Genomic DNA, 118092 nt, shown 5'->3' on the forward strand with positions numbered 1-118092 from the left:
AATGTTATATTTATTGAAATTCTAGATGACCAAAAAAACAACTACTTGTCTTTAATTTTTGGTTCTCTACTCGTACGTACAAGAAATAATGGAATCTTAAATGTATTTTAATTAGGTTAATTTTGAACAAATAGGCAGACATGTGTTTCACAGGATTAAAAAGGATTAAAGAATTGGATACCCATAAAGATGTAAGCATGAAGGGTTGGACATTATTTGTCCATTGGCGTTGGGTATACTGAACATGCATGTTTTTGGTTGATAGGAAAATAATATTATCTTTTCCTTTCTTGTGTTATGAAATGATGAGGACCCCAATGGTTGTGTTTTTATGCAATTTCGGATTTTAGCATAGATACATATTTCAAGTGGTTTTGTCAGAATAATATTCATATTGTTTTACCATAAATTATGGAGATTCAAAGAACACGATATCTCCCCACTTTGCTCATGATATTAGCACACGTTCAAATTTTATCTTCAAAATATTTTTTATTACATTGATTTTATTTCTTAAGATAATATTAAATTTAGAGAATAACAAGTAATACCAATTTTAGATGCACTTAAATTTTAACCAAAAATATCAATTGCTATTCACCAAAATACATTTAATTATGTATTTTGAGCCACATTTTCATTTTGAACTATTATATGGCAAACGTAATCGTTAAAGCTTGTTGATTCAATTATTTTGTTGCTAATATGACAATCCACCTCATTTTTTATAATCTCCCTAAATATTACATTATCTTTCGTATATAAGTTGAGTCGCAACTAAAGTTATATCCAAACAATATATCGATATTAATTATCTCCATTTAACATTTATATTTAAAAAAAACATACCAACACATTCAAACAATTTAAGTATGATCTTTAACACTCCCTTATCAGCCATTCAACTATGGGTGAAAGTCCTTGACCAATCCCTCTAATTTCAAGAAGTAAGTAAATTAATCCTTCAAAGTTGGTAAAATTATTAACGGTGTTAACAAAAATCATCCAAAATATTGATAACATTGATGACGATGATTAGGATATAATAAAATAATCATTATTTAATATGATATAGATTTTAATTAATAATAAATTGTGCATGTGGCGAATGTTAATTTGTTGTAAAGCTGACATGTCACTTTTTAAAGAAATATTTTGATTTAATAATTAATTAAATTAATTAATTAACTAAAATCAAGAATGGGAAATAAATTTTAAAAAAGCGGACGGAAGTGTTTCTTTGTATTCAATTGAATCAACTTTTACACAATTGTTATCTATTTTTCAAAAAATTTGGGAAATTTACATAAATAATATTAAAATAATAATTTATTATCCAAATAATATAGACGTACTATTATTATCCAAATATATATTCTGAATAGTACAAAAATATTTGGGTTTCCCAAAAAAATCATATTAAAAAAGTAAAAATTTTAAAATGATCATTTTAAAAAAAGTTATGAAAAATAAAAATTCTTTAAAATTAAAAAATTAAAATATAAAAAATTAAAATTCAATGTTATCTAAACCGGGTTGGACAAGGTGGACCAAAAATTGGTTGGGGTATTGATTCGATGAGAGGTAAAAAATTGGTTGACCTGTCGATTTCTCGTCCAATTAGTTCAATCCGGTTTTTATAACAATGAAATTTGAAAATTTTTATATTTTAAAAATATTTTGTAAAAGATATTTTTTATTTTTTATTTCTAAAGAGTTTTTTTTCACATTTTTATTTTAAAAAATAATTTTAAACTTTTATTTTTTAAAATATGAAAAAAATAGTTTTTAAAATTTTTAAGTATTTTTAAAGGGTATGGACCGACAAAAATAATACTGTAAATATTGAGGGCTAAAAAAAATTATAAATTTTAAAATCGGTTGACCTATGAATCGATACGTAGGGATGGCAAAACTTGAACCACCTAATGGATTTCGATTCGAAGCAGATATATTTTTTTTTTAAAAAGTGACATAGGGTAGGGTGGGGTGGATTTTTTTTATTTTGGACGGTGGATATGGAGCAGTTATGGTAATTGCTTGTCTCACCCCGCTCCACTATATGAAAGTACTATTTTATCCTTGTATATATAAACTATTAAAAGGGTAAAAATGTAAAAATGTAATATAGAAAAAAAATATTCTTATATTTTATATTTAAATAATTTTTTACAAATTGTTTTTAAATATTTACTTTACATAAAAAAAGATTGAAATTATTAAAGATAAGTAGCAAAAATTAAATTGAAGTGGAGCAGAGTGGAGTGGAATGGGGTGAGGTGGGGTAGAACGAGGATGAATGCATCCAACATCCATAGAGGTGGTAAGGTTTTCAAGAATATACATTGATAGTGAAGTGGGGCTAGTGGTGGAGTAGAGCATGCTAACTGTGGAGCAATGGTGGATTTAGCAATATTCACCCCCACCCCGCTCCATTGTCATCCCTAATGGTACAAACTGATTGACCCGGGATAAAAAAAACCATTTGAACCAATTTTTATGACTTTTATTTTTAAAATTTTTTATAATTTATTTGTTGGGAGGGTAAAGGGGTATGATTTTTCGCATGAATCAATTTTTATAATTTTTTATAAAAATAAAATCCATGAAAAAAATATCATCATCAATCATCAAATCAACAAAAAAAATCATACCCCTTGACTCCCTCATGGTGAGTATGACTTATTCTCCCCCTTTATTGCTCAAAGATCCACAAGCAAGCAAATTTTCTTTGTATCAGAGACCACAAATCTTCTTATTGTTAAAGAGCTTCATTTGACTTTCTAAGTGCTGGAGTTTCTTGCCAATATAGGCTAAGTCTTCATCGAGATGCTCTATAAGTCTAACCTTATCAACATTAGATAGCCTTTCAAATGTTGAGGTAATTGTGATTGGAGGAATATCTTCATAAGCTAAAGTTTCATTAACATCACAAAACAATAACAAGTAGGAAACATCATGAATAAACAAAAAGAAAAGACTAGCAGTAAGAACGTAAAAAAAAAAAAATTCCTCTTCGATAGTTGCATCAATAGACACTACCTCAATAAGATGTTTCAATAGGGGTGCAATGGATGCTAACTCTTAAACAACTCTATAAATATGAGCCACAACTTATGGAACAATAAGGATCTTTTCCACGAAATCTTGATAGAGTATTCATGATGTTCGAAATATCTTCATTTTGATTTTTGTTAGTTGTTATGTCGGTTGTAACTTCATGTTTGGTTCAAGCATCAACCAATCTATAAAGTTTTTGAATCAATTGCAACTATTGTAAACAACTGGGAAGTAAAAGAAACATGGTTGTTGATATTATCTTTTTCATCAACATCTTCACTTTTAGAATCACTCAAAGTAACTTCAAAAGACTTCAACCTTTTAATAGTGTTGTCACATTCAACCTTGGTATGTCCATAGTGTTTGCATTCATGACATTTAATTTTTTTTCTTCTTATTTCTATATCCGCTCATAACTTTTTTTTTCTTCTATTCATGATTGTAGATCGCCCAACATCATTATACATCTGGATGACTTTCAAACTTTCTTCTAAGATCGCCAACTATTATAGCAAAACTTCCATAAGATTTTCTTCTTTAATTGCAACTGAAGAAATAACTTACAAAGCAATGTTACTTTCTACCATTACTCTTTTTGAACTCATCAAGATTCATGTCAAAGGTTTGTTAGGATCCAATAAGCACATCAATCATCATTGTATCAATATCATTTACCTCTTATATCATAGTCACCTTAATTGCAAAACGTTCAAGAAGATATTTCAAAATCCTTTAAACCATCTTGGCACTCGAGTACTCATCACCAAGAGCAAAAGCTTCGTTAAAGATGTCACCTAGTTTAGCATAAAAAATCAGAAATTGTTTATTCATGTGATATTCTTAAATTTTCAAATCTAGATGTTAACATCTAAAGTTTCAATTGTGTCACAAAAGTAGTTCATTCATGTGACGTTTCAAGAGTGATCCAAAGCATCATGAGCAAAATTGCACTTGGAGATGCTTAGAATTTCTAAGGATCTACACCATTGAAAATATCATTCAAGGTTTTTGAACTGAAACTGGCTACCTTGTCTTCATTCGCTGACCAGGTGGTTTCAGGTTTGATGATTTGAACTCCATCGATTTCTTGAGTAGGTGGTTCTCACCAAATAAAATAATCTTTCAAGCCTTTTTGATAAAAAGGCTTTTGATATAAGCTCTCATATGTGCCATCAAGCATAGTGGGTCTTGAGATTAAGAGTCTCTGTATCTCTTTTGGCTAATTCAATAGTAGAGTCGCTACTTAGTACACCAAGTGCCTAGCTCTGATACCAATTGAAAATCGATAAATTTATCTTTTAGTTGCATGTTCAATTGCAACTAGCTAAACTAACTGAAAGAGTAAAAAAGTTTCACCTAATTTTATAGCATTTTTTCCTTTGGTGATTTGCCTAGAATTTTTTCTTTCTTTGCAATCTTTTCTCAAGGGAACTTAAGAAAAAAGCTAGAAGAAAATTGAGCATTGTGCTGATAATGTATTATAAAATAAACAACAAATAAAGTAAAAAAAAATATAGGAGAACAAAGAGAGAAATATGTATTTTATTAAGCTATAAAATATTTACAATACTTCTCCAAAGTCTATATTTATATAAGTAAGGAAGTAAGAATTATACAAAGCCCTACTCCTAATAGACATTAAATTCCTAAAATACATCAAAATTCTTATCCTAATAGGCATCTATTTTATAATAATAAAATATTTATAACAAATAAATTCATCAAATCGATGTGAAAAATTTGTCTTAAAGTTGACAAAAAGCAAAAGATAACAAAGCATTCAATTATACCTTGTCAAAAGTAAGGTAATTCCATTGATTGAATTGATCGAATTCATTTTGAGCCGTGCTTAAGAAAGAAAAAAAATTCAATCTCAACTCAATTTGATTCAACTTGAATTCAATGCCAATAATATTTATTTAAATTTATAAATTTACTCTAAAAATATTATAATAAAGCATGATATTTGAATAGTAGATACGATTTTGAAAAAAGAAGAGCAAGTTACCTAGACCATCAACATCAATACATTAAATATACATTGGATTTGTTCACGTGGATTTCCGGCCATTCAAATGATATGTAAAGCCATAAGCACGATAGGAAGTAAAGAAAATAATTGGAAATCGGATAATGTTGAGATGGGATAGCATGAGTGATAGAATTCAACTACTCGTTGCTTTGCTGTTTCCCTCTTCCACTCTCCTTAATTTCTTATTTCATCCACATTTTCAACCAACTTCAGGTATTTTATGCCAAATATGTAAGAATTTTGCGTAAAGGATGGAGATGAAATTCCTTCTCTAAAACTTCCAACAAGGAAAATATATAAGCATACCAACTGAAAGGAATTGTTTTTAAAAGATAAAACGAGTAGTGATTGCTGACGAGTCATCTTTGGTGGGTTATGATTATAAGGTAAACAAAATAAAAATATGGAATGTTTAAACCATGGGATTATCAGTGTTTACAACATTTAAGTTAGCCATGTCTGTTTTTTTTCATTGATTTTTTTTAATATCTAAAAGCTGGAAAAGAGTATCGATTTAATAACATTATCTGTCATCCGCTATCTTTTCACTTCTTCTTACTTTATTTCTTCTTTTATGCAAAGTCACCATCATCTAATGTTGTGCATCCATTTTCAATGTTAATAACTTACTGCAGGAAAGAATCATGGTGACTTACTTCTTAACTTTCGGTTCTGTTGAGAACTAGAGGCATACACTATGATTTGTTGGACATTTTTTTCTTTTTTAATTTCTTAATTGATTCCCAACTCCCACGGTTCATACTACTTAATGCACGTTGTTCTTGTTGAACCAAGTTTTTTTTCCTCAAATATTTTGGCTTTAGGCTATATATAAAAATAAATTAAAAAAAGGGGGGGCAGGACTGATTGTTGTCCAATGCCATTAACACAATAGATTCTTTTGGCTAGATTATTTGGCAATAGTTTAAAGCTTTAGCCTCATCATCCTTCCACTTTGTTAATTAAAAGAATAAAAAAACAAAACCCTAAAAAAAATTTGTGGTTTGGATAATTCAGTACCAAAGATTAAAACAGATATAAACTGAGTTAGCAAATTAAGTATTGTTATCCAGCTGAGTTTAGGTAATTGACATACCCCAAATGCAAGTAAAAGAGATTTTAGAAAGGGGTCCAAATAAAGAAAAAAACTTGGCTGTCGAAGCCAATTTGACAGTGCCTATTTCTCAAGGAAAGTACAACAGATGGTGCTTCAAAGCCTTTGGTTCTGACTCCTGAATCCTGGTGGGCTAAACTAACCCACTGTGCCACTAACAATATATATTTGTGGTATGAGAGTGGGCTAAACTCTCTATTCTTGTAATAAAGAGTGGGCTTCTGTTTGTAGTAATAAACAATGTGTTAGGTCTACTCAGCACTAGAAAGTAGAAATCCCTCAAATTAAATGTTTGTCTCTCATTCCCCAATTAAATATTATTTGGCACCCAACTTTTCTACTTATAAATATGAGGGCAGTCGAGGACAATCTTCAATTCTTCATACACATTCCCTCTTCTTAGTTACCTTGACCGAAAGAAAAAGTAACAAGCATCTTTCCACAGCCATGGATATTGATTCAACAGCCCAAGATAAAGCCAGATTTTTTGCGGGTGCTTGGGGCAGGGTTAAGGCCTTGCCTGGCAAATTGAAGGCCAAGGTTACATCAACAGCTAAGAGCATCAAAAGGCTTGGCCAAGATGACCCAAGAAGGCTTACTCACTCCCTGAAAGTGGGACTTGCTCTCACATTGGTGTCACTCTTGTACTATGCTAGGCCTATCTATGATGGTTTTGGGGTGTCGGGAATGTGGGCGGTGCTAACAGTTGTGGTCGTATTTGAATTCACAGTGGGTAAGTTACTCCAGGAGACTGTCAAAAAATCTCAACTGTTGAAAAATAGTGAACATTACTCATATCTTTATCCTATTATATATATATATATATATATATATATATATATCCAGGTGGAACTCTAAGCAAGAGTTTAAATAGAGGCTTTGCTACATTTCTCGCCGGTGCTCTTGGACTTGGAGCAGATTACTTTGCAAGTCTCTTCGGAAAGAATGGAGAACCGATTGTCCTTGGAATCCTTGTTTTCCTTTTAGGTATATATATGTGTCAAAATAAACTATATATGTTTCTCTATATATGTTTTCACGTACTCATGCAAGTTGATTGGTGTTGATTATTACAGCAGCAGCAGCAACATTTTCAAGATTCTTTCCAAGGATCAAGGCAAGATATGATTATGGGGTGCTGATATTTATACTGACATTCAGTTTGGTAGCTGTTTCGGGGTACCGAGTGAATGAACTGGTAGTTTTGGCTCACCAACGACTCTCAACAATTATAATGGGAGGAGCAACCTGCATGCTTATAGCTATATTTGTTTGTCCAGTATGGGCCGGTGAAGATCTTCACAAGGCCATCGCTTCCAACCTCGAAAAGCTTGCTACTTACCTTGAAGGTGTGCATTAACAAAAATAATATTGATATAAAATTAGAATACTGCATATATTAATAACAATACTAAATGCAGGATTTGGAGGTGTATATTTTCAATCCTCTGAAAGTGATGGCATGGGCACCGGCAAGTCATTTCCTCAGGGATATAAAAGTATTCTCAACTCAAAGAGCAATGAAGAATCTTTGGTGAGTTTGGCTTCTCTCCACTAAACTTGGCCATTGCAGTTTACATGCATGCCACTAACATTTGTACTTGCTCTAAAATTAACCTCTTCCTTTTAATATAATTGATACCATGATTTTGATCTAATGACATAAATAACAGGCAAATTTTGCAAGATGGGAACCTGGACATGGACGCTTTCGCCTCCGTCACCCATGGAAACACTACTTGAAGATTGGAGCCCTTGCTCGACAATGTGCATACCAGATTGAAGCTATTAATGGCTGCATCGGCTCTGATCATATCCAAGTATATATTCTAAAACTTGTGTGTACAATCTTTAAACAGCAAATTTGGAGAAAAGCATTTAATTTATGGTCGCATTAATTTGCAGGGATCAGAAGAATTCAAAGGTAAAATAGAAGGATCATGTACAAGAATGAGTGCAGAATGTGGGAAAACACTAAAAGCATTAGCCAGATCGATGAAAACAATGACAGATCCATATTCTTCAGCCAATACCCATGTGGAGAACTCCAAAGCTGCCATGAAAGACCTCAAGTTTGCCCTCAAAGCTGCTTCTTTAGAGAATGCAGACTTGGCAGCAATATTACCAGCAGCCACAGTGGGCTCGATCTTGGTTGAGATAGTGAAATGCGTTGAGAAAATATCAGAAGCAGTCCATGAACTTTCCCAACTAGCTCACTTCGAAAAGGAGACAGTGGAACCAACTGTTTCACCCGAGAAACGACCGCAGTTGCTTCATAGGGGAATAATCCAACCTGTTTTGGATGGTGATAGCACCGCCAACGACAATGTTGTTATCACAATACACGAAATTATATCCACCGATTCGCCAGAGAATGAGAAGGCTTGTGATCAGCATCAAGTGCCAAAGCCTGGCAAAAAAATAGAAGCACTGTAAATATTTGTTGCTAACATGTGATTAGCTTGTCTTTCTTTTTATTTTTCTAATCAAATTAGTTCTTATTTTCAATATGGGGCAATTGAAGAGGGAAGAAACTATTAGCTAATTCTTCCCTCTTTTACACATTATAATATATAGAAAAAGGGAAGGATTTGCTAATAATTTCTTTAGCTTCTTGCAATTTGGGCTATATATGTGAGACCTTTTTTTTCTTTCGTTTTGGGAAGTCAACTATAAAATTTGAGTTTGTATTTTATAATAAGGAATTAAAATTCAATAAGAAGATAAATAAACGAGAGAGTAAAACAAATGTGATTATATTTATCAACTTCACAAATTTCTCTACATCATACTTTGATTTACCACTACTACAAGCCTCACAACATAATAACTAAGCACTTAAATAAAACTAATAAATAGCTCATGCAACGTGACATTGAAAATGCAAGAAATTTAATTTGGTAAAAAATATTGGAATGATGAAAATTAAATGAGTAGAGAGCTAAGAGGATAAAACAATATAATTTCTTTGGTAGTCTTTCCATTCATTGTTTGGTAAAAAATGAAACATTTGAAAAATACATAAATTTAGACTAGCATACACATCTCTCTCATCATTTCAATTTGGAAGTATTGATTTTTATGCATTAGCATGGAAAATGATCATTTCTCTTCTCACTTTTCTTCCCAACCAAACACACTCAAAATTTATTTTATTTCCACTTTTCCACTCCCTCCTTTCATCCCTCAACTTTTCTATTCAATCAAACACACCCTAGAAATTTATATTTTGACACTCTCCCTTTTGCAAACTTTCAATCCGCAACTCTTAGAGCATCTCTAAAATATTGAAACTTAGGCTTCACCAAAGCTTTGGTGAAAATATTTTCACAAATAAAGTGGTGCGTACTTCGTTTGATGGTATTTAGGAGTGAGCAAAATTTGATTTGATTCTAAAAAATTAAAAAAATTCAAATTTTGAGTTAATCGAATTGAGTTATTTGAGTTAACTTAAATAATTATTTCGAGTTTCGAGTTCGAGTCAAGTTGAATTTTACAATTCGAACGATAGTTTGGTGTAAATACCCCTTTGGTCCCTGTCAATTTTGAAAAGGAGCAAATTGATTTCTCTCTCAACAAAAACTAGAAAAAAATCAAAATGTTTATAAAAAATTCCAAATTTTATATTTTTTAAAGATATAATATTTTTTAATTCTAAAATCATATAAATTTTAAAATTAAAAAAACTTTAGGGACTTAAATAAGTTAACTAATCATTCAAGTTTATCATACTAAAATATATTTTTCTTTTATTTGGCTTTGAAAATTTTTTCGATTTCAAATTTATGTGCTCTAACATAGAATTTGTTATACAGTAACAAATTTTAATTTGACATTTTTATTTTTTTTAATTTAACTCGAACAATTTCACTCAATTCGATTCGACCTAAATTTCATTTCACTCGACTCGATTTGAAAAAATTTCAAATCGAGATAGGATAATAAAATAATGCTCATCAACTCAATTAATTCGGGAATTTTTTTACTCGATAAGATGAAAAGCTCACGTGATTTACACAGCATAATTAACTTCTCACATGTCTCCAGTCAACCTCTTCAACCAAATGCATTTTTGTGTAGCTATAGTTGCTGCCGCATAACAGCTTCAATATCAGGCAAAGCAACAACGTCTTGTTTTTTGCTACACCAAGAAACCATTGTTGAACTAATCTTGAAACAATATCCTAAAGTAGAGTGGCAATCATTTGTGTCTCCAATCCAATCCGCATCAGTAAATTGTATAGAAACCATAATCAAGCATTCCTTTCACATAATGCATAATTCTTTTTGTTGAGGAGTTGTTGGATTCTGCATAATCTTGAGATTTGGCTCCATTGGAGTAGTGTTTTTTTTAGACTTCCCCATACTAAGCGCTCCAAAAGACTTCTTGAGAAATAAAGTATTTTCATATCAAAATTTCTAAACCAAAAAAAAATTCAATCTCCCTCAATATTTTCATATCAAAACGAGCAAACAAGTCATTCCTCAAACTAGAAATTTCAGATTCATTATCTACAGTTATTATCAATGTATAATAATACCCAAAGTTTTTCATTTGATTCTAAACTAAACTCTAAAGCCTATGTAGCAAATTTACCGTATCATGTTTGTAGTGCTTGCTTTAGGTCAGCTTTCTTCAAATGACAAACATATTCTAGAAATCACTTAGAGACAAGCTCTATAAATACTTCATGATCCAAATCTCTGTAAAGAAATGCATAGTTTCCAACCTTTAAAAGCAACAAGCCAAATAATTGATCTCATCGGTTGAAACGCTCCAAAATTTTCAATGCTGAATCTCGTAAAATTCCAATAAAATATCACAAAAATTACTGAGAATTAATTTACCGTAACGGTCTCTTAGTGCTTAGTATCCACATTGTATTTTTTTTCCTCAAGTATGGTCCGTTTTGGTATTGTTCTTGCGGCTGAGGTTTAACAAGTAACATGATACAGGTTTCAGGACATTTGATACGGGGGGTGAATATTAGTGATATGATGGTGCCATGCCATGTGTTAAATGTGTGCTTAGTCTGTTAAGGAAGTCTGGTATTTTGTCTTAGTGTGTGTAGTTAAGTTTGTTGTAACAAATGAAACGTAGGAAGATTCAAGAGACTCAGGCAGGTATACTTGTTAGTTGACTTCTCTTGATAATTTCAGGTATATATCCCGGTTCGTCTCTATTTTGAGATTTTAGTGCTTTCTCAATAAAATAAGTAGATATCGTTTTTCACTCAACTATTTTCTTCCTTTCTCATGGTGCTTTCATTTACGAATCTCAAAACACTTTTGTTCTCACTGAAATGGCGTTCAAGACCACACTGGCAATGTTTTAACGACATTGACCAAATTTGGGAAAATTTTCTGGTGAATGTATTCTGGGAAGATATCAGCATGGCGGATTTTCTGGAAAAGACGACACTCCAGTGAAGCCAGATGTTTAAAGCTTGGTGGGATTACTGATTGGGTTTTTTTTCTTCATATGTTCTGGTGTTTTATTTTTTATTTTTTAATTATGGTAGGTTGTTGTTTTGTTTCTGCTAGTTGACACCAGGTGCCTTATTTTGATTTTGTAGTGTTGTAGCGTGTATGCCTTGCCCCTGTCCTGATTATATCTTGTTACAAGCCCTTATTAACAAAACGTTTGATTGGTGGAGAAAATGGCATTATCTATTTATAGTGATTAATTACAAATGAAATATTTAAATTATTAACTATAAAACATTGTATTAATAAAATTAGAATATATATAAAATCATTACTTTCATTAATTTCTTTTTACTAAAAATTCACTATTTAACTTTTCAACCATTAATTAAAATTGGATCATAGATGAAATTTGTAAACCTAGAGTTTAAACCTCAATTCCTACGACATATTCTCATATTTGCTTAAAAACATCAAAATTTATTTCATTTATTAGGCTAGGGAAACATAGTTTCATGTTCCTCTCTTACTCTCCTAAATTTTGACTAATTAATTATCACATTTTCTTACCCGAAATTTTGATTAAAATCATATTCTTGTGAGGCATATATAAAATTATGAAGAAGAATTTCTATAATTCTCTACTTTTACATACAATAATTAAACCTCACCTCGTGAGGTATACGAGATGTTGTCTTGAATTCAAGATTTTTTTAGTTTATCTATATTAATTAATTATTTTTTGTATTGAAGATAAGTTATATTATTAGAGGGTATCTTCATCTTTTGTTTTAAAATAAAAATAGGGATATGGTGGTATTTCAGTAGAAAATCTTAAATTTATCATTCAATCAAAACTTTATTTTAATATTTTATGCATTTTAATTTTATTACATCCATTAATTGTATATATATTAATAATATTATTGATTGAGCTCGTGGCACAAACTAACTCTACACCAACTTAAGATTGATGACGACACCACGATAAACAATTATTCATTTAGTCTATTTTTTTTCATTTTAACGTTATATGTATTTCATATGTTATTATTAATTAGACCTAAACTATACGCTTCTATATTTTAAGCATATGATTTTCACACTATAATGATTTTTTTAATATAATTATTATTTTAAAAGAATAAAAGATCTTCTCACATAGTGCGGACAAACATAAAACATACATTAAATTTTTGTCGCTGAAGGAATAGATAATTTGGAAGTGAAGGAAACAGAAAAGTTGTCATATTACGGTGGAACTAGCAAACTAATTAAGGACGTAATACTGCTCTTGGGATTAGCATAAACCATGGGCGAGCAATAACAAAGTTGAAACTACAATACAGACATTCAACAATTGAGGTCGGAATTTTGAGTTGGTCACCACTTATAATTCCATGCAAGTGGGCATTGTTTATTGATCCCAATGCACAAAGTAATAAGACAATATATCCAAGGGGTTTGGTGTGTGAATTTTTAAGTTCAGATCCCAGCAAAACCTGTTTTGCTACTCAGGGTCAGATTAGTGTGTATATATATATTCCTTTGTTTGCCCCCATTGACCTTGTTCTACGTTTCATTATTTTCTTTGATGTCACCAATTTGGCCGCTTTAAAGATAGCCCATTTTGATAAAATGAATTAGGTTTAAATTGGTTATCAGTTTGAATTTAATTTTTAATATTTTAAATTGATTATTTTAATTTTTATATTTTTAAAATATTTAATTAAATGGTAATTATTAAATTCGTTAAGTTTAGTTTTGTTATTTTCAAAATATGATGTAACAAATATATTATCATATATTAATGCCCATATCAACTTATCATTTTTATGTATTACTCATTAAAATCTTCAAAAACTGTAATGACTTACAATAATTTAATTAGAAAATATGAACTAAATTTACAATTACACACATAGTATAAAATTAATAATTGAAGGCAATCAAATGAATTTAACTGATATTAAAATCAAGACTAAATTTTCAAATTTTAAAAATATAAAAATTAAAATTCATCGATTCAAAAATTAATTAAATTAAAACATAAAATTTAAATCCAATCTTTCTTTCACGTAGCAGAACTTAAATCGCTTATAGCTACTGCAACTTGTGTTTTGCATGCCAATGTCAAAAGTCAATCAAATTAAGTGCTGGATATGTGAAATGGACATAACAGCAGTCAGCAGGCCGTGATTCTAAAAGAGTTATCATTATCATCATCATTACTGTACTAAAATTGTTTGATGTAATGGAACATCCGAAAAATAAATAATATTAAAAAGTTCATCATTATAATTATAATTTAAAGAATAATATTTTGTATATTACTATTGGAGTTTTTAAATTTCACATTAAAATGTTAACAAATGACTCTCAAAACATGATAAAATATTTTAAAAAATACATGACAATTTTTAATTAATTGTTGAATAAAAACAATAGAGTATACCAAATACAACCCACAATTTAAATCTAAAATAAATTTAGAAATAATAAAACATCGAAAATTCCAAAACCTTAATTTTGTCAATACAATCAAAGTGTCATTTATTTTTATAAATATAAATTTTATAAATATTTTTCAACATATACTTTTTAAGGGTTATAAATAATAAATATATACAAGCTATTAATTTTGATTAGTTGAAAAATATGGAATTGATAATTGAGTGTTGAAGGGGTGCCCACCCTTTGATTATGGAGTTGTTTGAGACATTTTTCATATTTATGATATTAACAATTTATTGAATAGTATTTTTGAGTTGTGCTGATTATGCGGATAATATCTAATCTATTATTGAAGAATACATCATTTGAGGAAACATGTTTGGAGAGTCAGATCACCTTATATAATCAATTGGACCGTGGATATTGAATTGAATTGGAACACTGATTGCTTAGCTGTCAAGACCCAAGAATTCATGTTTTCCTTGTTAATAATTAAATTTAAAAAATTACATTTATTGCATAGCATTGATATTATTTTTGACAAAAAAAAATCAAAATCTAAAAAGAAATACTAGAGTGAAAGATATTGTTTAGTGGAATGAGTAACTCGGCTCTTTTCTGGCTTGGTTGTTTCCTCTTTTTCTTTTCCTAAATATTATTTAGTCCGTCACTCATTTCCCATGCTATATATTGAACCAGGACAACGCACCCAATGTCTTTAAAGTGAAGTGCCCTGATTACAGCTTAAAAAGTTTACGATTTATATTCAATATTTTACAGCACTAGCATTATGGCTTGTCAAAGTTAATTTCAGATGCGAATAGAACGTGGGAAACACAATGCAAATTGCAATATAAGTGGTTCATTCATTACCATGTTTTTTTAGGTAAATGTCAGTAAAGTTTATTACTTTTTTTGAAGTTACCAATCGGCTGCAATCCCACAGCTTAAACCAGCTGTAAATTCAATTAAGTAATAACAAGGGAACCAATCACTTAAATGTTTTACAGTCGCAGAATCAGTAAAAAGCTTAGAAAATCAGGTTCATGAATGACTTTAATTATAGAGAAAGTGTTTCAGGATGAACCTAGACAGTAATGAATTGACGGGATTCCAACCATATATACTCATCATTGAAGACCCTTTCCTCATTTTGGTTACAAGGCAATTTGGTAATTATAAGATCAAGATATCTCATTCTCAACTCGAGTTATAGTCATGATGCATTAAAAATCTCTGAAACCCTGATGGACAAAGCTAGGGTTCTTTTTTTAACAGAGAAAAACGATAATAATAATAATAATAATAATAATAAAAGTTGTGTAACTTTGTGTAGATATAGAATCCGAAGTAATATCAACATATTTGAATACATATCTTTTATGACTTACGTATTGTTGAGTATAGAAGTTGTTTTAAGCAATATAATTAGTAATCATGAAAGTGTATGGGCTAAACTGAAATTTCCAAACAGTCGCTGCCAAAATAATCCCTCGTGCGCTTTGAGTTTGACCACTATAAAGCCTGCTTCCCTACTTGTAAATTTGGATCCATCTTAGAGTTTTTCAACTTGTTGAAGAGTCAGTTTGTGGTGGTAAATGGGAATCACATGGCCACTTATATATAAACCACCCTACATCACCACTGTAAACTCTTTTAACTCCATTTCTGTGTGGTTTTAAATGCAAAATGAGTTGGATTGACACGTGAAGCGCACGCCAAAAAAGTTTATTGCCAGCGGTTTCTTTGTCTCCCTTGATGATTTTCTTTTTCTGTGTATAACAGGTTTTGTATGATGAGTTAGAGATTAATTAACCTGCAGAGGGGTCTTCACTCTTAACTAAGGGATCCGGTGTTCATACATCGCATCTTTGTATGTATTACCCTCCGAGGATTTTGTAAAAATTACAGCTGATTCATCCCCAAACATAGCTGAACAAGTCCATAACCATAAATACAGTGCATCACACTAGTTTCTTCACCAAACATTTCAACCAACTCAACAATAAACTTAGTTTTCAGAGGTGATAAGATGACATAACCATTGGCGCAAAATTTCGATTTCGATATTTTGGTTTTGACTATCAACAAGAACCAAAGCTTTAGATGAAAACTAGCATTTATAAGTCCTATAACCATTGATGACCTTCCTATTGTTGGCTTTACTTAATTATTCCAATTATTCAAATCACTCTAATTCTATCTTTCAACTTAAAATTTTAAACAATTTTAGAATTAACTTTACTCGCTCCTAACGGAGACTCAGTGGGCTTCTCTTATGTATTACATAGGCCTTATGGATTAGTTGCACTACCCCAGGCGGATATCATTGGACTTATAAGCCCATTAAATAACTTCTTCCTTTTCTAGTTTGTTACATTTCAGTTTAGAATTATTATTAACCCTCTCTTCCAACCTTTGAAGTCGTCTCTCCGTTAAAAATCATAATCATCCTCTATGCGCCTGAAAATCAAACATGTGGTTGGTGCTATGTATACATTAATTGGTTAAATTATATGAGATGGTCAACCAAAAGTTTATATTAGCATCGTTGAATCATTTGCATAGTAAATAGTATATTAGTTGGTATGATCAGCTAGACCATCCCGGTGATGCGACAATATAAGAATTTACATGGAATTTTATTAAAGAACTTGAAAATTCTTCACTTATTAAGTGTTGCTTGTTCTCAAATAAGATTTATTAAACTTTCCTAGCAAAAGTTGAGATTGAACCTCTTACCTTTCTGAAAGAAATACGGGCCGTTTTATCCAACAAGGGGATATTTTGATATGATACTAGTAGATACATCTACAAGATAATCGCATATGAGTTATGTTGTGCTGAAGCGTGTAAAAGAGTAAAATTATTGTACTAAAAAATCACACTAAGTTCAATTCCCAGGAAAGAGAGATGGATCACAAGGATCGCTTAAGTACCAGGTCTTTCCTAGCCAGAATATCCCTCAATCGTAATTTAATAGCACAATAAATCACTACAATCACACTCACACTCACAATTCATGCAGAATAATACAATAAAGAACACAAGAATTTAACAAGGTTCAGCAAATTTTGCCTACGTCCTCGGGCACTACCAAATATATTTCACTCCAAAATACAAGTGAGAATTTACAAAGAGAGAGAGAAAACAATGCCTTAAGTAGAGAATGGCAAGTTTGAGATACAGAATGAGAGATGGTCATGCTTATTTATAGTTGAGGTTCAAGGATCAACTTGCAAAGTCACTTTACAATTAGGGACCATATATTGCAAATATCTCAGATTTTATTATGCCAATATCTCGGTACCCATATCTTTGACTTTCCAATATTTGATACCCATATCTTTGACTTTCCAATATTTGATACCCAAATCTTTGACTTTCTATTATTTGATACCCATATATTTGATTTTCCATAAATATGGATAATTCCCAATAATCTCCACCTTGAAGATTTGATTCGAGTAATCTTATCTTCACACAATTCTCTCTGCCTTTGTCAACAACACTTGATAGTGCCTTCTTCAACTGTTAAACATGCAGAATATTGATCAAGTTCAAACAATGTTCGAACTTGATTGTTGTTACCACCTTGGTCATCATATCTGCGGGATTATCTGCAGTTTTAATCTTTTGAAGGTGAATTTTCCCCTCATCAATAATTTCCCGCACAAAATGGAAACGTACATCGATATGCTTTGTACGTGCATAATAAACTTGATTCTTTGCTAAATGAATAGCACTTTGACTATCACAATACACATTAATATGCTCCTGAACCAATCCCAAGGTTTTAACCATACATTGTAACCAAATAGCTTCCTTTACAGCCTCTGTTACAGCCATATATTCAGCTTCTGTGGTTGACAACGCAACTGTAGACTGCAGTGTAGACTTTCAACTTATTGGTCCTCCAGCAAGAGTAAACACATAACCAGTGGTTGATCTCCGTTTGTCCAAATCACCGGCATAATCAGAATCAACGTACACAACAACGCCTTTACCAAGTGTAGTATCCTTCTTGAACAGTAATCCAATATCCATGGTCTTATGAATATACCGTAGAATCCATTTCACAGCTTGCCAATGTCCTTTTCCAGGATTATGCATATACCTGCTCACTATACTAACTGCCTGTGAAATGTCGGGTCTTGTACACACCATTGTATACATCAAGCTACCTACTGCATTAGAATACGGAACTTGTAACATGTATTCTTGTTCCGTATTTGTTGAAGGAGATAGTTGTGCAAAAAGCTTGAAATGAGAAGCCAACGGGGTACTTACAGCTTTAGTCTGCTCGTTCATGCCAAACTTCTATAGTATCTTCTTTAAATATTGCTTCTGAGACAAACTAACTCTGCCATGAGCTCTATCCCTACATATTTCCATGCCAAGGATCTTCTTAGCTTCACCTAGATCTTTCATCTCAAATTCAAGGTTGAGTTGAGTCTTCAATCTCTCAATTTCAACTTTACTCTTAGATGCTATCAACATATCATCAACATATAAGAGCAAGTATACGAAAAACCCTTCTTGTAGCTTCTGAAAATACACGCAATGATCAAATTTACTTCTTGTATACATTTGCCTTTTCATGAACTGATCAAATCGCTTGTACCACTACCTCGGAGATTGTTTCAATCCATAAAGCGACTTTGTCAGTTTGCAAGCCCAATTTTCTTTATCAGCAACCTTGAATCCATCTGGCTGAGTCATATAGATTTCCTCTTCCAAATCACCGTGTAAAAATGTGGTCTTCACATCGAGCTGAACTAGTTCAAGATCATATTGCGCAACTAAGGCTAGCAAAATCCGAATAGACAAATGCTTCACAACTGGAGAAAATACTTCATTGTAGTCTATTCCTTCTTTCTGAGCGTAACCTTTTGCTACCAGTCTAGCCTTGTATCGAACTTCATTTTTATCAGGAAATCTTTCCTTCTTTACATATACCCATTTGCATCCAATTGCCTTTTTTCCTTTGGGTAGTGTCACCAACTCCCAAGTCCTATTTTTATGAAGAGACTGCATTTCTTCATTCATAGCTTGCTTCCACTTTACACCATCAGGGTTACTTCTTGCTTCTGTGTAAGTAGAAGGAACATCATCATCTGCAATTGGAAGTGCATAGGCCACCATATCATCAAAGCGAGCAGGCATACAAATCTCTCTTCTTGGCCTTCTATATGCAATTGAATCATGTTGCTGTAGAAGTTCTTGGGTCGAAACTTCTTTATCATTTGTTCCTTCAATATTAGCTGGATCATCATTAACCTTTTTAAGCTCCACCTGTTGCAAAGTGCCACTGGTTGTGTTATCCTTTTGTGAATCATTGTTCTTCATCATGGTTGATTCATCAAAAGTCACATCTCTACTGAAAATAATTTTCCTTGTATCAGGACACCAGAGACAGTATCCTTTTACTCCACCAGTTATACCCATGAATAATGCTTTCTTTGCTCTTGGGTCTAACTTAGATTCTTTTACATGATAATATGCAGTGGAACCAAAAACATGTAAAGAATCATAGTCAATAGCAGGTTTACCAGCCCACCTCTCCATAGGAGTTTTTCCATTTATTGCAGCTGATGGCAACCGATTAATTAGATGGCACGCATATGTAACTGCCTCAGCCCAAAATTCTTTGCCCAATCCAGCATTGGACAACATACATCGAACTTTCTCCAGTATAGTCTGATTCATACGTTCTGCCACCCCATTCTGTTGTGGTGTATCTCGAACAGTGAAGTGTCGTACAATGCCTTCATCGTGACATACTTGTAGAAATGGATCATTCTTGTACTCAGTACCATTGTCTGATCGAAGTCGTTTGACTTTTCGACCAATCTGGGTCTCTACCATATTCTTCCATTTCAAAAATACATCCAAAACTTCATTTTTCCTTTTCATTAGATACACCCATACTTTTCTTGAATAATTATCAACAAAAGTAACAAAATAGTGCATACCTCCCAAAGAAGCCACTTTAGTAGGTCCCCACACATCACTGTGAACGTAGTCCAGAATTCCTTTTGTATTGTGAATTGCTGAACCAAATTTTATCCTCGTCTGCTTGCCCAGAACACAATGTTCACAGAATTTCAATTTGCAAGAATTTGCACCTTTGAACAAGCCTTGCTTCGCCAAACTCTGCAAAGCTTTTTCACCAGCATGTCCCAATCGCATATGCCATAACCTGGTAGCCTCTGAATCTGCATCTTTCGTAGAAGCTATTGATGTTGATCCAATAACTGTACTTCTATTTAAATAGTACAAGATTATTCCTTCTTGTGCCTTTCATCACCGTCAATACCCCAGCTACTACCTTTAGTAATCCATCTCTCAAAGTGATTGCGAGCCCTTTAGATTCTAGGACCCCTAATGAGATAAGATTTTTCTTCAAGCTAGGCATGTAGCGAACATCTGTCAAGACTTGAATTGAGTCGTCGTGATTCTTCAATTGGATTGTACCTACTCCCATTGTCTTACAAGCGCTATCATTGCCCATAAAAACAACTCCACCTTCTAGTTCTTTAAGACTAGAAAACCAGTCCTTATTAGGACACATATGGTAAGTACATCCCGAATCCAAAATCCACTCATCTGTATGACATGCCATTGCCATGCCAACCAAGCTAAAGTCTGACTCATCATCATGCTCCGCTACACATGCATCAGAAATAGTTTACCCTTTTGTAACTTAGACAATTCTTTTTCCAATGCCCTTTCTCTCGACAAAAAGCACATTCATCTTTGGCAGGTCTCCCTTTGGACTTACTCCTTCTACCAGATTTGTTGCTGCGCGAACGACCTCTTATTGTTAAGACTTCTGTAGTTGTATCTCTGTGATCTTTTTTATCTTTCTTTCGAGTCTCAGATCTATACAATGCACTACAGACTGCATCAAATGTGATTGTATCCTTCCCATGAAGCAATGTGGTGGTAAGATGATCATATTCATCAGGAAGAGAATTCAACAACAGTAATGTCTTGTCTTCATCTTCAAATTTCTCATCCAAATTTAGCAAGTCTGCTAAAATTTTATTGAATGAGTTCACATGGTCATTCATCGACATACCGGGTGCATACGTGAATCGATAAAGTTTCTTTTCATATAAAGCCTATTTTCAAGACTTTTGTTAGAAACTTTTCTTCCAGTGTATCCCACAACTTCTTGTTGATGTCTCCTCATGACAGTACTTACGCTCTTTGGCCAAACATAGGCGAATTGTTCCACATGCCCGTCTATTGATCTTGGCCCACTCCTTGTCATCCATCTTGTCGTTTTTCTTCAAGGGCTATATCCACTTTTTGCTGACATAAGACATCCAGGATCTCACATTGTCACATACCAAAATTATTGGTACCATCAAATTTCTCTACTTCAAATTTCGCATTGGTCATAGTAGTCTTTGTTGATGACGATGCCTTTTCTATTTTTTCTCCTCAATCCCAACTACAGTACGTGAACAGTGCCGTGAACGATCGTATTCCCCAAGTACGAATCTAGCTTTGATACCAATTGTTGTGCGGAAGCGTGTAAATGAGTAAAATTATTGTACTAAAAAATCACACTAAGTTCAATTCCCAGGAAAGAGAGGTGGATCACAAGGATCGCTTAAGTACCAGGTCTTTCCTAGCCAGAATATCCCTCAATTGTAATTTAATAGCACAATAAATCACTACAATCACACTCACAATTCATGCAGAATAATACAATAAAGAACACAATAATTTAACGAGGTGCAGCAAATTTTGCCTACGTCCTCGGGCACTACTAAATATATTTCACTCCAAAATACAAGTGAGAATTTACAAAGAGAGAGAGAGAAAACAATGCCTTAAGTAGAGAATGGCAAGTTTGAGATACAGAATGAGAGATGGTCATGCTTATTTATAGTTGAGGTTCAGGGATCAATTTGCAAAGTCACTTTACAATTAGGGACCATATATTGCAAATATCTCAGATTTTATTATGCCAATATCTCGGTACCCATATCTTTGACTTTTCAATATTTGATACCCATATCTTTGACTTTCCAATATTTGATACCCATATCTTTGACTTTCTATTATTTGATACCCATATATTTGATTTTCCATAAATATGGATAATTCCCAATAAGTTATCAACTCGCAATCAATTGTTTGTGAGATTACTTGTTTAATGATTTTTTTAAAAATAAAACTTTCAGATTATGCAATCGGTTCTAGCCAATGTTGGTGAGTCCATTACTCAGGCTTTCAATGATTATTATAAGCTAGATTGTTAGTATGAGCAAGTATCATAAAGCTTAATGTTTATACATATAAAATGGTGTTAATAATTAAATGCCTCCAATTAGTAGTTGAACCATATCCTTTTTAGAACATAATTTTTGAATATGTCTAAGGATGTGATATTTTATATAAATCAGCACTTGTAGGCATCGTACCATTAAGTTGTGATAAATACTCCCCATTACAATTAGTTTTTGGTCTGGAGTTAAATATAACTCATTTTAGAATTTTTGAATGTGCGATCTATGTTTAAGTTGCTCCACCACAATGCACAAAATGAGTATTCAAAGGAAGTTGAGAACATACATTAGTTATGAGTATCCTTGTATTATTAAATGTGTTGAATAAATTGGATATTCAATTAAAACATGATTTGTGATTACTATTTAATTTGATAATTTTCCCAACATTAGGGGAGAGAAATGATAATAGCCGGATGAAATAATTAATTGCAATGAATTATCATTATTTAGATACTCGTAGAAAGTTATTTGAAATTAGAAGTTTAAAAAGGATAATTCACTTTATTGGAAGTCAACTGCCAAATGTATTCACTGACTTGATGAGAATAACCAAGTATATATATCAATTGATGTGTCGAAGTCCCAATAGGACAACCTATTAGAATAAATGAAAGTAATCCATGCATGAAATGTGGTAAATTAATTGGTTCCAAAGATGAACATTCTTGTAGAAAAAATAATAAATCAATATGATCATAATAGTGGAGGCGATGCTATTGAAGAAACTCAAAATATAACTAATTATTACAACTTTATGAGCGATTCAAGTACCGAAATTGAAGAAAAATAATGAAAATAAATATATCTCAATAAGTTAAGTTAATACAAGAAAATGAGGAATCAAGAACGAAAAGTTATTGACAACAATTTTGCACGCATAATAGTATTATTAAGATAATAAAAGGAAATGAGGATCTTGAATAAATTTGTTGAGAAATATAGATATGAAATGGATTGGCCAAAATGGAAAAACTCAATTCAAGTAGAATAAAATTTGAAAAATTTTAGACCAGTAATCAAACATCTAAATGTACAAAGCTAGTGGGGTATAAATGAGTAGTTTTTGAAAACAAAATAAGTATCTAAATGTATAAAGGTTTTTTAAGCCCTAACATTGATTATGAAAATATAATATGTTATTTTGTGGTGGATGAAATAACTTTTAGATATTTTATTAGTTTGGTAGTTCATGAAAGATTTGACAAATATCTTATAATTGTTGTTATAACCTTTATATGAATCGCTATATAGTGAAAATTTATATTAAAGTCCTTAAATGATTTAGAATGCTAGAAGCATATATCATTTTTGGGAAATTGTTCAATCTATTTGCATAAATATTTATTAAAATGATTGAACATATGCATTATTATATAGAAAGAATATGATCAACACTTGTTATGATTGTTGCTGGAACTTCTAGAAAGATCAAAATATATTTCCCAAAGTTCTTCCTCACTCGTAATATTAAAAAATGATGATATGAATGTTTAGGAAATCTGTTTAAGTGGTCATTTGAAAACTAACATTATTATATATCATGTGATGTTGTCATGAGGGAGTCAAATATCGTTGTACTTTTTTTTATATACTTTTTAATGAGACATCATTTATGCGTACTATAAATATGTATATTTTTCCCAAATTTTATTTTATTTCCATAAGTTTTATCTTAATAAAGTTTTAACAAAGCATATTATCTAGTTATAAATATTCAAGGGGAGTTATGAATATTTTAAATAGATGTCCATTAAAATCAATGTAAGTTTGGATGCATTAAGACTCTAATGTTTATTAGAAATAAATGATAAAATTTCTATTTAATTAATAAAATATTACTTTTCTTACTTTCCCACTTTTTTTTTGTTTACTCTGATTTTTTATTTTATAACAATTATTAATAAACTTTAATTTAAAATTCTAATTTAATTATGAAAAAAGGCTTTCAACTTCACTGTAGATTGGAAACCGGTGTTCGATGACACGTAATAGTAACACCTGTCTGCTGTCGCCGTCGTTCTGGTTTTTTTTTTACTTTTTTTTTTTGGAGCGGTCGCCCTTCGTTTTCTTAAAGTCGAAGCAAAACTTTAAATTCCAGCAACAACAATCTGCTATTAACTGCGTACACGTTCGCCACACGTATATGTATTGTGTTCATAACATACATAAAATAATAATTATAATTATAATGCGATAAAAAAAAATAAGAATATATTAATTTAATATCACTTAATTCAATAAGCTTAAATTACGTCAGTTAAGGATACGCAAATTTTAAAACATTTATTTTAAAATATAAACATTCATTCACTTTTTAATAGAAAGTATTGCAATTCAATCAATTAAGGTGTTATTTTATAAGTTGAAATTTTAAATGTTAAAATTTATATAATAAATTTTAAGTATTAAATATAATTATTTGTTTCATAAAATTAAATTTTAATTTTTGAAAAATATTTATTTGCAATTTTAATCTTCTAAATATAATATCTTATATTATTTTAGACCACTTTGAACAAAATTTAAATAGGATTATTTAAATGTTTTGTTTTCTTAGAAAAAGTTATCATTTATTTCAAATATATTTAAAATTAAGTGATAAATAGTTATTTATTTACTTTTTTTATTCTAACACTTTTTTGAATTTTTGTATTAGTTAAAATTTTAATAACATTATTAAACACATTTACATAATAAACGATGAAAATAATTTTTTAATAAAAACTAAAGTTCCAATGATTTGTGAAATGGTGATAATAGAGCAACAGACGATTTATGTTAAAATGAAGTTTTAGTCAATACTAGGTTCCCAAACAACTTATATCTTCTTTGAAAGTGATATCAGTTCGGTTTAATTAGATTTTTGAATTTTTAAATAATGAAATGTAGTTTAATTTTTATTTTAAATTTTAAATTTATTTTGATAAAATGAATTTTATTTTATAACTTTTAAATATTGTTTATATTCCTAAAAACAAGAATTTTTAAATTATTTTTCAAAAGTAAAATTAATTATATATTAAATAAAAATAAAATTTGATTCGATTTCGAATAACCACGTCTTTTAAACTTGGATTTTATAAATTATCAAAACATGATTGGAGTTAGATTTTGTTGTTGACACCTAACTCTTAGAAAAAATTGCCATGAATTATGTTAAACAATTTTTTTATTTTTAAATATCAAACATATTATAAAGAAATGATTTTAAAATTGGGTAAACTACATTGATAGCCACCAAACTATTGATAATTTCTTTTTCATCATTTATTTATGAAAATTATAAAATAGTCATTCAACTATTTAATTTTGTCTTTTTTGCCACCATCCATTAAATGACTAATGAAAAGATGAAACGATTATTTTAAATTTGACATAATATCAATTTTAAAACTCAACATTTATACAAGATGCCAAATTAGTTTTGATTTTAAAATTTTAACCTCAACATTTACTGATTGTGTAATTTAGACTTTTTATAGTTTTCTTTCTTTGTGACATTTCTACTTAAAAAGCTAAAAAGAAACAAATTTATCCACTAGATTTGATAAAAAATATACCAAAAATGAAAACACCAAAAATTTAAGATAATAATTTTTATTTTTTGGTTCTTTTAAAATTAACCCTTAATGTCGTAAAAATAGCAAAACTACAAAAAAACTAAATTATACCATGTATAAATGTTAGAATTAAAATTAGAATTACAAATTTTAGAATTAAGACTAAATGAACACAATAAATGAATATTGAAAATTAAAGTTACTATTATATTAATTTTAAGCTACCTTTTCGTTATTAATTTAATGACTAGTAATTGAAAAGAATAAAAATCAAATAGTATAATTTTATAATTGTACGATAAAAAATAATTGGCTTATAGATGTAAAAAAACCCTCAAACTTAAAAATAAAAAAATAAGCCCTTTTTTTTTTGCACTCAATCAAGTACATGAAATGCATCAAAAATGTCATTTGATCATTAACTTTAACAATACCGTTAAAGTTAACTGCTCAGTTAAAGTCATCTTATGTCACAACCACGGCGTGACATGTGGTAAAAAAATTATAAAAATAAAAAAAATAATAAAAGTTATAAAAAAATATTTTTTTTAAAAATTAGAATTTTTTTTATAAAAATCGTAAAAAATATAAAAAATTGTAAAATTTCATAAAAATCATAAAAAAATTATAAAAATGCATTAAAATGCCCTTTAACTATTAAATTTAACTGTTGACCATTAATATTAACGATCCCCAATTTTTTTCAGTTAAAGCCATCACGTGCCGCAACGGCGCATGACATGTGGCGAAAAATGATACATTTTGACAGTTCAAGTATTTAATTGAGTGTAAAAAAATATAGGAACTTAATTGCTTTTTTTAAAAAATTTTAAGGATTTTTTTAATGCATTTTAAAAATTTAAGTATCTAAAACAGAATAGAGCTTAATAAATTTTTTCTAAAAATGTTTGATTACTTTTTACACTTACGCGAAAAGAAATTTATCAATGGTTAAGGGATAGACGGTTTAAAAATAAATATAATATCTTAACGATTATTACACGTAAATCTAGTTTACGGGAATTCGGATAAAAAGGGAAAAAACGAGACTTAAAAAGCAAAGCAGGAAGAAGAAGACGAACCGGATTTTCGAAATTACAATATCCGGATCTGGTTTTACCAAAGAAGAAAAAGCATGGGGCTGCTTTCTAACAGGTTCTTTTTATCTTTTTTTGCAGTTCATCTGTTTTTGTTTTTTAAAGATTGGTATGCTGAACTGATTCAAAATCATTTTGCTTCTTTCATGTTAACGAATGGGTAAAACAGAATTGATAAGAAGAGCCTGAAACCAGGGGATCACATTTATTCATGGAGGACTGCTTATATTTATGCCCATCACGGTTCTTTACTTACTTCCACCCTTTCCTTTTTTGGGGAATAGTTTGCATTTCTATTTGTGGATGTGGGTTTGAATTGAATTTTAAGCATGATCTGATGGTTAAGGAAGTATATGTTAAACTTTTGGGACAAAAAGCGCTTTTGAGAAAAGCTGAATTTTTTTCCTTCTGCGTTTGGCCAATTTTTGGCGTTTGAAAAGCACTGTTTCTATGCTTTTATCTCAGAAGATCCTTTCCTCTTGAAAACCTATATTTTATTAGTTAAGCAGTAGGACCATTCTATAATATGCTTAGCCTGCTTAGGTACTCTGGTATCCATCCTATATCGTATAACCGTAATTAAAGAACTGTATAGTTTCAAGGATTTTGCTAACCCATGGCACTTTCTATTTTTGTAATGGACGTTCTATGAAATGCAATAACTGGTAACATTATTTATCATTTTCAATCATTTTGTTAAAGATATTACCGTATATTGTGACCTTAAGAGTGACTTCAGCGCATTTGTTACCAAATCCTATTTTAAATGTAAGTGGCAGTGCATTATCCGCATTTATTTGTATTTGAGAACTTCAGCTCTTGGCCTAATGGCACTGGATGTTTACCTTAAAAACCCACATCGTGGGTTCAAATCATAGGAGCAGCCTTGTTTATGGTATGTGAGTAGGTAATGATTTGCTTTTGTCAGGGTGTGTGAATCAATTGCAAATGTAATATATATTTATATTTATATTTATATGAATAGAATTGGTTAGTTTTTCTACCTTCTAGAAATAGTTTTGCATTTGCAGTGATGCTCTAACGAACTACTTTATTAAGAAGTTCTTTGTATATAGAGGAACGACCAGATTGAATTATCTATTTCATGGTTCTTGTAATTTTGAGTTTGAGATCGGGTATTGCAAAATAGGAGATGTTGGAATGCATTTGGAGGTAGAAATGATACGTATGAGTTCAGAATGGTAAATATTTTGCTATTATAGAGATTATGATACGAATTCAGAATGGTATATATTTTTCTGTTATCGAGTATGTTTTCAGATTATCTATTGAAGAGTTATGTGTTTACTTTTATGTTTTTCATTTTCCAGTTATATTTTGCTGGAATTATTTTAATAATTGTATCTTTTTCCTTGTGTATGAGGACAGGCATCTATGTTGGAAACAATACGGTCATCCATTTTACAAGACGTGGCCAAGAATTTGGTACAGGAACTGTGCTTGATCTCATCCTGGTAAGCTCTGGGCCAGCTCAATCTCAACTGCATTGCCCTACCTGCACTCCACCTGAAGAAGGTAATGGTGTTGTTTCCTCGTGCTTGGACTGCTTCCTTGCTGGTGGAATATTGTATCGTTTCGAGTATGCAGTCAGCCCTGCTCTCTTTATTGCAAAAGCAAGAGGTGGAACCTGCACTCTTGCAGTCACTGATCCGGATGATTTAGTGGTTCATCGAGCAAAATACTTGCTCGAAAATGGATTTGGTTGCTATAATGTATTCAAGAACAACTGTGAGGATTTTGCAATCTATTGCAAAACTGGGCTGCTCGTTCTGGATCATTCGGTTGGACGAAGTGGTCAAGCAATATCTATTATAGGAGGCCCTCTTGCAGCTGTGTTGTCAACTCCATTACGCCTTGTTACTACAAACATTTATGGTATGGCAGCTACAGCAGTTGGGATGTACTGTGCAAGTCGATATGCAGCTGATATCGGCATAAGGATGGATGCAGTGAAAGTTCCAGTGGAGGATCTTACGAGAAGACTGGCAGCCGGCTTGCTTCAGGTGATTGAACCTCAACATTTGGCAGCCACTGCCCATTAGCATCTTGTTGCTCCAAGTTTTTAATCCGGTGAAACTCTGATCTTTCAAACGCGTTGTGAGGATTTCCATATCTTTCATTTGCTGTTTGCATCTTTATTATTAAGATGGTGGTTTGCTTGATAAAGTTGGCTTTTTTTATGCCCTTGATATGTAGTGATTTGTGCAACAATAATGACGACTTATATAAGGAGTTTATAATTTATTTGTTTATCAGCATTTCTAATCCACAAATTATGGACACACCCGTATGGCAACATCTTGTAAGGTGACGTCTGGTTTTCTTTCAATGAGTATTTGGTAATGGAACCTAAATCTCTTAGGAAACGTAAATCCATGGTTGGGATATTTTTCAAAATTCTTTACATAAATATGATATTAATTTGATATTTCCCAATTACTACACTAGTTATAACAAAATTAATATACGGTTAAAATTGTATTTGAAGTAAATATTGATTTAATAAATGGGTGTGGAAATTTGATCCGGAAGGAGAATCCTCAATAAACTCTTTTCGGGCAATGGCTTAAGAGGAGATTGTACTAGTAACAGTCGAATGGAAGAAATTGTGGAAATTAAAATTGCCACTCAAATTATAGTTTTCCATGTCTTCCCGCAAAAGATGAACTTATTAGAATATCTGTTAGTGTGAGTGATCTTTCTCTCTTATAACAAGGAAAATGAAACAACTTTTTGTCCAATGTGAGTTTGCACGGCCTTCAGTTCATTTTCTGTGCAACATTTCTTGTTGAACACAACTCCGCAATGGATTTTTCAATGGTTTGAATATAAATCACCTGGAACCTAAGGAAGCAAGAAGTTTTTACTCGATTTGAATGAAAAATGTTGGAACTCACACCTCAATTTAGAACAAGTAATTGAAAAGTGATCTCGTTAAGGGCAGGAGATAATAACTTTGAAACGGCAAGGCTAACTAGAGATTGATGTTGTTTGTAAGAACCTTAAAATGCAGTCGTAGCTTCAAACTCGGATTACGATTACAAGATTAATGTTGCAGTGGGATATTTTGAGCAGGACTACTTAACAGAACTAAAACATGGGCCCGTATTTAAGCATTTGAAGGTATTAGACTCGATAGACACAATCAAAGTATCCTTGATGAAATAAGGCAACAAACAAATGCAACTAGAGGTCGTCAAGTGGTGGACAAAGTGATATTATACCAAAAAATGATAATTGTCCCCAAAAACTTATATGCTTTTTAGCATCTAGAAAGTCATCATTCTATCACCAATTAAATTCCTTAGGAATTGATCACTTTCTATCGTACCATATACCAGGGGAAAAGGCATAACTCTTATAAACCCAGATTTATAAATAAACAGATTTGGTTCAAAAGCATTGAAATATCTAAATCTAAATCTAACACTGAAAAAAATGAAAAAGAGAGAAAGTTAGCAGACTTGATATGAATTGGATTATCAAATTTGAAATGTCTGTTGTAAACCGCTTACACAAGCAAAACTGCATTTATACAACCATCATTCTCTGGGTTATTTGTTACTTGAGCATATTTTCCTGCATTCGGAAATCCAAATAGGAACAAGCATTAAAATAAAAAAGCAAGATAGGATATTTATTCATCATGCTTGAATAGTGAGAGGATCTTTACCCCAAACAACTTTCCCAGCCGGTGTGACCAGACCCAATTCACTTACATTCACCTGAATTCAACATAAAAATATGGACATCAGTAATTTCGCGCAAGCAGAATTCATGCCAAATATATATAAAAAAAAATAACAATGACAAAAAAAACCTCAATGATTGTTCCTTTGGTCATAACACCAAGAGAGGTATACATTGGACCATTGGGATTTTTCTTCACCCCAATGATGTCAAGATTGAAGGTGCATTTGAGTTCAGGGTGTGTGACATGAGCTTTAGTAAATCGCAACCCCGACGGACGGATAAAACGCTCGTATTTGGGAGGTTTTCTTGTAAAACCAGGTCCTACAAATGTGCACTTTGTGACCATCCTCTTCCATTGTTTAGCTGCAAGAGAAAGAAATTAACACAGGAGAACAAGAATTTCTCATAAAAATCCAACATTATCCTTTCCTCTGGTGCAATCCAACTCCAGATACAAAAAAGTTCATGTTGTGCAAGTAAAGTTAGCATAAAAAGAGGAAGAAGCAATTTATATATACTTACTTTTTCGTTTACCAGATCTGATCACCTTAAACATCTCATCTTCTGCCACAGGCCTTACCTGAAGGTCAAAACTTAAGAAGTCAAACAACTGTAGTTACAAGAAAAATAAAATACAGAAACAGAAAAAATACCTGAGAAAGCACATATTGAGATGCAACAAACAGAAAGTTTGAGAATCTTTTTACCTTGGGTATAGGGACCTCCCATTTTCCAGCTTTCTCTTTCCTTTTTTGCTTTATCGTGTTGCTGAGAACCTAAACATAGTATAATGTTACATGTATTGATGATTGGATTCATGTGCCATCAAACTCATATGTCAGCATACCTTTGCACGTGTGGTGTTTTCACGATCCATAAGATATGCAGGAATAGCGCCATCTTGCACTTCATCATCAACCTTGCGCCTAGTTGACGATTCCTCATGCATGGCCAATCTGTTGATGTGATGCAGAATTAATTCCTAGTTATTATGGTTAACAAGGTCTAGACCCAAAGCAAAAGCTTTATGGTGTTAACATCTTAAAAAAATAAATTCACTGTCTCAGGCCCAAGTTCCATTTCATGACTCCATAACTGGCCTTAGAAACGATAGGCATTTAGTTTTCACAGTACACACAAATAGGCGATTACGGACCAACCGAGTGAAGAAAATTTAAAATTGTGAGCAACATGAAAATGGAAAACAGTCATGTTAATTTCCTAGGAATAAGGGGCATGAATAAGACATTGATTTAATGGAAGACAATATGATCATTATGGGCATTACCACAATAAATTTAGCCCATGAAGTCAATCAATTGACAGAATCTAATTTCATCTGAAAAACTATTAAAAAGACAAGTTATCATCAAATTTTTAAGTGCAAAACAGAACATCATTCCCATAAGATTTTAATTGGATTAAAACATACTAAAAAAGATGGAAAAATCCAAATTAGAAAAAATAATAATTAGGAAATAGAACTAACGTTTTCTTCATGAGGGCCTTCTCAGCATAATTTTTCTTGGCAATCATCTTACCCTTAATACCAAGGGCCTACAGAGAAACAAATGAATTAGCACATAAACCCCCGAAAAAGAAAAGAGAAAATAATCAAAATAAAAGGGAAAATTAAGAAAATAAAGACCTTCTGGGCCTTAGCGGAACGCTCGTGAACTTGGCGAGCTTCCTTCTTGCGCTTCTTCTCGAAGAAGTCATGGCGATAACCATGCCTCTTTCTGTGTAGCTCTATGTAATCACCTTGCGGCTAAACAGACAAATCAAATAAGAAATTAGCAACATCGACAAAAATTAACCATTGCAGCCACTTCTTTAAAAAGAAAGAGAGTGAACTTGAAACGAACAAACCATCGCGACGAAGACTTGATCTTTATTTCAAAGAAGCGAGTGAAAACCCTTGTCTAGGGCTTTAAAATTTTTTGTAAAATAACAAATGGAGGTTTAAGGTAGGGTGAAAATGGTATTGAAATGCGGGTCGGGTATTTGTTTGCAAGATGTTTTGGTCGGTTACAAATTTGTGCTTCATTCAGGAACCTGGGCTGTTTAAACAAGGGTCTTGGACTCGAATAACAAATACCTATTATTTAGATTCCATTTCAAGGCTTGCCAACATCTTAAATTATGTTAATTATGTACAACTAAATATGGTACGATAATCTTAAAAACTTAATTTAATGAATATTTTAAGAACAAAAATATTGTTAAAGTAGATATTATCAAAATATTGATGTTGAGGTTTTGAAAATTTTTACGAATGATTTTTTATTCACTCTTTCTTTTTCAATTGTACTTTATTTTTAGTTTTTATTTTTAAAAGTTAGCCACAACATTTTAAAAAACAATTTAGTAACATTAAAATTATTTTAATAATGAAATGACTTAATTGATTTATCCTTGATAGTTTAATAAATTTAGAATGAGGTCATAATTCAAGATGTTTGATGTAAATAGTCATTCCATATAAATTATATAATATTATATAAATAAATATTTTATGAAATTATATAAAATAACGGATATTTTTTTTATTCAGACTAACCTATCCAAATCATATCTACCATACTAGTATCATTTTTTTGGTACAATAGCAAATATACCAACCACATGAAGTCTGATATGTTGTTCTAGCCATCCAATTTACTCGTCTTTGCAAGCCATCCCTTGTTGGAGCACCAAGAATTTGCACTTCCCGTTGTAGAATCTGTACACCCTCCATAAGAGGTTGCAACTGCCAATTTATTACTGTTTTCTTTTCTAGAATATTGCTCAATTTGCAGGAGGGATCCTTGCATAGACAGTTCTTTACATCCATATGCTTGAGATGTAGTAGAAGGGTCCGAAGAAAGATGAGTGTAGAATAAAGTTTGGTGGATCCCTCTATTGCCTGCCATATGATAATTCGGTTGTATTTCTTGTATTGAAAAATCGCTGTTGCACCAAATTTGCTAGTATCTTGGTTCCCAGCTATTCCAACAACCATGCCCCGGTTAACTTCATCTCGCTGTTGGAGTGGTTCTCCTTCCATGCTCGAGGCCCTTCGTCCTAAGTGCGTACATTGAGGCGTGCTTGTCTTGGAGAGATACTCCAACCATGTCATACCACTATCATTGAGGCTTAAATATATTTGTTCGTGACCATCAAATGGTTTAAATATTTGCCAACTCACGTATATTTCAATTTATAACAAACAAATCCTTTGATCATATTTCAAATAACACAAATAAAATGTGGGTGAAAGAAAAATAATCTATCCTGTATATTAAACACTTAATTATAATAAGATATTTTTACTTTACATAGTAAATTGTATTATTTTGAAAGTAATCCTTTTATATTTTCTATATAAAAAAATATACACACGATAAAATTTGAACTCAATCCTTTTTAGTTTTCAACTCATTCATTATTTATATTAATTATTTATAAATGTATTCGTTACATAATTTTTGGTAAAGTCCTAAAAGGAACACAACTAGCGCGATTCGAACTTAGGCCACACCTTGTGTGATGAACACGTTGGCGATTAGGCCAACACACATGATTCAATTTTTATTTTATTTTTAAAATAGATTAAATTATTTATATAACTTTTTTTAATTAGAGGTGTTCACGGGCTGAGTTTAAGCCTGATATTAATATATATTTTATGCTTATCTAAGTTTGACCCTGCCCAAAATATGAGTTTAAAATTTTGCCCAAACCCGCCTATATTTGCAAAAGACTAACCCAATCTCATTTTAGGTTCACATATATTATTTTTAATTTTTTTTAAAATATTTATATTATATTATTTTAATATTTAATAATTTTATACATTTTTTATTTATTGAAATTTTTTATATAGTCATTTTAACATTATTTTAATGTTTGCATTAGAGTAGTATTATATATTTAGTATAGGTTTATTTTTTAATTTGTTCCAAATTACATAATATATAAAAATAACATAATATAAAGTATTATAAACTTAAAAATGGGTCTAGCTCGGGCTTGAACATGTTCAGGGCCTTAAATATTTAAGCCCGAGCCTGATCTATATTTTAAATGGACCTAATTTTTTTGTCCAATTCTTTTTCTGAGTCTAATATTTTTGCTCAAATCTTCCTAAATTTCGGACAGACTTTTGAGCCTAGGTGAGTAGCCCAATTCATGAACAAATATATATTTAATATATGACTTTAAAAAAAAAGTTTAATGATTTGATAAATTTTCAAACTAAATTGGTATATGATTAACTTTTAACATTAACCCAATCAAAATCATTGGTTAGGATTATTAATATTGTTTAAATTAGGTTTAGTTGTCCTCTACTAACTTACCAATAGTATAGTATCTTCCTTCGTTAATATAAATACGTTTATGATAGAAAAAATACTGCTGAGCTATTCGTCAGTTCATACCAAATTAACCACAACTTTAAGTAATGATCCCAGCTACGATTTCCAATTACTCTAGTGCTTCATTTTGTTTTTTAATTGAGACTGCGAGCGAGACTCATAGTTTACACAGAAATACTGTGCTTTTTTCACCCATATGGATCATCCCTCCACACCTACGTGGACTGCAGTTTAGGATAAGATCTCTTAACTTTAATACAATATCGATCATCGTGATTTTGAAGGGCTATGCAACATAAAAGTTAATGCTTCGGCCTTTGAATTAGCATATACAATATAGCCCAACAGTAAAAATGATTAAAAACAAGTGTGAGCCCAAAAGTATATGCTATATATTAATATTATATTAAACAGCTTAAGATTATGTGTAATACGTCGAAGAGCAAATGAACAATAGAGAGGTTTTGAAATCTCACTTTTTGGTTAATCATGGCATAAGTTTGTTTCTTGTTTCTTTTTTTAAAGTATTGTTTCTCAATCAAATCAAATCTTCTTAGATTCTTGTTTAAAGTAACGAATAGTGTATCTTGTGATTTTAACAAAAAAAAAAAATCTTTTTATATTTTGGCGACCTGAGTGATTACTTACATCTAGTGAAATGACTTACTATTCTTTTATCTTCACCAAAAATCATAAAAGACTTGGGAAATTTGAACACTCAAATCTGTTCCTATATCAAACTCTCCACGGAAGAGATGAAGTAAATATTGGAAGAAAACAATAGAAAAATCTGAAAAGAAAAAGCAGGACCACAATTACACCATTATTCTTCCGACCCCAAATTAGTTGAGTAAAATAATACTAATAAAACTTGTTTGGTCTGCATTATTTTATTATTTATTATCTGCAGAAAATATGAATAATAACTTGTACCATGAAACAAGCCACCAAGACATGGAAATCAAAGCACCTCTGAAATGGATCAGTGTTCCACTCAACAAAAAATGACCCACCAGCTTAATTGCTACAATAAAAATATATAACTTTAATTAAACAAGCCGTAAAAGTGGAATTGATTAATTAGTTAATAGCAGTGAGTGCTGTTTTAATGAAGAAATGAAAAAGGAAAGAAAACTGTTAAAAGTAATGGCACCTGGATGTAGCATCCTACTCAAAAGACAGTACTGCCCTTGTCTTTTTGCAGTTATTGATGAGGCAAGGGGAGAGTGAAAAGGAAATCTGGTATGGTCTTTGGTGGTGTCTGGCAAATGAAAAACCACTTTTCCAGAATATTGAAGTTGATGATTATATGTATTTATATTTGTAATGCTAATTGAGAAATTCACCTTTAGGCTATAAGGTATCGTCCAAGTTTCATTTTTGTTTTTTCGTTAGGCTTATATTCTTCAACAGTTCAAGTTTGATCGAATACTTTGTTTTGTTTTGTTTTTCATGTAATAAATCTGCCCTCGTTGCTCTATAGCTCCCAAAGTTTGATTTTTTTTTCTCCTTGTTTGTTTTCATGAATTACTGTGTCTCTTCTTCACTGTCTCTTAGTATACCACAAATCTAAAATCTATTTTTTTAAAATTATTTGATGCAAGACTTGAAGTGGGTATTTGAAGAAACCACCATTGTTGCTCAAGTGAAGCTGCTTTTATAGTAGTTGAGGTTATCTGCTCCAGTGCAGCAGCACCCAAATATCTGCAATGAGAAAGAAGTTAGCTTCAGTGCTTCTTTTGTCTCTTGTTACAGTGGTTTTTAGCACCACTGACTCTGGTGACCTTGATGTTTTAATGCAATTCAGAGATGAACTTGATAATCCGGAGCTCTTGAAATGGCCCGAAAAGGGTGGTGATCCTTGTGGTCCTCCAAGCTGGAACCACATCTATTGTGAGAATTCCAGGGTTACTCAGATTCAGGCTCAAGGTATGGGGTTGAAGGGTACTTTGCCTCAAAACTTGAACAAACTCTCCATGCTCAAGAACATTGGTCTCCAAAGGAACCAGTTGAGCGGAAAGTTGCCATCTTTTTCTGGTTTATCTAATTTGCGGTATGCTTATTTGGATTACAACAATTTTGATTCTATTCCATCTGATTTCCTTGATGGTTTAGATAATCTGGAAGTCTTGGCATTGGATGCCAACAATTTTAATGCTAGTACAGGCTGGTCATTCCCTAAGGCTTTGGAAAATTCTGCTCAATTGACCAATCTTTCTTGTATGAACTGTAATTTGATCGGGCCATTGCCAGATTTCCTTGGTTCCATGCCTTCCTTGACAAACTTGATGCTTTCTGGTAATAGGTTGTCTGGTGAAATTCAGGGAACTTTCAATGGCAGTGCTTTACAGATGCTTTGGCTGAATAATCAACTGCATGGAGGGATGACTGGTCCAATCGATGTTGTGGCAACAATGGAGTCCCTCACAGTTTTATGGCTGCACGGGAACCACTTCACTGGAACAATCCCAGAGAGTATTGGTAAGTTAACTCTCTTGAAGGATCTCAATCTTAATAGTAACAAACTTGTTGGCCTAATTCCTATTAGTTTAGCAAATATGAGACTGCAAAACTTAGATTTAAACAATAATCACTTGATGGGTCCAATTCCAATGTTCAAAGCATCAAAGGTAACTTTTGCTTCAAACAAGTTCTGTCAAGCCACTCAGGGGCTTCTTTGCTCCCCAGAAGTTATGGCACTTATAGAGTTTCTTGGAGTGGTGAATTACCCTTCCAAGCTTGTATCCTCCTGGTCTGGTAATGAGCCCTGCAACTGGTTGGGAATTAGATGCAATAGTGGGAAGGTTTCAGTCATAAATTTGCCCCATTATAATCTCTCTGGTTGTTTGAGTCCTTCAGTTGCAAAGCTGGACTCCCTTTCTCAAATCAGGCTTCAATCTAACAATCTAAGTGGTCCCATTCCAAATAACTGGACTAGCTTGAAATCCCTAGAAACTCTGGATCTCAGTGGCAATAACATATCTGGTCCTTTACCAAAATTTAGTAGAACTGTGAAGCTTGTCGTAACTGGTAATCCTTTATTGAACGGTGATAAGACAGACCATACCAAAGGGGCTAATATTCCACCTGAGAGTTCAGATTCTCCACCCAATATCCCTACTACGTCATCACAAGATTCAGATCCGGGTTCCCCTGCCACTAACTCTTCTCTGAAATCAACAAAAACAAAAGGTTTCAAAAGAAACACATTTGTTTTGATCATGGCTCCTGTTGCAAGTTTTGCACTTGTTGCATTTCTTGTCATTCCTCTATCCATCTACTTTTATAAGAAGAGAAAAGACAGTAATTTGTCTTCAACTTCCCAGGTAATCCCTCCCAGGGATCCATCTGATCCAGATAATATGGTTAAGGTTGTTGTTGCTGCCAATAACACCAATGGAAACACTTCTACCCTAACAGGGAGTGGCTCTGCAAGCAGAAATAGTAGTAGCATTGGGGAGTCTCATGTTATTGAAGCTGGAAATTTGGTCATATCAGTTCAAGTTCTTCGGAATGTAACAAAAAATTTTGCAGGACAGAAAGAGCTCGGCCGTGGTGGCTTTGGTGTAGTTTATAAAGGGGAACTAGATGATGGAACACAAATTGCAGTTAAAAGAATGGAGGCTGGTGTGATTACAAACAAGGCTTTGGATGAATTCCAGGCTGAAATTGCAGTCCTTTCAAAGGTTCGGCACCGCCATTTGGTATCTCTTTTGGGTTATTCCATTGAAGGCAATGAGAGAATTCTTGTTTATGAATATATGTCTCAAGGTGCTCTTAGCAAGCATCTTTTCCATTGGAAGAGCCTGAAATTAGAGCCTCTATCTTGGAAGAGACGGCTAAATATCGCCTTGGATGTAGCCAGAGGAATGGAGTATCTTCACACCCTGGGTCATCAAAGCTTCATACATAGAGATCTTAAGTCTTCAAATATTTTACTTGGTGATGATTTCAGAGCAAAAGTTTCAGACTTTGGTTTAGTCAAACTTGCTCCTAACGGGGAGAAATCTGTTGTGACCAGGCTTGCTGGGACTTTTGGTTACTTAGCACCAGAATATGCAGGTAAGCAAACTGTCTAAGGTTGTCCAATCATTTGAAATGAGATCAGGCTTAAATAAACATAAGTTTTCTCATGAAATAGTTTACTTTGCTTAAAACTTTTAACCATTCTTTCTTTCAATATGAATGTAGTTTGAACTCCTCCTTGGAGTTACAAGGACTTTTTGAAAGTAATATATGCCGGTAGTAAGCTGATCTAGAGGATTTTAAGCTGATTTGTTCTAGTCTTTGCACAAATGGAAGCATATCCCGTAGTTGTTATTGATGTCATTTGTTTTTGTACTGACTCTAACTTCAAAGTTCCAGTATACTTCAGTTACAGGAAAAATCACCACCAAAGCCGATGTTTTTAGTTTTGGTGTCGTGCTGATGGAACTTCTGACTGGATTGACTGCACTTGATGAGGATAGGCCTGAAGAGACCCAGTACTTAGCTGCATGGTTCTGGCATATCAAACCAGACAAGGAGAAATTAAGGGCTGCTATCGACCCATCTCTCGATGTAAAGGATGAAACATTTGAGAGTGTCTCCATCATTGCTGAACTTGCTGGACATTGCACTGCAAGGGAACCCAGCCAACGGCCAGACATGGGGCATGCTGTGAATGTATTGGCTCCACTTGTTGAAAAATGGAAACCACTGGATGATGATAATGATGATTATTGTGCCATTGATTACAGCCTTCCTCTTAATCAGATGGTGAAAGACTGGCAGGAAGCTGAAGGAAAAGATTTTAGTTATTTGGACCTAGAAGACAGCAAAGGTAGTATCCCGGCTCGGCCTACTGGTTTTGCAGAGTCATTCAATTCTGCCGATGGTCGATAAAAAAGAGGTACTTCGTTGCATTTCTTTGAATTCCTTGTTGTTATAAATAGTAGTTTGTGTTCTATCTATTTGAGAATTCAATGTTGATATATATTTCCGCATTAAATATAGTCGTTTGTAATATTTTGCTGCTTATGATGGTGTAAGTTGCTTTGATTAATTTTATGGGCAGAGACGTCTTGTTAGCCAACAGACATTATAATTGGTATTAGAACCAGATATCTAAACTAACTTGTCGCCCCACCGAAACAAACAACAATATCCATGTCTCTCTGTCTCAACTCCTCCTTGTCCTTCCCAAGTAAAACTCTACATCATAAGAGGTTTGCCACAAGGATGGATGCAGCAGATTTCTGGATTGACATTAACTCTTTTCGAATTATGAATTGGATTCTTTGTTATTTGTTTATATTTTTTTCTGCTGAATTAAAATCAACAAGTTATTCGGGAGACAATACTAGATTGGACAAATGGACCGAAAACCATAAAGGCAAAAAACATGTTGCAAGTATGTCGGAAAGCAATGATATATAGTGAGAGAGGCAACCGAGTAAGTACATAATTGCAGGGGTGTTCGTCCAACGGGAAGTAAGAAGTAAATTATGGCGGAAGTAGGATGCTTCTTGAGTCTATCATCATATATGTTTTTACAAAGCCAATGGATAATTCCAATCCAATCGTAGTATTATTTTAATTAAGGCAACAGCTTAACTTGGTTTTCAGTTTAAAATAATAATGTTTTTTTTTTCTTCTTGGAAAAGATACTACTAATAAGAATAAATAAATAAACAATTCTAGTTTATTAAAAATAATAAACTAGAATTATTTGAATTCAATAGATCAGCATTGAATTTATTTTAATTTTAGAGTGTTTAGTGATTTTTTAAATGCATTAAAATTTTAAAAATTGGTTAATTAAAGTAATGAAATCCAATTCAAATCTATTTATTTTTATAAGGGTTAAAAAGTAAATAAAATCAATTAAACTCTTAAAATTTCACTTTATTAAGCCTTTAATGACAAAAATTATCAACTGAAATCTTTTATTAATGGAAATCTTCAATTAACTAATTTGATTGTTAATTATGTTGACATGGTAAATGATGCTGACGTGGTCATACTAGAGCCGTTGTTTTTGTCAATTTTTTGACAACTTTGCTCATTTTTTGTTATTATTCTTCTGATTTATTGAAAAAAAGTATGGCGGTTTCATTTCTTTTCTTTTTTCATAATAGAACTGTTATTCCTGATTAATACAATGGACAAATTAATGATTTTCCATCAATGAGATGCTGACTACACAACAATAATTCTAGTGCTATTTGCATAAATTGTGAATTTATCCTTTTAAATTTTATATTTTTAAAAAAATTAAAATCCCAGTCTTGATCAATTTTATTAAATTATAGTATTTCCAATATCTAATATGATATTATTACATGTCAACATGCTATTTCCACCTCTTACTAAAAATAGCTAATCTAATGATATATTAATTCTTTCACTCGAAAAGAATGGCCTACTCAAATTACCTCAAAAAGAAAAGCCCATAAACTTAATTGGTCGAATTGTTGGGCTTTTGGGCCGATTACAAGAAAATAAATAAGAGACTTTGAAAGGGGTTTTATCAGATGCCTAAACCCTTGCTGGCGATTGACCTATAAACCAGAACTCGGAAACCAGGTTCGTTGTTGTGTTACTGTTCATTCTCGGAAAGCAAACGCAAATATTTTGGTAAAAATTGGCGAATTTCGTTAACATCCTTCCCCCCTTTTTCATTTATGCGAAGAAGTACTGTGATTTTACGTCTATTGGTGTAGTAAAATGGTGCGTTCGAAGGCTCCTTCAAAGAAGCAGCAAAAGAAAGGCATAGATTTCAAAGTAATTCTACTGCTAATGCTTCCTTTCTGTTTTCTTGTATTACTCGCTACTATTTTAAAAAAATATTTATTTGAGTTTATTTACAGAAAATAAAGAGAAAGCTAGGCCGGAAATTGCCTCCACCGAAGAATGCCACAAATACTGAAATTAAATCCAAAGGTGAGAGTTAATAATTTAATCTGTTATCATATTTTTACTTTAGAATTAGGGAGACAATATGTTTAGCTGGAAAAAGTAACTAGTGGAATTTGAAACACTTCTTTTGCTACAAAAAATTCTTAGTTATAATCTCGAAAAGCATTATTGCTAGCTTTATTGGGGACCTGATTGATCGAAATTTGCTATTATGTGTATTGCGCGAGCAGCAATTGTACTTCCTGAGCAGAGTGTGGCAACAAACAAGGAAGGTTTAGCTGTGAGTAAGAAAGGATTGACTTTGAAAGAACTTCTTCAGCAAACATCTCATCATAACGCCAAAGTTCGAAGGGGTACCTTTTTTTTATGATTTTAAAGAATTACAGCCTTTTTATTGTTCGATTGCATTATTTGTTTTCTAATTTGTGATTCATGAATAAACTTCTTATTTTTTATTCTTTTAGATTTTAGATGATTTGTTCATTGAGTATAATTTATGAATCTGTGTTTGTTTTTGAGTTCCGTAAATTGTTCTTTATATGAGTTTTCTTCTCCTTGAAGATGCATTAATGGGAATCAAGGATTTAGTCCTTAATCATCCGGCAGAGTTGAGGCTGCACAGATATGCAGTTATAGAGAAACTGCGGGAGCGGATAAGTGATGATGATAAAGTAGTTAGGGAAGCGTTATATCAACTGTTTAAGTCTGAAATTTTCCCTGGTTGTGCTGAGGTTTTTTTTTTCCCCCTTTTGTTTGTTTGCTCTTAAATTCAAGCTGGTGTTTACTTTCAAGATTAAGTTTTCCATGATAGTGTATTGCTACATGCTTATATTATTCGGTAGAAATTCTGGTGATGCAGATATCTTTATGCTTTAGCTTTTGATGTTATTTATTAAATATTTAAAGGGCTGATTTAGACTAGCTTATATTGTTTCATAAACAAGCCAGAGTTGTCAAGGGCACAAAGCGCATTCTAGGTGGTAGAGCCCTTATATTGCCTTAGGCACAAGGTGCAAAAAAGGCTCTAGCCTAAGTGAAGTAAAGCATGATATGCATGTATGTATGTATGTGACTTTTTTATGTGTGTGTGTGTATAAAGCTTAAGACATATAATAAACTCTAAAGTTTGGTCTAGTTTATCTACAAAATATGCAATAATGTTATTAGTCAATATGTGTGATTTCCTTATGGTTCATGTCTATAGTTCAATACTAAAATATTGAAAAGTATAAATTTAGATGCTATGCCTTTCTTACGAGTAAAGATATATCTAAGAAAAGAGAAAAAGAAAAGATAAAAAAAGAGAACTTCGATCAACTGGGCTTTTTCTATGCCTAAAGCTTTGCAAGACAGCATGCTTAGGTGCAGCAGGGATGCGCCTGATCAAATGGGCCTTGCCCAAAAGTGTCTTAAGGTGCTTTTGTTGTCTAGTGCAAAGACACAAGCATGGTGCACACCTTCACAACACCGAAACATGCTGGAGAAATGCTAAGTGGGTTTGCTATTTTTGTTTGTCTATGAGTTTGGTATTCTTTTTTGTATGCTGATGTGTCTCTTAAGGTGTGAAATTACTCTCATAGTTCAAACGTGGCTCAGGGTGGAATGCTGTTTAAGGCGAAGGAATTATTATCATTTTTAAGTGTATGCTTAAACCAGATTATTGTTCTTAGGATCAATACTTGATTTCACATGTATGTATATATGTATGTGTTTGTCGTATACATATACATATATATCTTTTAGAAAATAATCCTGCCCGAGTTTCTTTCTGCTACCATCTTTTCTAGATGTGCTTCATTTGTTGTCCTGTGAGAATGAGTTAAGATATGGCTGTACCTATTTTCTCCATTTATCATTTTTATAGTGATTATTCTTGTCCATTTAACTGACAATAGGTTTTGGCTTTTCTTTTCCAGGATAATCAAGGACTTCTCATCTCCTTATTGATGACATATATTTTCAATGCAATGACAAATTTAGCAATTGACATCCGCATGATGGCTTTCAAATTTTTTGATCTTGTTGTGCAATACTATCCTCCTTGCTTTTCATTATATGCTGAGAAGGTACATAATTTAGTCATTTTTTTAATCATTGCAATTATTATATTTTTATTGGCTTCGGTAAACAAGAAATTTTGTTAAAGGAATTGATATATAGTGCAGAAAAGAAAAGTCACGTTGATACTTAATAATATCAGATGTTGAAGCTTTTTTGGTTTCATTGGAACAGGGTATTATTGAGTTTTCAAGATAAAATTAAGTGATGACCTTTTAAACTTGTGATATAGCCAGTCCTTATTCTCTGTAGTTGTATTTCCTTTTTTTTTTCCTGAACTTTTTTATTTAGGATGGTGATATCCCATTTTGAATTAATTTGAGTAATTGTTTCTTGTTGTTTTCTATATATATATTCGTGTGTGTGTTTCTTAGTTGGTTGTTTCATGACCAGATTCTTCAGAGCTATGAAGATATTTTAAGGAAAAACCAGTATTATTTAGAAGACAAGGGGAAGCTCAGAACTACTCTTTCAGGGTTAGTCCGCTGCCTGTCACTGTTGCCAAGCAAAAAGCCAGAATCTGAAAAGGTATGTTCCTATTGTCAATCTTGTGTATACCATCTTTCTTGGCTCTATTATTTTGGCAAAAAAAACATGAGGTGGTTTTTTGTCTGTAATGATACCAGCTTCTAATGCCTGTATTTATTTTCCATTAAATTTCCTAGGGTATTTCAGGAGACAGGATGATACATGCTTTTGAGCCTGATGCACCAACAGCAAATACTGGTATGTAAAAGCTTAATGCACCGTCTTCATTACACTTTTTTTCTCCTTCGTGTTGCTTTTCTATTCCACTAAATGAATGATGGTTACAATTAATTGGAAAGTGTATGGTCTGGTTTCTGTGTTTATGCCTTGTGCAATTCCCCCCCTCCCCCCCCCCCCCAAAAAAAAAATAATTATTAGGTTTTTTTGGGCTTCAATTTCTGTTTGTTCTTTAAAGTATTAAATTGTGCATTTGCTGCCATCTCTTCCTAATGGAGTTAGGTGACTTCTCTATCTAACAATCAGAGTTGAGGAGTGTGTTTTCTTCATTATTGTAATAATAAGTAGTATAAATTGCAAAGTTTCTTAACCTTGCCGCGCTAAACTGTCTTTTTTCCCTGCTACATACTCTGCTCCAAATTTTGTCAACTTTGTTATTTTGTTCTTTTCTTTTCAGCTTTTTTTGTTTTAATTGGGAGGTGAAGAAAACCATGCTGGCATGCTCTGGTTGTATTAACAACTGTATTTTTGTTCCTGTAGGGTTCTCTACCATTATCAAGAAACTAAAGGACCTTGTGCTAGTTCTAATAAACTGTTTCCAAGATTTTATTCCATTGCTCATTTCTATGCCACAACTGGATGCACAATCATTTGATTGTATATTATCCATACTTCAAAGCATAGATATTGCTGTAAGATTTTTTATTTATGGTACTCATGAAGTGGCAGCTGATTCAATATGCAATCAAACTCTCTCATCACCCTTGTCAAAGAAGTTATTGGGAGTATTTCCCCTTTATCCAAAACACCACCTTTCTGTGAAGGTATTTCCTTAACATGATTTCCGAATCTTTGTTTGCCTTTCCAATGGCCTTTCTTATCTTTTGTCTCTTAACAAATACGTCTTAATTTCTTTCCATTCACTTGTGTAAGGAAAACATTCAGTCAACCCATTTCGTTTTAGCAGTAATAAAACAAAAAGATGAACAATTTTGAGTTTTGTTGGATGCTGATATATCTTGCATTCTATAGACTAATGCTTCAGTTGGTATCTTAGATTATGTTTTATACTGACTGTTGCTGTCTTGTCCTTCTCTGCACATCCAATACTATCACTGTTATTTTGATACTTAGAGGCTTTTGAAAAGAAAAAACAATTGCCTGTGTAGAAAAAATATCTCATTGAGTAATATGGCTTTTGATCAACCCCCGTTGTTGACCACTAGAATTGAGAACCATGTATCTTGCCTCTCCCCTGTTCCTTCTTGATATGCTTGTGTGAGAGTAACCCTAACCATTACATGATTTCTTTAGAAACTGTTTTTGATTTTTCCTTAATCTTTTATTGCAACTGATCCTTTTATATTTTGAATTTAGGAGGATGATAGATATTTTATCCTGAACATTGTCATAACGGAGATATTTTTGCACCTCCGGGAATGGATCTGCCCTTCTGCAAATGTGTTTGAGAAATTTCTCGAGTTTATAGAGAATGCACTGCTCGGCACGGTTGGCTTCTTGAAACCATCTTGCATTCCTTTATCTGGTTTCTTTCTGAACTTGCTCATTGAAGTAAAAGTAAACTCTCAAGTTTAAAGATCATGTAATGGTTTTTTTCTTATAAAACAAGGTTTTGATTCAACTTATGAATTCTTAAGATTCAAAAGGTTATCTATTGTACCTACTGTAGTTTCATACTGGAAGGTAAAGAGAACAATTAGTGTGTTGAGAGGGGGTGTCTTCATTTTTTTCATACCATATCACAATTATGATGGATGTGTGCCTTGCATTAAAACTTGGTTAATAGTCTGATACGGACCTTTGGAGAACCAAACCTCAAAAGCTGGCTATTGAGGCTAGAGCGCCTAGGTCCATATAAACTCCACTAGGAAATTCCTTACTTTCCTATGTGGGATCCAAGTCCCATACCTTGCAATTGGCACATAAAAATCTACCACACTCTGCAGCCCCAGCGCCCACGCGGGCTAGTTTTATGCTAGCTTAATCTATCCTTGGGCAAACACTGCAATGCTGGTGTCACCACCTGCGCCGCACGATTGCAACTAAGAAACATGATTGTTGGCTTTGATACCAATTGATACAGACGTTTGGAGAACCACAGCCCAAAAGCTAGAGGTTGGAGAGCCTAGGTCCATATAAACCCCATTAGGAAATCCCTCACTTTCCTATGTGGGATCCAAGTCCCATACTTTGCAATTGGCACATAACATAGTCATTGCAATTTCTTGGAGATCAGTGTTTACCTGTTCATAATCTTTCAAAATTCAGCAATTCAAGGGTCTGATTGTAGATTGTAGTAGGGAATTGTTTGGAATAGTTCTTGGAAAGGTTGAGAACCACTGAAAATTGGAATAGGATTTCTGTGGTTGAAGTCAGAGAAAATTTAGTGGCTAAGGAAGTATTTCTGGCTAGTTACTCTTTTTCTTTTTTTGCTTTCTTGGTTTGATTTAAAAATCTATTGTCTACCTGAGAACAATTTTCCTCGGATTATTAGCTTTGCATTTTAAATTACGCAATAATTTCAAATTTTATTTTGTCATCATACTTCTCCGAATTAGTTTAAAGGTTCTTAAAGTATTTTGATGCTCTTCAACTATAAGACTCATTTTATGTTATGGAGTGCAGACTTTATAGAATTGCTTCTGATAACTTGCATCCTGTAGATTTGTAGTAGCACACGTTCTGGTAAAGTAGCATGGGAAAAGCATGTACCTTCATTGCTTCCTTTCATTCCGAAACTTGCATCAGAAGTGGAAACTCGTTGGCAGTTACGCATTCTTGAGGTTGGTTTTATTTTGAGAGCACTGTTTTAAGTATATTATCGTGATTAGTTTTTCTCTTGTTTTATGGGCTTCCAGTTTTGTTGGCCATATGGTTCAAGGTGATTGTTTCACAGGTCTTAAGAAAATAACCATTAAAAACTTTGTTGCAGTCATTTACTCAGACATTCAAGGGTTGCAATCCAGAGTCTTCACTTAAATTGTCTTGCCTGTCCATGATTGAAGAAATGTTAATTCCTGTAAGCTCAATTCGATACATTTTAAGTGTCACTAAAAGGCAACTCCTATTTTGGACCTCATTTGCACCATCTGAAAATTAAGTCTAGTACTATTTTTTAAATAACAGAATGGAGATAAGCACTATACTGAAGCAAGTGATACTGTGGTATTAGACTTTCAGACTGTTTGGATAAGAGAGCTGCCCTCGTTGTTAATGCTTCTTGGTGATAGACAACCATCCTCTTCTCAGGTATTAACCTATTTTACTTTCTGAGCTTCACTAACATGGTTAGATGGTGGACAAAATTGTTGAAGTTGAAAAGTTAGAGCATTGTTTATAATCATCTTAACCAATGATCCACTTTGTTGTGAGTCCTCAAAACACGAGTAACTATTTTTCTTGCACCTTAGGTTGTCTTGCGCCTTCTTCTTCGTCTCGGGCAATTTTGCGGTTCAAACTCTTTTCTTTTTTGGGACTATGAAAATACTCAATTTGCACTCAGTGAGTTTTACAGCACATGTGAAGAAGGTATAAGTTAATTTTTGCCGAAACTTTAGTTGATGAAACAAACTTACGTACTTTAGAATTGACATATCATTTCATTTCTTCGTTTTCAGGAAACATATACTATGGTCCTTTCATGAGACTTCCTAGGGATTGTCAGGAGTTGTCTATCTGTTGCCTTTATTATTTCTCTAACTTGAGTGCACTTTTGCTGAAATCAGTAGCTTTATGTTGCCTGTGTAAGTGTTTTTTACGATTGTTTGTTTTAGGTCCTTTATATTAAAATTTTGTACTTTTATAATTTCAAAACCTTTATGTTTTTTACATCTGAAACCAATACCAAAAAGATAAAAAATTTGAGGTTTTCAAAAAAGAAAGATGACAGTTTCAGACGTCCCAAAATGGCAAGTTTTTCTTTAAGGTAACCCAAAATGGAAAGTTGGCATATAATTGAGGGACAGTATTATTTTGCTTTAGTAAAAGACAAAAGAAGTGAGTTGTACATTTGGACATTTGTGCTGCTGGATGTTGCCGGCACCTTCTTTTTGCCTTTTGGTGGATGATCTTATTGTAAATTTGGTGAGGAGATGCTTAAAATAGCAAGGCTACATTTACTCTGTTTGACATATAATGTCTTCTATTATCTTCATTGTCCTCTATATTTCAGGTCCTGAATTGGAGCTTTTTGTATCTTTCCGGATTATAGAGGTTCTGCATGCTGCCTACAAAGCTGGACACATCCAAATTGCTGATCATATCAGCTTCTTCATGACTTTACTATCTCGTTTCAAAGTTTTCCCTGGTATTTCAGAACTATCTTCACTTTCCAATTTTGTTGGTTATATCACTTGGCTCTTTTCTTTTGTCTTTTCAACAAATTTAAATATTTTGTTATCTTTTAACTTAACCCTTTATGGTGCATATGCTTGTAAATTTGTAACTCGTAAGCTCATAATGGCATGCTACACAATAGGATGGTTTTGTAAAATGTTTTTACTTCCTAACTACAGAGAGTTGGCCCTTTAGATTCTATTGATTTGGTTGCTCCTAAAACTCCTCTTTCTATGAGCGGGGAATAAGGTGCTTCATGGTGCAAGTGCTTATAGGGGAATAAATGACTGCTACACTCTGTTCTGTTTTGATACCTTTATAGTTTTACTTGTGATTTTACTTTATGATTATTTGATATCTATCTCAACGGGATTTCAAATTTGCAGAAAATATAGATCCTGTTAGAGAAAGTGATGTAAAGGTTTCAAATCATGGAGCTTTTAAGTCTCTCACCAGCGTGCTTTGCTCATACTTGTCACAGATGGGTGATAGTTCTGTTGTTTTACAAATACTAGATCAAGCAATCATTGGCTTGATAGTAAGTTGACAGAACTGCTTGCATCTTCTTTTCGGTTATTTCCTTGTTCCCATAGCCCAGGGTTTATCCAAGTTTTTGATATGTTGGATGAGTTGTTTCTCATTTTCCATTTGGTCCCTTTCCTTAAAAATTTATCTGCAAGTCAGAATGCTTGACAGTGGTAATGTAACCTTTTACAGTTGTTGCAACCACCTCTTGACAATGCATGTGCAATGTTGAGAGTGCTCATTCTGCTGGACTCTAAACCCACTAGGCTTTCTGAACAAAGTATAATTGCTCTAAGCAATTTCCTTCCAGGATATCTTATGGATGTTGTGCATGTAAGTTGTCAGCATTTGCCTTCGACTTAAATTCTTCACATGTTTCTTATCTGCTATCCTGTTATATTTCGCATTTTTAGTTTTTCTGTTGGTCATCTTCTTGCCTTTATATTGATTCTAAATACTATAAATTATTCTTATTTAGTTCTTGTTATTTGTGCATCTATGCTTGAATTTACTAACTCCTACCAGGAGTGAAAGGGAAACCAGCAAATAAAAATTCTATGCATCATCATGTTGTCTCTGTAGACTACTTCGTTTTCTTGATTCTAGTTGCCAAATTTCTTTTGATTTATGCAGTGTATTCCAGAAGATGATGTTCACACATGGCGTTATTACCTTCTACCATGCTTTTTCTTGTTTGATAGGAGTAACAAGGTTCTGAAGCTTGTATTGGATTTAATTGGTTCATTTTTAACTGACAGTAATTTGTCGCTTCCATCTGATACCTCTACAAGATATGCCACTGACAATCTCAGTCGGATAAATGCAACTATTTCTCTGCTACTATTAATGTACAAGGACATTAAAGTTCAGAAAATTATTTCTTTATTCAGAACAGAGGTCAGCTCAATTTTGAAAAGCATAGCTTCTTTACAGGTATGGTTTTGTATCATGCATTGTTCTTCTAAAATGATTTTTATAAGCAAAGAAGCAAAAGTATGGATGAATCTTGTTTGTGTTAATCATGACTGAAATTTCACTAAGATTCTAGCCTCTGGGATCCTTTGAGCATTTATACTTTTATTTGTTTATCATGCATCCTGTGCTCAGTAACATTGATTGTTGATGCTTGATTGTTGATGCGTCAATCCCATTGTTCAGTTTCTGTATATGAATATGATTTCTGCCAAAAGCACATTTTGTTTTAGGTCTTTGGTTTGCATTATTTGGTCCAGTATGCTCTTCTAATCCTATGGACTTCAAGATTTCATTAAATGATGAAAGAATAGAACTTCTTCGTTGGATATGCCCCTTTTCATCCGATTTTGGCAATTTATGACGTTACAACTTATTTCCCTGCTGGGTCTGCTTCCTACTAGATCTGTCCTGCTGTTATATGCCTAGTACCTTTTGACAGCCATATAGTTTTGAAAATAAATGGTGCTTTAGTTAATCCTTTGGACAAGGCCACTGCAAATTAACTTAAATTATAGAACTCCGTGGTTCTCATGTTGTGTGATTAATTCATGTCTTTGGTCTCTTTTCTATTGTTACTGCAGTCTTCAGAAGTCAAGATGACCCTTGAAGAAAGGCACAGATTTCAATGTTCATTTGAACAATTAAAGGTGGTTACTAGTACATCACCTGCTGGCTGATTATCCAATGAACTTTGGGCACTGTGAGTATATTTTATTTTCTTCTATCATTATTATTTTGATACAACTCAATTTTTATTTTGTAAAAGTTTTTCATCTATTTTTAAGATTATACCTCCAAACCCTTGTTCAAAAATGTGTTAGATGCGGTTAGTTAAGGAAAAATGAAGCCAGATAACATAGGTTCTAACAAAAATTTGTGCAACAAAAGGAGAGATTTTCATGTGATGGAAAGGTTAAACAAGACAAAAGAGTCTTAAGAAGAGCTAAGATTACTGCTATAGATTGTTGTCTGAATCCAATGATTTGAAGTTAATATTAATGATGCTTGTAAATAATTGATTCTGTTGGGGAACTATTGTAACTTCAAAAAGAAAAAGGTCTTTAATATCTTTCACATTCCTGTTTCAAGCAGCAAAAAGGCATTTACCCCTTTGAGGGTTTGGGATCGGGACTAAGCAGAAAGCAAGCACAAAAAGGGAAAATGAATCAGGTGGAAGGAATATTGATGAAAATGCTGGTTCAGCTAATCCGACGTTGGTAAGGGCCCTGCTTTGGTTGTTTGTAATTTTAATGGTGTTTAGAGGCGAAATTGTTGATTACAGCACGTGGTTGTAGGATGAAGTACATGCATTGTATATTTGAAAAACATAGATATAGCAGCCAGCCTGCAGTCCAAGGGAAAAGCCATTGAAATGGATCCCAAGGATTACATATTCCAAATCAAATCAGAAATCCTGCCTCATAGATGATTTAGCAGACGCTTATGAATTTTTTTTATAATCATCCATTCTATAATGTAAAATTTTCGGATAACCTGTGAGTATCTTATTCTGCCTATTGCAGCAGTCTCTTTGTTTATTATCGTTTTTCATATTAACTTTTTGTAATTGAAAATTTAGAAGTACGGAACGATTTATTAATTTGACGTTATCTTTAAAAAAAAAGAGAGATGATAATTCAACAGAGCATACCTTGACTTGAACCTATTCGTAATTTCATTTTGCTAAAATAAGGATTTGAAAATTGGTTTGGTAGCAGCTAGAAGTTTGCAAATAAACCTTAAAGGTATGCATGAATGAAAGCCTGTACTACTTCACTTTATACTTGAGTAAATAAGAATAAATTAATTAATAAGGATATGACAAATTAATAGAGAAAATCACTTGCATTGATCAAAGATGTTTTACGCCAAACAAACATGAAAAAAAATAAAGGTTTTTTTAACTATTTCTACTTGAGCAAACAAAGTTCTAAGGAATGTTTGGTTCAATGTAATGTATAGTTATTACAAGTTTATTTTGTAGGCCCACACAAATAGTTGTTTGGTTCAATAGAATACTTATTAGGGATGTATTCCATTTTGGGCTTATGTTAGAAAATTTATTGATTTTTATTTTTTCCCTTTTTCGCTGATTACTAATTCGGTGCTTGAAAAACTCTATTTTACCCTCACCAAATTCTCATTTAAAAAAATACTCGAACGACATTCATTTCTTGCTTCTTTCAACTCCGGCATTTCTCCTCTTCATCTAGCGTCCTTCAGGTAAATATTTCTCACTTTTGTTGTTACTTTCATTTTCCTGTTAAAACGGTAAAGGAAGAGAGTAAAGAATCCATGAATCCAAACGCAACCTTCATAGGATTTAAAATAGGAAGCTTGAATTTTAATAAAGGGGCTATTCCGGTAAGGCGGGAAGTTTTCAATAAAAATTTAAAATATCTTTTAAAATCTTTAGAGCGCCCATTCAGCAGCAACAAAAAGTCAAAAACTCCACCAATATGCCATTTTGATGAATCATCCAAAAGAGGGTCGAAGATGCAATCCAAAATAAATTCCTTCTTCAAGCCTCCTTCTTCTCTGTCGGTTGAGCGCTCAAATTCACCTCCAGTTTTCAGCGATGATGAGAACGATGAATTAGCTACCTGGGAGAAGAGGCAGCACACCATTGTTAACACCTACACGCGTAGACCTTCAAATTTTAATGGGTATTTTCTTTTCTACAAAAGGTCTGGATTTTTGTTTTGTTTTATTTTTAAAAATTTTATTTACTTTTTGGACTTTTTAAGGAATGACAAGAAAAAAGAATCTGGCGATGACAAGTTCGACAAACCCATATCAGAGACTAGGGTTTCAAGGGAAGAATGTGGTTCAAATGGGAGAAATCTAAATAAGAAGAGAAGTTATGCACAGTTTCATTTGGAGTTAGGTCAATCTGATTTTCTTCTCCATGCCTGTTTAATTTGTGGGGTCAAGTATTCTCCCGGGGATGAAGCTGATGAAAGGAACCATTCCATTTTTCACAAGAATTTCACTCTTGGGGTTCAATTCAAGGTACATCTCTAATTTGCTTAATACTATATATATGCACATGAAGAAGCTTCTCTATGGTTCGCTTTGTGCTTTTTAACATGCCTTCTGCAGTTCAAGATTGTTCTCCTGCTATTTACATAAATACAATAGTAGCAAAAAAAGAAGCTTGTTCTGATCCAAAAGCTAATAGAGTATTTGAAGAATTTGAAAAGTAGTGAAAGAATGGTAATTTTCACGGAATCTTTTGACTTCTAGCTTCATTTTACAGGGATGGAGAAATGAGAGGGTTGTTCATGTGCCCAATGTTGAACGAAGTCGAGTCATTTTGGTTTTGGATTCTGATCCTCTAGCTCAGAGGAATAAGGTTAAGATTTTGGGTTTTTGAGAGTATTACACGGTTTAGCTTTTATAATTTATTTTAACTTGATGATTGTGAGGTTCTTCATTGCAATACTGTCGTGTTAGTAGGTGCAAGAGGTTGTAAAGATGATGGAGACTGAACTTGGTGGGGGCTGGATTTTTCACAAGCTTTGTAAGGTGGCTTGATTGCATTTTACATACTGGCAATTTGACACGTTATGCACAAAAATCTGTTTCATTTATCCTAATTGTCGTAGTAAATGATTCTTATTTCTTCCAAAGTTTCAGCAACTACTTCAGTATGCTTTGCTTTACTTTGTGTAGTGTTGGTTTATTACTTAGTTGCTTGCATTTGATAAATTTCTATATCACTGTATTACAGTCCAAATAGTTGCAAAGTACAACAATTTGTAAACTCCAATCTTGGGAATTTTTATATTCTACTGTTTACAGGTATACCTATTCATTTCCTCCCAACGAATTGCTGGTTGTCTAGTTGCAGAACCAATAAAGGAAGCATTTGAAGTTCTTTCATATCCAGTTGGTGAAAGACAGGATGGTGCCATAGCCAAGCGAAGAAGGTCAAACCCAAGCAAACTTCAGTTTGGGGAAATTGTTTTAGAGAGGGAAGTCATAAAAAGAGCTCCTTCAGAGGTATTGCATGAAAACCACACTGGAGTAATTCTCTGTAAAAAGGAAGCAGTACATGCTGTTTGTGGCATTAGAGCAATCTGGGTCACTCCCTCCAACAGGAGAAAAGGCATTGCCACTCAATTGTTGGAAGCAGTGAGGTAAATCCTTGACCATTTTAGTTAACTCCAAACTGTTGTTTCAAAATGGCTTTGGTTTTTGGTGATGTTTGAGTGTTTTACACGGTATACTGACTCAATTTGAATGCCTGCTCACTTTAGCCTTGTACTTATTTCTGTTTACAATATATATCACAATGAGAACCAGTTAAAGCATAACCTAAGATATTATTATTGGATATCAATGAGATAGTTAATATATATAAATAGCAAAAACAAATAATTAGATTAGCATAATCTCAAAAGAGATGAGAGGATAGCATTCTGTTGTTTTTTATGTGTAAATCAGCTGATTTGACTAAGAAAATAATGCTAAGGGTTGACTTATGTAGCCTTCTTTCGATGTACACTTCCTTTTTTGTGCTCTGGCGGTCAAGCAGGGCACTTCCTAAAATTGAGCCAAAATTCATACTTCAAGCAGGCAAAAGTTATCTTAACCCAACAATGCCTGGTATTTCTTGTGTCATTGTTGGTTGGTTAACTCTGTAATGTCCCTGTCAACATGACTGATTTGATGCTTATGTGATCCCCTGCAAGATCAAACAAATTCCCCAGAGTGGAGAAGTTAAGTGTTGAAAATAGTAATTGCAATGAAACAATCTTGCATGTCAAGTCATATCTCCGAAAGTAGCTACTTTTGTTTTATGCTTTTGGGAAGCAGTACGTGAAATTTTGAGTCTGGAATTTGGTGATTGAACTGCAAGGCCTATTTCTAGCTCCAATTCAGTTTGTAATGACTATGCTGTTTTGTAAATTACAGGAAAAGTTTCAGCAAGGGATATGTTACTGAAAAATCTCAGCTGGCATTTTCTCAACCAAGCTCAGATGGACAGGCTTTGGCGTCCAACTACATAGGTACCAGGTCTTTTTTGGTGTATAAAACGGGCAATTTGTGCCGCTAGATATTATATATATAGCCAAATTCATTGTTTTCTTTCTTGATCTTTTATTTGTTAGAATGAATAAATTTATTTATTTCTTCCATTTTGAGTTGAGAATGTGTTGTTATCTTGATGACATAGCTACCAAAGCCTAACCGTGTTGGTTCAATATCTAATGGAACCACATTAACGATGGAATTCTTTCGTACAAATTCATTTCCCCCCAATATTCAGTCGAGAAAGAGGCATTAGCTATCTTGCTTGATTCTGTAATGAACTTTGATCCAATTCAAGACTTTTCGAATTGGATAGGAGGTTGAATTAGTAAAGTCATCGGTTTGATCGATCTGTTTGATTCAATTAAATACATCATTAAAAATTTGGTTCAATCAATTTATATTGTTCCTAGATCAATCCATTCAAAGCTCTTTTTTGGATTGGAATCTTGGCCAATTTTTTATCCAATTGGTGGAGTTCAAATAACCTGGATTCAATTGCATTAGCTTTCATCACAAAAAGTGTTCTTTTTGACATTCTCAATCCGCCACCACCCCCGGCTAACGAAAAGTCGAGTCTTTTTTAGAAAAGTAAGATATTAGTAATAGGTACCCACTGAATACTAGAACAGCAGGTTGATAGGATTCAAAACCCATGATGTCAAGCTCTCCATTGTTTTGCCCTTAAATCACCTGCTGCATCCAATGCATAGTTCATACGACACCAATATTCGCATTATGTTTCATCTTATTCCATTACACTCATCAAACTGTTCTCACCTTACTCGTAACAACAACTAGGGTCAACAGTGTAAGCGTCTGTTACTTCTTTTCTACGCAACATTCCTTCACTACTTTTTTTTACACACGAAAATTCAAGGATGGCTCAGCAGAGTTTATGTTTAACCAATAACAAGACTATATCAACAATTTCAGTTCTAACTTACTGAAGTTTTACCCAAGATGGAACAAACATCCAAACGGAAAATGGCCAAAAATCGAACCAATGGGAAGACGTTTTTAGTACCTTCAAATTCAATCCCATATAGATGCCAATGGTACTTGGAGCAGACAATAAAAACATTAGAAAGATATACATGAGGGGGAAGGGCAATTTCGTCTCTCAATCCCATAAAACAAATGAATTTCAGTTTTACTGCGTCGTTTTGAGAATCCCCATCCCAACCCGTCTTTTACTTGAGCCCCAAGTTTTTCTCTAAACTACATTAAAAACGTCCAAATGAAAAGAGTACCCGATACATATCTATATCTCCACCTTACGTATCTCTTTCCTCTTCTTTTCCAAAACGATCCTCACCGCCTTACTTTAATTTACCCTTTTGTACTCTCACCCTCTGCCCCCTTAAACCCCCCCCCTCCCTCCCCCAAGCTTGTTATATATAATAAACCCCCCTTTCTCTTTCTCTCATCACTCTTTTTCGGTTTCCACTCCTGATTCTTCCGCTTATATTTGCAGTTTCTTCGGAAGCTGACGTCATCAACATGGTGGAGGCCGCTGCCGTTGGTGTTGTTGTTGCTGGAGGGGGAGTTCCTTTCCCGGTTGTTTTCTTCGACGGAGAGTGTGAAACTGGTATAGGGAATGTCGTTATTCATCCAGCCATGGATTTCAAGGCTTTCCAATCGATTCTTAGCCGTAAGATCGGGATCTCGCCTCATCAATTCTCCGTCTATATTGCAGACGGCAACAACCCGCGCAACCGCTTCCCTTTAACTGGGAAAATAAATTTCTCAGTGCTTTCTTACGAAAAGGACTGTTTCGTCCTCGTTGTATTGAAAAGATCACGGCGGTCACGGACAAGGAAAGGAAAGAACGCGGAATCGTCTCCTCCGATGGCGGAGATAAAGAAGGAACCGCCAGCGAACGCTATGTTGTTGAGGCGAGGCGGTGTTGGGGGTAGTGAATTGGTGGAGGCGAGGGTATGTACGGGATTGGATGAATTTGAGAGGAGGGTAAGGGATTTGCAGATGGAGAAAGAGAGGTATTTGGTGAATTTGGGAAGTGCCAATCTGAGAATTGCAAGGGAATCGAAAAGTTTGGTTTGTGAAGAGTGCGAGAAGGCCAAGGTTGTCGGAACAGATATCGACTTTCATTGGTGCGTTTACGACGCCGTTACTTTCGGGTTCCGGTCTCACGCCGGTCCGATTGCCCGACCCGCAAAAGGCTCCGGTTATTGAAAGTAGGCTTATAATGATGATGATTATTATTGGTTTTAAGTAGAAAGGATGTTTTTCTATTTGGTTTTAGCCCCTGCGAAGAGGGGGGTTGAATTGAAACAAGAAAATTTATTTGGGCGCAGCTGAGATTTTGCCGTAACACACATGGAGTTTTGGAATGAAGAGGTGGAATTGAAAATAGTATGAAAGGATATATATACATATATAATATATAGTTGGAAGGATTATAGGAGCTTTGATTCCCGTTTTCTTTTTAGGGAATTGATGATTTGCAGTCTCATCCTCCCTTATTGTATGTAGGGATGGAAAATTGAAGTTAAAGAACATGGTGTTCTCATGGAAAGGAAAATTATTTACAAGTATAGGACCTTTTTTAAAAAAAAAAAAATTTCTTTTGTTTTTTGCTTTAATTGTTTAGCTTGTGGTTCTCCTGGAAAATATTTCTCACTTGAATGAATAATATATCATATCAATCCTTATCTTGCTCTTTATATCTTTTGCCTATAAACATCTTTATTGTATAATAATATTACCTTATCTTGGGTTAATAAACTGGATTAGTATTAGTAGATAATAAAGTATGCTTTAAATTTAAATGAAAGATAATAATGAACACAATTTTCAATACCATTACCTATACCTGCACGTGCTGGAATCTCTTACATCACTTCAAAATTATTTTTTAATTTAGTTATTTTAAACAAAATAATTTGTATGAATTTATTATTTTAGTTATATTAATTCGATCTCCTTTTGATCTTTCACTAAAATTTAGGATTTTTTAAAAATAATTATAAGGAAGTTTTTGAACTAATATGTCACGATATCAGCAGCCCGTTAAAAAATGAAAATTTTAATGATAATATTTAATTTATATAATTATTTTATTTAGAGTGATTAAATTAAATTAAAATAAATTTTATTTTAAAATGAATATAATCGAAGAAAAATAGAGACAACACAACTAAAATAATGATTCACCTTTCTAATAAATGGGTGTTAGGAAAGGGTTTCTAATCGATCATTTTAAAACTAATAATACAAAAAGAGAAAAGGAAAGAAACAATTTTATGGTATTGATTATGGCTGTATGAGAATGAGACTACTCAAAAGTAGCACTAGGGGTTTGAAAAACCTGCAATGCCTTTCTATTTTCTAAGAAGGTCATATCATTTTCATATTTTCGCTATTACTTAAAATTTATAAATATAATTACAATTACAAATAATACATATATGAATCAAACAATTAAGTTAATGACTAAAGTTACTAGAACAGTTTTGAAAAATATTCATACAACGTGATTTAAGTTGGAATAAATATATGTAAATATGAAAACAACCTGAACTTGTACTTTAAATTTCATAAGTGATAAATTTTAGTAGTTCTTAATTCACCAAATCAGAGGAGTAGATTTCAATTAGTGATTGTATCCTTTTATACACTTAACATCTAATTTGGTTGTATAATAAGCAAGTTTTGAGTTTTGTACTCTAAAGATTTTTTATTAATTTAGTACATGCACTTTCATTTAATTTACCACATTCTTCCATTTCTATTTCTTTGTTATAGAAAACGGCTAAACCATGCCATTTACAGAATTAATTTTCACAGTGTATTAATCTTTTATTTCTTAAAGTTCCTTTTATTATTTTACCTTTTCATTTTCCATTAACTTCTATTGCTATTCACGATCGAAATTCTGGCATTGATTGAAATCGGAGATAAACCCAATATTTTTCTATTTTAAATTATTCATAACCTCAACTCTTAAATAAAATGATAAATACACTTAAATACATGTCTTTTTGTACCGATAATAATACTAATAACAACTAAATTAAGACTCAATCTATTTTTCTATATATTTTTAAATTCTCCTCAAATTGAAGTAAATAATAGCATATCCACCATTTGATTTTGGTGATCATCTTCCCAATGTACCACCGATGGAATCATCCCTATTGTTGTAACAAATCACGATCTCCGTTTCCAATAATGGGCCAAACTAGAAGGCTATTTTCTGGAAAAAAAAATCAAAAGAGAAAGTTAAAAAATAAGTTAAAATAAAAAAGGGTTTGGTGAAGTTGGAGTTTTAAGGTGAAATCTGATAATGATTTGTGAAGATTTTTTAATCTGGTTGAAGATGTGTTGATACTAATATTCAATAAGGGAGAGATACAAAAGAGTTACTGGTGATGATAAGGAGATCGATTCATCTATTACAAGTGAAGAGCCAGACTAGTTAAGGAGGAAGAGGAAGAAGGTAGAAAAGGTTGTAGACTATTTAGGACAAAATGCTTTAGGGAGTCAGGTAGGGAAAAAGATCCTCCACTCATCGTGCGTTGGGGTATATATATAGGGGAAAGGTCTCCATGCCTTGTAGTGCCATGTCACCGACAATTCGAATGGTAGCATACCCGTGTGGTCAACTAGGTGGCAAGTCTGTTATATGTCGGTTGTGTAACACCTCTTACTTGATCTAATAACAGATCTAAGTAAAAGATGTTACATTTAAGCACATAATCATATTTTGAAATCACATTCATACACTTGCTTGATAACATTTCTATTATACATTTATATTTCATATTTACACTACCAAACCTAAGTATGTGTTATCTTTAAACTCCAAAATTTATATATATATATATATGTAACAGCCCGATTTTAGGCTTAGTTGGAACAATGGTTTCGGGACCACAAATTTGACGAGGAAAAATTTATTTTTTTATTATATTTTTATGGTCTAAAATTTCACGGAATGATTTCATAAAAATTTCGTTCAAAAATTTCAACGTTTGGGCACTCAATTTAGCCAAAAAAGACTAAATTGTAAAAAGTGCAAAAGTTGAGTTCTACATGTTAGAAGTGCCAAATTGTTATGAAATTTTAAATTGGAGGCCCTTGAATGGTAATTAGACCATTGGTTAACTTGTTGGCCAAAAATGGACAAGAGATAAGTGAAATAGGATATTTTTAAGTTGGGGCATTTTGGTTATTTAGTAATTAAAAGAATTAAAAATGCCAAAATAGCCAAAAATTTGTCCATCTTCTCCATGATGAACAAAAAAAGCAAGGGGGAATCATGGTTAGGGTTTTCAAGCTTCCAAGCTCCATAGTAAGTGATTCCAAGCCCCGTTTTTAATTTTTTTAAGTTTATGAAGTCCAAGTAGCTTAATTTAGCTTATTCTAGCAATAATTTAACCTAGGGCTTATATTTGGAAAAATACACATAGGTGAAATGTGTTTATTTTGATATTTTATGGTAGAATATGAAGTTTTAAATTGTGTTAAACAATTTTTGCTAAGCGATTTTTAGTGAAAATGAGTGAAACAACATAATCGGTAAAAATTATTATTGTTCATAAGTGCATGTTAGAGCAAGAATTTGATGTTTCTATAGAAGGGAAAATGTTTAGCATGTTATAAAACATAAGAAAAAGAAATAAATTTTAATTTTTGAGCCTAGGGGCTAAATCGTAATTTTGTGAAACTTTAGGGGCAAAAATGTAATTTTTCCAAAATGTGATTTTTGGACTGGATTGAATAATTTGAATGTTATATAAGCTAAATATGTTATTATAAATCAAGAAAGACGAGAAATTGACATTGATTGGTAAAAAAAAAGTGAGAAAAAGTGAGAAAAAGTGAAAATTCCCGGTTGAACCTTCGAAATGAAAGAGATACGAGTGAAGTTGCTAGGTCACGTGTGTAGTACTATGTGCAGGCTACTACGTGTACCGGAATGATAGGTCGCATGTGTAGTACTATGTGCAGGCTACTATGCGTACCGAATAGCTTCGATCACGTGTGTAGTACTATGTGCAGGCTACTACGTGTATCGGATGAAAATGATCACATGTGTAGTACTATGTGCAGGCTACTATGTGAACCGAGTATCATTTATTATAAGGTGGTTGCTATGTGTTGATTCCACCGTGTATTTGTTATTATTCCGAAGTGTTCATCGGGAAATTGACTAAGTGTAATTGAGTGATGAATATATATGTGGAATTGAATTGAAGATTGACTTGAAATTGGAAATGAGAAATTGGATTTCTTTGAATATAGTGATAAATTGAATGAATTGTATATGAATTGAAATAAACTATTAGAATGAGATGTGAAAATTTCAATGGAATTTAGATAGTGAAAAAGTGAAAATTATGAAAGAATACATTTTACAACAAAATAGTTTAGACAACAACAATTGTGTGACTTTGAAAATTCACCAAAATGGTGAAAATTTAATTAGAGAGTGAATAAGATATGAAATGAAATCTTAATGAGTCTATTTTTACATAAAAGAAACAGAGAAAGCAAAAGAGTTATATATTTTGAGATATTTGAATTTTAGTGAGGCTGGGTCGGATTGATTTTGGAATCCCCTGTTTTGAATTTAGAAAATAATTAAAAATTTTAAAAAAATAATTATGAGTTATAATTTATATGATTAGAATCCTTAATGAGTCTATTTTTAAAGGAAATAAACAAAAATATCATCTGAATTCTGTACAATGAAATAATTCATTTTTAGTGAAGAGAGGTCAGAGATGTTGACCAGTGAAACAGGGGTGACTTTAAAGAATAAACTATACTAATTGACCAAGTAAAAAATTCTGAAAATTTTATGGTAAGAATATATATGAGTCTAGTTTCAGATAAAATTAACATATCTTAATTTGGAGCTCTGTAGCTCCGGATAAAAATGATTTAGTGACTCTGACTCAAATAGACAGCTTTGAATTTAAATATAAATGAATAGTGAAATTATGTATAATGCTATTTGAGCAAGTTATATACATAAAGAATATGGGATGGAGAGGAGGAGGAGGAAAATAAAGTATATGAATGAATTGTGTATAATTGGTTATATGCCTGATTATAATCGATAAACGTTGAAATAGGAGTGATGTTTATATTGGTGCATTACTGGTCATGGTAAGCTTATGAGAGAAAATAAAGTTTCATAGCATATGTTTGTGGTATATTTGGCATGAAGTGATGTCATGGATGACTCATGAATTAACTCATGTTGGTAAGTTGATGCATAATTATAGTATTCAAATATATACATATTTGTAATATTTTGCTATGTGATTCGGAAAAAGGGTAATAAATAGCATAATGAAAATTCGGCCATGGTGCTAGTTTATGTTAAAGGAGTGTTTTATGGCATATCTTAAGTAATGGAATGTTATAAATTTTGAGGTTAATTTGCTAGTTAAATAAATGACAAATGAATTGATTGCGTATTTGTAATTTTGACATATGCTTGGTATATGAAACGTAATAATATATGCTTGAATAAACTTTAAGTATTCGGATGACATGGATTTGATGGTGATAAGAATCGAATATTGAATTCATGAAGCACAGGTGATGTATTATTGTTGTGTGATAGCTTGGTTCGAGAAATTGATTAGGTAATGGTAAGTGGAAGCATTTATGGATTTAGAAGAAAATTTGGAATGAACATGAAATTTAGCTCAATTAAATGATTTCATCAATTAAACATTGTGTATACCAGAATGTGTTAGTGAATTACATATTTGTAAATTAACATTCGAAGTTCGGTAAGTGATATATGAAATTAACATGAAAAGATTTATGATTGTTATTAATATTGATTCTGACATAAAGTGGATTCTTCAATATTGGATTGATTTAACAAATATATTGAGCATATGAATGGGTATGTATTGGACCTCGTATACCCTAATTAGCGACTCGAAGATAATAATTTGAAAGTTTTTAATTTGGATGAAATTTTATAACTCGGTTTAATATGTCTATAAGTGTATTTATTCTGGTAATGCCTTGTACCCTATTCCAGCGTTGAATACGGGTAAGAGGTGTTACAATGTGACATCACCAGATTCGGCCCTAATGTTTAGGCCGGGTTTGGGTGTTACATAATATATATATACACCAAAAAGAACTTTGTCTTGTAGCTTAGATTAGTGATGTGATCCAAGTTGACGTAACAATCTTTATAAAGAAGTAGTCCACATACCTTCAATCTACTTTCTTTCACCTACACATTTAAACTAACATGTTAAGCTATGTAAATAGTTTAGTAAGTACTCGATTGAATTTAATCTTACCATTTATAAATGTATAATTTAATTAATTTTAATAATATTTATTCACACAATATCTTTCATTGATATACTTAAACTTTCAATTCATTTTAAAACATAAAATTATTTAAAATAAATTTAGAATTGGTACTTTTCACTTTGACATATTAAAATTTATTCCTTAGTTCACAAACTTAACAAAATCACTTAACACTTAATTTACATATATTACTGAAACACATATATCACTGTAACATTTTCATCACTATAACACTTAAATCACTGATGCACTGATATTTCGATACATTTGCATAGATCTAGGTCAAACACGAACTCCCAACCTATAACGAAACTCTGATAACGAGCACTCTAGAAAATATACGGAAACTCTATTAAACACGTAATATATCCCAATACTTCTATCTTAATCCCCTTTAAGCCTTCGCACCACCAGCCCGGTTCCCATCTAAACCTCTAGCCCCTCTCAACCCATAATCACTTCACATATCACAAGTATCACTTTATTCACAGTTATCACTTTGCACAATCACTTTGAATAACATAAACACATACACTATATTTTCATTTCAAATATTCACTGTAACACCCCAGGTCTGGCAGGTATGAGTTATGGAGTGTATTAAGGAAAAATAATATGTTCGGTGAAATCTTATCCGCCCAATTATTTATTTTGGCATATAACATGGGCGAATAACAACCATTTTGTAAGTAAGTATAGATCCTTTGTCAGACTACTTTGACTGTTAAAGTGAGTGAATCATTAATTAAAAAGGTAATTAAATATAGAGTACGCCCTGTTAGTCTAAAGTATTGTGCTAGTTAAATTGTAAGGTAATTTGGTTAAGAACCAATTAAATAGGCGGGACTAATAATTAATTTACGTAGCAGCTCATGGACGAGAATAGCGGAGAAGATCGTTTGGTTGAAAGCTGGGAATAACGAACGTCCGCTAAGTCAAAAGCATAGGTACGAATTCAGTTAAGGTTTATTATTACAAATATCACAAACTAGGTCGGTTTTCAAATTTTTTTTAATTTTCTCTATGCAAGAAAATCATTTTTAAACTGGGATTTTTCTAATAGTACATACAAGACTTCTGTGTCTGTTTAACCATTTGTACCCTTACATGCCTCAACTCCTTAAATACATTTCCTTAGACACGAGTATCAGAACCAAAGGTTAAAGCCACTTACCTGGCTGTACAGTGAGAAAGGTTAAACAAAATAATGTAGATAATAGACTCAAGGTACGAAGGAACTCACTAGAAATCTTCACTCAGAGCTTTTTCTACTCTACGGGTTCCTTCCCTTTGGCATTAGGATCTTCTCCCATTTCTTTAGCTAGGCAATAAAACGACTTCTTTAAACATAAAAAGCAACCAAAACTTTATAAAAATAACTTGAATCTGTAGACATGCAAACAACTTTCTGGATAGAAGTTTCCTTTCTATCCAATATCCAAATGAAAGCCCTATTGAACTGCTCTTACAACAACTTCTTTCTATCTGGTAAAACTTAAAGAAATGTTTATGAGTTTACCAACAAAAAACTTAGGGCAGAAGCTCTTATAAGTTTAACAGACAACACATTCATTAACAACGAAGAACTCTTCTGGTTTTTCTTCAATGATAACAAAGACTAGCAGAGAAGATTAAATAGAAATCTTCTCTCCATTACCGGGTTATCCTATTCGTAGCTAACTCACATCCAAATCCCACTCAGGATTAAATTTAATCAGTAATTATAACAGCTCGATTTTTCAGTGGTGTTAGAAACAGTGGTTCGAGGCCACCAAATCTGGCAAGTAAGCTCGTAAATTTTATTATTTAATATTTACGAGTCAAATATAATTTTAAAAAGATTTTTGAATGGGTAATTTATATTTTATAAAGAATTATTAGGTTCGAGTGGTAAAATCCTAGGTCAAGTGGTTTTAGAAAGTGAGGTATCGGGATCTCGTTTCTATAAACTGAACCGTAAATATTTATAAAAATATTTACGAAGTGGCATTAAGGTGGTATTAAAGTTTTGTTGAAAAATTTTAACGTTTCGATAGATAATTAATTAAAAGAACTAAATTGTAAAGATGTAAAACTTAATCACTAGTTGATTAAATGGGTAATTGATAAAGGAAAAGGGATTTAAATGGTAATTAAACCATTTTCAAATTTTCCAAGCCGTGGTGTTATGATTGATTCCACTAGCTTTTGGATTGATTGTTCTTTTAGTCCTAATAACTTTAGGATTAAATTGTAAATAAGTTTATTTAGTTAGAATTTAATTAAATTGAAGGACCAATTGTGAAATTAAACCTTCCCTTGATGGTAATTGTGTCATATATTTATGTAATGGACAAATATGGGCATAGATATGGTGTTTTAAATTAATTATTAACTAAGGGTAATATGGTAATTTGATGGATTAAATAAAATTAAAATAAAAACATAAGAAAAAAAAAGGTGTGGTTGTCATCTTCTTCCCCAATTACAATCGAAAGCTTCCATGAAAATAGAGCTAGGGTTTGGCCAAGCTTTAGAATCCAATCGGTAAGTGATTTTCGTCCCGTTTTTAATAATTTTTATGTTCTTGACATCATTGCAACTAGATCCAGCTAGCCTGTACCTTCGATTTTGAAACTATTAAAGATTTTGAAAGTTGCTATTGATGAACCTTGTGATTTTTATATTAAATGATGAATTTAAGATATTAATTTTTATTTAAAAGTATTTTATAAAGTGAATTTTTTTGATGAATTTTTTGGTTAGAGACTAAATTATTGAAATAGTATAAATACAAGGGTTTGTTGTGAAATTATTGCAAAAATGGGCTGTATTGAATGCCATTAATATTCAGCTAGCTTGGATTTGTATTAAAAGTGGTTAATTTGCATGTTTTGGGTTCAGGGACTAAATTGAATAAAAGTAAAATTTTAGGGGTAATTTCATAAAAATGTCAAAATGACCAGATTACATGAAATGAATTTTTTATTGTCTAAATTAATATATTGAATGAAATTATTAATTTAGATCAAGATCGGGTGGAAAATCGAGAAAAATGAAAAATTACCAAAATACCCCTGAATCTTGGTATTTCTGCAATTTATCCAGGTAAGTTTGTACGGTTAAAAATTAATATTTGTATTAATTTGATGAATGATATTATGCTGTTATTTTATTGTTAAAAATGAATTATTGTTGGAATTATAACATTGAATTGAATATTGAGGTTGAATGGAATGCGAGATTTGAGTATATTTGTTATTTGGCGTATAACGCTATTGAAAGAAGATATCAAAAAATTACTAAAGCAAACCGGGGTTCAGCATTTGTTGCGAACTCTCGTGTTTTACTTTTTGTTTAGCTCTTTCGAGCTTCTGTTCAGCTCTTACGAGCTTATGTTCAACTCTTATGAGCTTCTGTTCAACTTTTGAGCTTCTATTGGCGTATTTGGAAGGCCTAGCTTGTATGAGATTCTGTTAATGATGTACTCTTATCCGGAATTCGTTCTTCGATTTGGGAAAGCCTTGGTAAAGTGATTTATTTAATGAATTTGAAAGTTATCCAACGATATTATAAATGGTTCAACTGGCAATATTTTGTTACGAGACGATATGAGTTTGATACGAACTAATACGGTATATACATGAAATAAATGGAAATGATGGCACATGATATATTGATATATTGATATATTGAAATGGATGATATATGTATATGAAGAAATGGTAAGAGAATGATATGTATCATGACATGAACATATCTGAATATCTTTGATATGTTGATACATGGAAATTATGTAAGTTGAGACAAGTAATAAACTCAAGTGTGACATGTTGAGATAATAAGGTTATCAATGATGAATTTATATGAAATATGTTCAAGTATGCTAACAAGTGTTGTTGTTTGATGCTTAGGCAAATGTCAAGCTGTTGGTTGAATGGTAATATGTTTAATTATAAGTTGTATTGAAATGGTAAGTGTTCAAATGAAAATATGCTTGAGCTCATGAAAGAGTGGTAAGGTTTAAAGTTATTTAAAATCCTACTATGCTAGGAATGATATGTATAAGTGATGCTGTGGATTTATTCACCTTGTGAGTTGTTGAATATAGCTTCATGAATCTTGCGGTATCGATATTGGATTATTATTGATATGTATAAATTTCATATTTGAAATGAATTGATATAATTGAAGTTTATACGAGCTTAGTAAGCATTCATTGCTTACGTATTTGTTTTTCTTTGCTTTTTAGATTATCAAAAGCTCGATTGGGTTGAAAGCTTGTCGGAGTTATATCACACTATCCATCAGTTTTATCAGTTCTTTTGGATGTTTTTATTTTGGTTATAATGGCATGTACAGGTTATTTTGGCTAAATGTTGGCCTATATGTATTTTGTGGAGATTAGCCATTTATATTTGGCTTGTGTTTTGGCACATTTTGGTTTGTGCATATTTGCCTTATGTGGTTGATGTGTAGTTTAATCTATGGTTGTATAGTGAAAGGTAAAGTGTTAGCTAAATGTGCATTTATATACATGTGTTTTAATATGCGATGAGTTGATCATTAATCGATACCTTGATATGTAAGGTATATATAACTAAATATGCTAGTATTTGAAATACATTTTGGCATCAAATGGTATGTTTTGATAGGTAAGTGACTTAGTTTGAAATAATGCAAATTAGTTTGGTAAACCTTGGGTACAAATATGCATATAAGTTAGTTATACATATGAATATATTGAATACATGAGTACACATGTAATAATCTGTCACCTGAGGTGCCTAAAGGCATATTAGTTGTATGTGATGATATTATATGTGAAAAGCTTGATTTTGGTTTGTTTTAGTGCCTAATTTTGGCTTGTTGATATGCATATTGTTGATTGTAGGTTAACACCAAATTGGGTGATAAATATGGCTTGTAAAATGACCTATTTTCGTCCACACGAGCAGAGACACGGGCGTGTGTTTCAGCCGTGTGTGACACACAGCCAGGTGACACGGCTGTGCGTCTCTTGTATCTTTTTAAGAATGCAAGTCAGTATACTCACACGGCCTAGCACACGAGCTTGTGGCTTGGTCATGTGACCCAAGTCAGAGATCTCACAAGTTTGGACACGGGTTAGGACACAGTCGTATGCCCCTATTTCGAATACCCACATGGCCTAAGACACGGGCGTGTCTCTTGACCATGTGAGCAACACGGCCTGGCCACACGGGTGTATGTCCCTTGCACCTTTGAAAAATTTTAATATTTTCCAAAAAATTCTCTGAGTACCCGGTTTAGTCTCGACTTGTTTCTAATGTGTATTTTGGGCCTCGAGGGCTCACATAAGGGACATTATGCTTGATTTCAATTGGTTTCTAATAGGAATGCTATATGATGTGAAATATCTATTTATTTGATTTGTAAATTCCGGTAATGCTCTGTAAACCTGTTCCGGTGATGGATGCGGGTTAGGGGCGTTACAGTAATCATTCTCACACGCTTCTACTAATTAATCATATCCTACGAGGCTATCTAAGTGTCATGTTTACTGACACGTTACCTCCACTAGAATGTTAGATGACTTAAACGTGTCCCACTAACCACTACACTTACATTTAACAATGACACAAAAACACGAGTGGCAGACTTATTAGTGGGAAAGTCCACCTAGTAAGGTTCTCGCCACAACAAGGAACTCGTTAATTTGTGAAGCGGAACTATGAAGTATCGGCGAAGTTCAACAAAGTACTTTGCCACGAAGTTACCAATCTTATTATGTCTAAGTCTTGCGACTTAAGTGATCTTTGCCAACGTAGTCTCTCAAAGTCTCTCAAACAATGCTACCTTGCCAAATGAGGGTGTGACAGATAAGTATACTTATAATCATTGACAATTAAAAACTCATAGTCCTTGACACCAATGATCTTGAAGTTACCATATAAAAGCTTATTATGAAAGATAATCTCAAAACAACAATATTTAAATAAAAAACACAATATTATAAATAAAAACTCAAAATAACATATCAAAATAAGTTAATTACTAAAACTTTTTCAACATTTAATTTAGCGATGAGTATTTTTTAACTTTTAAATAAATTAAAATTTTCTTTGTTTTAAATATAAGAATCTTATTGATAGCTACTTAATTGTGATTGAAAACAATAGTCCAAAGGAATAATAGTCATCAAGGTTGAAAATGAGTTTATTATCTTCAAATTTTATAATTTATTTATATCTATAAATATTATTGAGAAAAGATAAATATAAAATTTTAATGAAAATGAAAGTATTATCTATACTATATATATTAAGAAATTGATTGAATTGATGTCGCTCTTTATTTTATAAGGTAATATATATATATATATATATATATATATATATATAATAATAATAATGAAAATGAAAGTAAGTTCAACTTAGTTAGGAAATTATCAAAAGTTAATTTTTTTATAAGGTGACATATATTATTTTGAAGGAATTTATGTCTTTTATATTTTAATAAATTTAGAAAATATATACATATAACAAAAATTATGAAATTTGAACTCATGATATCATATATTCCACTATTTAACATTATCATTTCAATTAAAGCCACGTTTAATTTTCATAATAATTTTTTATAAATTTATTACTGATTGTTTCTTGAGAAAGCTCAAAGAACATTTCATAACAACCGCAACCAAACATCCCTCTCAAAAATCTTAGTCGCACTAAATAAATTCATGCATACTATAAACCATATTCAGTTCATGCATGGCATTTGCGCAATAATTAGCTGACGTGGAATAAACTATTTAAAAATGGGCCTGGACCCCACCCGCTGGTCCGTTTTCCTTCGTAACTACTTCATATTTTGTCGTCGAACTCAACGAGAGACAGAAAAACCGAAAAATAGTGACACGGCAACCCTCACTCAAATCAAATCTCTCAAATTAAAAAAAGAAAATCATTTTCAAAATTAAAAGCTTACGTCTGAAATCAAATCACGCCCCACCAGGGGAAAAAAAAGAAGAAGCACTGTCGTCGGGCATCGTGAGAGGAAAATGGGGGTGCCGCAGGCAATGGCTGCATTGCGGGACAAAGCAGCTCTCGTAAGAGAGTCGTTGCAGAAGAGCCAAACCATAACGGAAAGCATGGTCTCCATTCTCGGTTCTTTCGATCACCGTCTCTCCTCTCTTGAGACCGCCATGCGCCCCACTCAGGTCTCTTCTCTATATTTCCTTCAATTACCTCAACCTGTCTTTTCTTTTTCAATTTTTTGTTTGATGGAGAAATTAAGTGATTTATTATTATTATTGAGAGAACTGTTAGGTTTTGATTCCGAATATTGATTTGCTTTCTTTGTTTTTACGTAGATACGAACGCATTCCATCAGGAGAGCGCATGAGAATATTGATAAGACACTTAAAGCAGCTGAAGCTATTTTGGGGCGATTCGATCTCACGCGCAAGGTTTTTCGTTTTTCTGGTTTTCTCTGATTTATCGCTCTTTTGTTTATATTTATTAACTAATCTGTGATTAAGGAAACGTAATTATTTTTTGTTTATTGGATCCATTTGGCGCTCAGGATAGATATAATATTTTATTCAGCAAAGGAAAATAATTGGTCAAAACTATAGTTTAGAACGCTGTGTTGAGCTAGAAGACGAAGTTCAATTTTAAAACGTGATTTATGTTTTAGTATTTTCCCGCAGCCAAACAGAACTTGTTTTGGAATTTTGTCACCATTCTCCCAATTATACCATATAGTTTGGAAATATGATGTCGTTTGTATTGTTAATGCTGATATTTGTACTTACACATACGTAATTTAGGCGGAAGCAAAGATTCTGAGAGGGCCACATGAGGATCTTGAGAGCTATCTTGAAGCAATTGATCAGCTGAGAAGCAATCTTCAGTATTTCACTACCCACAAATGTTTTAAACGTACATCTGGTATAATTACCCATGCCAATAATTTGCTGACAAAAGCTATCTCGAAATTAGAGGATGAGTTTAGAAACCTATTAACAAATTACAGGTTGGTTTTAAGATTTTCTGCATTATGCTAATATGCTTGGATGATTCTTTTAGAATGGGAAATATTAAAGTGTTCTACACGTTCTTTGAACTTCAGCAAGGTGGTGGAACCTGATCGCCTTTTCGATGGTCTACCAGATTCATTGCGACCATCAGCAACATCACCTGGAAAGCGAAATGATAGCAAGAAAGATTCTGATAACCAAAAGAACTCAGAAAATGCTGTTTACACACCTCCGACTCTTATACCGCCCAGGGTTCTACCTTTGCTGCATAATTTGGCCCAACAAATGGTTCAAGCTGGTCACCAGCAACAGTTGTTCAGGATTTATAGGTGAGACCTGTTTTTCATGATCTGATGCTAAGATGTTTATGCTTCTCCTTAGTGATTATAGCTTTTAGACTTCACCGCTAATTGGGTTCAAAATTTATGTGTTGTGAGAACTATGTGAAGAATTATATTATTAACTCTTCTCTGCTGGTCGAGTTTATTCTTGATCCAAGAAGGGAAAAGCAGAGTCTAAAGTTTAAAATCTTTTTTTTTTTTTTAATTTAATATGGTCTTGGTACTATTTGAGACTGGCAAGTAGCTTAAGTAATGATGCATCAAGATTCTAGAGCACTAGACCTTGGCATGATAAATTACTTTATGACCAAAATTTCATATTAGATTTTTGCATGTATAGAGGATCTCTTATTTTTTTGGATTGGAAAAACTTTGATCTTCGTTTGGGATTCACCTTTTGGTGCTCTGGAATCTTGAATAATTGTTGCAAATGATATGATATTTCTAAATGCTAGGGATACTCGTGCTTCGGTCTTGGAACAGAGTCTGAGGAAATTGGGGGTAGAGAGACTTAGTAAAGATGATGTCCAGAAAATGCAGTGGGAGGTTTTGGAGGCTAAGATCGGGAATTGGATACATTACATGCGTATTGCTGTAAGGATTCGTGTAAAATTCTGCTTCAGTGGTAGTGTTCTACTTCTGGTTCTTTTCTCTAACCCTTGTCATAATAATGCTTGAACAGGTCAAAATGCTCTTTGCCGGGGAAAAGAAAATCTGCGATCAGATACTTGCGGGCATTGATTCTCTCAGGGATCAATGTTATGCCGAAATCACTGCAAACAGTGTATCTGTACTCCTTAGTTTTGGAGAAGCTATTGCCAAAAGCAAGAGATCACCCGAAAAATTATTTGTTCTTCTGGATATGTACGAGATAATGAGAGAACTACAGTCAGAGGTATCATTAATTTTTTCTTGCAGCCATTACAATATGATGAATTTTCTTTTCTTGAAACAGTGTCAGTTTATTTCTTTTATTTGTGATAATCATATGAGTTTTGTTTCTCCTTAGATGCATGAGAAGCACACCATGATTACTTTATGTTCTTTTTTGTTCTTAATCCATTCAATTCATGCATAAATTGCAACTCAATTGGAAAAGGTTTAGGGTCAGATACAAATTTATCTAAAACATTATTGTGAACATGCATTTATGTAGTTAACTGCTAAGATTTTTTATGCATTAAAATGACAAAATTACAGAGTGAAACAAAATATTTCCGTAGTGAGATTAACTAGCATTGCTTTATTGTCCATTTAACTATGCACTTTGATAAAAGTACAACATGCATTGTAGGGACAAATGCATATTGATTCACATGATTTTATAAGCTGACACTGATTCCTTCTCTCTCTCTGGGGGCATGTGGACAGATTGATTATCTCTTTGGAACAAAATCTTGCACGGAAATGCGGGAATCTGCTCAAAGTTTGACAAAGCGGCTAGCTCAGACGGCGCAAGAGACATTTGGGGATTTTGAGGAAGCAGTTGCGAAAGATGCCACCAAAACCGCAGTTCTTGATGGAACTGTCCATCCTTTGACTAGCTATGTGATAAATTATGTGAAGTTTCTATTCGAGTAAGTTGTATTTTTTCTGCTTCCAATTGCTGCTGGATTTTAGTTGTTATTGGGGTATCACTGTATATTTGGATTGCGTGCTACAAGTAATATTTGCTTGGTCAATCACATCTGATTGTGGTTGTTGAGTGGTGCAGCTACAAAACCACACTGGAGCAACTCTTTCAAGAGTTTGAGGAGAGTGATACGGAAGCTCAGTTGAAGACTTTAACTAAAAGGATAATGGAAGCCCTACAGACTAACCTTGATGGGAAATCCAAGCAGTATAAGGACCCTGCACTGACGCAACTATTTCTGATGAATAACATGCACTACATAGTGAGATCTGTGCGAAGGTGTGTTTTATGTTTTTACTGTGTTTCGTTGGGATGATTCAAAAATAAACTCTTTAATATTTCATTGACAGGTCAGAAGCCAAGGATTTGTTGGGAGATGATTGGGTTCAAATCCACAGACGGATTGTTCAGCAGCATGCAAATCAGTATAAAAGGATTTCTTGGGCAAAGGTTCTGTTTGCCCGACTTATACTATGCATTCATATAGCTAGACTAGCATGCTAAGTGGTTCTCTTTTAGTCGTGCAGGTCCTTCAGTGTGTCACCATTCAAGGGGCTGCGCCAGCAGGTGGTGGTGGAATATTGGGAGGTGATTCCGGCAGTGGAATATCAAGAGCAATGGTGAAAGACAGGTTTAAGAATTTCAACGCCCAGTTTGAGGATCTTCATATGAGGCAGTGCCAATGGAATGTCCCAGACAGTGAATTGCGCGAGTCCTTGAGGCTTGCTGTTGCAGAAGTACTCTTGCCTGCCTATAGATCCTTCCATAAACGTTTCGGGTAAGTTCTGTTTATAATTTTTTTTTTTTGTGGCTTCTCTTCTTCCTTTTCATCTCTCTCAATCTCAATCATTTAACACTAACTCTGTTGTTTTGGTTTCTTGTGCTTGAATTAACAACACCACAGGCCTATGGCCGAGAGTGGGAAAAACCCTTGCAAGTATATTAAATACAAGCCCGAGGACCTTGAACGAATGCTAAGCGAGTTCTTTGAAGGTAAGACATGCGTCGAACAAAAGCGATAAAAAACAAAAAACCAAATGCTGGTGAGAATCTGTTAAGAAATTTAGATACTGATGAAATGGAGCTTTCAACTAATCATTGTAGAATGACGAGGTTGTGTGTACTTTTTTCTGCAAGGCTTGCTTTGTTCTTGTGTCTTTTTCATCTGAGTGAGTTTTGTACAGTTCTGTGAAGGAGATTCAAATTTCAATATTAAATTAATAAATTTCCAAATAAATTAAAAAGGTTGTGCATCTTAGTCACAGATATTCTGTTTTTTTTCGTTCACATTCCAAATGTTTTTGGTGTAGTGTCATTAATGAAAAATGCATCACTAATTAACTATGTACTTGGTAAAACACAATTTAGATTTTTTTATGCAAATTAAGTATTGAATTTATTTTTGTTAGGTAAAGAGTAATGAAAATTTAATATATTTAAACTTAGTTGAGTAACCCTTTGGTCGGCATGGACATGTGATGTCTAAATCACACGCTTTTTGCTCAAACCAAATCTCTTCTCCTCAAAATCATTATTTAATGAATCCTATTAAAATTATTTCCAACACTCCCAATCATTTTCAAAAATGTAAAATTTATAGATGAAATGGGATGAGTTTTTCTGTACAATATAAGTTAAAAAGCGTCAACTATAGATGTTGTAATAGAAGTTCATGAAGCGGTCACAATGAAAAGCACCACTTGTGTACGCTTCCAATATGAGCGGCTCTCGGTTTTTTGCTTCTTGTGTGGCCAGTTGGGCCATGGGGAGAGCTTTTGCCCTCTATGTATTCTTCAAGGAACAGCGGATGTGCCGAGGATTGGGATGTGACTTTGCGAGCAGGGCCTCGCCGGGGGCCAGTGGTGAATAGTTGTTGGTTACGTGGGGATCACAGGGTTCCTCTTGCTAATTTGGGGGTGAAAAATAAAGGGTTTGAGGATGTGGGGGAGGTTATCACAAATTCTACTTTTGTGCAAGATATTAGCCTTAATTTGGGGCTAAAGTTGGCGGGTAGTTCAAATGTGGGGTTGATGGGTCAAAAGTTGAATGAGCAAGGTGAGTTGAGCTGTGTTTTGTTCTCAAAGCATAATTTGGAGGACCGACCTGGGTAGGTGAATGATGGTAAGAAGCGAGCTCGTGGGGCCCTGGGAGCAATGTCTGCTTCTGACACAGTGCTTTCGAGCGTTGTTGGCATCGGTCATGTCATGTCTGTTGATCATTCTGTATGGGAAGATTGTGAGGTTGGCCAGTCGGGCCCAATGAAGTTGTTTTGCTAGAACGTCGGTGGATTGGGGAACCCGCGTGCCGTTCAACGCTTTCAGCCAATACTGAGAGAACATAATCCCACGTTGTTTTTTTTCATAGAAGCTAAATTGCTAGGTCGTAAAATGGATGGTATTCATCGTAAGCTTGGCTTTTTAAATGGTACTGATGTTGGTTCTTTCGGATTTAGAGGTGGATTTTCGATTGGTTGGAAACTCGGGATTGATATTCGGTTGTGGTCTTACTTGCAGCAGTATATTGATAAGGATGTGTTGGACGATGATGGCGGGATGCCGTGGAGGTCTACTGAGTTTTATGGGTCCCCAGACGAGAAGTCTCGATCGGCGTCTTGGGATCTTTTGCGGCAGCTTTCTTCGCAGTCCACAGGACGGTGGTTGGTTGCAAGAGATTTTAATGAGATTGCATACTCGTTTTGGATATCCGGTGGGCAAGTCCAGGATGAGCGACAAATGGTAGCCTTCCGTCTAGTGTGGGATGATTGTAATCTTGTTTATACTGGGTACTATGGATCCTGGTTTACTTAGGACCGTGGGCGTCTTGCTGCTAATAATATATGGGAAAGGCTTGATAGATGTTTGGTGTCGGCTGATTGGATTGATTTTTTTTCGCATTATGCAGTGAAACATTTACCGCACAGTGTATCGGATTATTATCCTTTGTTGTTAAGAACTGCAGTTCAATCCAATGATTTTGTGGCACATCAGTTTCGATTTGAAAATTGTTGGGTCTTAGAGGATTCTTGTGAGGAGGTCAATCGAGCTAGTTGGAGTGGTAGTGTCGGTGGTTTGCCGGCTAAATTATCTCAATTGGGAGCTTATTTTCAAAATTGGCTGAAGAATACTAGGTTGAATCGGCGGCGGTTTACTACTACTTTGCAACAACGCTTGATTAATTTGAATAGTTTGGATCCGGATGACTCTGTTTTAGGCAAGATTACTGAGGTGAAACTGGCTCTTAATCTTGAATCAGATAAGCAAGAGTTGTATTGGGAGCAGAAGGCACATGGTAATTGGATGAAAAATGGTGACCGTAATACTGGTTTTCCATTCCTTTACAAGGGCTAGAAAGTGACGAAACAAAATTGATAGTCTTGTCAATACAATGGGAGTGGTGGCTAGGAACGAAGTGGAATTGGGGAAGGTTGCGCTAGGGGTGTGCAATTAAAACTGAATTAATCCATCGAATTAAATTATTTGCAGAATCTAGTTTAATCGGGATCAATTAAGAATTTTTTAAAATTTCAGTTAACAATTAATTCGATTTGTAATTGGGTAAATAACTAAAATAACTAATTAACCAAAATTATTAATAATAAAGTATTATAAGCCCAATATATTTTATAGGTCCAATATATTATGTAAGCCCAAACTAAATAATGAGCTTAAAACTAATTGGATTTATACAAATTATTATAATTTTAAATTCATAATAAATTTATACATCTTTAAACTAAAAATATATATAAAAATGAAAAAAAATAAAAGAAAGAAGCCTTAATTTTTTTTTCTTTCCATTGTCAAACTCAAAAACAAAGTCTCGGTGGGCGCTACTTGACACTAGAGCATCTTTTATTCTTCTTGATTTCTTCGAATATATATATTTTGCATTTTCAAACCTTTTTTCATTTCACCACTCAAGTCTTAGACATTCTTGTTTTTAATGCAGTGTTTGTTATGATGGTTTTAAATTAGTGTTGTTATTGTGTTATTTGTTGTTTTTGCTTCCCTTTTTAAATTAGAAAAAAAAAAACATTGCAGTGGTATTTTTTATATTTCAAACTTATTTGAACAAAACAAAAAAAAAAACATGTAAAATTTTTTATTTTGTTAATAGTTAAAACTTTTATGATTTTGGTTAATTCGATAATGATAATTCAGTTCGAATATTAACCGAATTGACTGTTTAATCACTCCTATGCATTGTTATTTTTCAAAATTGTTTGCTTCGTAAGGGGTATGTGATTTTTTGAAATTGTTTTACCTTACAACTTTTAGTTTTGGGGGTGTTAATTAATTTAAGGGTTAAATATAAAATGGGTACTCGAACTTGTCCACTTCTCCTAGATTGATACTTATGATTTTTTTTGTTCCAAATTGGTACTCGAATTTTTTTTTCCATCAACTATATTGGTAAAAGAGCCTAACGTCGTTAGGTTTTTGCTGACATGTCAACACTAGCCAATCAAATGTCGCCTCATGGCATCCTCTTGTACATCTTTTTCTTTTTCATTTCCCTCATTTCCCTCATTTTCTCCCTTTTTTTTTCTCCTCTCTTCTTTACTTTTTCTTTTTCCTACCCTTGTCTTCTTCATCTTTTTCTTCACTCTTTCATCTTCCAGTTTAAGGGCCAACTACAACAAAGAATCGACGCTAGAGTTTTAGGTTTTTTTCTTGACTTTTTAAGAAAAAATATTAATTTTCGGTATTTCAAGTTCTGGGTTTTCAACATTTTACTTTAAATCAGTTTTTTTTTTAATTTGTAAAAAATCCCCTCCCAAATCTTTTCCTTTTCATGGTTTTCTTCAAACGAGTGTTAAGTTGTGCTTTAGCTAGTAATCGTGAACATAATGTTAGTAAACATCACTCCTTATGGACAGTGCAACATAGTTCGTCATCGATATGGGTTTCGTTTATTTCCACCGTCGACATTGCTTTCATAGCCGCTTTCGACGTAGGTGGTTGGTCGTTTCGTCCTCATTTCGGAAGGGAGTAGTAAGCCGAAAAGTCATCGCGTCGGTAGAACAAAGATACGACTAAGAGAATAGAGGTTGAGAGGGTTTAGTATTTTATTCTGCTTAATAATTGATTTAGTTAGAAGAGTCATATAATTTATTTAGTTTTTAAAGTTAATAATAAAATTAAGTGATAATGGCTGAGAAATTGTTAAAAAAAAAGAGAAAATGAGGGAAATGAAAAAGAAAAGAAAAAGTGTACAAGAGGATGTCACATGGCGGCAAGCCCATTTTTGTAATTTTTGAGGCTCTAGACGAAATAATAAATTAGTGCTCTTTTAAAAAAAAGTATAGAATGTAATATAATAAAAGCTTAAAAGTTTTGGGGGTCATAAGAGATGAAGCATTTATTGTGAAAATTTGAAAACCCTACACACCTAATTAATTAATTTTAGTCTGAACTTTTTTTCTCACATTAAAAATTGACATCATTAGGCTCAGGTACCAATATAATGGACAGAAAAAAATTCGGATACCAATCTGAGACAAAAAAAATCATAAGTACCAATTTGAGAGAAGTGGAGAAGTTCAGTTACCAATTTTATATTTAACCCTTAATTTAATTGTAATTTTAGGTTGTAATTTATTTTTTAATTAGGTTATTTGGGTATTTAATTATTTGGGTAATTGGATTATGTTTGAGTTTAGTTGGGTTAGGTATATATTGGATATAGCATATTTGATATGTAATTATTTGAGCTTGAGTATAGTTATGAGCTTAAGGTTTATTAATTAAAAATTAATCGGTTTACTCTGAAAATTAAAAATAAAAATAAATTATCAAAATTGATTAATTATATCGAAAAACCAATTCGATTAAGCGATTTTGACATATCTCTAATTGTCTATCATCCGTAAAAAGTAATAGATGTTTTAGAAGATGTTTTAAGGGGATATTCCTGAGAAATTTAGTGTTGAAGTAGGAATGAATTAATGAGATGATTGTTTATATGAAAATGAAAATAAAAATATGAAGTTAAAAATAGGTTTGAATCCAAAATATAAGACACGCTCCCCACTCGTTTTTACGGTTCAGTTCTTTAACGTTTTCTCTCTCTATTTTACGTGAGAGAGAAAAACAAAGATTGCAACCCAAACAAAAAAAAGAATGGCATCTGATCATCCAGGAAAACCAAATGAGCAGACGACAGATAAAAATACAACCACATCACAACAACAACAACAACAAGGTCCTCCAATCCAATGGCCGCCACAAAGTCATCCGCCGCAGGTGTGTTATCCTCCAGCAATTGTGCCTCCCAATGCCCAATTCCATGACTACAATGCACTTCCTCCCGGCGGCGGATACGGCCCTTACCCTTATCCTTACCCGCCACCGGGGCCATATTATGGACAGGGTTACATACAATCAGAGCACCGTCATCCTTGTTCGGGAGCTTGTCGTTGCTTTTTGGCATTTTTGATTCTGGTAATTGTGATTTTGCTGCTAACAAAGCTGATCATCTGGGCAACTCTTCTGCCACGATTCCCAGTTTTCCACGTAGCGAACATGCATGTCACAAATTTCAATACCGACGCAAATCCTTTCACGGCAAGGTGGGAGACGGAGATTAGAATTGAAAACCCCAACACCAAATTGTATCTTTATGTGGATGGAATGGAGGTTTTTATGAATTACAACGACAAATACGACGTGGGGATTACTTGGATCAACCCCATGTTCATGGAAAGCAAGAACAAAACCTCGATGCGAGTTGTGATTAACACAGGGGAGTCGGCTCATCACGCCGTCCCCATTTGGATAGCCCAAGATATGGGCAAAGATCAAAAGAACGGGGGCGTCAATTTTGTGTTGAAAATTAAGGTATGGGTCACCTTGAAAAGTGGGATGTGGTTGTGGTTCAGGAGGAGCTTGATGCTCAATGTTGAATGTGATGATTTGAAGGTTAATTTCGGGAATTCCTCAAGGGAAGGAACTTTGGAATATATTAAAGACCGTGAAGATTGCTATGTTAGCGCCTGAATGAATCCTCTGTTCTTTTATTTTTAAATTTATATTGCAATACATCCTTTCCTGCATCTATGAAGTGGGTTGCTTTGGGATAGTTGTGTTCATAGACTAGTATGTTGCTCATTCAATTTCACATTTTTGTATCAACAAAACCTGGAAAAGGTCATAGGAATATTAAGAGATACTGTAACTTTCCTTTTTCTCTGCTTTGGGGTCATTTTCTATTTTATTACTCTCTTTTTCCTTTTCCTTCATTACCTCTTCTCTTCAACTAATCACTGCAATTTTTTTCAATTGTTGTTTATTTTTGCATATTGATCAACATTTTCTCTGGGTCAATCTTTTTAATGCTACCATTTAAGGAGCTGTTGGGGTTTAATATAAAAAGATGATAAATTTAAGAAAGAAAAATAAATAAAAACTTATTCAATTTTAATGAAACTTAAGCTAACTTATTAAATTCCAATGAGATCTTCTTAGTAAAATAATAGACAAAATGAAATTTGTCCATATTGGGTATTTTTCTTATTCTATTTTTAATATTATAATTCTCTATTATACTTATTTTATTAAATTCCAATTTTGAAATTTCTTTCTTATAGTATTTGTCTAAGTGATGCAATTACATTTAATATTTTTAATATTTTAATTTTAATTCATTTATTATATCCCTTTTTGAGTAGAGGTAGATAAGATTCACATGTGATTGAACCTAAGTTCGGATAAATTTAAATAAAATTTACACATAATTTACATAGAGTGAAAATTAAATTAAACTTGAATACTCAAAATCACAAATCTTCAATCTTATCAACACAATTAAAACTTTATCGACTTCATTTATCAAATCCTATATATGACTTTCTTTCCCAAAAATAAATCCTTTTCTTCCCTTTAAATTCTCATTTTCCATCTTTTCCTCTATTAATCAAGACCTCCTTCCTTCCTCTTGCCCTATTTCTATTTTCCTAATTTTTCAGTTTAAGCCATCAATTTTTCTTCATACTTAACAGTCTAATAGGACGTGTATTACACGCTCTGAAATGTTGATTATATTATTAATAATCAAAATAGTAAAAATAAAAATAAATCTAAAAATTATATATGAATTTTAATTTAATGTGTAATTTGATAATGAATTTTATTTTGGTACAATCATACACAAAACTTTGATCGTGGTTCAAATGTATACATGAAAATTTGATTTGATTCAATCATACACATTTAAATAAATAAATTCTTCAATTTATTTTTATATTGGATAAATATAATTATTTCTATATGCAATATATAAACATAAAACTATGTTATATCAATAATTGTGTTAATAATTTATGAGAACTGAATCAAAGCAAATTTTCATATATAAAATTACACAAAATCAAAATGTATGTATACAATTGCACATTAAATTGAAGTTTATGAATAGATTTGAGATTTATCCAAAAAAAGAGAAGATATTAAAAAAGGCTTAATTCACACATTGGTACCTAAACTATACTCTTTTCACCATCTTGGTACCCAAACTTTTTTTTGTCACAACTTGTACCTAAACTACTTTTTTAAAATCTATTTTAAAAAGGCTTAACTCACATATCTAAATTATTCCCTTTTGTCCAAGTTTTTTGTCACTAATGGTATTTAAACTATTCTTTTGTTATCCATTTTACACCAAAATATTATATCCATTATAAAAAAATGTCAATAATAATCTGCTATATCATATAAACTTAAAAATTATATTTTTTAAATTCTTTTTTTCTTTTACATTATTTCTCTCTTTATTTTTTTTTCTATTTTTCCTTTTTTTTCTTAAAAATTATATTTTTAAAATTCTATTTTTCGTTTTAAAATTTCAATAATTGCTTAAAAGCTATCCTTCCAACATCTAGATGCTGGTGATTAATTTTGATTTTGGACTTAACAACTTACATGCTCTACTTGACGAGATCAAAAAAGTTATTTCATCGATCAAAACTGTGTTTTTAGAACCGGTCGAGATATTGGTCCAGGGACAAGGACAGGGGTTGAATCAATTAACTAATGAACCAATACACATCGATTGAACCAAGCTAAAAAAAACCAATGGAACCATTTTCTCTATTTTTTAAATATTCTTTATTTTATGTATTTCTAATAATTTATTTGATTGAACTATACGAGTTGACTAAACGGAGAATTGGTGGTTTGAGTGGCGCAACCATCGATATAGTTCTAAAGAAAAAAAAGAAAAAGAAAAAATATATAAAAGAAGGAAATAATATAATCTTTTTGAAAAAAAAGTATAATTTAAGTATGAATTTTAAAGTTAAGCCAAAAAAAAATCTAAATGCAAGAAATAAATAAATAAATAAAAAGAATTGGGAAAATAATACACTAAAAAAATCAAAGGGTAGAACTAAAAGTGTTGAGGTTGAAAGAATATGTGTGTGGTGGGCACTTGGTACAATCAAACAATGTGTAGGGAGGGAATCAACTTAAATTTCTGTGCCCAAAAAGGTGACTTTTGGGGATCCTAATATCCCCTACCCACGAACCCACAACTCGCTCCAAAGGGTATATATCCTTGCCTTCTACTACTCATTTTTCTATTTCAGTATGCTTATCTTGTCCTTCCTTTTTCACTTTGATAAAATCAATTTTTATATTTCTATTTGGAAATGTTTTTATCTTGAACAAGAGAGTTTTAAATTTAATCCAGTAAATTATTTTAATGTAATTTTGATTTAATGGTAAGTTTAAAATTTTGAGAATTTAGAATTCTAAATTTTCATTTTATATAAATTAAGTGTAAATTTTGGTTCAGATTTTATTTTAATTTAAATCTTACATGTGTAAGTCATATTTAAATTTATTTTGATCTAAAACAGAAAATATTTTAATTGTCAATCTTACCGAATTTTGTAATTTTAAATATGTATTATTTATATCTACAATTGTAATTATACTTGTATTTGTAACCTAAAAGAAAATAATTTTGGGTTTAATTTAAATGATTTGTGAAAATTACTTTTAAGAAATTAATTATTAAAATTCCAACATCTGATCCCTTTCTTCTATTTCTCCTATGCACAAAAATGCATACATGTGTCATTCAAACATTTGTTTTTATATGTACACATTTCTATGATAGATATTTGATAATCTATTACTTACCATAGAAGCTCATCGTAGGCGAAGCTTCTCCAGTTCTGCCTATCGAATCACAAGAATTATAAAGAAATGTCAAACTTGGAGAGGATGGAGTATTAATTTGGTATTGTTATTACCGCAACAATTTAAAGACTAACATCTTAGGTCTTTTAGTACTCAGGTTTAAATTTTACCCTGTGTAACTGTCATGTGTGGTTCTCAAATTCTACCCTACACAATTGCGATATGTAAATTTTATTTGGTTCATCGTCTTTTTATATTTTATATAGTTTAATTCTACTTTATAATTGCTCTAATACATTTATAATTGTTGTATTCATTTCTACTTGTAAGAAAAATGTAGACAGTTGGTAATTAAAAAATTTTGTAAACATTGTTCATTCAACCACCCTTCCAAACCTTTGATATATAAAAAAAGGAAATTCAAAAATTTAAGATGCTTTTTTGTGCCACATTCAATTGTCATACGTTTAAGACGGGAATAAATTTGTGGGAAAACAAAGTTACAAGCATATGAATTATGAAATAAGATATTAAAGGTTTTGTTAAGATATCGTTATTTCAAGCATGGAAAATTCAGGCTAGGGGGACAAAAAGAACACTCTGGTTTTGCCTTGTTTTCTTGTGTGTTAGAGCTTTTACATTTTCCACCGTTTCAATCCTTACATTCTTTTCTGTCTTTTGTGCTCCAAGGGAAGAGGTCTTTTTGCTTTGCTTTCTAATTATTTTATTTTTGGGGGTGGATTCATCTGGTTTTCACATTCTCAAGTCATGAGCTTCGAAGACTAATTTTCCAAGTGAACATATCAGACAAGAAGGGTTCCTTCTGAAATTTCCGAGCAACCTTCAAGTTTGTTGACTTTTACTCTTTACATGGACGAGTACCCTAAATTAATTGGAGGTGTAAATGTTAACAATGCTCAACTGCTGTTAGCTTAAATGATATATAATTTATATATTTTTTTTCTTTAAATCAATGAAAGTACTATAAAAAGTAATTGTTAACCGGACGCAATTATTAGTAAGGCTAATAACAGTTAAGGCTATTTGTGAGCTTATTAATTAAAATAACATTGGTTGGTCAAACGTCAAGTAGCAAACAATAATTTAGGTAGAGAATACGAGACTAAAGAACTTATTCTCGATGGATCAAAACAAAAAAGAAAATGTGTGATAGAATCTAAAATATAAAATAAGGTTAGGATTATTGTGACTGATTTGTCGTAAAGGAGGTGTTAGAGGGCGTAAATAAATGGATTCCCCCGCCTGCTGTATCATCAAGAAAAGCATAAAAATATGGTATTAAGAAAAAGAGGATATTCATATATATGAAAGGGAAACCACTTTAAACCTTTTCAATCCATAGAAATACAAAATAAAAGCAAGCCGGGAATGGAGCCAGTGATTCCTTGCCCTCCTCCCACTCTTACGCCTGGGATGGCTGAAGAGAGATGCGTGTGTATATTCTAATAGTGGGTGGCCGTGGCTTGGCTGGATATACATATGGAACCTCCAAAAAGAGGGTAGGGCCCCGCTGGTTGGCTGGCTGGCTGGCCAGGAATCCCATGGATACGTGTTACTTGGACTTTCTCTCCTTCTTTTTAACCAATTTATGATTTTAGTAATCATGGAGATTATTAAATTAAATTTTTAGGTTAATAATTAATCTTCTCAATAATATCATTTAAAAAATACATAAATTTTTCATTAAAAATACAATATGCGTCTTATACTTTATTAAACTCATCCATCTTTTTCAATCCAATCTTAATATTTTATAATAGACTTAACTGGTTAATCTTTTCATTCCATCCACCTTTACCATTTTAGTATTTTAAAACCAAAGGGTAAGCTTCCCTTCTTGACTTCATTATTCATTTGAAATGGTTGTTAATATATCAAATTATATAAAATGGAGAAAAACTAAGAGATTTTCTTTTTATAAATATCTAAATAACATTAGTTACTTCAGATAAAAATATCTCTTTAAAAAATAAAATTTTAACTATTTTTCAAAAAAAATTATTGTTACAACGTTGAGATTAAAGATTCACATATTACAATTGCGAATGGTAAAACTCGAATATAGATATTTGAAAACCCAAGATCTTTGCTTTTTATTTTGTTCAAATCAAGATGTCCACTGTCAATAACAATAATTAATTTCCTCGCTGTGAATGCTCTCCAAAGAAATAAAAAATTGGTCATGACGTTTGCTTTAACCATCAATACCAATACTTTTGTCGACTAAAATGAACTATCATTCTTTTTGAAAAATTAGTATTTTATTGAATTATTTATTTTATATGAAATTTATCTTTTACCCATATAGGTGTCTCATAACCTGATTCTTTCACAAAATTTGATTTCATTGATTCAGTGAAAACTATTAAAAAAATTAAATAATATATATTTAAAAGATTGTATTAGTAATTTAATTATTATTTTTAAAAGCTGTATGTTCAGTTTTCATTTTAATTTTTCAAGTATCCTACTTTTTCTATTTTTTCATTGTTATACTTTCTCTTTCTTTTTTTTATATACCGATTTGTTAATTTCATGCACGTACTAAATATTAAAAATAATACATTTTAAATTTTATATTTAATATATTAATGGTGTATAATTTTATGCACGCAATCACTAAAAAATTTAAAACTAGCTTTAATTAACATTATAATTTGATTCATTAATATTACATAAATTTATATCGCATTAATGAATCAAATGATAAGGTTTTCACCATTTAATTTTTTAATTCTTTTCATTTTATTTTTATTTTTTGTTAATGAAAATAAAAAAATTTGACAAAATTTTGTTGTAACATGCATGACAATCCAGCAAAAGAAAATCAAAGAAGGATAAAAATAAAGGATGGAGACCAATCATTTGAGTGTTTTCTTTTCCATGTCTTTGAAAAAGTTATAACAGGTTACGACATATTTAGGATATAAATAAAAATTTTATGTAATAAATATATTTATAAAAAATTGATATAAAAATATTGAGGTTTTCATTAAAGGATAAAATTGAAAAAGTGAAAATTATTAAATCTTAAATTATATTTTTCTAGATTTTACATAAAAAAATAAAATTACCGTCCTTAATAAATAATGTTTATTATTTTATAAAATAACTTATTTTTTATAATTTTATACATGAATTGATTAATAAATAGTATTAATTTAATCGAAGACTTAAAAACTAATATATAAATGCATGAACATAAATTCATAATATCAATACTATAAATGATATATTTTTTTCCACCATGCAATCATAATAAACTCTCATTTTATATTATGTAGATGGTACCCTATATGTAATTTATATATATAAAGAAACACAGGCAACACTTTATCTCATTACACAAACCAAAGCAGAGAGGTCCCTCGCTCTGTTTCACCACCCCCCTTCATTTTCACTCACACTTTCTATCTACCATGTCGGCAAAGGAATGCGGCCACCATGGCAAAGGCCACAATAAATTCCGCCGAAGACTCCTCTTCGGCATTCTGTTCTTCATCCTGATTGTTCTAATCACAGTCCTTCTCATTTGGGCAATCCTTCGTCCCAGCAAGCCCAGATTCATTCTCCAGGACACCACCGTCTACGGTTTCAACGCCTCCGTCCCCAATTTCCTAACTTCCAGTTTCCAAGTCACCGTATCGTCTCGAAACCCCAATGACAGAATAGGAATATACTACGACAGGCTCGACCTCTACGCCACCTACAGGAACCAACAGATCACACCCCGGACCTCACTCCCTCCCACTTACCAGGGTCACAAGGATGTCAACGTTTGGTCGCCTTTCATAAACGGGAACATGATACCTATCTCCCCGGACTTTTCCACGTCTTTAAGTTCGGAACAGGCTTCCGGGTCGGTTTTTCTTATCATTAAGATTGATGGGCGGGTGAGATGGAAAGTTGGAGCTTTCGTGTCCGGGAGATACCATCTTTACGTTAGATGTCCGGCAATAATTACTTTTGGAAGCAAATTTAACGGTGTTATTGTCGCACAAAACGCTGTTAAGTTTCAGTTTGTGACTAGATGCAGCGTCAGTGTCTGAAGTTTGAACAGACTGAGGATTGAGGAAGAAGAAAGAAGTAAGGACGTCAAGTACTATTTGTTTTTTTCGATCTTAATATCTCGTCTATCCCTTCGTTTTTTGTTTTTTGTTTTTTGTTTGTAAGGGAATTGTACACTTTGCTATACAATAAATAGTAAAAAAGTAGTAGAAATTTTTATTTTCTAAAAAACCCAAGTGTGATTAATAAGAATCAAGCAGTTTGTGGAGGTTGTGCAGTCTTTTTCATTTAGAAGCGACTTGTTTTTCTTCTTTTCTAGTCCTGGATCTTCAAAGTTCTTTCTCTTTAATTAAAAAAAAAGGAATCATTTCAACCTTAATTAGGGTGTCGTTTCTTAATTTGATAGGATTGGATCCATGCACATGATTATACCCCGATGTATTTTTTACAAAATTTGGTTCGTTGTTTGAAAATAATTTCATTATTCAACAAAAAGTTAAAAAGTAGTGATGACTATGAGTTTAGGAAAAGGACATATAGAGGGCGGTGTTTAATTTCCTTTTAATTTTAAACTAAAATAATAAATATATGTTAACATATTTAAATTCACAATCTTTTTATATTAATAATAACATCAACGTCAACCCTTATTTGTTGAATGTGTGAATGCAGTGCATTTCCCTTTATACATTAACCCCAGTTGTTGAGGTAATTGTTGGTAAGTTTTCACAAAACCTAATTAAAGCTTACCATCTCCGTTTTCCATTAAGTAATTGGAAATTGTTTGAAATATTTACAATGAACCAATATCGTAGGGTCCTAATCTCAAAGGCAATTCACTACCAAAACAAAAGTTCACTGAAAATTTGCCAAACATCACAAAAATAAACAAAAAGGCAAGAAAATAGCGATTGCATGTGGAGGTCAACATCAAACGGTTGTGCTGTCTGGCCTTAGAATTGACAAAGGTTGAATATTCCTCACCATTCATCCAAGAAAATAAAAAAAGTACCTCAATTTTTAACTGATTATTTGGAAGCACTAATAATTAAATGGGCCTTTCCCCCATGGAATTGTAGTGGCGTCGCTTTCTATGGATGAAAAAATTATATAAAATAATATTTATAAAATTTGTATATAAAAATAAAAAAAATAAATGATGTTTTCATCAGGGGTAGAGTAGAATGAGAAAACGAGAGGTGTAAGCAAGCAGAGGTAATGGAGGGGTTTGAATTGTTTAATATGCAAGGAGAGGATAGTTTATTAAGGAATTTTAAGGTGAATCACATGCGCCATCTTTGCAGAGCTGGAACAACACTTACTTTCACCAACACCTAACTACCGAATATTAGGATTATTATTAAGTGTTTTTGTGTTGTGAGTTAGGTTACTTTATTTTTGGATTTAAGTTTGATCGGCTGAAATTGAATTTTTCTTTTATATGGGTAGTGTAAATTAAAAACAATATTATAGGTGTAAAATAGAAGATTTCACCGCACCCCTTTTCTTTTTAACTAAGTTGCGTGTTTTTGTATTATAACAAGTATGATTCTTCCGCTTTAGCTTGGGATTTCTTCATTAGAAATTATATATTAAATAATATTATAAACCATAATAATACTAATAAAAATATGAGTTAGTATTTAATATATTCGCAATGTTTTTTTATTTTTTATTTCACAGCTATCTTTAAAATATTGTCTTTTTTAAATATTTATTTTCTCTAATATTTTACTATACTCTTATATAACAATTGTCAACCCCTAACTCTTTATGGAGTCAAAAATTTCACTAATAGTGTACCAAATATTAATTAATAACTAAATCAATATATTTTTATTTTAAAAATTATAATTTTACTTTTATTAAAAGAAATTTTAAATCATTATAGGTTTCAAATGATTTAATAAATTTCATTCATTTTTTTATTACTGCTATTCAATATATAGCTAGCCGTTCAATCTGAATATTCAAATTTAATTTTTATTGTTATGGATAGCTTAAACTTCACTAATGAATTTAAGTAAATTATATATTCCTTTTTAGTGTTCAGGTGTATTTTAAATCAATACCAAATAATAAATTTAATATTCAACTATGTAATATATATATTTAAAATTAATAGATTGGATAGTGCCGAATATTTAAAATTTTATTATACATCCAATTACTATCAATATTTATAGAGATAAATATTAAAATTATACATGAACTTTGATTTAATGTGCAATTTGATACATAAAACTTTGATTCAATGGACTTTGATTACGTGTAATTATATACGGTAACTTTTAATATTGTAGTTCAATTGCATACATAAAACTTTAATTTTAATTCAATCATACACATTTAAAAAATAATTTATTTATTTTTATATTTCATAAATATAACTATATGTGTATGTAATATATAGACATAAAATGACGGTATATCAATAAATGTGCCAATAATTTGTGAGAATTTGATTAAATCAAAATTCCGTGTATAAAATTACACAAAATCAAAATTTATATATAAAGTTCTTGGAATTTGGATAATTTTCATCTATGGTTACCAAAGTAAATAGACGTATTTTGGGTATTCCCCCACCTTACCTATCTACAAGTTATGATACGATTATTTGGGCTTGAACTTCAAATGATATCTTCTCTCTCAAAAGTGCTTATTGGCATATTCGGGAAAGGTCATGGAAACCAAGGGATGCGTAGTGGAATATACCATCGAAAGTTGCAAAGCGTTGCTAAATCAGTTGTCGGTGAGGTAAATTGGTTGTGTTTATTTGGTTTACTAACCTGGCGAATTTGGAAAAACCATAATTTTTTTCTTTTTCAAGGCGCCTCCTAGAATATAGGTGAGATAGTTAAGATATCATATATATATATATATATATATATATATATATATATGGGCAAAACAATTTGCTTCTTTTCATAGGGACGTTTCTAGACAAAAGGATCTAATTTCAATAGCCCAGGTACCAAAAAATTGGATCAGTCTCTACACTAATGGGGCTGCTCAAGTTGTTTCTGGAAATGTTGCTGTGGGGGGAGTCATAAAAAATGGAAATGGAGAGTGGATTATGGGATATAACAAATATTTGGGCGAATGATCAGTCTTTGATGTTGAATTGTGGGGTATTGTTGATGGATTGGCTCTCTTCCAATATAGATGATATGATGGTGTGATGATTCAAACAGATAACTTGGAGGTGGTCAAGCTCATTCAAGATTCCTTTGTGATGAGTTTGAACTTTGCCCTCATTAAACATATTCATCACCTTTCAGTGAACGTAGGATTTTAGGTCATTCAAGATTCTCCTAGGGACCTCAATAAAAATGCTAATTGCTTAGCCAAAATGACATTTGATACAAACCAAGGGCTAAAGATATTTGAGGAGATTGCAAGGGAGGTGCTAATACTTTCTCCTACTATTCAAGCAAGTGACACTCTTGCTCAAAGAATTATTGTGTAGTTATTTTACCAAAAAAAAATACTATACACATGAAGATTAAATTATATTTAATTATTTAAATTATTCAAGTTATTCAAATAATCGAAATTGTACATTTATTATCTAACTTGAACTATTTATTTTTACTCAAACTTAAAATTTAATTTAAATTTTAAAATCAACTTTGACTCAATTAATTCATAAAAATAATTTTAAAATGCAACTTTTAATAACTTTTAAGTATCTTAATGGATATAATTTTTTAACTCAATTCTATGATTGTTTAGTAGAAAATACTTTAATTAAACGAAGCTTTCAATCACCAGTGATACCATTACTTATGGTTTGTTTGGACGACATAGAGTAATTGAAAGAAAGTGTAATTATTAAGGTAGTAATTACACTCTTTTGTAATTATAAAATTGTAATTTCTTAGGCGTGTTTGGTTGACAAAGCATAATTATATCGTAATTATTTGTCTTGTTTGGTATTACAAATTGTAATTACACAGTAAAATAATTTATGTTTTTTAAATATTAATTACTATAAAAATATTAGTATGACAAAAATAATTTCTAAACAAGTAACAAAAGTTAAAATTAAATCACTATATTTATCATGTTAGTCTAAAAAGTAATTGATAATACGATTACTAATAAAATAATAAGAACAATAAACATATGCAATTTTATCTAATTGTTCTAATTTTTTCGGTTATTTCCTCTTTAATATTTAACATATGCTCATTATCATCATTTGTTGATCCTTGACCGAGTTTATTATCATGTAAATTTGAGCCTGCATCTTTAAAATTATTAAGATCTCATTTTTCCATATATTCTTCGAAGTATGGATATCTTAATTCCATCTATGATTGGAGTTATGAGATATGCAACACGCTAGTACGATCCGACCTTGTTTTTTATGCTATACTAATGTGATGTTAATATGAGAAATATTTTTTAGAATAAAAATATCTTCTCAATCATATTTCAAAGTCTCAAATGTCTCAAATTAAAGAGTTCACAAGGTATCTATAATGCTTATGTCTGACACCATTCTTTTAAATGGTATCATACCCTACATTATAGTGCAAGAAAACATTTTCTAATTGCATAATTAGTATCGACCTTAAGATATTTGAGTTCACAATCCAAATAATATATAACTTTAATTGTAAAAATTTATATAAACTTAATTTGGAGAAAAACTAATGTTTGGTTATATTTTTTATTATTTGTAAATTAAGTAAAACATAATATATATAATTTATAATATATAACCTTTATAAATACAATTTTATAAGTTGTCCACTAACTTTCAAAAGCTTCTTATAAATAATAGAATTTTTTGTCATAACTTGTTTTTTATTATATATAAATAAGTTAGGATAAAAAATATCGATTTTATTAATAAGTATATTATTTTATAAAAAAAATAGCATGGGCACATAAATAAGTTATGTCCATACTTCTTGGCCATAAATTTTAATAAATAAATATATTATAACACTTTTATAACATGTAAATTACTTTTTAGAATAAACTTTATTGTCATAAACTTTAGAAAAAAATTTAGGATTTAAACAATATTCTTTTTATAATTTTATAAAATACAAAATTATTTTTATAATATGATCTTTTAGGATTTATAATATAAGAATTTTTTTACCATAAGTATCCAAAACACTCATACGTGTTCATACTTATAATATAATTTTTATAACTTGTATAAAAACTATATATTTTAAAATTAAATTTGAATGTAATTACATGTATAATTGCTCTAATTCTCACATTCTCCTTAAAAATTGAAAAATATAATTAGAATGCTTTAATTACACCCAATTAATAAAACTCATCAAATACAATTACAACCCAAATATAGCATTCTTATATAAATATAAATAATTAGGAAGTTACAGTTTGATTCCGTTTGGAACAAGTCTCGTTGGGCTACGCCACCTCCATACTCTATGCTTAAAACCGAGTTTTATGTTGACAAACTGCAACTAAAATCCTATGGTACAGAACCCAAAAAGGGCTAGAACGACCCTTATTACGTACCAACTGCACGAATTACAAAGGGCATTAAAGGTTGATGGTCTGGCAAGTGCGCAACTGGCAACAGTAGCTGCTATCCAACGGCTACCGCAATAAGTCAAGGAAAGTGATTGGGCCACAATCATCACCAAGCTTTCGATCAATCCTAAAATATGGTCAAAAAAGTATTTTTCACTCAAATATAAAAGTAAAGATTTAAATTTTTTAGCTTTTAGTTTTTGCGTATAAAAGTAGGATACACTACACTCATGATCATTTTTTTTTACCTTAAATTATATTTTAGTTATTTATTTTTAAAATGTTATATTTTAGTCACATACGTTATCATATTGTAACATTGTAGTTACTAAGTCATTATTGTCGTTAACGGTGTAACAATAAGCTGATGTGATGTTAAATTATCATTTCAAGCAAAAATTTTAGGTTTAATTATACAATCAATTCTCATATTTTTTTTTGTTTTGAGCAATTTAATTTTTTTATTTTATGTTCTTTAAACTTTTTTTTCCATTCTTTTCTGTTTCTCCCTTTGTTTTTCTACCTTCTCCATTTCTTTTAACATATCAGGAAGTCAAATTGGCAGTGAAAAAAGAAGTAGGAAGTTGAAAGCCATCATTGCCTGTAACCAAAACTCATAAACCCATACCATGCTTCTTTCTTCACTACCAATTCGACTTTTTGCTATGTTAAAAGAAATGGAGAAGGTAAAAAAACAGAGAGAGAAGAAAAAGAGAATTGAAAATAAAGAAAAAAGAAGAAGTTAAAAGAACATAAAAGATAAAAATTAAACTGCTCAAAACAAAAAGATATGGGGACCAATTATATAATTTAATCTAAATTTTTTGTTTGAAATAATTATTTAACGTGTCACGTTAGCTCAACATTACACCGTTAACGATAATTAACGGCTCAATGACTAAAATGTTACAATACAATAACGTAAGTGTAACAGCCCAATTTTGACCCTAATCGGAACAGTGGTTTCGGGACCACAAATTCGAATTAGAAAAAATATTTTAATATTATTTTGTGTGTTTATGATGTGTGAATTTAATTGTGTGAAATTTTCGTGTTTTAATTTTGTCGTTTGAGAGATTGATTAAAGAAAATGGCTTAATCGCGTAAAATGAAAATTTAAGGGTTAAATCTAAAGGTACCAAATTGTTGTTGTCTTTATTAAATGGAGGATTTATGATGTAATAAGGCCAAAATATAGTTAGTGGGTGGCAAAGTACAAGTATAGCATTGTATATATATGTATATATATATATTTATATAAAGGTTAATAAAGTAAACTAATTATTAATGTTAGTGTATGTTTAATATATTAAAATTAAAGCGTTATTTCTCCATCTTTTGGCCGAAACTAAGAACAAAGAAGATTGTTTAAAAGCTTTAATATATTCAGCACTTGCAAGCTTGATTGAGGTATGAATTTTGTTTGTTTTTTTGATAATTTTTACGTTTTTGAGATCGTTGCTTTGAATACTTCAAAACCCATGTCTTAATTTTGTGAATTGTTGATAATTTTGAAATGTACGATTGATGAATGTTTGAGTTTCATGATGTTAGTTGATGAAATATGAAATATAATTGTTAGATTAACATGTTTTGTCTTTGAATTTGTGGTGAATTTGAGTAATTAGGGCTAAATTGAGAAAATAAATTTTTGAAGGACTATAATGTGAAATAAATGAAATGCATGAGCTTGTATAGACACTAGGAATATTCGGCCCTTAAGGAGTGTAGTCAAAATTTGTGTATTTTGTGTTTTGAGCAAAAAGGATTAAATTGTAAAAGTGTGAAATTTTAGGGGTAAAATTGTAATTTGCTCATTCATGTGTTTTTAGGATAAATTGAATAGAATGGTGTTTAAATAAGCTTAATTTGAATATTTTTAGATCAAGAATTAAAGAAATCGAATTTGGATCGGGGAAAGACAAAAGTGGTCGAGTAGCCGATTTAGCAGTCGACGACATCCGAGGTAAGTCGATAAGCATTTAAATGTTGTTAAATTCAAGAATATATAAATGATAAGTGATAAATTAAATTATTTATTTGTTATATGTTTTGGCCGAAAATGATTATTAAGATAGGAATTTTCTTTCGAGTTCGATTCGATCTTATGGCATGTATAGCGTAGCTGAAATGCTTGAATTTAGATTATGTAATATTAAGCCATGCGAAAATGGCTTAATTTTCTTGTTTGTGTTCGGTTTTGGGCTGAATTATGGTTTAAGTATACTTTAATCATGGATTAGTATTTTATGGTTAGTATTTATATGGTAATGTATATATATATATGTGCATGGTGATTTCATTCAAGTGTTTCGTAATTATGTGGTTGAAGTAATTAAGTTGTTATATTCATTAAGATAAGTAATGTTAAGTTAAGTGTCTAGGTTATGTATCATAGATGAAATATATATGATTTGGTTGGATTTAGTAGTTAAGTGAATATAGGGATGATTTATAAATTGAAGTATGCTTGTAAATGTTGGTGATTAATTACATTTGGCTTATTGATAAAGTAAATGAATGTATATGCTGTCAAATTTTGATGTACAAATGCAGTTCAATTATATATGTATATGCTGTCAAATTTTGATGTACAAATGCAGTCATATATGTATATGCTGTCAAATTTTGATGTACAAATGTAGTCCAATTATATATGTATATGCTGTCAAATTTTGATGTACAAATGCAGTCCAATTATTTATGTATATGCTGTCAAATTTTGATGTACAATTATATATGTATATGCTGTCAGATTTTGATATATAAATGCAGTCCAAATTTTGTATATATGCTGTCCAAATTTTGGTGTGAAAATGCTATCTAGTTTGGTATATAAATGCTGTTCAAATTGATGTATAATAATTGTCCAAATAGGGTAGACCACCTATGTTGTAATATGTAGTATAGTTAGTAACTTGAAATGAAATATGTGTACAAATAAATGTTTGGATATATGCTTGGATTTTGATATATAATCATATATGTTTGGAAATGTTTTAAGAATTTGAATGATAATAAATTTTTATTAGGTAAATGATAATGATATGGTTGAAATTTTGAGACATGATTAGTATATGTAATTTGATTTATGATGCATGTTTGATTTTAATTGGTTATGTGTTTATATATATATATATATATAGAATGAAATTTCGTGGTTGAGTTAGTATAATTTAAAAAAAAATTTGAGTTGGGTTTTGATCTGTAATACCTCGTAACTCTAATCCGGCGACGGACTCGAGTTGGGGGTGTTACAGTAAGTGACTAAAATGTAATGTTTCAAACATAAGTGACTGAAATGTAACCTGAGGTAAACAAAAGTGACCATGAATTTAGTTTACCCATAAAAATAAAATTATCAAAATATTTTTATTTATATTAACTATTTAATAAGTGTATAAAAAATTAGATTAATTTTATATTTTATGTATCGTTATATTAAATTATTTAAATATTTCATATCTCTTTATATTAAATTATTTAAATCTTATTTATTATATTTAAAACTTTAAAATATTTTATACACCATTAATTTTACAAATAATTTATATTAATTACTATTTTAAATTTATATTACATGCATCATTATAAGAAATTATTTAAATATCATCTAACTTAACTAATTTTTTTATTATCTACTATCATGTCTAAAAAAAATATTTTAACTTTCAACCGTAATTTTGAATAATAATGGAGATCACTAAAAATTAACAAACCAGTAATAGAGAACAAGCCTTTAGACTATTTTGGATTAGGGTAAAAAAAAAATTAAAAGTAAGATGCATGTGCAAAGGCGAATCTAGGGGGGCTAGCAAGGGCCCTGGTCCCCCTTAAAATGGAAAATTGTTATTTAGGCTCTTAAATTTTTTTTTAAAATTTTAAATTAGTAAATGTAAAATTGAACTTTACCTCTTCCTAAAATTACAAAAATTTGATTTAATCTTTTAAAAATTATAAAAATTATAAAGATAAAAGAAATAGAGTTGCACACGGTCTTGCTAGCATGGCTTAGAAAGAGATATTTTCTTAATGTTTGGGATAAAAATCTGAAAGGATATTCATAATCTTATAATGTTTGATGCTAGTATGCATGTGAAAATTACATATTTAGAATATATATGTGTTTAAATTAAAATAAAGTAATATTAAAGTTTTAAAGTATTGAGTAATTGTAAATATCAATATTGAAACAAATAAGCTATCTGAAATTAAACTAGAATGTTGGATTGAGTATTATATAAATCTGAGATGGTAATTTTCACAAGTAGAGTTGATAAATTAGTACCCAAATCATGTAAGAAATTTCTTCACCTAATGTGGGGTTTGAATTCAGGAAGATGGGTTTTATTCAATCTCAGCCCTCAACTTTCCCATCTTTGGACTACGTAACCTACCCTCCCAAACCCAACACCTATGAATTTAATCCGTACACGTCAATCTCAGATACCCTTATTATTCAACACCACAATTACCTGACCCTCTCAACAGGAGCATTAAAGTCAAAGACAAGGAAGTTGGAAGTTTCCAAGCATCCCCAACCCAAAGCTTATATATTACACACAAGATTGAAAAGGAAGTTGCGGGGCATTGTATTTTATTACATAAATCCCGTAAAACCTAGGGTGTGAGACTTTGCCCTTCAAAGTCTTAATGCGCCTACACTGACAAAGCAACCGCGTCTAATCGATTGACCACGCGGCCTTTCCCTATTTTCATTGCCCTCTTTTTCATTACGCTTCCTATTCCTAGTTCCCACTCTTTTGCCTCTCTATAAATACCTTCCCCTATCTTTCATATTCTTCCATTCATTTCTTCTCTCAGCTCAGCTTCCAAAACAAGCAGATTTTCTCGGGGTTTTGTAGTTTACATGGCGGAGAAACAAGCTCATCTCAATGGAGCCTACTATGGCCCCTCAGTTCCACCAGCTCCCGCGAATTATCGCAGCCATCGTCGTAGCTCGGGTTGCGGATGCGGCTGCTGTCTCCTGAAGCTACTGTTGAAAATCATAATCACCCTTGTCATCATTATTGGCCTTGCAGTTCTCATCTTCTGGCTCATCGTCCGCCCCAACGAGGTCAAGTTCCATGTGACTGACGTCTCGCTCAACGAGTTCAACCTGGACGGCAACAACACCTTGCATTACGACCTTGCTGTCAATATCACAGTGCGCAACCCCAACAGGAGAATCGGCGTACACTATGATCGGATCGAGGCTAGGGCTTACTACGAGGACCAACGTTTCGATACCCAAACTTTGCCCTCGTTTTATCAAGGACACAAGAACACTAGTTTCTTGAACCCTGTATTCAAGGGCAAGCATCTGGTTTTCCTTGGTGCGGATGAAACTGCGGAGTTCAATGAAGAGAGGGCTAGTACTATTTACAGCATTGATGTGAAGCTGTATTTGAGGATAAGGTTCAAGGTTGGAAGCGTGAGGACTGGCAGGTTCAGGCCCAAGGTTTCTTGTGACTTGAAGGTTCCATTGAGCGCAGCCAATGCTACCTTTTCCACCACCAAGTGCGATTGGGATTTCTGATTCCTGGTCTATATCGAGTCTTTTGATTGGATATTTCCATTTAGGGATTCACACACTTTATTCTTTTGTACCTTGATATATAAACCAGTGGTGTTCCATTAGGAGATGCATACACTGATGAATATATATGTTTTGATTTGATTATATTCTTCATTTTTGTTTTCATTTCATGGCCTTACAGTTTGTGTGAATAAATAATGAGTTTTGGTGACTCTTTTTTTATGTTTATCTTTTCTAGCTTGATGATGATGAGTTGATCTTAATCCAAAGTGACATTTGGAATTAGAAGATGTAAGAAGCTGATAATTTCAACCTTTGGAAAAGTCAAAGGCACCATGGGGCACGTAATTTGGTAATTTAAAGCGAGCGGTATATTGAGGTTCCCATTGAAAAATAGTTGTTCCTATTTCAATCTTCTACCTTGAAGGTTCCGGGGTACTCAAAACATATGGAATATAATATACTTCTGGGAATTGGTACAAACCCCCGTCAATTTTGTTCCATTTTTTACACCCAATTTCCAACAACGCATCTTTTACCTTCATGTTTTAGAGCTTGTTTCTTAAGATTGAATTCCAGAATGGCGGTTTACTGTTTTTTATTTTTTATTTATTTTCTCATTTTGGTATTAACTTTTTTTCCTTAATTTAATACTCAAGGTATACTCCCTTCCCAATTTGGTTCCTAAAACATGTCTCTATTATATTTTTCTAGTCTAAATTTCAATAGACAATATTAAAAAATTGATCTCCAATCACATGGCACCATGTGTCATCTTTTGTAAACAACAAGTATTTTTCTTTTATCATATGTATATAAATATTAAGAATATAAAATAGAAATAAATATATAAAGAAAATTTAAATAATGGTATATTTGGTATCAAATCTTATAATGTAAGGAAATAAATATATAAAATGAAAATACTTATTCTTTTACAAAAGGCCACCACCTTTTGTTTTAACCCCATGAATTAAAAAATATAACAGGAGCATACTTTGTCTTTACTTTACGTACCAAATTTAGAAGCAAGTGTACTTTAGGTGTCAATTTGAATTTAAAATTTTAGACACTAATGAAAAATAGTGTATTTCTAAATTAAACTTTTTATATTTTTAAAAATTTTAATATATATTTAAATTTTTAGTGATGGTATCTTCATTTACACGTGTCACAAACTTAGACGTTACAGATATCATTGGAAAAAAGAAACATAAGTATCAAATTTAAAAAAGCCTACCAAAATTTAAGTTTTTTCTTCTTTTTTTGTAAATTTCTTTTTCTACTTCTTTTCTCACTCCATCCTATGGGCCAATCCAGCTTTGCCCACACAGATTTTTATAAGATGGTTGATGGTCCACTCATCTTGATAGATCCAATTTAGAATGAGTTGAAGTAAAAGATAATGTAATATCTGTGTCTGTTTGATCCAATTTATTAAAAGGTTAAAACATGGTATTTTATTAAATTTAATTAGAATATCTTTTTAACATTTTCTTAAATAAAAAAACAAACATTGCCTATTGAGTTTCAGTTAATATCGTTACTGTTGTCATTGTAAGAGGATGCGAGTTCAAGTAGCAAAATAGAGATGAAAAGGTGGCGAAAGGAGCAAAGAGAAATGAGTTGAAAACGCTTGGTTCCTGGAAATTTCTTACATCTGCTATTCTCCTCCTTACCCTTGAGAAAATGGATTTAAATTTGGAACCAATATTTGGTTAATGTATGATATTTTTAAATAAATAAAACGTGTTAAGTTAGGCTAGGAAGAAATAATATAAATAAATTTTTTTATATAACATAGTAATTTAAACAAAACTCATAATATGAACAACACACAAATATATTATTTTCTATTTAAATTAATAAAAACATTACGAAGAAAACCCGTAAGATGCATTGATATACAAGATGAAACATGATCTGAATCATGCAAAACACATTTCTCTCTAAATTTAATCATGATGCAAAACAATATAAAATAGCAATAGCATGCACAAAATTTGATCAACTTTAATTAATTTATTTTAAAATTTTAAAATTTTGGTCATCACAATAAATTCATTAATGTCATAATTTTAATCAAAATCAATTATAAGACTAATCAACGGTTGAAGTTTGTTTTCAACAATTGCAGGGTGACATTTGGAGAAAGTCAAATCTCTTTTGATTGCATCAAATACCACTTAAACAGCTTCATTATCACTTATAACTGTCATTTTATTCATAAATGTAATTAATTTTCCTAAAATAACTTTTAGATATTTAAAATTGGTAAGAACTTTTAACTTAATTCATTTCTTTTGAAAAACTACTTGGAGTTGGAAACAATCATATGTTTGAATTGTTAATAGTCATGCAATTAGGGGAGAATGCAAATGTTTGAAATTTTTTCCCTTTTTATTAACAACTTCAAAGCTATGCTTCATGTTTGAATTTTGTGTTTTCTTTTTCTTTTTTTCCTAGATTGAGTGTAACCATTTTTATTTTCACATCCAGATTAAGAAATAATCATATTTTCATTTTAATTAATTTTAAAATTTTATTATACTCTAAAACATAAAAATAAATAAAAAAAACGTGTGTTTGTGAAGTCTTAAGTATTTTACTGTACTGTAATAAGGCCCAATCGACCTGGGTCCAAACTAAACAAAAACATGTCAGACCCAACAAAACTAACCTAAGCCCAATACAGACCTCAGCCCAAAACTAAAAAACCAAAAAAGAAAACCCTAGCGGCAGTAGGCCATGACCCGCCTTTCAAAGAAAGCCTCCAGCCACCGCGCGTTTCGGGACCAGCTCCTCCACGTACACGTTTCTCTCCGCGAACACCTGCAAAAACACGGACTCAAAGAGTCCCAGAGAGAAGAAACAGCAAAAAATAGCATTTAGATTTGATTATTTTTTTCCTTCTCGGCCTATAAAAGGCCTCTTAATCTGTAAAACGAAAGGGGGGACGGATATACGGAGAAATACACAAGAAAATTGAAAGAAACATTGAGAGTATTCTAAGGTGAACCGTTTTCTTCAATATATGCTTGTCTCTTTTTATTTTGGTTTTTTTAAGAAATAATAAAAAAGGGGTGAGGGGTTTACCTTCGAAGCTTCGTCGATGAAGCCCACGTTCGCCGCGCTCGAATCGGAGGTCTGGCGGAGGGTCGAGGCTTGAAGCGAAGGCATGAACGGCAGCATTAAATGGGTGTGTTTGGGTATGAAAACCCCGACAGAGGATTTCTCTGCTGTTTGGCGAAAAAAGAAAGGAAAATGAGTTGTTCTTGGGAAATTTTTGGGTTTTGTAACGATGGCAAAACGGCGTCGTTTAGAGCCTGTTCCTGTGGCCCCAAAACGGCGCCGTATAGGGCTATACCCACGCGGTGACCCGACCCGAGGAGGATCCGCGCGTCTTGGGCCTGAATGGTACATTTGCGCGTTTGGTCCTTCAGTTTTTAAAAGTTGTTTAAATCAACTTTTTATTTCTTTTAATTTTGGCCACGTGTTCTATTCTTGTTTCAAACCAGTCCTCAGTGTTGCGCACTGTTTAAGGAGTGAGATTATTTCCATTTGGGCCCCCTCATATAATGCGCACATTGCAAATTGGTCCCCGTTCAATTTTAATTTCATTTTTTTGATTATTTTGTTTTTTGCCATTTGTTTTTTTAAATTAAAAGTTTTAGAAGTATTGCTTTATAATTTATTATAATTTATTATTATTTCTATATGTATACACACATTTTTAATATATAGTACATATACATATTTCTTTATCTAATATATATATTCTTAAAACTTATATAAATACATGCATTTTACATACGTTTTCTATATATATATTTTATCTCTTTTAACTTTTATATATTATATTATATATATATACATTTTATAAATATGTTTTTACTATCCTGTTCCATTTTTTATATACATATGTATTTTTCTCTTTTATTTTGAATACATGTTTTTGTTTGTTTTATTGGATATATTTCATTCCTTCTATTTGCATGTATACTTGTATATGTGTTAGATATATGTATACATATGTTTGCAACTTTAGTGTTATATTGTATTTGTATATATATATTTGCAAATATTTATTCGTATATGTTGTAAATTATAGTATCTGTATCATATTGTATACTAACTTTTTAACATACCCTTTTTGAAAATGTATTTTGGTTTTAACCATTCATCAAAGTTATTTTCTTGATTTAAAGGTTTTTTTTTGAATAAAAGCATTATTGGAAGTTTGGGATTTTCGAGGGAAATTGAGCCCTAACGTATTGGGTTCTGATTTTCTTTGTCAATCTTAAATGACCGAGAATATTCTTTATTCAAAATGCATGAGTATAAAAATCATTTTTAGGAATTTAACATGTCGTGCCCTAACGTATTGGGTGTGGCCTGTTACTTTCTCGAAATGAAGATTTTTGCATAAAATAAAAGTGATATTCAAAGTTCGAGGATTATGAGGAATTGTACCCTAACGTATTGGGACTCAATTTCTTTACATGACTTGAACAATTGGTTATCCTTTTGCAAATTTCATCATTCAAGCTTATTTTAAAATCTTTTTAAACCTTCGACACTAAGACATCAAATAGTCAATTTGGTACCGATTTTTGGGCGTTGCGAGGGTGCTAACCCTTCCTCGTGCGTAACTGACTCCCGAACCTGTTTTCTCAAAATTCACAGACTAAAATAATTTTTATTGTGAGCCGATCACACCTTAATAAAGGATCGGTGGCGACTCCAGTTTTATTTTTAAAGTCGACAACTAATTTTTGTTTTTCAAAAAACGGTTTCGACAGCTTGGCGACTCCACTGGGGACTTTGAGAGTCGAGCCATAAACTGATTATATTTGTCTTTGTGTCGACAATCAAAAGTTTTTTAAAAAAATTCATGAGTTCCGTTCGCATTCATTGATTTTTTTTTATCTTGGTATGTTGGTAACTTTGCATTTGCATATTGCATTTTACCCTTTAAGTGGGAGCGAGAAACTAGTCCTTCGTGAGGTTTTCACCTCTGTGCAAGGTAGTAGACCGCTTCCGGGATACATCTGTACCTATGTCTTCGTGAGATTTTCATCTCCGTACAGCCATAGGGAAATGTATCCCCCTGAACTGAACTCGATCCATATGAGCCTATAATGGGTGAAGATTGAGGAATCTGCTGGTTCGGGTACCCTTACTCTAGAAACTAAACCTCATATAGTGAGCTTTAGGAACTTGACCTAGGTAGAACTATCCCAAAACCCTAGTGGATTCCAGATTAAGTGTTTCTTGCTATTTCATATTTGTATTGGATTATATCTCTATATGTAATACTGACTTGGGTTTCTTTTGTTTTGTTTGCATAACATCATGATTGCATAGCATTTTATCCTAAAAGGGCGTTAGTTCATATTCGGTTGCTAAATAGAAAGTTTATCATGGATAAAGGGTTTCTTGATAAGGTGGAAGATAATGCGGCTGTCCAAACTTGGTCTGAGATAACACAGCAAGAGAAAGGTGATAGTTTGGCCGAGGGATATGTGTTAGAGTTGTGGGACTTCACTCGTGTTAGTGTGACTTAGAATAGCCTACATGAGCTAAAAGAAATTTGGGAAAGGTGGAATGATGAGATTAAGCAGCTCTTCTACTCTAGCTATGGATACCTACCTTACTTGCTCAACTTAAAGGTGGATAAGTACTTATTTCGTGCCTTAGCCTAATTTTAGAATCCTGCTTATAGTTGCTTTACCTTTGGAAAAGTTGACTTAGTGCCTACGGTGGAGGAATACACGGCATTGCTTCGTTGTTCAAAAATTCAAATGGACAAAGCCTATTCAAGAGCTGCTAATGTTCCAACCTTTTTGAAGAAATTGATGAATATTACGGGGATGAGTGAGCAATGGGTCGCAGCACGAATCAAACAAAAGGGAGATAGTAAGTGTATTCCTTGGAAGAACTTGAAAGATTTAATTCTAGCACACTCGGATACGAGGAAGAAGGTTGATGTCTTTGCCTCGGGTATTTACGGTTTAGTTGTCTTTCCTAAAGCTTTGGGACATATTGATGAAGCAGCCACTGACCTTTTTGACCGTCTTGACAAGGGGGTTACACCAGTTCCAGCAATTTTGGCAGAAACCTTCAGATCTCTGAATGAATGTCGAAGAGTAGGTGAGGGTAAATTCATTGGATGCACGTAGCTCCTTTTAGCATGGTTTCACAGTCACTTTTGGAAGGTGGGTAAGGTTTCCTATCGAGTTTTTTCTGAAAATTATTCGCCCTTAAAGGAAATAGTGGCATTACCGAGGCAGGATGATATCTTAGAGGAAAAATGGATGGCAACTCTTCAGAATCTTCAAGAGGGAGATATTGAATGGAGAGCTCATTGGATGCTGTCAGATGAGATCTTATATAGGTGTGGAGATTTTGACTGGGTCCCTTTACTTGGGATTTAAGGGGCTATTAGCTATGCACCGTTATTGGTACTGAGACAGTATAGGTCAATGCAGTTTGTACCAACAACCCATGGATTAGCTCAGTGTGAATTCTCGTATAAGTGTGATGGTTACAAGAAGAAGATACGAGAAATGACCAATGCTTGGAGGCAGACTCGCCGTTTGAAAAGGTTGGCAGTAGGTCCATCAACGACGCCTGAATATATCGAGTGGCTAAATAGAATGATCAATAACATGCCTGTACCAGGTCAAGAAGACAGTCAATTTGTAGAAAAGCATGTACATATGGTCCCTTCTGAGCTAGAAATTATAAAGCAAGGTTTTGAAAGAAGAAATTCTGAGCTTGAGAAGAAGATAGAGCAAATGGAATAGGAGAAGATGAATTTAAGGTTGGACATAGATGTTCAAAAACTAGAAACCGAAGGCCTGAGAAAAGGGAAACGCAAAGTCGAGGAAGATTTGAATAGCTTGAAGACGGATTATAAGAGACTACATCTGTCAGTGAGAACTGCCGGATTGGGAAAAACCTCAGAACAGTGGCGTCAGGAAGTTCAGGAGGAAAAGGTCAAGGCTGATAGGTGGGAAAAGAGATTTCAGGAGGCTCAAAAGCAAAATAAGTCATTTGAGATGAGTTTGTCAGAAAGCCAGAATGAAAGAGATAAACTAAAGGCTAGAGTGGTCGAACTTGAGAAGATTGTCTATCAATACCGAAATCGTAATTCAGTGGCGGAGCTACAAGCAAGTTTAAGCAGGATCGATCAAATGAAGAAAACTATAGAGGAATTAGAGATAGCATCACAGAACTATGAAGCCAGGATTGAACATCTGAAAGCAAACAAAGATCATCAAAGTGAACAGTTTCACTATCTCCAGGATCAAGTTACAAGAAGAGATCACATTATGGGAGAAGCTGTAGTTCAGATTCAAGGGGCAGCTGAGCACCTGCAGACTTTGGCAATACAGGCTGATATACTAAGTGTGAAGTACGAATCGAAATCAGATCAGGGGCAGAAGTTGGCATCATTATTTAGGGAGATTAAAGTTCTAAGTATTAGGGCAATGCCTTATTTATAGTCATTTTATGTAAAGAAATTTTTTCTCTAGTAAAATTTTCTGAGTGGAATTGAATTATAATTAACACCTTTTTGGCATCCACGTCATGCATCGCATCATATGCATTGGTATCGCATTATATGCATTAAAGACCTTTATTAAATCCTAATAAGTCAAAATCATTGCTCAGTTAACCTGGAAACCAACCAACCAACCCAACACCGATACGGCACTCGGGTAAAGACGAAAGATATGGATCAGAGATTGGAAAAGCTCAAACAGTGTCAAAAGGAAATGTAAGACCGACTTCAGCTACAGGTGCAGGAGCGATTAGATAAGATGAAACAAGAGATGTCTGAGAAGATGCGAGAATCCCAAGAAGATATAGTGGCAAAGTTAACCCAACTGATAACTAAGGGAAGTGATAAAGGAAAGGGCCCCATGGCAAATGTCGATGAGGGAAATGATGATGAACCTCTCTATCCTCCAGGTTTCACCCACCACATATGCGAGCTCAAGCTGAATACCCGGGTAAATCTACTGTCACCTTCATGCCGCAACAATTTCGAGCTGGTATTTTCCAAGCTAGATCGGGATCTAATCCCGAAAATAATCCTATTAACTCTGCTATTCCTGACTTTAATGAAGTGGTTGAGAAGGAAAGAACGAAGGAGGAGTTTCTGAAACAGTTAGAGGAAATGTGTAGGTGGCTCGGGGAGAAGTTCAAGGCGATGGAGGTCACTGAGAGTTATCGAGGCATTGACGCAAAAGAGCTGAGTTTAGTGCCAGATTTAGTACTCCCTCATAAGTTTAAGATGCCTGAATTTGAAAAGTACAATGAGACAAGCTGCCCAGAAGCTCACATTACCATGTTCTGCAGGCGAATGGCAGGATATGTTAATAACGACCAACTCTTGATACATTGTTTCCAAGACAGGCTTGCTGGGCAGCATCCAAATGGTACAATCAGTTGAGTCGTGCCACGATTGGTTCATGGAGGGACTTGGCACAATCGTTCATGAAACAGTATAGTCATGTGACAGACATGGCTCCTGATAGAATCACCATTCAAAACATGGAGAAGAAGCCGAGTGAAAGCTTCAGACAGTACACACAGAGATGGAGGGAGGTCGCGGTCCAAGTTCAGCCACCGCTCCTGGAAAAGGAAATGACCATGTTGTTCATTAACACCCTGAAGGCACTGTTCATTACACATATGTTAGGAAATGCCACAAAAAGCTTTCCTGACGTAGTCATGAATGGCGAGATGATTGGGAATGCCATCAGGAGTGGGAAGATCGATGCGGGTGAGAGTAACAGAAGATCGACTTCGAAGAGGAAGGAAAACGAGGTGAATAACGTGAGCATGTACAACAAGGGTTACTCGAAGTCAGTAACAGTGAGTCAGCCAGGAAAAGTGGCTGCCAATCAGCAAAGCTCGTCGAGACAAGAGGTCGGTACAAGGCGAAATACTGATAAGCTCCAATTCACGCCAATTCCTATGTCGTACAAGGAACTATACCAAAACTTATTTGACGCACACGTAGTTTCCCCTTTCTATCTGAAGCCATTGCAGCCCCCGTATCCCAAATGGTACGATGCGAATGCACAGTGCGACTATCATGCAGGGACAACAGCATTCCATAGAAAACTATACGGCCTTTAAGAGGTTAGTTGAAAGGCTCATTGGTATGAGTGTCGTTAAATTTGATGACTCGACCAAGGTAGAAAATTCGTTACCGAACCACACTGACAATGGGGTAAATATGATGGGCGAAGATAGAAGAATCAATGCAGACATTGCGGATGTGAAAACTCTTTTGAGATTGGTCTGGAAGGAGATGGTGAAAAGGGGACTAGTCGTCTCAGAAGGAAGTTGTGAAAAGAGGGGGAACTACTGTGAGTTCTACCATGAAGTGGGGCATGAAATTCAAGAGTGTACGGAGTTCAAAGCTATGTTACAAGGCATGATGGATAATAGAGAGATGGAATTCTGTAAAGGGGTTTAAGAGGAGAACCATGTATGCGCGTCAGAGTTGGCATTGGGAGTTCCGAAGGCTAACCATCCTGTGGTCATTATCTCGCGACCTCAGAACAGTGAGGGTGGGGCACGAATAACACCAAAAGTAATCATTCAAAAATTGGCTGTGTTTGCATATAAGGATAACATGAGGGTTCCTTAGAATTACAATTGTAATGTGACAATCCCGGGGAAGGAGGATTTAATCAGTAAAGAGGATCAGGATGAAGGAGGGCATTACGAACAGATGAAGGCTCGAGTAGAGCCAATAAGAGAAGAAACTTCGGTTGGAAAGAAGAAGAATACGGTCGAAACTGAATTATTTGTCAATAAACCAATCAAATAGGAGGAAGCTAAAGAGTTCTTGAAGTTCATAAAGCATAGCGAGTACAGCGTTGTGGAACAGCTGCACAAACAACCAGCTCGCATATCTGTGCTAGCTTTAGTCCTGAACTCGGAGGGGCATCGAAATGCACTACTGAAGGTGCTAAATGAAACTTATGTGGCCGACGATATCTCTGTTAACAAGTTGGATCGACTGGTCGGCAATATAAGCGCTGATAACTTCATATCCTTTAGCGATGATGAAATACCACCTGGGGGTATAGGATCTACTAAAGCTTTACACATCACTGCAATGTGTAAAGGGTGCACATTATCAGGAGTTCTGGTAGACAACGGGTCGGCACTGAATGTATTGCCTCTATCCACGCTCAACAGGCTACCTATGGATAGTTCACATATGAAGTCGTGCTAGAATGTGGTGAGAGCATTTGATGGCACCGAGAGGAAAGTCATGGGAAGAATTGACATACCCTTGTTAATTGGCCCAACTATCTATGAGGTGGACTTCTTGGTTATGGACATCAAGCCTTCTTACAGTTTCCTATTAGGAAGGCCATGGATTCATTCAGCAGGTGTGGTACCGTCATCGTTACATCAAAAATTGAAGCTGGTGTCAGAAGGCCGGGTAGTGACGATAAATGCTGAAGAAGATATCATTGCATCTGTGACCAACGATGCGCCTTATTTGGAAACAAGTAATGATGCAATCGAGTGCTCTTTCCGTTCCTTGGAGTTTATAAATGCAACATTCATCCGTGAGGGAAACAAGATCCCAATGTCGAGAATATCAAAGACCACAAAGGTGGGTTTGCAATTGACAGTTGGAAATGGAGCTTTGCTGAGAAAAGGATTGGGGAAATATCTTCAGGGCCGAGTTGAGACTCCAATGTTGAAAGACAAACAAGACCGTTTTGGCTTAGGATACAAGCCAGATGCTAGGCAAAAGAGGATAGAGCAAGAAAAGAAGCGAGAGAGAAGAAGGGCTCGTTTGACAGGTGATGACGTCAAATGGGAGCCCATGACCTTTCCTCACCTATCCAAGACTTTTGTATCGGGAGGATTCATCTATTAGGGAATGCTAGGAGTTGGAAGTATTAACACGGAGTTAGAAAGTATTCATGCCGTGTATGAAGAAGCGACGGGAGGAGGAACATTGCAGGATATTCAACCTTACGAACCGGGAAGTACGCTAAACAACTGGACTACAGAAGAAATACCTGTAGTTTTTAGGATTTCCTCAGAGTAATGTCCAGAACACCCTTATTGCTTTTAGCCTAGAAGTGATAAGGATTCCTTTGTGAAATAGGCTCATGTCCAAAAAAAATCGTTATTTTAATAAAGTTCATTTTTGCAGTCATTTTTGGAGTAAATCTTTCTTTCCATAAGAGCGGTTATTTTGAATTTCTCTCAAACTACACTTGCATTTTGTTCATGACTATATTGCACCAAAAAAATTCCTGAATTCATATTGTTTTTCATAACATGTCTTATGATATCAATGATACGAATGTCACTCTTACAAATTTAGAGTCTCTTTTTGAGCGAAACATATGTTTAGAAGGATCGCATGATTTTGAGGATGACGAAGACAGTGGTTTGTCTCCTGACTTGTTAAAAATGGTAGAAAGGACTGAGAAGCAAATCCTACCTCACAGGGAATCAATAGAAATTGTGAGCTTAGAGGAAGGTAAAGAGGTCAAGATCGGATCGGATATCTCTGCAAAGACAAGATAAGACCTCATCAAATTACTCCGAGAGTTCAAGGACGTGTTTGCATGGTCATACCAGGATATGCCGGGGTTGAGTATCGACATTGTAGTCCATCGTCTCCCTATAAGAGAAGATTGCAAGCCAGTGCAGCAAAAGCTCAGAAGGATGAGGCCTGATATCGTGTTGAAGGTAAATGAGGAGGTCCAAAAGCAGTTTGATGCCGAATTTCTGCAAGAAGTCAAGTATTCTGAGTGGGTGGCTAACATCGTACCAGTTCTAAAGAAAGATGGAAAAGTACGAATGTGTGTGGATTATCGGGATTTGAACAAGGCTAGTCCAAAGGACAATTTCCCATTGCCCCACATCGACACATTGGTAGACAATACTGCAGGCTTTTCATTGTTTTCCTTCATGGATGGTTTTTCTGGGTATAATCAGATAAAGATGCGTCCTGAGGACATGAGAAAGACTCCGTTCATTACGTTATGAGGGACGTTTTGTTATAAAGTGATGCCGTTTGGATTAAAGAATGCAGGAGCGACATACCAAAGAGCCATGGTAGCCTTGTTCCATGATATAATGCACAAGGAAATCGATGTTTACGTTGATGATATGACCGCGAAATCTAGAACGGAGGGCGAACATGTACGGGTCTTGAGAAAATTATTCTTAAGATTGAGGAAGTTCCAGCTCAAGCTTAATCCAGCGAAGTGCACTTTCGGGGTCAGGTCAAGAAAGTTACTAGGCTTCATAGTCAGTGAGAAGGGAATTGAGATTGACCCAGATAAAGTTAAGGCAATACATGATTTACCTTCACCCCGCACTCAGAAAGAAGTTCGAGGATTCCTCGGAAGACTGAACTACATTGCTAGGTTCATTTCACAACTAACCGAGAAATGTGACCCTATATTTCGTCTTCTAAAGAAACATAATCCCGGTACTTGGGATGAAGAATGCGAAGAAGATTTTAACAAGGTGAAGCAGTATTTGTCTAATACTCCAGTGCTGTCACCGCCTAGCCCGGATAGGCTCCTGATATTGTATTTGACAGTATTTGATAATTCCATGGGGTGTGTGCTAGGCCAGCATGATGAAACGGTGAGAAAAGAAAGGGCGATATATTATCTCAATAAGAAATTCACTGACTGTGAAATGAGATATTCGCCTATTGAGAAGTTATGTTGTGCTTTGATTTGGACAACCCGAAGATTAAGGCAGTACGTGTTATACCATATGACTTGGCTAATTTGAAAGTTAGACCCGTTAAAGTATATGATGGAGTCAACTGCTTTGAATGGAAGAATGACCCGATGGCAGATCTTACTGTCTGAATTTGATATTGTCTATGTGAGCCAAAAGGCTGTGAAAGGGAATGCAATTGCTGACTTTCTAGCTAGTAGAGCTTTGGATAACTACGAGCCGTTGAGTTTTGATTTCTCAAATGAAGACCTGATGTGTATAGCGGCTACTGAGAAAAATCCACAAGAAGGTCACGGTTGGGGGTTAAACTTTGATGGAGCCTCGAATGCTGTGGGCAATGGAATTGGGGCAGTCCTAGTGTCCCCGAATGGTGATCATTATCCTTTTACTTGCAAACTGGATTTTGATTGTACAAACAACATGGCAGAATACGAAGCATGCATCATGGGTATTCGTGCAGCTATAGAGCGAAGAATCAAAGTGTTAGAGGTCTATGGGGATTCGGTATTGGTGATATATCAGCTCAGGGGTGAGTGGGAAATGAGAGATCCCAAATTAATCAGTTATCGAAAGTTGGTCATTGAATTGATTAAAGAGTTTGAGGACATTACTTTTTGCTATCTCCCACGAGATGAGAACCAGATGGCTGATGCACTAGCTACTTTAGCCTCCATGATCAAGGTGAACAGACATGAGGATATGAAGCCTATCCAAATGAGTATCTATGAAGACCCGGCTCATTGTTACAATATCGAAGAAAGAGAAATTGATGATAGTCCTTGGTATCAAGATATACTACAATATGTAAAAAATCCTCAGTATCCTGGCCAGGCAACGGAGAATGAAAAGAGAACTCTAAGAAGACTAGCCATTGATTACGTCTTAGATGGGGAGATCTTATACAAGAGGAGAAAAGATTAGATACTGTTAAGATGTGTGGATGCCGTGGAAGCAAAGAAAATTCTGGAAGAAGTCCATTAGGGCATCTGTGGAACGTATGCCAGTGGGTTCAGAATGGCTAGACAGATTATGAGATTCGGGTATTACTGGTCCACCATGGAAGGGGATTGCATCAATTACTCCAAAAAGTGCCATAAATGTCAAATCTACAGTGATAAAATTCATGCACCTCCTTCGCCTCTTCATGTCATGACCTCTCCATGGCCATTCTCCATGTAGGGTATGGATGTCATCGGGCCAATATCGCCGAAGGCTTCAAATGGGCATCGTTTCATATTTGTGGTTATTGACTACTTCACCAAATCGGTAGAGGCTGCTTCGTATGCTAACGTTACAAAGTCATCAGTCAGTAAATTCTTGAAAAGGGAGATTATTTGTCGGTATGGAATGCCTGAAAGAATCATATCCGACAATGCGTTGAACTTGAACAACAGCTCAATAGCGGAAGTCTGCAGTCAATTCAAGATCAGACATCACAATTCATCGCCGTATCGTCCAAAAATGAATGGTGCAGTGGAAGCAGCTAATAAAAATATAAAAAAGATTGTGGGGAAGATGACTGAGACTTACAGGGACTGGCACGAGAAATTACCGTTTGCCATCATTGCTTATCAAACGTCAATCAGGACCTCCACCGGGGCAACGCCTTTCTCCTTAGTTTATGGCATGGAGGCAGTCTTGCCCATCGAAGTTGAAATCCCTTCTCTCCGGGTTTTAACTGAGTTACAATTGGATGAAGCAGAATGGGTTCAATCTCGATACGATCAGTTGAACTTGATAGAGGAAAAAAGGCTAAAGGCTATTCAGCATGGTCAGATGTACCAGAAAAGAATGATGCGAGCCTACAACAAGAAGGTCCGACCTAGAGAATTTCACGAGGGGGACCTGGTCTTGAGAAAAATTCTTCCTCTATAAAAATATTTTATGGGGAAATGGATGCCGAATTGAGAAGGTCCTTATGTTGTAAAAAAGGTCTTTTCTGGAGGAGCCCTGATTCTGGTTGAAATGAATGAAAGAAACTTACCTAATCCAGTAAATTTAGATTCAGTCAAGAGATACTTTACTTGAAGAAGGGAAGGAACCAAGGTGAAAACCCGCAAAAGGCACTTTGATTCCAAAAAAAAAATGGAGAGGCTAAGGTGAAAACCCGCAAAGGGCGCCTTAAGACCAAAGGGGATTTGAGTTGAAAACCTAAAAAGGGCGGCTCAAATTTTGATTATCGCGTGGTAGTCTTGTTGTACCTAAATCGGCAGAAAGGAATAGACGACATCTTGGGGCATCAACAAAATACTGTGAATCTCCTAAACACGTGTTGAATTCAGAAGAGTCTTCGAAAAGCTGTATAGAGAAATTCAAGTAGAGATATCTGGGGTACCTATTCATAGTATTTGTATTGAATTCGTTGTTTTAAAATATTTCATTCTTTTTCAATATAAATGTCCCCAGACAACTATCATCGACAATCCATTGTGAGCTATGCTCCTAAACTAATTTTGTTTTATTCATCGTTATGATCTTTTCGTAAGCATGTTGCATTAGAATGACGATTAATGGACTAATAAAACTTTCACAAGGGAAGTTTTTCATATTACTCTAGAAATTTCTAAATAATACAGGAGCCTGAAGCAGGACTATTGTTTAGACTTCACCGGGTTAAAAGGTCAGAGATATCTAGGAGTCAAGAGTCAAGATTAAATTTTCAAGTTTTGACGAAGCGTTGTTGTCACAAAGGAAGCCTTAATGAGCAATAATGACTTTAAAAATTTAATATTCATTTTTCATGACATAGCATTCAAATGTCATTCATACACGCCTAGTTAGGAGCATGTGATTCATTTGATCATGACATCCTAATCATTAAGCATAGTTAGGTTCATAAAGTGAATTATACAGGTCCTGTTCCCCAGAAAACAGATCAGCGAAATCATAAAGCCTTATCTCTCTGAGCAACAGTGGAGTAGGTTGAAAAACAGCAGATCCTGTCTTCCTATATTGGTAGCGAAGTGGATCGAATATACAGATCTTATCTTCCCATACTGGTGGCGAAGTAGATCAGAAAAAGCAGATCTTGTCTTCATGCACTGGCATGAAGTAGATCAAAGATACCAGATCTTGTCTTCCCATACTGGTGGCGAAGCAGATTGAAGAAAACAGATCTTGTCTTCATGTACTGGCGTGAAGTAGATCAAAGGTAACAGATCTTGCCTCCCCATACTGGTGGTGGAGTAGATTGAAGAAAAGCAGATCTTCTTTTCATGTACTGGCGTGAAGTAGATCAAAGATACCAGATCTTATCTCCCCATACTGGTGGTGGAGTAGATCGAAGAAAACAGATCTTGTCTTCATGTACTGGCGTGAAGTAGATCAGAGATACCAGATCTTGCCTTCCCATACTGGTGGCGAAGCAGATCAAAGAAAACAGATCTTGTCTTCATGTACTGGTGTGAAGTAGATCAGAGATACCAGATCTTGCCTTCCCATACTGGTGGAGAAGCAGATCAAAGAAAACAGATCTTGTCTTCATGTACCGGCGTGAAGTAGATCAAAGATAACAGATCTTGCCTTCCCATGCTGGTGGCGAAGCAAATCAAAGAAAACAGATCTTGTCTTCATGTACTGGCGTGAAGTAGATCAAAGATAGCAGATCTTATCTTCCCATACTGGTGGTGAAGTAGATAATAAAAAGCAGATCTTGTCTTCATGTACTGGCGTGAAGTAGATCAAAGATACCAGATCTTGTCTTCCCATACTGGTGGCGAAGTAGATCGAAGAAAGCAGATCTTGTCTTCATGTACTGGCGTGAAGTAGATCGAAGATTACAGATCTTATCTCCCTAAGCGATAGTGGAGCGGATCGAAGATGGTGGATTTTACCTCCACGAGGTTGCGATGGAGTACATTGAAACCATGGAGTAGATTGAAGCACCAGTTCCAATACCTCTGAAGATGCAGTAGGAAGGAATGAAGCTTCTTAAAGAAGAAAAACACCGAAGAAGTCTAAGGCTCAGTGAGACCAGGCATAATTAGGCCTTGTAGTCTTTGCTCTATTCCCGTTACACGACAATGAGCAAAGAGGGGCAGCTGTAATAAGGCCCAATCGGCTTGGGTCCAAACTAAACAAAAACATGTCAGACCCAACAAAACTAACCTAAGCCCAATACAGACCTCAACCCAAAACTAAAAAACAAAAAAAGAAAACCCTAGCAGCAGGTAGCGCTGCAGCCCCCGCCTCCAGCAAAGCCTCCAGCCACCGCACATTTCGGGACCAGCTCCTCCACGTACACGTTTCTCTCCGTAAACACCTGTAAAAACACGGACTCAATGAGTCCCAGAGAGAAGAAATAGTAAAAAATAGCATTTAGAATTGATTATTTTTTTCTTTCTCGGCCTATAAAAGGCCTCTTAATTTGTAAAACGAAAGGGGGGACGGATATACGGAGAAATACACAAGAAAATTGAAAGAAACATTGAGAGTATTCTAAGGTGAACCGTTTTCTTCAATATATGCTTGTCTCTTTTTATTTTGGTTTTTTTAAGAAATAATAAAAAAGGGGTGAGAGGTTTACCTTCGAAGCTTCGCCGATGAAGCCCACGTTCGCCGCGCTCGAATCGGAGGTCTGGCGGAGGGCCGAGGCTTGAAGCGAAGGCATGAACGGCGGCATTAAATGGGTGTGTTTGGGTATGAAAACCCTGACAGAGGATTTCTCCGCTGTTTGGCAAAAAAAGAAAGGAAAATGAGTTGTTCTTGGGAAATTTTTGGGTTTTCTAACGATGGCAAAACAGCGTCGTTTCGGGCCTGTTCCTGTGGCCCCAAAACGGCGCCGTATAGGGCTATACCCATGCGGTGACCCGACCCGGGGAGAATCCGCGCGTCTTGGGCCTGAATGGTACATTTGCGCGTTTGGTCCTTCAGTTTTTAAAAGTTGTTTAAATCAACTTTTTATTTCTTTTAATTTTGGCCACATGTTCTATTCTTGTTTCAAACCAGTCCTCAGTGCTGCACACCGTTTAGGGAGTGGGATTATTTCCATTTGGGCCCCCTCATATAATGCACGCATTGCAAATTGGTCCCCGTTCAATTTTAATTTCATTTTTTTTGATTATTTTGTTTTTTGCCATTTGTTTTTTAAAATTAAAATTTTTAGAAGTATTGCTTTATAATTTATTATCATTTATTATTATTTCTATATGTATACACACATTTTTAATATATAGTATATATACATATTTCTTTATCTAATATATATTCTTAAAACTTATATAAATACATGCATTTTACATATGTTTTCTATATATATATTTTATCTCTTTTAACTTTTATATATTATATATTATATATATACATTTTTATAAATATGTTTTTACTATCATGTTCCATTTTTTTATATACATATGCATTTTTCTCTTTTATTTTGAATACATGTTTTTTGTTTGTTTTATTAGATATATTTCATTCCTTCTATTTGCATGTATACTTGTATATGTGTTAGATATATGTATACATATGTTTGCAACTTCTTGTTATATTGTATTTGTATATATATATTTGCAAATATTTATTCGTATATGTTGTAAATTATAGTATCTCATATCATATTGTATATTAACTTTTAACATACCCTTTTTGAAAATGTATTTTGGTTTTAACCATTCATCAAAGTTATTTTCTTGATTTAAAGGTTTTTTTTTAATAAAAGCATTATTGGAAGTTTGGGATTTTCGAGGGAAATTGAGCCCTAACGTATTGGGTTCTAATTTTCTTTGTCAATCTTAAATGACCGAGAATATTCTTTATTCAAAATGCATGAGCATAAGTGCCCTAACGTATTGGGTGTGGCCTGTTACTTTCTCGAAATGAAGATTTTTGCATAAAATAAAAGTGATATTCAAAGTTCGGGGATTATGAGGAATTGTACCCTAACGTATTGGGACTCGGTTTCTTTACATGACTTGAACAATTGGTTATCCTTTTGCAAATTTCATCATTCAAGCTTATTTTAAAATCTTTTTAAACCTTCGACACTAAGACATCAAATAGTCAATTTGGTACCGATTTTTTGGCGTTGCGAGGGTGCTAACCCTTCCTCGTGCGTAACTGACTCCCGAACCTGTTTTCTCAAAATTCGCAGACCAAAATAATTTTT

At 33.0% G+C, this 118092-nt stretch overlaps 10 protein-coding genes across 16 annotated transcripts; 9 read left to right on the plus strand and 1 right to left on the minus strand.

Annotated features, from left to right (window-relative positions):
• Positions 1-6608: 6608 nt before the first annotated feature.
• On the plus strand, positions 6609-8784 carry LOC105799616 (aluminum-activated malate transporter 8). Of its 2 annotated transcripts, none has more exons than XM_052621469.1 (6): positions 6609-6939; positions 7053-7193; positions 7286-7555; positions 7628-7740; positions 7880-8026; positions 8112-8784. In XM_052621469.1, the coding sequence occupies exons 1-6, from the start codon at positions 6654-6656 to the stop codon at positions 8640-8642; spliced, it is 1488 nt and encodes a 495-aa protein (XP_052477429.1). In that variant the 5' UTR covers positions 6609-6653; the 3' UTR covers positions 8643-8784. The 2 variants fall into 2 exon arrangements, with proteins under 2 accessions (XP_052477429.1, XP_012485729.2); XM_012630275.2 differs by having other exon boundaries at positions 7283-7555; positions 8112-8782.
• Positions 8785-26944: 18160 nt separating this feature from the next.
• LOC105799622 (protein LEAD-SENSITIVE 1) lies at positions 26945-29326 on the plus strand. The gene is made up of 3 exons (XM_012630289.2): positions 26945-27111; positions 27223-27296; positions 28443-29326. The coding sequence occupies exons 1-3, from the start codon at positions 27092-27094 to the stop codon at positions 29114-29116; spliced, it is 768 nt and encodes a 255-aa protein (XP_012485743.1). The 5' UTR covers positions 26945-27091; the 3' UTR covers positions 29117-29326.
• A 1083-nt stretch (positions 29327-30409) lies between these two features.
• Positions 30410-32800, minus strand: LOC105799621 (uncharacterized). The gene is made up of 9 exons (XM_012630287.2): positions 32637-32800; positions 32416-32535; positions 32257-32324; positions 31615-31723; positions 31475-31543; positions 31290-31347; positions 30895-31130; positions 30748-30799; positions 30410-30653 (listed from the first exon to the last, which is right to left on the minus strand). The coding sequence occupies exons 1-9, from the start codon at positions 32637-32639 to the stop codon at positions 30586-30588; spliced, it is 783 nt and encodes a 260-aa protein (XP_012485741.1). The 5' UTR covers positions 32640-32800; the 3' UTR covers positions 30410-30585.
• Positions 32801-36329: 3529 nt separating this feature from the next.
• Positions 36330-40199, plus strand: LOC105799617 (receptor-like kinase TMK3). 4 transcript variants are annotated; one of them, XM_012630276.2, is made up of 3 exons: positions 36330-36485; positions 36730-39187; positions 39501-40199. In XM_012630276.2, exons 2-3 carry the CDS (start codon positions 36835-36837, stop codon positions 40007-40009), a joined length of 2862 nt encoding a protein of 953 aa, XP_012485730.1. In that variant the 5' UTR covers positions 36330-36485; positions 36730-36834; the 3' UTR covers positions 40010-40199. The 4 variants fall into 4 exon arrangements, with proteins under 4 accessions (XP_012485730.1, XP_012485735.1, XP_052477076.1 ...); XM_052621116.1 differs by having other exon boundaries at positions 36361-37178; positions 37431-39187; XM_052621117.1 differs by lacking the exon at positions 36330-36485 and having other exon boundaries at positions 36930-37054; positions 37431-39187; positions 39501-40142.
• A 1446-nt stretch (positions 40200-41645) lies between these two features.
• Positions 41646-52182, plus strand: LOC105799618 (uncharacterized). 3 transcript variants are annotated; one of them, XM_012630285.2, is made up of 21 exons: positions 41646-41743; positions 41830-41890; positions 41977-42049; positions 42256-42378; positions 42587-42756; positions 43942-44091; positions 44477-44611; positions 44749-44809; positions 45329-45612; positions 46166-46297; positions 47473-47592; positions 47742-47828; positions 47936-48058; positions 48220-48337; positions 48427-48552; positions 48981-49115; positions 49531-49682; positions 49862-50002; positions 50303-50602; positions 51226-51344; positions 51737-52182. In XM_012630285.2, exons 2-20 carry the CDS (start codon positions 41834-41836, stop codon positions 51319-51321), a joined length of 2583 nt encoding a protein of 860 aa, XP_012485739.1. In that variant the 5' UTR covers positions 41646-41743; positions 41830-41833; the 3' UTR covers positions 51322-51344; positions 51737-52182. The 3 variants fall into 3 exon arrangements, with proteins under 3 accessions (XP_012485739.1, XP_012485738.1, XP_012485737.1); XM_012630284.2 differs by having other exon boundaries at positions 41646-41692; XM_012630283.2 differs by having other exon boundaries at positions 41649-41890.
• Positions 52183-53020: 838 nt separating this feature from the next.
• LOC105799620 (protein CHROMOSOME TRANSMISSION FIDELITY 7) lies at positions 53021-56031 on the plus strand. The gene is made up of 6 exons (XM_052620765.1): positions 53021-53310; positions 53392-53656; positions 53904-53999; positions 54104-54172; positions 54449-54786; positions 55565-56031. Exons 1-6 carry the CDS (start codon positions 53141-53143, stop codon positions 55704-55706), a joined length of 1080 nt encoding a protein of 359 aa, XP_052476725.1. The 5' UTR covers positions 53021-53140; the 3' UTR covers positions 55707-56031.
• Positions 56032-70868: 14837 nt separating this feature from the next.
• Positions 70869-75226, plus strand: LOC105799625 (exocyst complex component EXO70A1). Its single transcript, XM_012630291.2, has 11 exons — positions 70869-71186; positions 71340-71435; positions 71799-72004; positions 72101-72337; positions 72805-72943; positions 73032-73244; positions 73721-73926; positions 74064-74261; positions 74333-74432; positions 74510-74760; positions 74887-75226. The coding sequence occupies exons 1-11, from the start codon at positions 71028-71030 to the stop codon at positions 75002-75004; spliced, it is 1923 nt and encodes a 640-aa protein (XP_012485745.1). The 5' UTR covers positions 70869-71027; the 3' UTR covers positions 75005-75226.
• Positions 75227-80104: 4878 nt separating this feature from the next.
• LOC105797702 (uncharacterized) lies at positions 80105-80980 on the plus strand. The gene has a single exon (XM_012627635.1). It carries the CDS (start codon positions 80105-80107, stop codon positions 80978-80980), a length of 876 nt encoding a protein of 291 aa, XP_012483089.1.
• A 6530-nt stretch (positions 80981-87510) lies between these two features.
• Positions 87511-88421, plus strand: LOC105799626 (NDR1/HIN1-like protein 1). The gene has a single exon (XM_012630292.2). The coding sequence runs from the start codon at positions 87565-87567 to the stop codon at positions 88192-88194; it is 630 nt and encodes a 209-aa protein (XP_012485746.2). The 5' UTR covers positions 87511-87564; the 3' UTR covers positions 88195-88421.
• A 10043-nt stretch (positions 88422-98464) lies between these two features.
• LOC105799627 (NDR1/HIN1-like protein 10) lies at positions 98465-99368 on the plus strand. The gene has a single exon (XM_012630293.2). It carries the CDS (start codon positions 98556-98558, stop codon positions 99222-99224), a length of 669 nt encoding a protein of 222 aa, XP_012485747.2. The 5' UTR covers positions 98465-98555; the 3' UTR covers positions 99225-99368.
• The last annotated feature ends 18724 nt before the right edge of the window (positions 99369-118092 follow it).

Source organism: Gossypium raimondii, chromosome 9, assembly GCF_025698545.1.
Source record: "Gossypium raimondii isolate GPD5lz chromosome 9, ASM2569854v1, whole genome shotgun sequence".
Lineage (NCBI taxonomy): Eukaryota > Viridiplantae > Streptophyta > Magnoliopsida > Malvales > Malvaceae > Gossypium > Gossypium raimondii.

Excerpts from the sequence above, each read along its gene's own strand:
- LOC105799616 (XM_012630275.2), top strand. The coding sequence starts at position 6,654 with ATGGATATTGATTCAACAGCCCAAGATAAAGCCAGATTTTTTGCGGGT. Across the intron at positions 7,741-7,879 it reads AGAGCAATGAAGAATCTTTG|GCAAATTTTGCAAGATGGGA; the intron begins GTGAGTTTGGCT and ends CATAAATAACAG. Across the intron at positions 8,027-8,111 it reads TCGGCTCTGATCATATCCAA|GGATCAGAAGAATTCAAAGG; the intron begins GTATATATTCTA and ends ATTAATTTGCAG.
- LOC105799621 (XM_012630287.2), bottom strand. Across the intron at positions 32,325-32,415 it reads GTTCCGCTAAGGCCCAGAAG|GCCCTTGGTATTAAGGGTAA; the intron begins GTCTTTATTTTC and ends GTTTCTCTGTAG. Across the intron at positions 30,654-30,747 it reads GGCTGGGAAAGTTGTTTGGG|GAAAATATGCTCAAGTAACA; the intron begins GTAAAGATCCTC and ends TTCCGAATGCAG.
- LOC105799626 (XM_012630292.2), top strand. The coding sequence starts at position 87,565 with ATGTCGGCAAAGGAATGCGGCCACCATGGCAAAGGCCACAATAAATTC.
- LOC105799617 (XM_012630276.2), top strand. The coding sequence starts at position 36,835 with ATGAGAAAGAAGTTAGCTTCAGTGCTTCTTTTGTCTCTTGTTACAGTG. Across the intron at positions 39,188-39,500 it reads CTTAGCACCAGAATATGCAG|TTACAGGAAAAATCACCACC; the intron begins GTAAGCAAACTG and ends AGTATACTTCAG.
- LOC105797702 (XM_012627635.1), top strand. The coding sequence starts at position 80,105 with ATGGCATCTGATCATCCAGGAAAACCAAATGAGCAGACGACAGATAAA.
- LOC105799620 (XM_052620765.1), top strand. The coding sequence starts at position 53,141 with ATGCAATCCAAAATAAATTCCTTCTTCAAGCCTCCTTCTTCTCTGTCG. Across the intron at positions 54,000-54,103 it reads CTCTAGCTCAGAGGAATAAG|GTGCAAGAGGTTGTAAAGAT; the intron begins GTTAAGATTTTG and ends TCGTGTTAGTAG. Across the intron at positions 54,787-55,564 it reads CAATTGTTGGAAGCAGTGAG|GAAAAGTTTCAGCAAGGGAT; the intron begins GTAAATCCTTGA and ends TGTAAATTACAG.
- LOC105799618 (XM_012630285.2), top strand. The coding sequence starts at position 41,834 with ATGGTGCGTTCGAAGGCTCCTTCAAAGAAGCAGCAAAAGAAAGGCATA. Across the intron at positions 41,891-41,976 it reads AGAAAGGCATAGATTTCAAA|AAAATAAAGAGAAAGCTAGG; the intron begins GTAATTCTACTG and ends GTTTATTTACAG. Across the intron at positions 46,298-47,472 it reads AGAATGCACTGCTCGGCACG|ATTTGTAGTAGCACACGTTC; the intron begins GTTGGCTTCTTG and ends TGCATCCTGTAG.
- LOC105799622 (XM_012630289.2), top strand. The coding sequence starts at position 27,092 with ATGGGGCTGCTTTCTAACAG. Across the intron at positions 27,112-27,222 it reads ATGGGGCTGCTTTCTAACAG|AATTGATAAGAAGAGCCTGA; the intron begins GTTCTTTTTATC and ends TGGGTAAAACAG. Across the intron at positions 27,297-28,442 it reads TTATATTTATGCCCATCACG|GCATCTATGTTGGAAACAAT; the intron begins GTTCTTTACTTA and ends GTATGAGGACAG.
- LOC105799627 (XM_012630293.2), top strand. The coding sequence starts at position 98,556 with ATGGCGGAGAAACAAGCTCATCTCAATGGAGCCTACTATGGCCCCTCA.
- LOC105799625 (XM_012630291.2), top strand. The coding sequence starts at position 71,028 with ATGGGGGTGCCGCAGGCAATGGCTGCATTGCGGGACAAAGCAGCTCTC. Across the intron at positions 72,338-72,804 it reads CAGTTGTTCAGGATTTATAG|GGATACTCGTGCTTCGGTCT; the intron begins GTGAGACCTGTT and ends TCTAAATGCTAG. Across the intron at positions 73,245-73,720 it reads TGAGAGAACTACAGTCAGAG|ATTGATTATCTCTTTGGAAC; the intron begins GTATCATTAATT and ends GCATGTGGACAG.